The sequence below is a fragment of the Saccostrea echinata genome, unplaced genomic scaffold, assembly GCF_033153115.1.
Source record: "Saccostrea echinata isolate AGI-Se365-2 ecotype Australia unplaced genomic scaffold, CSIRO_AGI_Sech_v1 ptg000029l, whole genome shotgun sequence".
In the NCBI taxonomy this organism is placed as follows: domain Eukaryota; kingdom Metazoa; phylum Mollusca; class Bivalvia; order Ostreida; family Ostreidae; genus Saccostrea; species Saccostrea echinata.
Window position 1 is genome coordinate 2,632,501 of NW_026889778.1, and position 132,505 is coordinate 2,765,005.

Below are 132,505 nucleotides of genomic sequence, written 5' to 3' on the forward strand. Positions count from 1 at the left end.
TTATTGTATTTCTTAAGTTGTTGATTGAGTTTGATCATGAAACACCTACCATTAGTGAATACTGAGCTTTTTTAGCATTTTTCAGCATTTAAAATGTATTCCAAATGTAGCCATAGTTACCTGTTTCTTAGAGATATATTCTATACAGTTTCTTTATAGCATAAGTGGCAACAAGGTGTCATGTTTTAGTGAAAATGGTTTATTTATATTTCCTAGTTTTAATTAAGGCTCAATAAAGACTTAAAGTAGCTGAAAATCTCAATTTTTCAAACTTGTCCGGCTGTATCCATGGCAACCAAGACACAAAGCAACCAAATTTTATTTGAAATATGTTTTTGTTGTCAAGTACAAATAATGGGCAAAGTTTCATCCAAATCGGTGACTATGCATGACAAGTTTAAGTGGTTACAGAGAATGGCTAAAATTAGTGTACCTCATACCGGAATTATTTTTAAAGATTTATTACAAATTATTTAAAATGATTCTTTGAAATCAAATCTCATCTAAGATAAGTGTGAAAATTTAAATGTTAGGTAATTGTACTCTCAAGAGGATTAAAAGTGCATTTAAATAGATACAAAGAGTTTGTTGTTGTTTTTTTTTCCATTCATTACCATTCAGCTTCCTCACTACTCTATTACCCTTACCTAGCCACTACTCAACTCTGCTGCAGCAAACGCGGACTTCTCAGATAGACTGACTGAATCGGCCAACACCCACTATATATATAGCATTGGACTAGTCTATTTCATTGTAGGGGAGACAGGTTATTCGATGTCAAAAACCTTAACTACCCTATTAACAATGATTGGTACAACACTGATTCATAATATCACCCACACCTTTAGTCATACAATTCAAGGGTATTAAATATTTATGTAGTTTTGCTTCTTTAAATGAACAAAATATCTTTCTGAATGTCAAAATGATTTTTTACAGCAATTTCTTCTTCTCAATCTTCTTGATTCGTTTTCCCTCTTCGACCCATTTGGTTATAATTTTCAAGCTTTCCGTGAAATACACTGGATCAGTCTGACACTCTTTGTGTACACATGATTGTTTCTCAGGTGCTGGATTAAAAGGTCTGGGATCTATCACGGTGGCAACCCTAGCTGGAGTAAAAACTGGTAAAGGTCGAGTGGGTTTCCGATAGAGTCTACCTTCTCTCTTTGATTCATCACTACACGGAAGTTCCTTCCCACTTTTCTCTTTGTTGACTTCATCCTAACTCTCACTTATATCCTGCGGAAACACCGCTCGAAGATCTCCAGGATCCTGTGTGACCAACGATTAGTATCTGAGACACAACTTTCACTGGGGCCTTCCTTTTGAACTACTAAATCTACCTCAACGCCAGTTTCTTCACCAATGTCATGTTGTCTCTTGAGATGCCTTCTCAAATTTTTGGAGGTGGTGGAATTGAAATCACAAAAATTACAGAACAACAGTTCCATGCTGCATTCACCAATGTGCTTTGACAATTCTTCATTTTTCATGAAACAGTAAGGACAGAATGGGCACTTCCTGCCCTTTTTGACAGTTATCTTTGTCTTTGGTATTGTAATCTATGAAAGACAAAATATAAACAAAACGTTACAGTGTAAACTATCTGTTTAAAATATCAAAACTCGACACTAACTATACATATTTCTAACACATTATTTAATATCTGACACAGTCTGACATCCATTTTGGTGGACGTCTTTTCCTTCTTGTGGGATCTGGCGACCACATATCATTTTGATCGTCTGACTCTATCTTGTTCCTGACCAAGTATCCTCCACCTGATCACTCTTATCCCCTAAGTGATCTTTTTCATCAGAGACTTTATCCTCATCTTCTAGACGTCGCTGATCACCTAATTCATCAACTTCACTAGAACTTGATTCTCCCCTCAGTAACTGGGGATGCCTTATTCTGATCCTATCTACGGGGACAACTTGCTCTCTACCTTTTGGCCCACATTTAAGCTTGTAGGTCAGATCAGAGCATTTGCCTAAGATTGTATAAGGACCATGCTAATATGAGGTCAATTTTGCCGACCTACCTATTTTGCGAACCGGAAAGTACACAAGAACCCTGTCACCAGGGACAATCTTTTCATAGCTAAGCTTCCGGACATGTCTATTGTCGGCACATAGCTTGCTTACTATTTTCCTGTACTATCCTGTAAGCTTCTTCTAAGCGTTCCTTTAATTCCCAAACCCACTGGTTTCTAGGAGTATCTTTTACCTCTCCTGGCAATTCGTACATGAGATCTAGGGGTGTAGATGTCTCTCTACCTAACATTAAAAAGTTGGGTGTATAGCCTGTGGTCTCGTGAACTGCAGAACGATAGGCCTGCATAACATATGGGAGAGAGCCATCCCAGTTAGTCTGGTGTTCGTTCACGTACGCACTAATCATGGTTGCAAGGGTTTTATTAAACCGTTCAACTATTCCATCACTTTGTGGGTGATAGGGGGTTATTCTTGTCTTTTCAATATGAAGAAAGGCACAGAGCTCTTGAAACAGAAGACATTCTTATTGCCTTCCCTGGTCCGAATGAAGTATTCTAGGCACTCCAAATTTTGCGAAGACTTCCTCCACCAATATCCGAGCAACCGTTTATGCTTCCATGTTGGGTATGGCATAGCTCTCGGTCCACTTGGTGAAAAGTCAGCAACTGCCATTATATACCGGTTACTTCTCTCCGTCTTTTGCAATTCTCCTAGAATATCGGTAGCCACTCTCTCCATGGGGACTCCAGATTCTTCTACCTTCATAGGAGCTTTCTTCGTGACATTCAGACTTTTTCTCTTTGAACATTTCTCACATCCCGCAACGTATGGCCTTACATCCTTCCTGCAACCAGGCCAATAGTACTTACTTCGCACTCTTTCCAGTGTCTTCCTGTGACCTAGATGTCCAACCCCTTTGAAATCTTGGCAGAAATAGAGTACCTTCCGCCTCTCGCTCCATGATATTATAGCTTGAAAGATAGGGCTTCCCTTTTCAGTAATCCACTTTCTGCACAGTAACCCATCTTTTACAAGTAACAAGTCCCATTTTCCCACAATATCTCGAAAAAGAAAAACTTTTTTCTGCTAGTTCTTCGGATTTTGGTTTTGTTCCACATTTTAACCATTTGACAATAAATGCAACATCTGCATCATTTCATTGAATACTTTTAAGAGACGAATCATTTGGCAATTGAGCATCATCCTCATTGTTCTTAATTATGTTTAGAGACCTTGACTCCTCTTCTTTGTCCCAAGCAGCAACGAAACCACATTGTTTGCAAGGTATTCTACTACGGAGGTCAGCATTTTGATGTTGCGCTTTTGGGCGGTGTTCAATCAAACATATCATATGTACTCAATACTTCTAGCTATCTTGCTAGTTAGCCCTCTGGGTTCTTGAATCTCAATAACCATTTTAGCAAACTATGGTCCGTTCTAATACGAACTTTTCGTCCCTGAAGGAAATGTCTGAAAACTTAAACAAGATGAACAACTGCAAGTAGCTCCTTCCTAGTGACGCAATAGCTTCTTTCACTCTTGGACAAGGTATGACTGCTATAGGCAATAACTTTCTTATGACCCTCTTGTTCCTGAGAAAGTATAGCCCAATAGCATCTCTGCTAGCATCCGTGTTCAGTATAAACTCTTTAGTGAAGTCGGGGTGTCCTAATACTGGGGTAGTTAAAAGCTTTTGTTTCAACAAATCAAAAGCAATCTGGCAATCATCATTCCAGACAAATGGTCTCCTTTTTTCAGTTAACTTATGTAGACACTTGGCAATCTTTTCAAAGTCCTTTATAAACTTCCAATAGTACCCACACAGTCCAAGGAAAGACCTAACCTCAGTTGCACTTGTTGGTAATGGCCAGTTTTTCACACTTTCTATCTTTTCAGGATCTGTCATTATTCTTTCTTCAAAAATTATGTGGCCCAAGATTTTTACAGATCTCTGGAACAAATGACATTTCTTGGCCTTCATCGCAACCCAGCTGATTGAAGTCTGTCAAACACTCGCTTAAAATTAGCCATCATTTCACCGAATGATTTACCCATAATGATTATATCAACCAGGTAAATCAGGCAAACCTCCCATTGAAATCCTGCTAATACCATTTCCATCAATCTTTCGAACGTGGCTGGTGCACAACAAAATCCGACAGGCATCACTCGGAACCAAAAACAAACCCCTACGTGTGGCGAAAGTCGTTTTATGTATGTCCTTGGGATCAAGTTCCACCTGCCAATACCCGGAAAACATATCTAAAGTAGAGAACCAGCTGTATCCAGACAATTGTTCTAAGGATTCATCAATCCTGGGCAAAGGATAGGCGTCCTTAACTGTGCAAGCATTAAGATGCCTGTAATCTACACAAGATCGGTATGAATTATCCTTCTTTTTCACCAGTACAATCGGGGATGCCCAGGGACTTGTCGATGGTTCTATAATATTGCAGTCTAGCATCTAATCAATATTTCTTTCAATTTCTTTTGCCAAGTGTGCAGGAGAACGGCGAACAGGTTGTTTTATAGGTCTCGCATCTCTAGAGTCAATCTTGTGTTTGACTATATTGGTTTTTCCAAGATCATTATTACTCTTGGCACACAATGATTTGTACCTCCAAAGAAACTTTTTTACTTCCTTAGCTTGTTTCTTTGTTAGATGCATCACCGAGTCATTATGCAAGTTTTCTATGTCAGGCCGCTTTGCTGGTTCACTGGCATAATTTGAGGTAACTTGTTCCGTTTCCTAAAATTGCCCAATCTCTGTGTTCTTGTACTCCACTTTTGGTTCAGACTCCACGTTCAAAAATCTCACTGGCAAAATATTATTTTTCATTGGTTGAACACAAGTTCTAGCAATCAATGGCCTATTAGTATCTTCTTTCTCTTTAGGTTCTACAATACCCTGTGTTTGTTGTTGCTCCTCGTCAAGAGTAAAGTTTTTCCTGGTATAATAAGTTCACTCGGTGGTATGGTGACCGTTACTTCTGCTACAACTCTAAAGCATCCAAATTTACCCTCATAAATCATAGGAATACTTTCGTCCTCAATTAACAAAACGTCGTTTTGCATCTATGATCATATCAAAACGTCTGATCATGTCTAATCCGAGAATACCCTCTACCTAAAGATTAGCTACCAAAGCTAATGTCTTTATGGGATGTCTTCCAATTGCCATCTCAGTACTGACTTTACCTTCCAACTTTAATTTATCACCATCTGCAGTGTAAAATTTCAGTCAAGGTTCTTGGATTTCAAATGCCCGATGGTCTTTTACTTTGTCCAATAAAGTTAATGACAGCATCGTAACCGTAGCCCCTCTACTAACATTTTCACCCTAACACTATTTATCAATACATAAAGGAACATTCCAGCCTCGTTTGAGCAAGAGCCAAGCTTGCCAGTTTACTGTCCATTTGAACCCTTATCACTATATTTCCTTCCGGTATCGCATCTCCCTGAAGTCTTTTTGCTACCAAAAGTGTCTCTCTGTTTTTCTCTGGACAATTTCGATTGTAATGTCCCTTTTTATGACAACCATAACATTTTATCATATTCATACTTTTCCTGGATAGAGATGACTCTTTGTAAGACTTTTTGTCCAACTGGCCTCTGCCTTGTCTAATCACATTAATTTCCTTGTTTATGGCTGCCATATGGGTACATACCTCTAATTATTTTTAGAATCGGTAGGAGAAGAAAGTAGTGCAGAAAAAATTACAAGTTCCTTAATTTGTAGACCTGAATAAAAAAAACTGTGATAAGGTATTAAATTGAGCCTCATACTTGTTGATAAGGAGTATGTTCCCTTGCAAAAAAGCTTGTCAGATGTAATTTATCAAGAAGATCAGCAGAATTATTTTATGTATTATAACACCAGTTAGAAGTCTTGAAATCCCCTACTTTCACTTTCATTTTCAGAGGTTAACGCAGACAGACGCATTTTGCCGGAAAACGAATCTGACATGCCACCTCGAGATTTTAACCAAGGAAAGACAACTTGATGTGCTTTGATTTGAGGGGTCACTCAATGCTGAACGAAAATTAGGGACATTGCTATGTGAAGAAACGTTAACATTGCCGCCTATGGGAAAACAATTAGTGGGCTGTACCCAATATGAGGAGCCTATTGGTAAGAGAAAATTCTCATAGATCATTACTTTGTTTTGAACTCGTTGTTTATTATCATTTCCAATTGTTTAAATTTATGAAAGAAGCAAATTTGAATTTGTTTATACGTATTTTGAGACAAATCGATTTGTTAATACCCCCCCCCCCCCCCCAGGGACAGACAGCTTATGCTCATATCTCCCATTGTGTACAGATGTAGCATGTAAATCAAATGTATCGATTTTTATACAATTTATTAATTCAGAGCCAGTAATAGATATTTAGAAAAGGAACAATTATTTTAGAAGTACATCCACCACTATTGTTTATTTTCAATACACAAAATTTCACAAATGAGGTCGGAATCGGTACTGTAAATTCCTTATTTTACGCGAGTACTTTATATCGCGAAGTGGCCCAAGGGCATCAAACCGCGAGAACAATAATTCGCGAATGGGTGATTTATCTAGAGATTTTAATCAGTGAAGTTCAAGGTCAAAGTGAAAGTAGAATGGCAGTAAGTTATCAAAACTGCTTAGTGCTACCTAGTGCAGAGTCTTGCAGTATGTAGGTGATATGCATTTGTCATTTTATGAAAGAGGTAAAGAAAAAAAGGTTTCCATGCCTTATCACAATATTTGTAAATGAAAACTTTTATTGTCATGGAATAGAATTACATGTCAGCGAGGACATACATGTGCATTCTTTCAAAGAAGTCGGTCAGGCTACAGTTGTGTAGAAGGTAAGCAGTGTGTGCGTGAACATGCACACTAACATTTTTTTTATTTTATTAACTGCATTACATGTATTTGTCTAATGTATAATTATTGTCAGTAAACATGCTTTTTACCTGTATTATTAATTTACATGTAATTTAACAATGCTGAGACTAATAAGTGCAAATTCATAATTTTCAATTGATATCAAATTATGGGCATAAAAGGATTATGGTAGGATTTGTTTGTTTGATGTCTGTCTGTGAATGTTTTAGGTGCTTTATGATGCTGATTTATTATTGCACCATTTTTAAAATTGATTTTTTTTAGGATCATGGTGATACAGGACAACATGGAGGTTCATGCAGATGTGTTTAAAACTATCAGTCAGTAAAAACAAACTCATTTGAACACATCTTGACTCTTCACATGTAAAATGATGGCAGTACTTTTAATATGTAAGTTGAATTTTCTAAAGCTTCTTTGTGTGTGTATGTGTGTGTCTAGGGGGGGGGGGGGTAAAAGCTTAGAAAATGTAGATTTTAAATATTTGAGCTATAAAAGTGACCATCAAACTAATCTGTACATGTATGCTATATATTTTACAGCTAATGTATTTTAAAAAGAATTTCAAAACAATTACATTCATAGTGTTGTGTATGATAAAATATTAAGATTAACAAATTTAAGAGTTGAAATTCCTTTAATATTTATCAGTCAGAATGAGCGACTTGTAAGGAAATTCAAAATTTTCAAAGTTCTCTTTCATTTTCCTACAAATTACAAAATGGTTACCATGGAAACAAAACATTTTCTGTAGACTATTTATTTGATCTGCTCATGCAAGTGTTTTTATCATTTTATAGTTGTAATGAATATTTTAGTTTTAATTTCATGTTTAATTAAAAGTACGGGAAAAGTAACACTACATGTGTAATAAGCAATCCATTATTATGATGTCATTATGACATCATAGATGAGTGAACTTGCACTGGCGTAAAAATTGCTTTGAAACAGATGAATGTATACAAGAATATAAAGGCTTATAACTTTTTTATTGCTACACCAATTTTCCTGAATGATACATCAATGGACAGGAAATAATCAGTACTTTCTATTTTTACCACTTTCGGGGTATTTGTAAACTTAATTTTTTTGTTAATCATGGAGAAACAATGAATTCAAGGGTGAGGGATGATAAAATTTTGTGCAAAAATGCATTGATTTTTTTAAATAAGAGAAATTGACCCATATGAGTTCTTGATTATGATTTTGCTTGATGTATTTAAAGTTTTGAAAGAGAATAAAAGTGGTATAAGTTTATTAACAAGCTAACCGATGACTTAAAATTTGGGTGCAGTTGTGGCTAGATGGAAGCATTTTAAAAGAATTTTGCATACAGAACTGTGCATGGTGTAAAATCTTTATTAATGATTGAATTTTCCTGAAATTTGGCATAATGTCACTACATAGTCTGTAGTATGACTTAGGATGTAAAATGTTGTGAAATCCAGAAAATACTTTTTCATATTGGGTACATACCTCTAATTATTTTTAGAATCGGTAGGAGAAGAAAGTAGTGCAGAAAAAATTACAAGTTCCTTAATTTGTAGACCTGAATAAAAAAAACTGTGATAAGGTATTAAATTGAGCCTCATACTTGTTGATAAGGAGTATGTTCCCTTGCAAAAAAGCTTGTCAGATGTAATTTATCAAGAAGATAAGCAGAATTATTTTATGTATTATAACACCAGTTAGAAGTCTTGAAATCCCCTACTTTCACTTTCATTTTCAGAGGTTAACGCAGACAGACGCATTTTGCCGGAAAACGAATCTGACATGCCACCTCGAGATTTTAACCAAGGAAAGACAACTTGATATGCTTTGATTTGAGGGGTCACTCAATGCTGAACGAAAATTAGGGACATTGCTATGTGAAGAAACGTTAACATTGCCGCCTATGGGAAAACAATTAGTGGGTTGTACCCATATTCGTTTCCATTGATGATATCCATTTTTTTTATTTTTGAAAGTCCCTTCATTAGTAGTTACCTCTTCCCTCAACTGGTGTTGATAACCTTTGTACCCCTCTTGTCTTCTTCCCTTAGATATGCCTCTAGTTCTACTGCACACTTAATGGCATCATTTAGATCCTTAGGACGCGCCTGCTTAATCCTTATTCGCATGTCCGAGTCAGGGAAGTCATCTAAAAATTGTTCCACGGCCAAGGTTTCCCTTACCCCAGATTGGGCTTTTGGATAGGCCAAATTTGCCAATCTTCTGATAGCCTGTCCTAACTCAGGTATGATCTCTGTTGCTCTTTTACGCCTCTCCCTTAGCTGAACTCTGTATAACTCGGTTTGATTGGGTGGCACAAAGCGTTCTTCAAGGGCCTGTACAAGGTAATGATAATCAGTGTTGTCACCTGGCAAGTTTCCAAGGACTGCTTGAGCCTGACCCCGAAGAGATGCCGCGAGAAATAAGCCCTTCTTCTCTTCTGTCCATTCATTAAGTTTGTAGACTGTGTTAAAATGAGTCTTAAAATCCAACCACGATCCACCGTCATCTGGAAAGTGGTCGGCCAAAGGATTCCTGAGAGTAACCGACGGTGGACCACTGGAAATTCCAGGGTCGTATCTACCACGGGTCTTATATTCTCGAGGCCTTGTCGTTGAGTGTATAACACTCTCATGTTGCCGAATACTTGACTTTAGTTCTCTTATATCTTCCATGAGATCCGTCAGTTCCCGATCTAACTGATCAGTTGACATCATGTGCAAAAAATAGTATTCCTACAATTTTATTATTGTATATTGTACCAAAGATAAATACGCACACAAAATTCCTCACACTGCAAAAATTTCACCGCTGCCACCAAAAATTCTGTAACGTGTGTCCAGCCGAGTGGTCTATATCTTCCTGTGGACACGTACCCGGTTACACCAGGGATTTCTGCAGTGCAAATGATTAACCAATTGTTGTCTACTTGGACACGAACCTAATCAATATATTTACTGTGATCATTCAAACTATTTACTTAATCAATATATATACTATGATTTACACAACTAATCAGAATAAAATCAAGGGACAATTGACACTGGACCACCTGTCCTATTCTTGACCAATGTCCCCGCACAACTGGCCTAACCAAGGGTACTGGTTACTGGCAAGAGGTCTCTAATCAACTGGCGTCTCCATCTCACTTTGACATTAGAGTACAGACTTATCCAGCCTTTATTTCCAAAGCCAAAGCTACGGTGGTCGACCAGTTGACTCAACCCATTAAATAAGGTTTATTCAGTTTTATAGTTACCTTCTACTATATGAATCTGCTTATTCAGCGTCCTCACTACTCTATCACCCTTACCTAGCCACTACTCAACTCTGCTGCAACAAACGCGGACTTTTTAGACATACTGACTGAATTGGCAAACACCCGCTATATATAGCATGGAATAGTCTATTTCATGGTAGGGGGACAGGTTATTCCATGTCAAAAACCCTAACTACTCTATTAACATTGATTGGTACAACCCTGATTCATCACACATGTAATGCAATTTTTTGGCATAACACATTACTACCATTACTTTGAGTTCAAGTAATGCATTGCAATGCATTACCATTACAATTTGCATTACCCCAAGCCTGTCTCCAGAACTGATTTTTTTTTTTCTTGCATTCGAGCTCTATATGCAAGGCTATGTGTATGCTTGCTAAACTGATTCGAAAGCAATTATATTTATTTCAATATCTAAGAACACATTTCATCTAGATTTTAATATCAAACTATTTTTACCCAGATTAAAATTCTGTAAACACAATTAAATACAAGAGTAAAACAATATAATAACATTTTTTTTGAATGTTAATATTTTATATTAGTCATATTGACATTTCTACTTATTTATCATAGATGTTGTGTTCCTTGACACATCACTTCCGTCTGTAATACAGACGTCTTCCATTACCATACGCGGTTTTGAGAATATTTACTTAATCTCCTGTGGAACATCAGACCGACTCTGGGTGAGTGACGGATCTAAATATCTTCTACAGTTGGATTCCAGTGGAAAGGTTCTAGGAGGTCTTGATGCATTCAGTGAATTTCACACTATCACAGATAATGGTGAGCTATTGTTTACAGACAATAAGGATGTTAAAAAATTAGAGTCAAACGGAATCATCACCACAATATTCTCAACAGACTGGATGATACGGTGTATCCACTCCTCCCGCTTAAACGGCAACATACTTGTGGGATTTTCTTTTATTGGATTTACCGGTAAAGTGACTAGGTACGACAGAACGGGAGAGAAGATCCTTGATATTGTGACGGACATCCAAGGAGTGAAGCTGTATAAATGCACACGCTACATCACGGAGAACAAGAACGGGGACATCTGGACATCTGATACAGATAGAGTGGTGGTGGTAGATAAATCAGGAAAACATCGGTTTAACTACAGAGGTCAACAATCTCGTGTCTTTGAACCCGGTGGTATCTGTACTGATATACTAGGACACGTACTGGTGTGTGATGATTCACTCATCAATCCCGGTGTTCATCTCCTGGATCAGGACGGTTGGTTCCTATCTATGCTGCTGACAAGACAACATAATGTACATAGTCCCGAAACTGTGTGCGTAGACGAGAAGCACAACCTCTATTTGGGACAGAATGGCAGTAACGTAATTAGAGTGTACAAATATCTTCAGGTCTCTGAAAAATAGAAAATTCTGAATGTTATAAATAATGTATCCAAAAATAATAATATAAGGTGTATATAATGTTTGGTTCTTTAAAAGTACGAAATGATCTTATCTAATTTGCTGCTTGAACATATCGGTATATATTGTGTTAATGATGTTTAATTATTCATAGATACTAAAGGAACTTGTGTAACTTGTTGCATGAATGTGAAAATACGAAAAATCACTTTTAGAAATATTATCTTTGTTTGTATTACTCATTTGTGTTATATCGTACCTAAGTTTTAAGTATGGGAATAAAAGAATATATTCTAATAAACATCGAGAAAATTCACTGTATATGGAAATTTGTACAATTGGAATAAATAGATGTTTAACATGTTTAATATGATATAGATTTAAGTGCATGTTCACTTTACTGCTTTTAAAAACTCAAACAAAATTTAATAAGGAGAGGCGGACTGGAAATGTGGATAGGCTTGGGGATCCTTTTCTTTTCAAGTAAATTAACAGAGAAGGTTTAGTGTTGAATTTAGTATTATTACGAGAAAAAAAACGTAGAAAAATGATAAGTAACAAATAAATTGATATTAATCAACTTAATCATGTAGAGAAAAAAAGAAACAAGTTAGGCCGGCCAATGATTAACCACTTCTGTGCCACAGGGCCGATTTTGGGCCGATCACACTGTTGCATAGAGTGCCACGGGGCCGATTTTGGGCCGATTTTATTGAAATAAATTGTGACTATGTATTTCTTTTACTTCTATTCACCGTAAATAATTATTGAACTTTTGCATCTTTTCATTGCATAACATTAAAGTTTTTTTGGCTTACTTGTAGAATATCATGAACATTTCAGGCAAATATATGGATAAACAAAGTGAATTTCATACCAGCGTTGACGCCATGAATTTTTCAAATAAATGAGTTGTTACTTATAATACCGGTATTATTACTATTGAATATGCTCAATGAACACGATTGCATTTCAAAAGTATATTTTCATACTATTATAAATTCAGTATATTGAGGAACTACTCGTCCATTTAGCAGCAACGGTTAGAATCAACGTCATTTTACGTAAATAACGTCATAATAACAAGTACGTGTAAGCCAAACCTTGAGAAAACGTTCCGAGTTTATAGATTACCAGTAATTCCAGGCATTTAGATTGAATGACTGATTGTTTAATTCCGTGATTTAATATTGTCAAGTTTATTTATTTTATTTTGTTGCGTATGAAGACATTGCACATGTCATATTTTCTAAAGAACAAATTAAAATTTATTTCCTGTTTCGTTTTGTTTCCTGTGTTTGATGTATTTTTCGTAGGGATGTCAAAATATTTATTTTCCTTAGTCGATTATTCGATTGCATTATTCGAACGATAGTCGAATATTCGGAACATTTTCTGAAAAAAAAAAATATTTTCAAACTTCACTGCTACATGACGTATTTATAACTCAAAAACCCTTTTACTTAAATATATTTAAAAAGTACCATCAAAAGTATCATCATGATTATATGAAATAAATTTAGAAACCTAATTCTCCAAAATGTATGATTTCAGCAGAAATCAGTAATCGGTCTGTACAGTCATGCAGTCAGTTTTTATTTTAGTTAGCATTAAAAAATTGACAGCCGATATTTTTTAAAGCTTATTTTGAAATAAATGAGGGGGGGGGGGGGGGGAGGGGGGTTAACCTCACACTTTTTACACGTCAGGTGCCTATGAAATTGTTAAACAGTTAGATACTGCTTATTCAATTATTCATTGCTCTGGTTATCAAAATGTCCTTAAACAGTTTAAAATGTAAGCGAATTGTTTTAATAATAATTGTAATAACTATCGAAGTGTCAAAACATGTCACAGCTATGGTTTCTTCCTAGCATTTGAGCAATCTTAAGATAACAAAAGATAATTGGTACATGGTATACGTCCATTTAATATTCTTACAAACAAAGCCCAGTTTATTAGTAATTTATTACAAAAACAACACAGGCCGTTACTGGCAAATACTTCTCGCATTAGTGAAGCACTTATAAGTACATAACAGTATTTCTATACGTACAGGGAAAATCAACTGTTTTTTTGTTTAGAAAAATTATCTTATCGCCTGTCTCTGAGGAAAGACATTTTCTCAGTTTTGTGATGAGAATTCCATCTTGTTATTACTCATTTATTGCATTTATTGCTAGCGCTCGAGCAACTACGTTAGTCTATATTTCTGAAATACGCATGCTCGACTTCACGGGCATTCTGGGAAAACTACTGTAGATAGACTGTACGATAACAATTAGATCATAGTTTTTATTTCAATGTGCAAAATGCTCTTAATCCTGTAAATTATGTAACAGAAGATTTTTTGCCAGATTCGGAAGCTAAATAATTTATTATAATTGATTCACGTTTTTTCTTCATCTTTTTAGCTTATTTGATATAGTGTAGATTGTTAATTGTTCAAATCATGCCCCTAGCAGAAAAAGTGTGACCACAAATAGGAATATAAGTTTTAAAGTGTGAAAAATATTCTAAAAGCGGCGAAACTCTTGATTTTACTTCCCTTCATGAAGAGTGTTGTAATAATTACTCCCTGACTTGTTAAAAGATAGAGAGAGTACAGTAAATAAACCATGATGACAAAGACTTAAAGTTCCCCCAAATATATGTTGTTGAAATCCATTTTTACAATGTTTTCAATCTCACTGTTGCTAGGCTATGACGTCTCAACCACTCATTACTATGACGTCACCTCCTCTGAAACTGTGTTACTGAAGGACAGAGGAAAAGAATGATGAAAGACAATGTAATGAACAGAAAAGTGAATATTTTGTAGTCGAATTTGAAATTTATTTATCTCTTTTGATATTTTCGCACTCGTAAATATATCAAAATATTCTGTCCCACTCTTAAAATACATGTAAATTCCATATTCAGCTACAAAACATTGAATACCCTCTATATATTTTTTAGTTTAATTTCAAAACTATTGTCTCTATGTTCATTTAAAATGTATGACTTGAGTACTTCTTCAGTAACCGATACAGAATTTCGCCTCTGCTTTCAATTTCTACTGTTCAAATAATTCGTATACTTGGACGTTTTGTGATAGAATTTTTGTAGTTTCAGGTGGCTCATTTCAAAATTTTATTATGATATTTTTCATGATTTATTTTTACATGGATATAATATATAAAATTTCATATTAATCCTGACTGTTATGAATAAATTGTAATGAAATATTTATTTGATAAAAAAAAAAGTAGCAGATACAAAATTCTTGCCATCAATGTCAAAAATCATAGTTATAAATAACAATAAACAAGACAAAACAAATAACTTACTGTATAATGAACAGAGAGTCAACTTTTAGGATGCATTAAATGTATATTATAAATAGCATATGTATAATGACTGTAATATGCCTATATTGTACTATTTTGTTTTCTCATATTAAAGTTTGCATTTAAATGTTGGCATAATAAAACAACAAACTCAGAAGCTTTATTTGACATAATCAAAGTAAACAGGTCCACATTGTTAAGCAGTATTAAATTAGGAAAAGTTTTAAAGATGATATTTTAAAACTCTCCTCTAGAATCATTATAAAGCTTCTCGTTAATATCAATTATTATTCGGTTTGGAATGCTGTCCTTAAAGTCTGGAGCAACTTGTCAGCAAATTGACACTATGTCCCAGTTTATCAAATTTGTAATTTGGAGTTTTATTTGGTTACTCATATGTAAGATAAAAATAAAATATGCATTAATTTCAAGATGGGTAAAAGTGATTCCATTCTGCTAAAGTGACAGCAGCTAGCAAGGAGTGGGCACCTTGTTATACTAGATTTGAGTACGGAATGTTCCGTGTACCTGATCAATACACAGGGCTCATTGCGGGTGTGATCTGTCGATAGGGGATGGTTACTCCTCCTGGGTACCTTAACCCACTGCTGGATTTTCCAGGGGTCCGTAATTTTATGCCTTGTTCACAGTTTTGTACTGTTTTTAGGGTTTTTTTTTAGATAGAACACTGTTCGTTATCTTCACCTTTTTCGGTTATTTATAAATTCGATGAATAAGGTTACAGTCTATACAATATTTAGGGTTACAGTCTATACAATAGTTATGCAACTACTTAGCTTTAGGATATGTTTGAAAGCCACTTTAAAGTGAGGATCAGCAAATTTCTATGCATTTCCTATCTGAAATGCTTCAACGCAAAAAGTTCCAAGGAAAACGCCTTTCTAAGCATCTGACTTTCTTTCTTTCTCTTTGTTTTTAAACGTTGTTACGTTACATTTTTTTTTATAAATGAAATATGGAGATAAAGACAAGTATTTAAGCACCAAAGTCCATTGAAACAAAACAAGTCGGGATCAGAACAAACACGGACCTCTAAAAAATAACTTAGGTGGGATTAAGTGCCATGGAGAAGTAGGCATCTCCTGACCACCGGTCACACCCGGCATGTGCTCATTGTCATGATCGGAAAAAATCCGTAGATAATTCAATGTGTAAATAATAGCCTAACAATAGGTATAAAAAACGTCAGTCAACATTCGACTTAATGATAGATTGTATTTGCTACCAAGGTCATTGTATCGACCATAGAATAGGTTATCCTTAAGGGCTTTTTAGGTCACCTGAGTAAACTCAGGTGACCTTTTGCTTTCTGTTTTCGTCCGTCGTCGTGTCCATCGTTTGTCGTGTGTTAACATTGAAACATTTTCATCTTCTTCTAGGAAACCACTGATTCAATTTCAACAGATTTTAGCATGTAGCATTTATGGGTAAAGGGGGAGTAAAATTGTGAATCTTTATGGCTCCTGTCCCCTGGGGCCCGAGGAATAGGGATAAAACCATCAAAATAAATGCAGTTTTTACAAATCTTTTTCTTTACTTCTGGCATCAAGCAGCCAAGCTGTTGGCATTACTATAATCAGCATTGAGACCTCTACCAAAATTGTGAAATTCATGGCCTAGGTTTAGGGGTTTTGGTGCTAGGGCAAGGCTCCGTTGAATATATGCAAAAATATATTATTTCTTTTAAAAAAATCTTCTCCTTTGCTCCTGGATATTAAGTCAATGAATTTTTCACATAGTTATGATGAGCAAGGATGCTTCTTACAAATTCTTACAAATTGTGAATTTTATGACCCCTGGGTCAGGGGTTCTGGTCTTAAGGTGGGGCTCTAAAAATAATAAAAGTGCATTAATTATTTGAAAATCTTCTCCTCTGTTCCTAGGTATTAAGCAGATAAACTACGCACATAACTATGATAGGGAAGATTGTCTTTTCCAAAATGAATGAATTTTATGGCCCCTTGGTCATTGGTTCTGGTGTCAGAGGGGGGCTCTAATGATTATATAGTGAAAATGCATGAATTCCTTGATTATCTTCTCCTGCTCCTGGATATGAAACAAATGTACTTTTTGCATATCTATGATGAGAAAAGGTTCGTCTTCCAAAATTGTAAATTTCATTGCCCCTGGATAAGGGGTTCTGGTGTTAGGGTGGGGCTATATTGACTATATAGTGAAAATGCATGAATTCTTTGAAATTCTTCTACTCTGTTCCTGGGTATTATGCTGATGATCTATGTACATAGTTATGATGAGCAAGGTTCCATCTTCCAGAATTGTGAATTTCAAGGTTACTTGTCAGGGGTACCTGGAGGGGAGGGGCTCTAGTGATTATATACTGAAAATAAATGAATGCTTGGTATTAATCAAAAGCTATTTGCCTTTTCTAAAATTGTGAATTTTTGTGCCCCAGGGTAAGGTGTTCCTGTGGGGTGGGACACTATTTTTTATTGATTATTCCTGATTAGATAAAATGCATTTTTCTTTGTTCCGCTACTCTGCCTCTGGGTATTAAGTAATCCAACTAAGCATGCTAAGTGTATAGTTATAATGAGCAATGGCGCCTCTTTCAAAAATTGTAAATTTCATGGCCTGTGGGTTAAAACACGAACAAAATTCGATTGTTGGAAACTTGTTCCATGATACTCAGGTGACCTATTAGGCCCGTGGGCCTCTTGTTCTAGTAAAATATCCAGATATTAAACAGATGTGTCATACTCTGTGGTATCTTTTTTTTTTCAAGTTCACTGAGATAGAACGATTCGACTTATGAAAGGAAGTAACTATTGTTAACTGATAATACGTCGTCGATATATCTAAATGTCGAGTTGAAGGCCACAGCAAGTGTCTTCTTTTTTTCATGTATAACTACAAACATTGATGAGATATTCAGCAATGAATAAATCTGCAATATGTCCACTAATGAAAAGTTAGTTTTTGAATAAATTCTGCTATATATGAATTCAAAAATAGGTCTAGTAATAACGGAGCTCAATTGGTACCCAAGGAAATTCTTACAGATTGTTGGGAGACCTGATCTCCAAAAACTACATTGATATTGTCAATCAGGAAGGCATTTTTTTTATCAACTTCAGAGTACTGTAGAATCAGAATGTTTTAAACAATATAATTTTGCAAATGACCAATGACAAGGTAAGTAAATTTAAGAGTTCCATTTTTATTTAAAAAGCAGCTGTCTATGAAGCCAAAAAGCCTGCACTTTAATTTATCGTGGGAATGGTTGTAGAAAATGTTGATGTTATTGATTTTGGTACAATTTTGTGATTTCAAATTTTCTAAATGTTCGTTAGTGTTTTTAAGAATCCACATCTGATTAATACCACCTCTCGAATATATTGTTGTACAGTACTCCTGAAGTTTCCCTTCACTGCTGTACATATTTTAGTGAGAAGTAAAGAAAGAAGTTTGATGAAACATTTACTGGAAGCCACTTTGTATCTTTGTAAGGATTTTTATGAAGTTTAGGTATGCAATATAGGTATGGTAGTTCAAATTCATTTTGATTGTTGGGAATATTCAAAATATTTAAAACTGACACATGATTTTGAAGAATTTCCTATATCGGCGATGTTTTATAGATTAACAATATTCATTTTCATTCGTAGTTGATTTGATACGGCCTACTAACACCACAGCATGTTCTCGTGCAAACAATTTCTAAAACGAGGCAAGATGTTGGTAAGTAAGTTGACGAGACAAGGTATGTAAGACATCAGAGGTGGGGTCAGGTGCCATGGAGGAGTGAGCATCCCCTGCCGACCGCTCACACCCGCCGTGTGCTCCTTGTCACGATTGGGAAATAACGGGAAAAATCCGTCGACAATTCAGTGTGTAAATAATGGCCTAAACAATTTACATGAAAAACATTAGTCAGCATTCGACAGATTCTATTTGCCGAAAAGGTCACTGTATCGACCAAAGAACTTGCAAAATGCTGACTTTAAACAAGACTATTGATATCCTTGTTTTATCAACTTGTTTATCAACAGCTTGCTCGATTTAGAAACTGTTTACACGTAGAGCATCGAACCAACTAGAAGACACAAACCCAAGGCGCAGGCGACAAGGGAGCACCGCTACATAAATAAGAGAAGTTGAAGATAGAAAAAGTTGAATCTATGTAAGAGTTTATTGTCCTCATGATCAGATATTTCCGTTTGCCCCGTCGTGGCAGGGGGCACACGGAGGTTGTGAGCAGATGACGGGGGATGCTTATTCCACCATGCCACCTGATGCCTCCTCTGATGTTTTTAGTGGTCCGTGTTTGCCCTGCTCCCGATTTGCATTTTTTTAATAGACTTTCAATGGACTTTTGATTACTGTTTGTTATCTGATATTTCATTCCAGACTATGCAAAGGCACAGGACATCTGATGTTTCTCCTCCACAGCAGTTACAATTTTTGTAAGGAAAAAAGGTTGGTGCTTGGTAGAACATTTGCTGGACCCGACATTGTAAGGCTTTTTGTAAAGTTTAGGAATCCAATGTAGGTAAGATAGATCAAACCCCACTTTGGTAAAAATATGTGATCACTTTATTATAAATTACAATGAAGAGTGATGAATATTCTCAAATATGTGCACTTGGATAAGTTGCACTTTCGTGAAATATTCGTGAAATATTACAGCTTTTCAGTCACTTTCAGGTACAGTAAGATACGATGAGTCGGTTTAGTAGAAAGAAATCTATACGTAAAATAACATTGTCTAATACAAACTTGGTACCCACGACATGAGATAGCCAGTACACATTATGACGTCATATTATGACGTCATTGTTCTTTACTACACAAGATTATAATGGACATCAACAAAATGCTTCGGCGTAAGGGCATGCTGTATTTTATTTAACGGAAATAAGTTTTATCTAGAAGCAAAATATTCCAAAGATTGTCGGTATTTCTGCACAAATATCAACAGCTCATTTGTATCTATACTTATAGATTAATATTTTTTTGCAAATAAACTCCGAAACGGGTGCACCACAGTTCTTAATTACTCCTCTAACAATATACTGTATATAAGATGATGTCCGTAAACTATATTTAGATTTCACTCCCATAGTAAGTATCGTACATTAAATTAAAAGTCTACTTTCATTTTCTGTAAAACAGCCATGAAATAGGAAAAAACGTGAGTACGGTGGTGTTTCCGGTTGGCGGATCTAAGTTACTAGCAATTTTTAATGAAACTGACAACAAGCATTTATTTCATAAAACGTCATCACTGAATCATTCAATCAAAACTTGAATTAAATGATATAAAAGAAATATGTTGTGATAACCGATTAAAAAGGGAAATGTGCTAATTATTTTCGTCATTCACCGATCTTAATATTGACGGAAGCTTCTAGACCATCATATAGCATCGAGCCCGATGTTAAAAAGAAAAAAACGAGGCGATTACAGCTGTATGAACATAAAAAAAGCTTTTGTTTGAATGATCATTGAAATAATGGTAAATCATTGATAACACTATAAGTTGTGAATATACTGTATTTATCTATCGGAAGACTATTACATATATGTGGAAGGTTTTCCTAATAAATTTATCGGTAACATCGTGGCAAGGAACCCGAAGTACAATTTGTACTTCGTAATAAACTTGCTTACATAAAAAGAGAAAATTGATAAATAAAATATTGTTCAAATACAATTCAATCTATAAAATGTTGTGCTTTAATCAATACATTTCAGGGTTTTTTTTCTGAATACAGTTTTTTGTATCAAATACTCGGCCTATTCATAGAGCGTTAAAAGCTTCTTTTTTTTTTTACAGTCTCAGGTACTTGGGTTATTGATATGTAAAAAAGTAAAGTACATTTTTTACATATTAATAAGGTACATACATATTTATAAACCAACACCCAAGTACCTATAAATTTTAACCCCCCCCCCCCAATCAATTTAACAGTTAAAATGTGCATATTTGCTTATTTCGCTGCTTTTATCCTCGACGAAAATGAAATAAGAGTACAATATCCATAACATAGTATTACATGTTTCAAAATAAACGTCAATTAATGAAATCTTTATTTTTCAAGCTTTTACAAAAAAAGGGGGTGGGGTGGAGACGTACATCTACTTCATGCAGGATTTTGAACAAAGTATTTCTTCCTGCTATAAGCCTGTAGGCTGTCAATAGAAACTACAATATATTTTCTGTCGGTAGTGGTATAAATTCAATTCCCCGCGCTTGCGAGGGATTTCATCTAGTAATTTCCATTTGTAAAGTTTTAAGTTGAATCAGGGTAAAATGTACAGTCCGGTATAAGTTTCTTCATATTCCGATCAAATGAGAAAATGCCTAGGATTTGTGCAGCAGTTTTATTAATCCTCAGAATATTATTCTTATCATTATACAATTTTTATGTTAAATTAAATTGGGTAATCCCTTGCGCCGAAGTCGTTTTGTTGATGTGTTTTAATACCTCCTGTAGGTAAGAACAATGACGTCATAATATGACGTCATAATGTGCACTGGCTATAACATACGATGGATACTAAGTATGCATAAGAAAATAATTTAATTTTGTTTGTATTCTAGCTTCTGATTGGTTAATATCCAAAAAGGAACACAAATTATTTCTGTATAACCTGGTTTGGTATGGGGACACCCCCCCCCCCCCCGACAACCAGCTGAATCGTCTGTATCCATGCAATCCTCTCATTTCCAGTCCTCGGGATTCATGGAAAATTCCAGATTTAATGAATGTACCTTTAACTTCAAACAGTAACTTGGATCTTACCACATGTAAACAAAACAACATGGCTCCTAGGACTATGTATCAGTTTTTACCTCCCCTCGCTTTCCATCACTTCCGTTACTAGGGTTGTATTATTGAGCGGCAAATTTGAACTAATAAAAAGCAACGAAATATTACACCCACAGTTGTTTAATGATTTTAGAATTAAATTATAAGGAATGACTCTTATTCTTGGCCAAATTATTCGAGTATAACCTGGTTTGGGTCAGTTTACGCTGTTTTATAATCCGCTTCGCGGATTATAAAGCGTAAACTGACCCAAACCAGGTTATACTCGAATAATTTGGCCAAGAATAAGAGTCATTCCTAAAATAAATCAAAACTTTCTCTGAAAAATAAATATACCTCTCATACATTTTTATTAGCTCATTAGCATAGAAACGCCTATACCTAGCCTAAATTCACATGCGATTAATAAGACATTGTCGATATATAAAATTGTTATATCTTCAAACATTGTTTCCTAAATGAATCTATGCTAAAAAAAACCCAAACATTTCCAATTTATTCTACGGAGAGGTCCAAAGAAGAAAAATAAATCGATGATATACCGCAGAGCGAATATTGGACCTGTGGATGAGATATTATACCGTTAACTTCACACCATGGGTGGAATCAGCTATATCTTGTTTGCATCCGCTGGTGTTCGACAGTCACGGAATTGACCGATTTTAAACCGCTGGTGTTCGACATTCACGGAATTGACCGACTTTAATCCGCTGGTGTTCGACAGTCACGGAATTGACCGATTTTAAACGCTGGTGTTCGACAGTCACGGAATTGACCGACTTTAATCCGCTGGTGTTCGAAAGTCACGGAATTGACCGACTTTAAACCGCAGGGCGGCAAAACGAAGTCCTCATGAAAGCCAGCATAATATATGTCACAAAAAAGAGAGAAAAGGTATAACAAACATTTATTGACTGTTCTCTCGGGCAAAATGCGTTTTGCCAACCCCTAACGGCCTCAAGCAAATAGTTTGGTTCTTGGGTCCGACAAAACGCATGCTGTCCTCTAACCCAGTTAATAATTGTATAATGTTTAATTGAAGCCCAAAGCAGTGAGTTCTTTTCCTGTAAAAGTCTTCAACAATGAAATATCCATTGATCTGAATGTGATTATTATCATTTCTATTTTTCTTGGAATGAAATATGAAGATAACGAATAGTAATAAAGCTAAAAGGTCCGTTGAAACAATACAAATTGGGAGCAGAGCAAACGCGGACCTCTAAAAACATCAGAGGTGGGATCAAGTGTGTAGATATTTGATATCGCTATCAATGATGTACAGTATTCTTTACAATATAATCAAGTAAACAGCCACAGTTATTAGTTTTCATGCAATTAAAGGAGAGTGATAGCAGTAAAATGGCTATGTTGATTTTGTCCTCCTTATTAACATATACTCAAGGAAATACCTCTATAAAATTGTCTTAACTCAAATTATTAATAAAGAATCTTTGAACAGTGTTAATTACAGTACCAGATTATATTTCACAAACTTTCTATAATTAGGTTAATATAAAGGTATATCTTAATATCTTTTCACTTTATTTTTAAATATTTACATTTGCAAATGTTTTCTCTCATATAACACTATTAAAAGCAACGCGTATCTATATCCGTATAAACACGGGTTCCTCGCGTCATAAACGTTCGTAATTTGTCAGTGACGTCATAAATGGTCGACGTGCAAACAATGGATCAAACACGTGTCGTTGAATTTGAAAAATAAAACATTTCACGCAATAAAGACTATAGTCAGGAAAATATAAAATATGAATAAGTCATAAATGTAAATATAAGTAATAATGTATCATTTTTAAACATCTATCAGGATATATAAATACGGGTTGGGCTTTATGGAATTTGATCTCGTGACCAACCCGTATTTATATCCCGATAGATGTTTAAAAATGATGCATTATTTCTTAAATAAATAACACTGCATTTGATGGTGATAACAACTTATTTTAGAAATAAATCACATATTCGGATTTCTTAAAAATAAATCGCAAAGGTATCGATGTTTGTCACATATCATAATCGTTTTCCCATTTTATTAATCTGAAAAAACAGTTGTACTTAGGGGCTAAAATGACTATATCTAGGATCTATTTTTCTTAAATTGCTAAAACATCAAAGTATTCAGTTACTTTAATATAAATCATATAAGGTACCAATTTTGATACACAAGATGCGCATTTCGACAAATAAAGTCTCTTCAGTGATGCTCAAGCCGAAGTGTTGGAAATCCAAAATATTTAAATAAAAAGACTTGAAGAGCTGAAAAAAGGTGATAGAGACTGGAGCCAAATATGTCGAAGGATCAGAGCTATGACTTTAACTTGGCTTTAACCTAAATGATAAAAACCAACACACTTTTCTACAGAATGACTGCATCCGTTGTTCTTGAATATTGGAAAAGAAACAAAAATACGTACATACCAGCAATTTATTTTTTTAAAAAAAAACATTAAAGATACTTTCCTATAAAAATATTTCATCAGATGAAATATCACAGCATTTTATGAGCAGAAATCATCAGAAATGTGTTTTCTTAAACTTCATAAGTTTTCGTCTCTAATTTGTTTTTTATCATAGTAAATTTAAGTTTCATACATCCTTAATTTTAAATGGATATATATTCACCCTTTCACACATTATAGATTTCAAATCAATTTCACACATATTACCAACAAATGGTGCTATATATAGAGGTAAATGCATTTTAAGGTGTACAACAAATGATAAAAAACAAGCATTTCACAAAAATAATAACAAATAAAATCTATAACAAGCAACAATTCAATGAAAATACTTCTAAAATTCATATAAATAATATAAAAATGCAGTATATGAAATTTAAACATATGACATGATTAAAAAATGTGCAATTTATAATTATATCACAGTTTTTAATATTAAAATTTTAAAAAAAATGTTTTTTTTAAACGTGACAATTTTTTTAAAACATCACATGTAACATGGTTTGTACAAGCTTATTTGTTTAATAATGTGTCTGCATCGATTGAAAAATCTTCATCATTCTATACTTCATATAGGATCAAAGCTTCAGCGGAAAGGATTTCAAACTAATATTTACCTTGATTTTTTCCAAACACTTTAAATCATAATTTAACATTGAAATAAAGATTTTCACACCTAGCTGCTTTAAAAAGGGCAACAAAAAGGTATCTATGACAACAGTAAACGTTCCTTCCTATTTCTTCCTCTCCTATTGTATTAGTATTAAATACAGTGAATTGTTATTGTCAAAATAATGTTAGACTAATTAATGCAGTGTACAATTAAATAGGGGTAGAATGTAATAAGCAGATCAAAGAAATAAAGTGTGAAGTCAGTGTGCAAGGTGTCGTACCGGCGACTGTTCCCGTTTTAATGGAAAATATTTCACTTTGTTATAAAATTATTTTCTAAAACCTTCCTAAAGTCTGCAATGCATTATGTCAACAGTGTGTAATCCATTATCTGTTTGTGACTCCATGTGACGTAATAGACAGTGGATTGTGAACTTGTGACGTGTCAATAAACACAGCAGTCGACGCGTTCACGAGCGGTAACTCGTGACACTGTATGGAGCGCCGCCCTATGTACCGCCGCACGAGCCTCGGCAGCGGATTGGTAGCAGACGAACTTACTGGCGTCACTGGCCGCTTTATTCCACCATCTGTATAACGCAGAAGCATCTTCTCAGCTCTAAGCGTAGTCTGCATGCCACTAAGATTGCTAGCAGAGTTCAGACTTCCAGACGACCTAAGCGAACAGGCGGAAGCGCTGGGAGGGCGGGGTGAGTAGCTGCTCTTTGGTCTGGTGGGGAAACCCCGCGCCGCGCGGTAGGATTCGCTACTGGTATATCCTGGAGGAATAACAAGGCTATCAAGTTTACATTTGCATTGCGGATTGCTGTTATCAAGGTGTAAATTCATTCCATTGCCACACTCGACACAGGTACGCCCCCAAGCACCATCGATTAGCGGACTCAAACCTGTTAAAATATTAGAACACACCAAAGTCAAAAAAAGGTTAGTGAAACGGTAAAACACGACACTTATATGCTTATGTATCTGTAAGCATTTCAACATTTACATGAACCAGGAATATCACTGTCAAATTTATAGATCCGTAAAAATTGTGATGAACCATTACAACATTTTATATTGTTATGTTCAGTAATAATTAATATGACGTTAAATATCACAGTGATTTTAGATCTTTTCGTTATATAAGGATGAACAGCTTTGTACACATAAGCATCGTAGGTCGTATAAAAAGCATCAGTTTTTTTTTTAATTAGTTCCATTAGTGATTTTAGGTATTCAATAAAAACAAAATCAAATTAATCATCAAAATATCGTTAATCAAGTAACTGCATTTTTTTTTTAATTTCAGACATTGTTAAATAAGAGAATAATAGCTTTTTTAATACTGTAATAAAAATATCATCCAATAGTGTTTATATAAGGCAGTTTTCTGTCAGTTTTCATATTAAATGATATACATTTCATTGAAATGACTGTATTCAAATATTAAATTACCGTTGAATAAGATTATTCCAATAGTAAATGATATACATTTCATTGAAATGATTATATTGAAATATTAAATTACTGTTGCATAAGTTATTTTTGCATTAAGAAACATGAATACCAGGGACCTGTATACACAAGTATATATGTCCCTGGAAGTACAAATAATATCAGTAGAAAACAAGCTAGTTACGTACGTATTGAAGCTGATTAAGTTGGCAAAGACACAACATTGTAAACATATGCAAAATAAATATAACCCATGCAGTTTTATATTCTTTTTCAAACTTTTATATAAAGAAAGATTATTACCAAATAAGGAAGAGGATTTTAAGAAGAGCAAGAGATGCATGCATGCACAGGAAGAGGAAGTTGACAACAAGCAAGTAGAGGGCGCTCCAAATAAGTAGAGGGCGCTAAAGCGGCAGAGAGCGCTCCAAAATGTAGAGAGCTTTCATATATATATTTTGGGGTCGCTTAATTTGAAAGAATATATCAATAAAACAGAACTAAGTCCTTTCATTTAATTATAACTTTATAAAATTAAACTGATTTATACATACATGTATATATATTTTGGTTATGCTTTCTTTGTTAGACATAGTTTTAAACTTGAAATTAGAGATAATAAGCCGTCATTCTTGAGGGGTAGGGATACGTAATGTAATGCTAAGGTATAAACACGAGTGAAAGCAAAAAAGAGCCAAAAAAAAAAAAATGATCTAAGTAACGAAAAAAAGGTGCCAGATAAATGTAGTTAACTTTTAAAATTTACAAAACCTCAACCAACATAATTAAATAAAGTGCACAACCATGGCACATGATACACTCGTCAAACATTGGTCAGTCATCAGATTAAACAGATGAGAGTTGCATGTGTTGGAGTCTCACAATAAAAGTATTATATTATACAATAAGTTAATATTGAAAATAAAGACTAGCCAACAAGAACTATTTACATTTGACAGCTGCTATTCATTTCAACAAAGGGACCAGATTCTTCTGTGCAATTCCCGAGAGATAAAGATAACACCTGTATGGTCACTGATGCTCTAACAGGGATGATTTAGACAGTCTTCTTACACTAAACTCATTAATTAATCTCTAAATTAAAAGATGAAATTTGTCTCTAATATAAAGTCATGAAACTAAATATTTATTTTCTTGAATTAACGTTTCGTCATAAGGTTACTGCAATACTCTTACATCGCTAGGGATTGTGTAACTTTAGAAACATTTTTTTTTAATTAAAAGACACAGTAACCTTTTTGTAGAGTGCGACACACCCTCGTCCTAAGATGCATTATCTGACCAAGTTTTATGATTCCTAGACTTACAATATATCATCTTAAATATAGGTCACAGCGACCTACTTTTAGTTTGCGACAAACCTTCTAGGCTTCTATGAAAGTTGTATCAGCTGATATAGTTTGATTATTCTAGGCCTCATAGTCTTAAGTTATGAACCAGACATGAAAACGCTATGAGATAGAGACGGGTGGACATGAATGCCATACCATAATTTTTCCTGTCTTAAGAAGGACGTATATGAAAAATAAATAATCTTAAACAACAAATAGAACAATCTTGATTTGTAACAGTTAATAAAAAAACAAATTCAAATAAATTCTAGATGAAGATGCCAAAAACTTTTGTTCCGCATGAAACATATTGCTGAAAATGAACTACGCAGTGTTAGTAACATAAAAGATAGGAATGCAATACACAACAAATAAAGGTGAACATGTAAAAAAAATAAATATGACACCATCACCAAGTGAGACTATAAAGCAAAAGGCGATAAAATACCGTGAACGGGTGAAAGAAAAATAAGCCCCTAGTCTAATCCCTGAATTTGGTTTATGACGTTAACCTTAATGACAGGAAGCTTTTGAATCATGACATATGGTGAAGCTTTAGTCATGTTCAGTTTGACGGGGTTCCTAGCATACTGTGGGAGGGAAAAAAGACGTCGGCTTGTGATGGTCTGATGTGGCGGGCTCCCCAAACCGTTCATGGTCTTTCTACGTCTTCGTTTGCCTTCAAAAAGATTTATTTTTTCATTATCAAACTGAACCTAGCTGTAATATTAGTGATGTGTACTTTGAATTTTTCTTGTTGTGTGTCTCATTATTTAGAACTTTTATGATAGATTTTCTCATTGAAAAAATAATATTGGCGTATGTATATGTGTAATCACAATGGTAAAGTCATCAAATGCCACGCATGTCATGGGGTCAAGGTTCAGAGGTGAAAGTGCATTAGTCTTTAAAATGATGATGTACGGCAATGTCCCATGCAGCACACGTGGTCTGATGTGTAATGGCACTAAAAACTCTCCTTCTATCAACAGGCAAGCAATTTTCTGTTCATTCTTATTCATTTTTTTTTTTAAAAAAATACATTTAAAATAAACTACTCAAAATCGAATCAAATCTGAATTGAAATCAAGTTAAATGTACACATATAATTTGTGCCATATAAAGAAACTTCATATTGCAGTAAATATGTAAATAATGATAATAATTATAATAATTTTTTTTTAAAAATCTTAATTTGTTCTATTGATGATAGGATGTGTTAGTACATGTACTATGTCACATTTAGACAACTTTTATTAACATAGTTAATCTTTTGCTTTCTATTTAATTAGTATCTAGTTGCAAAATAATGTGAATTGCATGGGACGATGATATCATGCATATTAATGAGAAGAAAATTGAAGAATTAATGACAGTCTAGCACACTTGAAAGACAAGACAGTATCACGTGACTTTTCCCTGCAAGTCGACCAAACGCCATGTGTAACGCCGTGAAGTAAAACACTCAACGGACCAGGAACTTTCAGCCAGTGCATGCATGCAAAACTTGTCCTCCTTCTTCAAACTTAACTCGAGAGGAAGACATACAGTCATTAAAAATGTCATAAATGTTAGCACTAACTTTAATTTATAAAGATTTAGTAATATTAGTATCGTTTTTAAAATTTATAAGTATTAATTGTATAAATCGTTTTTTATTTTTTTTTTCTGAACTTTTTCTTGATATGTTTTCTTCTAGCTTATTCCTAGCCTATTTAAATCCGTCCTAGCAGGCTGACAAACCATGCAGAGTTATCTGTTACCATTAGATATAAGATACTGGCGTGATAGCAGGACGGAAGCTTTCTTCATTTTCTCTATTAATACTGAAATACTTTAGTTTTGGTGCCTGGTTCTGCAGTCCCTTAAAGCTCACATTTATGCTAGCATAGGGGACCCGGGGGAACTTAATCATAACTTCGGGTCGTTTACAATAATCCTTTTGTTTTCGGATCTGATGCCCCAATGGCCTATGGACATGGGTTCGCTTTTTTGAAGTGCGGGGAGGCTTTTTAACAGGGAGAGCTGCCAGGTTGTATAGGCTCTGCACATCCCCATTACCTTTGGTTATAGCACCGGCCAATGATATTGAAGGAGGAGCCGGGTTTGCTGGCTTGATGGTCTGAAGGTCAGTCGACTCTACGTTATTGACAGCTAACGTTGGACGATCGAGTTTGTCAATGTTGGGAATCGTGTAGTTGTTAGAGACAGATGAACTGGAGACCATCTTTTTACCAGCCCATGCACTGCAGCTAGAGATGGGCAAAGAACCTGACTTCTCAGCCTTTGGGAAAGCCAGAGGTTGGGACATGGAGACCTGACTACTGTTGTCCTTTTCTTTGCTCTCCTTGCTATTTTCCTTCGTCTCCTTGCTGTTCTCCTTTGTCTCCTTGCTGCTTCTGCCGCTGGATTCTGAGTAACAACTAGAGTGACTAGAGGACGGTGTGACTTGGTTTTGATCATTTTGTGATTTGTGATGACTAGTCCTTTTTTGTGTGTTATATTTGTGCGGATGATCCTGACTTTCGCCTGGCGCGGACTTACCCTTCGCTGGAGCACTATTGGATGCATTTGTATTCTTGTGACTTGCATCAAAATTTTCGCTTTGAGGTCTCTTGGTTGTTGGTGGTGCTGGCTTGAAGCTTAGTTCTTTGCTCTCTGTACTAAATGCAGGAGGTTTCCGTGGAGAAAAGTAGGCATCATTATCCAGGCTTTTTCGTACATTGTTAAAGCCAAATGGTTTTCTCACTGTTTGTCCCTCAACACAGAGGTTGGTGCCTATGTAAGGGGGAACAGTCACCAAAGGCTGTTTGAATGCTAGCTCAAATCTCCCTATATCACAATTTCGGTCGTATCGCCTATCCACCACAACTGAAACAAATACCACCTCATCATCATTTTTTCATTAACAACATTTTGTGCAAAGGAAAATAACTGAATACTGGTACTGTAATAAGCAGTATCCAAGTTGAAACTTTCTACATATGAAGAAGCTCATTATACACACCTGTCTTTTAACTTAAGACATGATATTAATAACAAAGGGGCTTTTTTGTTTTTCACTATGAGAGGACATCATTATAACTATAAGAAACTGAATAGAAAGTGGACAAGTAATCACCTTTGATGGAATCCTCTAACACATTAGTACACTAAATGATAAATGGACAGGTACTCACCTTTGGTGGAATCCTCTAATACAGTAGTACACTAATGACAAGTAGACAGGTACTCACCTTTGATGAATCCTTTGAACCATTAGTACACTAACTGATAAGTGGACTGGTACTTACCTTTTACAGAATCCTCTACACATTAGTAACTAGATAATAAGTGGACAGGAACTCACCTTTGATGGAATTCTTTAACACATTAGTACACTAAATAATAAGTGGACAGGTACTCACCATTCATGGAATCCTCTAACACATTAGTCCACTAAATAGTAAGTGGGTAGATGCTCACCTTTGATGGAATCCTCTAACACATTAGTACACGAAATAATAAGTGGACAAGTACTCACCTTTGATGGAATCCTCTAACACATTAGTACACGAAATAATAAGTGGACAAGTACTCACCTTTGATGGAATCCTCTAACACATTAGTACACGAAATAATAAGTGGACAAGTACTCACCTTTGATGGAATCCTCTAACACATTAGTACACGAAATAATAAGTGGACAAGTACTCACCTTTGATGGAATCCTCTAACACATTAGTACACGAAATAATAAGTGGACAAGTACTCACCTTTGATGGAATCCTCTAACACATTAGTACACGAAATAATAAGTGGACAAGTACTCACCTTTGATGGAATCCTCTAACACATTAGTACACATACGCCGAGTTATCTCAGTACTACTCTCCATACTAGGGCTGGAGTTGATTTCTATCAACCAGGGACGGTAGTCCTCAGTCAACATGAAATCAGCACCATATAATTCAAACGACGACTGTTAAAGAAAGATAAGGCCAATCAATTTCGTTCAGAAGAAAGATAACTCCAATTCATTGTCTGACAGACAGAAACATCTTTACATATTGGAGTCAGGTAAAAAAACGATTCTTAAGAATTCAATAGATTCCCTAAATTGCTACTTATTTGTTAGAACAGTTATTGACAAGCACATAACTAAATTCTTTTTATGATTTCACTTCACATTATAATGAATTAATTGTTATTTCTATACACACAGTGATTTTTTTTCTGTTTTATTATTCAATTCTTTGTGCACACTCTTCGTAAAAAATTAAAAGCATTGATATCGACCTAAGTGCAATTCTACAAATGTGATATCTTTGACAGCTGATGAAAGTTGTAATAATAAGATATTACGTGTTCACCATCAGCAGCATACAATATCTCAATTCAATAAATAATAACTAATCTGCAAGAAAAAGTCCTTTTTAACCTAAAAATAATCACATTACAAAAAGAATAAAAGAAACTAGAAATACGTCCATAGGACATGTATGGCCTGCCTAAGGGAACGTTTGTATTTAAAATATGAAAAGAAAATGTACCTTTTTCATTGGTCTGAGCTTATATTAAAAGGCTAGGAAAGAAGGGACCTTGTATGAAGTTTGACTGAAACATCTTGAAAAGTGAGGTAAGGTTCGAAATTATGGTTCGACTGAATTGCTGTTACCAATTCCCACCAAATAAAGTTTAATGAAAATATCTTTAACAGATTCTTTAAACTGAACTAAAGGAAAAGTGGTTGTGTGACGGATGAACAGAAAGAGGGACCGAAGAATGGAGGGATGGAAGAATAGAAGGACGGAAAGACGGAAAACAGGCATGAGTAACGAGTAACACTGTATGCCCTGGTCATATTCATGGCATAAAAAAAGTAAAGTCCTCATTTCTGGATGGACAGCACTAAGAATATATAGAACAGAATCTAGGAAGGTGAAGTTTGAAAAGCCAGGTTTCTTAAATAAATGTCCTTATACGTGCTGTGACAACTCACCTTAAATGTGGAGGGCTAAAACATAGAATAGGTGCTACATAATAGGTGTCAATCCTATGTATCTAAATTTTGTGTTCATCGAATTATTTAGCAGTAAATTATCATCATGTCATCTCGAAACAACCAATTTGATTTTCAACTCGTAGACAAAAATAATTTATTTAAAAAAAATCAATGCAATATGCAGGCTCTTAAAGATATATTTTAACTTTAAATCTCAGATTTTCCAGCAAATGGCACAGGATTGACATACAAACTGCAGAGAATGTCAACAACCACTCAGAGTGTTTGAAAAAACGTGTCACACTAAGGCATCTTAACATATTGAATGTGATCTTAAATTCCATCAGGTGTTAATACAAAGATGAATATCCTAACGAATATGAGGAATGGTTGCCAAAATGTTTAGATATTAGTATACAATTATTACTGGATCAAGAAAGAGGAATGCACTGTTGAGATGAACTTCAATAACTAAAGCCCTTTTTTTCACATTATCAAGTATGGAAGCATAATTCAAACATGTTGAATCTGTGGGGCTGGTGCAAGCCATATTTTTGCAATTCTACACCGGACAAACACCTGTTATTTTATTGAATGGTGAAATATGGAAAATTATTTATTCAGACTGAAATTTCACTGAGCTTTAAAAATATATATACTTTATATTGAATAAACATAGTATAAATACTCTATATAAAACCACATAGTCACTACTGTTATCAAAGTTCAAATTTTTAATGGTCAAAAAGACACCGGATAAAATGAATCTTATATTTTGAACACAAACAAAATTATAATTTATACCCAAACAGTGCCCTGCCCCGTGTTAATTCCATCAAAATTCCATAAAAAAGGTAAGTTAAAAAGTTGGCCACTTCACTATTTAAATATTCCAGTTAGGTGAGAACTTTATTCTTACATGAAAATTAATAAGGGTATTACCTTTCTGTATTCAATGACATCTTGTGTAGACAATAAGGCACAAATTATGGCTTTTTTCATGCCAGGGTAGATCAAGTCTTCCCACATATTACCATGACCCTGGCCTCTGAAAAGTAGTAAGCAAAGATAAAATATTACCTCCTTATAAATAGGTATTTGCATACTATAAAAAAAACCCAAGTTTTACTGTTCTAGCAATTTTCTAATTTGTTCGTTTCTTTTTCTATCTCCTTAGCTTTTTTAGTATTGGTCCAGGTCTATCTTATTTAATTAAATGAAAACAAGAGTAATTATATTTCTCTACAATCCCCAATGATTCCTGTCATGTATAAATAATTTAACGTCTTACTTGATGTAGTCTTGAAACTGCTCATGAGTCCACATGTTTTGTGTGGGCAGTAGTGGATGTCTGGGACCGTTTTTATAATATTTTTGGATGGCATTGTTGGACAGATGAATGGACTCATCAAAATCATCGAGAGTGTACTCTTGTGAACAGAACCTGAGGTAGCTGTCCTGGTAGAACCAGATGGTTAGAGGGTTCCAGTCCGTGACAAGGAACCACTGACGAATGTCAAACTTACAGTTGTATATCAAAAGTGGTCGCTCTGAAAACACAATAATTAATGTGATAATAACTGTATATCTGTTGAGCTGCACGTTTAAATTTTTTGTAGACCAGTTAAATTTTTTTAGCAATACACTAAAATAAACTTTTAAGATTTTTTTATTCACTAAACTTCCATTGCACATTTTTAAACTAAATTTACAATGCATGATTGCAATTCACTTTTAATTTTTATTTTTAAAATATATAACGCAGCATTCCTACACATCCTTACTTACCCATATATTTTTGCACAACATATTTGTTGTCTTTGCGTACCACTTGACTACTGACTAATTTCAACATGTCCTCCAGTTTATCATAACACACAATTCCTAGAGCAAAGGAAAATCAGATGTAAATAACCAAAATTATGGGATCAATTCACTACCAATATAAATATTATTATAAAGACCGCTGTTCAGAGATGCCAGCATACAGCAACATTGAAACTGATCTTAAATTAACAATTGCAACAACTTGGAGAGGGTGATCCTCTGCTCAACGAAAATGGAGATAAAAATAAAACTAACAAATTTAACATAATACAGAAAAATTTCATATAAACAAGAGGTCTGAATGCCACAACGTAGTAGTGTTGGCTTTGCTGTTATTTGGAAATTTGTTTAAAAAGATTTTTTACCAATTTATTACCATGAAGAAATTTTGACCCCATGTGGCCTCTTTCTAGCCATGAGAGGTCATGTTTTAACCAAACTTGAATCCATATAAAATGGGATTCTTATTTATAACTGTGAATGTTCGCAATAAAATTACAGAATTTAAAATCAAGTCACATATATATCTTCAACCAAGAATTCAAATCCCCATAAACGATATGAATATTTTTTCCTCAAACAACGCAAATTTGACCCCACAAAGGTGTTTTAGAGTATCAGACCGAGTATAATTAATGTGCCCTTTGCGTTCTGGAGATTTTAAATTTTTTTCTCTAACGCAAATATTGTAAATATGATCCAAGATTTCATCCCTTGCTGTTCTTGTGGAGATTTTTAAAGATCTTTATATATATATATATATATATTCCCAAGTAAAACTTTTCTCCCACACAGTAGCACAGTAGTCTGAGCTATGGACAATGTCATTTGAATTTTCAGTATTTGAAAAAGATTTTGCTAAGTTTCTTCTTGTTCTTTGGAAGATTTTAAATGATAATTGATCCTATTTAATTTATTGCCTTCTCTTGATTATCTCTTCTTGGATTTGGCATGGTCTTCAAATGGATGAATTTGAATTTCCTTTATCCAATTGATACATTGTGTCAATTTGACTGAAATTAGCCCACTGGTTTTGAAGGAGAAGGAATTAAAAATGAGAAAAGTTTACAACAAAGTTATTTACAACAACGATAGACAATAGACACTGAATGAACTTTGATCAGAAAAAAGATCAGGAGTGTCTTAGACTGAGTAAGTTAAAGAATAGAAATTTATCAAAGTAATCCCTATTATCTGAGGGTCAGTCCTACATGTATGTCATTGAGTTACCTCTTCCTCTGGATTTGGCTCCTGGTTTAACGATCCAGATATTCTTATGTCCATCCATTTCAAACTGAGGCATATTGAGTTTTAGATTGTATAAAAGCCTATCTACTTCTGCTAACATACTACCAGACACATTGGCTATAACACCACCATCACTGTAGAGATACATATACAAAAATTAGTACTGCTCACTCTCAAATAAATAAATTATTTTATATCATAGAGAAATAAACTGATATGTTTTAGTGGAAAAAGATAATTCAAACATTAATTAATATTAAACACTTTAAATATTGTGGCAGGGAGCACAGAAAACTGTCATATTTAAACCGAAAATGATCATGATAGACAACTGGATTCATTATTTGGGAAGCAAAGTTAAGAATAAAGAACTCACTTTACAAGCTGATAATACCACTTCAGAGTTTCATCCCACTGTTGTTGTGTTAATTCATGGGGCTGGAAAAACAAAGTAGTCAGGTTAAGGATTATATGTAACTCCTCTATAAAAGTTAATTTTTTGAAAATCTATCAACATGAGCTTCAACGACATATAGCAAATTATTTTATGATTTGGAAGAATAGAAGTACAGCTGGACGATCAATTTTGACCCAGAATTCGAAGGGCATAACTGAAATAATCACTTTATATAATATATATATTTAAAAATTTAGAATCTGCTCAATATTTTCAAATTGAAAAATAAGAATGATACAGCCTCAAATATTCCCTTCTTTAGAACATAACAGGGGCAGAAAGTATTCTACAATACTCCAGATAAACTTTGATATTTTTCTAACTCTCTGATAGTGTTTATTAAAAATATATGATAAATACAAGTATGTGGAAACTTAAAAATAAAATTGTTGAGAAATTTTGAAAATTCATTCATACTCAAAATGTAAATGGAATTGGAAGCTTACATCATTTAAAACATCTATATCATCATGACTTCGCTCCTCTATAAATTTATCACATTGCTTCATTGCTCTCTCTAGACACGTTATTGGGACCACCACCTTCTTTTTCTTCTTCCCTCCCTTCTGTTTTACAGAACGACTTGTTACTGTAACAAAAAATGATCATTACTTAACAGATTAGAATACGAAAAGACGCAAAACTAATTTATTTTGAAAAATGACTTGATTTTCCATTTTATACATGTAACATTATATATATCTTCTGATTACAATACCTGGTGTTTTAGCACTCTCCACAGGTCTGATAATTATATATATCTTCTGATTATACCTGGTGTTTTAGCACTCTCCACGGGTCTGATAATTATATATATCTTCTGATTACAATACCTGGTGTTTTAGAACTCTCCACGGGTCTGATAATTATATATATCTTCTGATTACAATACCTGGTGTTTTAGCACTCTCCACGGGTCTGATAATTATATATATCTTCTGATTACAATACCTGGTGTTTTAGCACTCTCCACGGGTCTGATAATTTCAGGTGTCTTCTCTTTAGGTTTATTTCCCTTGTTTTCAGCTTCCAATGTTTTCTGTTCTAACATTTCTAATCGTTCTTTAGCGTGAGCACAAACATTTCCAGATGATACACCTGGTTTAGACCGAGTACACTCGGGGTTAGTACAAACAAACTCCTCTTCCTTTTTATCAGAATTTGAGTCATTTTTCTCACTATTGTCTCCGTTTTTATCCGTTTTCTCGGATCCGGTATCTTTTTTCTCCTCTCCGTTATCTTTATTTTCCTCTTCCTCAGGAATAATTTCATCTTTATATTGACTAGATATTATCTTTAGGATATTTACACACATAGTAAGCCTGTAATCATCTGGAATAAAGGAACAAGTTTTACAAATTTTGTTTACTGCAGCATTGAATAATTATTGTCCAGTAAGAAAAATTCTGTACAGCTTTCTGCAATTAACTATTACATTTTAGGAAAGTATACATCTCAGCTGAATCCAGAAATACTGCCCAAGTATGAAAGTAAATACATATTTCTCACACACACGTCTGATTTTGACATGAAAGATTCCATGTATATCATTATGTCCTGATCTCTAATTGTAAAAAACCTTAGAATTTACTCATATTTTAATTAGATTATCAAATAATATTTAATCTTATAGGTATGATTAAGAGATTTACCAATGAAGGAATTCTTCTCCTCCTCATGACTAAGGCGATAACATCGTGGATAGAAGGTGTCTGGGTCTGAATTATCAAACCAAGGAACATTCCTCATGTTGATACATAATCCAACCTACAAAATTTACTGAATAATCAAACCAAGGGACATTTCTCATGTTGATACATAATCCAACCTATAAAATAAAACCAAGGGACATTCCTCATGTTGATACACAATCCAACCTACAAAATCACACCAATGAACATTCCTCATGCTGATGCATAATCTAACCTACAATATCAAACCAAGGGACATATCTCATGTCGTTACACAATCCAACTTACAATATCAAACCAAGGGACATTTCTGATGTTGATATATAATCTAACCTACAAAATCAAACCAAGGTAGATTCCTCATGTTGATACATAATCCAACCTAAAAAATTTACTGAATTATCAAAACAAGGAACATTCCTCATGTTGATACATAACCTAACCTACAAAATCACACCAATGAACATTCTTCATGTTGATACATAATCCAACCTACAATATCAAACCAAGGAACATTCCTCATGTTGATACATAATCCAACCTTAAAAAGGTCCACTTTTTTTCAAAAAAATAAATTTCAGTTTATTTTTTCAAATCTAGTTTTGAATTCAACATAAATATGTTAACTTTTGTTATTTATATTTCAAAAGTTAATATGAGATGAATTCACACCGTAGCTGATACATACTTGGATGTACCCTCAGATCCGTTAACATTAGGCTTATGGGAAAATATAAGAGGGTGGCATTAATAAATCGATGTTTAGAATATGAAGTACATGAGGGACATTCACCTAAATTTGTTCAGTAATTAGATATACTCTGCACACTAATTTCTTGAAATATGATGAGTGTCGCCTGTGCACTTCATATCCAAAAATTAAAAATTGCATAAAATTTGCATATCTAAAATTAGAAGCTCCTGGTTTCTTGATCTGACTCTGTGTTAAAATACTAAACCAAAAGTAGCACATTATTTTTTATTCAAAGAATATTCTCGATTATTTTAACAGTAGAAAACATTATCGTATCTTTTTTTTCATTTCGATACTTTTTTTTGTCGCCGACGTATAACGTTAATGTCACATTTTTAGCTCACCTCCTCGAAGTTGGGGGAGCTTTTGTAATACCGTCTGCACCGGTGTTCCAGGTAAAAGTTTTAGAAGCAGATTTTTTTAAAGTATATCTATGCTCTATATTAATCAGAGTCACCTGATCTAGCGTGTTTCCTTGTCACCACTCACCAGTCGGGTTTCTGATGCTGGATTTTTAGTCAAAGAATGTCCAGGTAAATGTTTTAAAAGCAGGTTTAAGTTTTTGGAGCAGTGCAGCTGTAAGAACTTGTTGACCAGACTTGCTTCATGATGCATCTACGGATGCACACTACTAGATTGCTCCAGATGCTGGATATGACCTACATTTCCTTAATGAGTGAGCAGGTTAAAGATTTTGAAGCGGGTCTAATTTTTATGTAACTATAAGCCCTATCATGACCATACTTGCACTGAAGATGCATCTAGAATTGCACACTACCAGACATGGTTCAGATGCTGAATCTTTCTTACATTTTCCGACTAACTGAACAAAAAATAAGTTTTAGAGCAAGTCCATTCCTTAAGGTTATTTATCATGCATTTTTACAAGAAAGTAAAAAATATAAATATTTTTGACTTTCTTGTATAGAAATTCAATATGCCAGAGAAGCGCCCATATATTTTCGTGTGGTTGACATAGGGAACGTGGGTTGTTTTAAGTCTGGATGTCTAGCGCATATGTCTGCCTGATTAATGATTAAACACATATCTTTGGCGTTTACACATGTATTTCGAATTGAGCGCTGGTCTAGCAAATCATATATAATGAATTCTAAAACGCTCTAAATGAGAAGTGACAAGAGTTTGGTGAAGCAACTTAAGTATCTATGGAGAGTTGGGAAGCGAGAGGAAATTATAGTCCTGGCTGGGATTCTCTCTGTTATGCTGAAAACATAATGCAGATCTATGTGAGCAAATACTTTTAAGTTCCATAATGAAAAGGAAACACTTTTTTCCTTCATTTTGGCTATTCACATATTACGTATCAGGATAAAATATTTTTGACTGTAATTAATATTATTCATATTATCAAATACATTGAAATATACTGAAGCCGGTAGGTGCTACGTAAAAAAAAAAATATTATATGGCGGCCGCCAGATAAGTTTCTGGTCGCCGCCAGTTATTTATGTGGTGGCCGCAGGAACACTATTTGGCAGCCGCCAGAAATATTTTTCTAGCGGCCGTTGAATAATAATGTGACGGCCGCCAGATAAAATATTTTTCATACCTTGCACCTACAATGTACTGGCTTACGTAGCATTAGGATGCTTTTAAATAAACTTTTTATTAATATGTATGTATATTATTTTTTAATCTTTTTATTTTAAAGCATTTTATTCAATTTCAATTTTATGATATTAAGGTATATTTTTATAAAACATGTAGTTGTATAACCTCATTGATGAAAATGTATTGCATATACCTGTATAACGTTTTTTTACGTTTACTATCTCATGTCTACATATCTTTTCATTTGCATTTTTCGTATGGGAAAATGTTAAATATTGATTATAAAGTATATGTATAAACTGTCAATTTATTATGATGTTAAAACTTTCGAAATATGTTTACGTTTTATAAGTTCAATTCATCCTCTTTTAAAGAAAAGTAACATTTAACACACCAGAAAAATATTGCACCTTTAAAAAACATTCGCATAAGATAAATACCATTTTCCGTAAAAAAAAATTGTTGAAATTGGTTAACTTATGTCTTTATTCATATTTATCCTATTCCATTTACGATTCTGACGGTTAAAAAAATCCACTTTCCCCCTATAAAAATGTCTACTCCAAAAATATACGAAAGGAGGTATACTGGAATTTTCAATTCACGTGACCGGAAAATGCGTAACATAAATTATTTTCATATTTTTAGGAAGATTAGGAGTTTTTCTACAAAATATCAAAATTTCATAAAATTTCGTGAGGGGCGGAAAACCAGTTTTACCGAAACCCCCTTTATTGAATCATCAAACTAAGGAAAATTTCTCATGTTGATACACAATCCAACCTAAAAAATTAACTGAATTATCAAACCAAGGTACACTTCCCATGCTGATACGCAATCCAACCTACAAAATCAAACCAAGGGACATTGCTCATGTTGAAACATAATCCAACCTACAAAATTTAACACTGCTTTAATATTTACAAGCTTATACCACAGATTGCTATAGACAAGTTCATCACGCTTTTACAAGATCAAGATGCCATTGTGACATTGCAGAAAACAGTTGTGATATGAGATACTAGAAAACAGTAACGAGGTGAGATTTAATTAAGAACAGCTATGATAAGACATTTTAGTAAAAAGTTAGAAGATTAATCGAACCCTTTTAATATGACATTCTACAAAACAACTATGATATAAGATTGCAGAATTGTAGATTGTAATTATGATATGAAACTGTAAAAATACAGTTATGATAGTATAATTATGTATAAAACAGCTTTGATATGAAATTATAGAAAACATTTATAGGATAAGATTATAGAAAACAGTTCTGAAATGGCATTCTATTAAACAGCTATGATATGAGATTGCAGATAACAGTTATGATATGAATTTGTAGAAAACAGCCATAATATGAGGTAGAAGAAATTAGTTATAATTTGATTTTGCATATAACAGTTCTTACCTTTGTTGTAAAGGAGCCTGCCTTCACATAGTGGTTCACCATCTGGTCCTTGGTTAGAAACCTGTAGTCTACAATATCTCTCTTCAACACCCAGATAAATGTGGGGTTGACATTCCTCACAATCCGAGACTGAAAAAAAGACACGCAGATTTCTAGTCAAACACCTTCAAAGCATGGCAGTTCTTCTAATCCACTATATAATATATAGGATGTATACATACCATTATTCCATATATCCCATCCTCTTCTTCCCATGGTGGTATCTTAGGTTGATCATCTGTAAGGAGAAGGGTTAAAATTCACAAATGTTCTATGGCAAAAAAAAAATTAACAATCAAGTAATTCCCTTCTATCAGCAGCATTATCATGAAATGTGAAGATTATGAGAAATCAAAGTAATAGATTTCTATCACTGCTACCATTAACATCATCCTAACAATTAAAGTAACAACTTACCAATAACAACTTCATTATCATAACATTTGAGTAACAACTTACTATCGCTATCACCATCATCATCATCGTCATCATCATCATCATCGTCGTCATCATCGTCGTCATCATCGCTATCATCAGCTGTTTTACGACGCTTCCTTGGTGTTTTCTTTGGAGGAGTAGACATTTTGTAGAATTTCTCAACCCAGCCTCTTTTGCGAAGACTTTGTCTGATGGCATTGTATCCTCCTTGGATAGTGAACACTTTCCGGTTCTGTTAAATAAGATTTTAAACAGCCAAATAAGTCAATTATTCATCAGTAGAAAAATACATTATTGGTAAGTATCATTGCCTTCATCATAAAAATCTATGTGTTGCAGATTACCTACAGATATCTTTTTATTTAATTTTGAGAATAAAGTTTTCTTCTTTCACAGTCAAATATTTCTTTGAAAAATGGATAATCCAAGCTATATTTCTCCATAAAAATGAGATTGTTAAAGAATGTTTCATTCAATACCCATATCAAATTAATCTTTAACTATAGAGTTTTTATCACAATATCAAACCAAACAAGTCTAAATGTTATACAATGTTTTAGAAATTTTTTTACTCAGAAAAAATATCACTATTTTAAGCAGGAAAGTTAGATAAAATGAACTTTCTATACAATGTTTCATACAGTGCAAAATTTGAGTTTCAATGTGTTATAAAAGAAGCACAAAAACTCAAATTTAAAGTCAATTATCGAAAAATAAATGAAATCTGAAAATATTAACGATCATTGCAGTTTTTCTTAAAATTTTCGAATGACCTTTTACATCAGACTTGCGATAGTGACTTCAGATTTCAAACTTCCTAGCTTCATATTAAATGATTATAATCGACAAAATTACCGCCAGTATCATTTTCACTTGTAACAAGATTTGAAAACTTTGCTTTATTTTCATTCATATTCAATTTTTTAGGAATACAAAATGTACTGAGATAATTGCTAGGGAAGACAAATAGGCTACAAAATGAGTTCATGGAAAGTACTTAAGATTTGTGGTATGAGATTCTTCAGTTAAAACCTCACGCAAAAACTTCATATATTTTGTGAAAAAAGGCTACAGAATTTGCTGCCTTATAACAAGATTTTTTATATCCTTAGGTGGAGCATTGTGTGCAGTCTTTAATGGCATTCATAAAAATCCCCTTATAACTTTGATTTCCTTAATTATAAGCAGGTTCTTCATGACCGAGTTTTACTGTATTGGATTGAGAAGTAAATATTTTTACTTGTCGATCACATTTGCAGAAGGCAACTTTAATTTTCTTTTGTATGCTTTTCAGAGATTTTTTGAAATACTACGATTTTTGATGACATCAACATGGATTTTAGACCCAAAATGAAATTGTAAATCATTTATATTCAGATATTTCTTTTCAATTTAACCTTTTGAATGAATCAATTCTTAAATATTTGATAACTAAAACACATCTGAAAGTCTGCTTCCATGAATGCTTTATTATCAGATTAAAAGATAAATCCAATATCCCGGCTAGAAATCATTTCCCTGTCAGAGATACCGATACAATATATCAATTTTTGCATCAATTATTCAAGATAGACTATTGCAATGAATCAGCCACCTTGATTCTTTATGACAGCATTTTATCAACAACAAAAAGCCTGCTTGGTCCGTGTTTCATACAGCCATGTCTCCTAGTCAATAGCTATCAATTGATTCTATTGCTATTTATAAGTTGTTGTTACTTGTAATCATAATCTCTCTATAACACTGGCGGACACCCTGCCTACCTTTATGGCCTTTTCTGCCTGCTCTTTTGCTGCCTTCAGACGATCTGTGCTTGAATTAATGTTGGTCAGTTTCCGGGAGATTTTGGGTCGTCCCAGGGAGGGCATGGTCTTACTGCGAGACAAGGACTCTGACACTTCGCCATCCAAATCTATTTATCCCCAAAAATTCATAGTTAGATAAGTGACACCTTGAACCAAATTCTAATTTATATTGATTTCTTGTTCCATAAATATTAAAAGTAAGAGAATCTGGAGATTTACAACTGTCAAGTTATAAATGATATTGGACAACGGGTTTTCAAAGCATGCACTTAGTAAATGTGTAAAGAACATCAATAAAGTTAACTGAACGATAACAAATTAATATGATTGTCTTGAAAGGTGAATATTAAGGCCATCAAGAGGTTTTTCCATCCTGTTTAATTACGTTACTATTCCAGACCTTCTGTGAATATTTGAAAGGTATATCTTAACTTGTACTAGGTAATCTAAGAACTATTACATATTAGATTAAATGTAATTTTACCATCTACATAAACTTCAAATTAAATTTTTATTAGTATGGTTTATGCTTAATAAACCTGTTATTGTTTTTCTTGTAGACAACTGTTATATGTATAATGCAAGGTCACCATTCCGAATTAAAGCAAAATGAACTGATTAAACAATATAATTCCAGTGTTATTTGCCAATGTTTTTACCCTTGTACCTTTGAAACAAGATTGTAAGTTGTTATATAAGAAACGTGTTGGTCAATTCAACATCACAGGTTGATGAAATAATAGTTCAATTAGGTAAAATGAAATGTTAAAAGGAGAATAATTTTTCCTTATAAATGCATACTTGTCACTGTACAAATAATTACACAATTACACACAGTTTCATAGTTCTGTGTCTGTAAATGCAAACACTTTAAAAGACGATGTCTTCCTTTTATATGAGCAATATGACTTCTTTTCTATAAAAGAATGTTTTCCGTATCTTTTTAATCAAGTAAAATTGTGTTGCAATCAAAGAGATTGCTTTTTTCAGCCTAAATTATTTTACTATTATTAAATGTTTTCCTACATAGTTAAAATTGCAAGATATATAAAAGCATATATATATATATATATATATATATATATATATATATATATATATATATATATATATATATATATATATATCAAAATATTTTATTTTAAAATTTCATTTAAATTTACACTTGCTGAGATTTTCAACAAAGCTTAGTTAACACTTTTGAAACATATTATTTGCTTTTAAAACATATTATTTACTTAGACTTTAGTTAACACTGAAGTTTCCATCTGTGGTATATGCCTTTCAAATATGTTTGAACTTTTTTAACATGTTAAGTATGTACATGGATATGTATGTTTAGCATAATTATAATGCAATTCTACCCATGGCATTATTACAATACAGTATGAACCACCATATAATTGGTTTTTAATTTTGTTTTGTGACAAATATGACAGTTATTTTGGGAAATTAAAACACAGGTTAGGGTTCTTCCAAGCTTTACCTCCCTGGCTGTTTGACGGGGATTCAGAAATATCGGGGGTCCCAGTACTGGTGCCCCCTTCTTCTGGAACTTAAACATAAAACAAAATCATCAACCCACAGCAACCTCATGCATAAATCAAAATTAAAAGAAATTATGGTTAAAATTACAAATTTAAGGAAAAAATTCTCATTTTTGGAGAATAAAACATAAATTGTATCTATATTGATGATTATATATAAATGATTTTTTGTAAAGATAAAAGTCATTATCTGAAATGGTTTTATAATTTGTTCTTCCGCAATTAAAAATTGAGATTATAAATCTAATTACAAGATTTCCACTGTAATAAACCTTTCAATATATGGATACCAGAACTGTTCTGACTATGTTTGAGATGAATTTTGAGGTCAGGTAATGTATACTCTTTCAGTTGTTACATGAAATTAGTAAGACATTTTGAAATGATTCTTCTAAACCTAATTACAATAACGAAAGATAATTGACAAAGAGCTAGCTACTCTAAAGATCATGCTTGTTATATGAGTTTCTTCCATTTCTCAATTAATCTTGTAGGAAAATTAATTAAAACAAAATGTTTTCAGTTAAATGTTCTGAGAAGAAATTGTCCCATATACATTTGATATTTAAGATAAACACTTATTATAAGTTATTATTTATTATACTCAAATTTGTATGTCACATGAAAAGAAATATATCTTCAAAATCTAGAGACAGACATTTTTTCTTCACAAACCACAAGCATTTACAATTTAGAGCAAACTTAAATTTCCATGCAGTTAATTTTGAATGTTCACTTAGCACATTACATATGTAGTTTACATAATATATTCAGATGCATGCACACATTTACAAAGACTGCAAATAAAACTGAAAATAAATTTTTGAAAACAAATACAGCCATTTAAAAAGTCGATATCAACATTGCCATGCATAAATATTCCAAGCTGTTTGACTTCTATTAGTATACAACAGATATTTAAATACCCCTTCGTCTTGGAATATCTTTATTATCTGTAATAATATTTATTATCTGTGTATTGTTTGGTAGATAGACAGATAAAAAGAATTGTCAACACCCCCTTTGTAAATAAAACAAATTAAATGCCTCCAACAATACAGATATCCTGAACAAATTGATAAGAAGTTAAAATGCTTAGGTTTTTAGTTATGTTGTTGACATTGTTATGCAACAGTTCTTTTACAAAGTGGGTCATGTAAAAGACCCTAATATTTTGCAGTATTGTAATATTAGTCAATCTTTTTCGAAGAAATAAGGTTTAACAGAGGTGTAAAGAAAATAAGTAGGGGGTCCTTCTTCAAATATAAAGTCTAAAGTAGAAGCATTTAGAATTCCTCCTCAAATAGAATTATTAACAACTCATACTTAAAAATAAAGTCAAACAAAAGTTTCTGGATTTTTATAAAAAATTGTTCGAAAAGTGAAAAAGCCGCTTAGTGAACAGTATACCTAAATCTTCTTAGAAAAAATCCAACCAAAACAAGGTTGAATCAGATTTTTTAAAAATGTGATATTTTTGCACAAAAATTAACATTAAAAAATAATTACAAGAAAAGACTCCACAAAACTGTCTCTTACATTTAATTGCATAGACATTTTTTGCAATAATTGTTTTTTATATTAAAATGATACCACATATAGTGATTTTCCATGAAATTGTTTTATTTTATTATCAAACAAACAAAGGTTGAGTATTTCATCTCAGGCTCAAATTTTGACTAAAATTACTAAATGCAAGTGCTTTTTTTTTTTTTTTTTTAGAAATCAGACATGTTATTTAAAGAAATTGGAGAAAGTCAGAACAAGAGGTCAGAATTAAGAAATATTCCTGTCTTGGATGTATATCTTTACTTTTTACCATTGTTTACTAATAGCATTCCAAGTTTCTAATTTTGAATGTATAATTTATAAATCGTTTTTATTTGTTTACTTTTTATAAAAACAAAGATATTTATTATAATAATTCCACCTTTATTCTTGGTTAAACAGCAAACATTTTTTGTCCATTTATTATTTAATTTATTATCCCAAATAAAAGACCAAATAATAATATTTAATAAATATTAACTGATTAAATTTCTTCTTAAATTAAAAAGTAATGTCGTCAATTTTTTTTTAATTAAAATGTATTACACTTAGTTAAATAAAAGAAAAAAAGAGCCAAAAGTTTCATCAAATAAATATATACACTTTTCAGAGAATAAAAGCTAATTTTACATGTTGTATCCTTTTTATAAAATTTGTTGTTTTACAAGTTGCATATAAGAATGTCACTTTCACAATTTCAGATCTAGATACACTGGGACTTTTAAAACTGATAATGTTTCCCATTGTCAAATCGGGTTAAGAATTAAATATCCTAGCTAGCTTTAACAATGACTCTGAACATCACAAAGAGATACAGTCTGAGACATTAATCCACACATGGCACACATCTTGTAGTTAGGTAGTATGTCAGAACCTTGAATTTAAGTTGTTCATTACACTCTCAGAAACAGAACTCAAGCTTCAGACACAATACTTGTATGTAAGGTATTAAAGCACTACTGTGTAATAGGTGTAGTATAAGGACCTGACTGAATAAAGGCTATATTATTAGGACTATGTTGCATCTTACAGAGATCTTCCAGTTAATCATACCAAATTTGACTACAGGACTTAATAATGGTGGCATTTTTTTTTTTATACTTTTTTCGAGAACAAATTTCAAAACACTTCTCAAGTTAAAAAACCATATTAGCATCCATGGCTGACTATACCTGAGGGGCTCCTAACACAGAAACTGAATAAATATGTACCCAAAAAGGTCTCAGTACCATTTCACTAATACTGTGGATTGTAATGTGCTTATACTTGTATCATAGCAAACTCTAAAAATGTGACATAAAATTGCATATTTAACATTAGAGCAAGTGTTAGCATAGAAAAAGTCAGATCCATAAATTTCACTGAATATGATCAATTTGTCATAGTGCATGTAGTGTTTTATTTTTTTAAATCAAGTGTTTTAGGCGTACATTATTTTACTTTTTGACAACAAATTCAAACCCCTAGGCCCAAACAATTGATCAAAATGTTGTAACAGTCAGTGGTTACTGAATCTCCACAAGGGGAGGGGGACTAAATACCTACCCTCAAGCTCCGAGATGACCTTCCCTTTGTGCTGATTACTGCCCAGTCTGGTTTTGTGACGTTTTAGCACCATGTCGTTGTTACTCTGAGCGTAGGGTCCTAAAAACAATTACACTGCAGATTAAGCATCTACTGTTGATGTCTTTTTTTTTCTTTTACCTGAACTTTAATGATTAAATTCTAAAATAATGCTATGACTGTTAAAATAATCAAAACACAGCATTTTATGTGTGTTGGCTCATATATAGAACACATTTTGACTAATTATTACCATTTATTATATCTGCTTATTTACTTATTAAGGTTCTAGTGGAAGTGATCTGTGTCATTAAGTCAGAAATCAATGCAGTTTCTTTACAAGTCATCTACATACATCAATTAGATTTTCTATGCATGCTGTGTCACTTCCATGGTATCCTTCACACAAACATAAGCACGTTCAATAAATTCATAAAAATTTAAAATGTTCTTTAGAAAACATCCATAATCTTTATATCCAATCTGGTTCACTCCTAAATCTACCATTGCATCAAAAAATCACTTTCTCAATTCAAATAAATATTAAACTACTAGACACCTGCAGTCTATCATGTTTGTATGATCCAAATATATCCAGGTATGGGGGGAAAATAAGGCTTAAATTTTCCAAAACTGACCAACATTTGATAAGGTGTGCAGGTTATACCTTTATTTGTGGAGTTGTTTTTCAGACGCCTTGTCAAAACCATATAAACATCGCTCGTAGGCATGGGTCGATATGGAACAGTAAACATTTTCTTAAATTATTTCTCTTTAATCAATAATAACCATCCAAGAGATTTAAACCCCACTTTCAAAAGGTAATGAGCATACTTTTCATAGATATATGAAAAGAAAAGATTGCACGGAACACATTCAATCTTCTGTATTTAGTACCAGGATAGGGATTGTTGACTTATCATTGGGATTATAAGAAAAAATCATTATAAAATGCAAATCACAGAAGTACGTCAGTCTATTTAAATGTCTTTTAGGAAGTTTTCCTTTTGCAGACAAAAACAGCTTGTTTCCTTGCACATTGTATATTGTTCATTACACTCAATGAAAGTGACAAATAAATAATGCTTCCAGTCTGCTTTTTAAGTCTTCCTTGGAAACAAACACATCAAATCCAATCACACAAAAAATATCTGCAGCTCAATTGAATACATCCATTATCCTTTTACAGTTTGTATTATTTGTAATTACAGAATAAAAATCCAATGTAGGGACTTAGCCAAAATACTATATATTCCAATGTAAAATTATAGAGAGAAAGCCTGGAACATAAAATATATCACATAACACAGAACCTTGCCACTGAATGAAAAGATAGCATTAATAATGAATCAATACTCCTCACAGATCAGGTAACCAGGGTACCCAAGCACCAGTAGAAGATGTGTATGGGATCTTAATTACTGGTTCACCTTCAATGCACCAATGGGAAATCAGTCCTAGTTATTACCAGTAATAAAGGTTATACACAGTGTAAGAATTAGATATATAAAACAACAAATAACTTAGCCTGGATACCTGGATCAAGGAATCTGGAATCTGCCTGGATTAAGGGTCTGGAGCTTAGATATTGGAACCAAGGTACCGGGGACAGGTAAGGAGCTAAGGAGACTAGAGCCTCAGACATTTGAAAAGAGTTATTATAAATCTGGATCCTGTATTCCTGGTCACCTGAGTTACCTTGAGCCTGAATACCAGAGCTGAGTTACCTTAAACCTTGATACCTTAACTGAAGTTCCTTGAGCCTGAATACCAGAGCTGAGTTACCTTAAACCTTGATACCTTAACTGAAGTTCCTTGAGCCTGAATACCAGAGCTGAGTTACCTTAAACCTTGATACCTTAACTGAAGTTCCTTGAGCCTGAATACCAGAGCTGAGTTACTTTAAACCTTGATACCTTAACTGAAGTTCCTTGAGCCTGAATACCAGAGCAGAGTTACCTTTAACTTTGATACCTGGGTCCAGGTACCTGGAGACTAAATATGCAAACTGAGGTGTCCCAGGTCTAAATACTGAAACTAAAATCATTGTAAAAAAGAATTATAGGCAAGATGTTTGATCTTAAGTCTTTGGATCACAGACACCTGATGTATCACTGAGTTCACCTGAATAAATAAGCTGAGACACCTTGACTGAGTTCACCAGAATAAATAAGCTGAGACACTTTGACTGAGGTATATCCTGAATATCAAGCAATTTCTCCAATTTCTTTTTTAGAAACAAATATGATTTATAAATTAAGTAGAAGTGAATTCAATAGAAAAAATATATCCTTTAAATATGATAAACACTTAGAGAATGGATTTATTACAAAAGGTTTTTTTTTCTGACCACCATCTCTTTCCAAAAAATTGAACTCTTAAATTTGAGATACATAGGAACTAGAACATTAAAGTCACTTTGAAATAATTGTATCCACTGTAATGTTTTAATTGACGTGAACTGCAATTTAAATCCCAGTTATGAGCATTGAGATATTTTTTTGAATGGCTAATTCTGTAGTGAACAAGGGATCATTGTTGACTGTAGTCCAGGCCTCGGTCTCTTACAGTCACCACTTCTAATGTGTTAAAGTTTCCGATACTTCACAATCCAAGGTTAGTTAATACCATAATCTGAGGAATTAAAGATATTTATTTGACGTAGTAAATTACTTATAAACCTGCACTTGCAACCTTGCCATTTCTACTCCAACTTGTATATGACCTGAAATCTGAGTTAATTTCCCTTATGATGCTTAGCTGTTTAGAGCTAAAGATTGAATTTTATTGCTTAATATAGATATTAATACAGATTTGATGTTATTTTCTAAATTTTGGTATATAATTACATGTTGTTAGAGCATTTCAGTCCAATATATTATAAAATATTATATATATATTATAAAAACGTGTTTATTAGAAACTTGTTTTAACTGAAAATTATTAAAATTACAACTTTCAGGATGTGTTTGATTGACACGTTCATTGCACTTTCAGGAAATAAAATCTTTTTCTTAATATTTAGTAAAAGTGGAAAATTTATTGTGTATTAATGAAAAATATTTAAACTGTAATCCAAAAAATTCAGAGTAGAAATGTGAGAAAGCAAAACTAACTCACCAGTATTGTCAGTCCGTGCTCAGTGATGTGAGCAAAGTAAACAAATTGAACACAACTGGTGAAACATAAACATTAACAATAACAGAGCTCGAGCCTGTGTTTTCAAACACAGAAGTTTGACGTAATGTTATGAAGAATATTGTGGTCATTGAATTTTAAGAATCAAGTTCAATTCATTAAACTGAAGTTATTTTTTTTTAATAAAAATGGAATTTTACAATTGTAAACAAACATGCAATGCAACTGTGTCCAGATCCCTTTAAGACTTCCTTATTTTAACAAATACAGTTGCCTTGTTCAAAATAGAACCCTCAACTTACAGCAAGAATTTACATTAAAATTTAATATAACTTCAAAGATGTGATGAACTTCAATATTCTATTTCATCATTAAGGTAGTTTATTCCTAAGGTTCTGAAAAATCAGCATTAATTAGATCTAATTAAAAATGCTCACAAAATTCACTAAGTAGCATACCCATGTTATTGCTTTAAAGTTCATTATTATATGTAGTTAATCGCATTTGCACTGTGGGGAAAACTTTCAAATCTCACATATATTTTCAGGAACCGTGGATGAAAGCACAAATAATGCATTTTCTAATTAAAAATTGATCAACCTAACAAGTATATTTTAGGATTAAAAAAATAAAGGTATCCATGCAAGCATTCAGAAAAAAATGCACACTCTAAGCAGCTCTTCATACTTGTGCTCTGGTATTAACATGATTAAGTTCTTCTAGTAATTTCATTTGTTACGTAACACACAGTAAAAAGCATGTGATATTGCAAGATTATCACAGATCACTTCCAATTTCATTTCATGCTAATAGATATTGGTATAAATTTTTTGTACTTTAATGGGATGCAATTATGTCTACTTTTTATAAGACCGTCTCTAAGACATCAAAGAACCTTGAATCATTTTAAGATGCATAAAATGAAAATTATTGCATGAAAAAATTCCAATTCCAAGCTTCAATTTTCGGACTTATTTAATTAAAATAAATAATAATTTTAAGAGTTATTACTCCTTGCTGGGGAGCAGACATCCTTATAAAATATGAATACTGCAAAATATTAGATCCATGATTTAAACATGTAAAGACAGATTAATTTGTGAAATGAAGTCTATCAGTAGCAGCTGATACCAGTCATCTGAACTTTTTTTTTTAAATTTAATACTTTTTAAATACAGAATACAGCTAATTCCCTCACCATCCAGGATTCTCTGTAGACTAGGGGACACGTTCTTGCTGCGGTTTACATCCTTTCCATCACTGCTCTCCTGATCGCCATCTTGTCCTTGACTTTTGACCCCATCTGATGGCTCCTCTGTAGAGTTATTATTGAGATCCCCCTCTTCAACTCCCTTTTCAAAAAATGGTTGAAAAAGTAAGATTTCTGAATTTCAATTGTCTATGCAAAATGAATTAATATCAATGATTATTTTGTATACATATACATAGGGTCAGTATCATGGGTGTAAGGAAGATTGGGAAACAGAGTTCAGTAAGAAGCATGCATGATAACATGCAAAAACATGCATTGACAAGCTTCCTGAAAGAAATGTAAACATATACAGTAAAACTCGAACACAGATATAGTGAATTTATAGATATAGCGAACTTTTTTTGCAATCCCCTGCAAAATTCTCAACAATTCCTAGTAAAATTTTTCTGATATAATGAACTCGGATGCAGCAACATATTTGTGGTTATAGTGAACCAACTTTGTGTCCTCTAGAAGTTAAAAATAATGAAATTTACATCTTTTATCATGAATTTTCAAAAATATTGAACTGACATTAATTTTGTAAGTATTTTTATTTGAAACTCAATTCATCCTTGAATCCCAAAGGTAAATGTTGTATTTTATACAACTTCCCTGTCCCTATAACTGAGTTTTACTGTAGATTTAAAAGAAACCCTGGCTCATTCATCAGAAAAAATTAATATATTAATTTTTGCGACAATGAAATTGATGAAATAATTGCATTTTCCTTTTTTAAAGATGTACCAATAGCCTTATTACTGCAGTGGTGTGTGAAAAAAAAATTAAATAAAATTGAGTAACGCACTTTATTAATTTTTAAGTTTAAAATTAGATGAGAAATGTGATATCAGCTGATGATCAGCTGACTTTGGTTGTACTGTAGATCATTTACCTCTTTTATTTTCTTGTATTTTCTGAGTTTACTGACAGGAGAAAGTCGACCATTATAAGTGGAGAAGTGGATCGATGCTTGTTCAATCTGTAATGTACAGCACCACAGATAACAGCTAACTAATATATAACAACATGTTAAGTAAGTGGAGAAGTGGATAAAGTTCACTGTAATGTATAGCACCACAGATAACAGCTAATATATGACAGCTAATATATAACAACATGTTAAGTAAGTGGAAAAGTGGATAAAGGTTTGTTCACTGTAATGTACAGCACCACAGATAACAGCTAATATATAACAGCTAACTAATACATGTATATAACCATGATAACTACGTGTTAAGTAAGTGGAGAATTTGAAGTGGATTGAGGCTCAATATGTATATTTCTATACTAGATACTTTGAAGCTATTACATGTTAGAGAAAGAAAAAGGTGTTCTATTACTATATACACATGCACCTTATCATGCACCTAATTTTGATTAATAAATTTTAATTTGATTAATTGCTTAATTATTGAAAACTTAAAGAAAAAAAAAAGAAATGTGCATTTATATTTTCTTTCTGTCATCTTGACACTGTCAATCACACAGAAGTATTAAAGCATTTCTGTATATGGTAGATATAGAATTGCCCCTCCTCCGAACATACAGACTATAAATAAGATATCTCAAACTCTATGGGACCAAGCTTAAACTTTGAGATATAAGCTAAAGGATTTGAAATAATGAGGGTAAATAACATTAAAAAAATTCAACATGTTGCTAGCTCAGGTATTTGAGATGCTAATTAAAACCAATTAAATATGTTACATAAAAGAAGCTATATAGGCTAGATGGTAGAACTTAAATCTTATAGTTATACAGACACACTGGGTAGAAACATCAGAAATTGTGTGAGGCAAATCTAATGGTTACATTGAAACCAAAAAATATACACAAGCTAGCAACTTTCATTTAAATTGTACGGACATCACAAATATATATATAAACAAATTCAAAACCTGGCTATATAGCAGAGTTCTGGCAAAGTTCTGCAATTTATCACTGGTAACAAATACATGTATGACCAGGGACTCATATACTAACGGGATAGGCAACTCTCGCGATATCTCATAATTTGCGGGATTTCGTAAGTCAATTTTAATTAAATATATCTCTTTTGCTATCAAATATTTCAGAATAAAACCTTAATTTATTTGTCAAAAAATCATTGAAGATTTGTTGTTAGCACTATTTTAAATCCTTATCTAATAGAAGTAATTACGTTTATCATGTTTATTTCAAAATCAGTACATGTCCCTGATCGGCCTTATTTCCGAGAATTCGCAGATTTTGGTGGTTGTTTACTTAATATTTAAATTATTTTATAATGTGTGCTTTAAAATATTAAAAATCCATTCCTATACACAAAAGGAACAGATTACATTAATCAGAAAACAAGCTTTTTACTGGGAATAAACGTAGTTTGAAAAACTTGCAATGTTGTTTGTGATGTTTTGGGTATTTAAATAAACATGGTGCTGAAGGAGTTGCCTATCCCGTTAGTATACAGGTCCCTGGTATGACTGACACAGATGCAAGAGTTTCATTAAATTTTACATTTTAAAAACAACCCCCCCCCACCCACCCACCTCCAATAACAAAGGGATGTATGTAATGTCCTTACAAGAAAACTGTTATACAACTGTCTGTTAACGCGATGTAATTCCAGATTCCTCTGACTTTATCCACCTATATTCTGACATATCACAATACAAAACTAGTGGTTAGACTAAGAGGAATCTCGGCACGGATTTATAGTAAACATAAACTAAACATGCAGATATCAGTCACTCAAAGTATAATCCATAACTATTTATCGACAATTTTTCGTATTGCATGTATTGCATATAAAATACTGTTTAATGGTCAAAACTGTAGAAACACTTACATTCCTCTTTTGGCGATCTAAATGCTGCTGCTGTCTTGCCATAAAATCTGTTCCAAGATTTTGAACAATTTTTTGGCTTGCAGTACTGACTTTAGGACGGAAAGTAAATATATTATCATCTAAATACACATCCGATTTCGCAGTCATTTTTCCTGTTCGTAGGTTGTAAATAGATGGTTTGTTTACGTTTTTCTCTGTTGGTTTTGGAGACAAACAACTTTCACTTGACGTGTCGTGATCGTTTGAATCCTCCTCTTTCTCTCCAAAAATTGCACTTTTATCTAAATTTGTTGGAATAGGCGCTAAAGGTTCAAGAGTTCTGCATTTTATGTCTCGCATAAAATGAGGAACATTTGAATCTAAAGTTTTCAAACGACGATTTGCAATTTTTCTACTTGTTTCACTGATCTTTGGAATAAATGCATAGCTCCTACTGGCATCTTCTTTTAGTTTCATCCTTTATCATGTCTGGTTGATTTTGTCAGCCATGTTTGTGATAGTTGCATCAAAAAAAAAGATTACCTCCTCCACTACATAGTGTTGGCGTACACCGTAACTATGGAGCCGCCATTTTCTTCCCCCAAATGACAGTCTCGAAACAAATGGACAATTGATCTTTCGTCTATATATTTTTTTTAATTACTTAGTTCTTCTAATCAGTATTTTCAGTTAAAATTTATGCTTAATGATTATAGAATATAATTATATTTAAATGACAATATATCCTCGAGGAACCTATTTCGGTTAAATCAAAGTACTGATAGTACTGCTATCTAAGGACGTGTCGCCCCCATGAAGACTTGCGCTGAGCCCAAAAGAGCTTTTGCGCTTAGATGTTTCGCGCCGCATATAATCTAACAGAATATTATCTATAAATTTAAAGATATTGCTATGTATTTACACAATGATATGTTGACGGTGCGACCGTTAGGGCGAACGCAGATCTTATACATCGTCTCTTCAAACCGCGCGTGACATTTGGTAGTCTTGACTCTGACGTCACATGACGTCGTACGTAAGTTGCATTACCAAATCGAAGTCTGAACAGTGCTAGTTTTAATGAAGAATGTTTAATCTACTGTTTTTTTCTGCAATATCCATAAAATCACTGTGATATGGAATTCCATATACGACAGCCAACTGCTTACTGCCAACTGCTCACTGCGTACGGCCAACTGCTCACTGCTTACTGCCAACTGCCACTGCTCATAGGTGATATTGCCTGTTTTGTTATCTTTTATATCTTTAATACGCATGCTTAATTGAATAAACCCTATGATAGATTACAATAATAACAGAAATTGGCGGATTCAGGAATTTTTAAACAGTGCAGGCAAGGAAGGAATAAATAGGAGGAAAGAGTATTCCCTCTTAAATACATACAATACATCTAATTCCCACATTTCCTTGCAGGCAAATAATTCAATGGATTTTTTGACCGGGGGAATATGAAAGGCTTATATACGTCAGAAAAAAATGGGGGGGGGGGGGGCGGGGGGCAAACTTTTAGTAGGATCTTGGGTTACATTTGTTGGTATATGCATTTATATCAGAAGTACTAATAAAAAATCATTAAGGCCTTTTACTCTATGTAAAAACAGTTGATCTCAGACAAGGAAAAGCAATTTCATTGCTGGGGGGGGGGGGGGGGCAACCCAACATAATTCCCTTGACAAGGAATAAAAAATCACAGGTATATGTATAGTATATGTTGGAAATTTAGTGCCCCACCACCACCACCACCACGAATGTTTGTACAGATCTAACATTAGCCATTACAACAATTTACATAAGACACATATAAAAATTCCCACACATATGTACTTTTCCTAGGGTAAAAAGAAACACCGAAAGATATCACTAGATATTTTACACTAGGCAAAAGTTATGTTATAACTTTTAGTAATATTTCTAGTATAAATATATAATACCAACAAATGTTACTCAAGACCCTTCTAGAAGATTGTTCTTTGTCGTATGTGACCCTCCCCCCCCCCCTTTTCCCCCGTCAAAAAAACTACCAAATTATTTGTCTGCAACGAAATCCAGAAATTAAATGTTTTGTTTTTAAGAGGAAATGCTCCTTCTTCCGATTTACTCCTTCCTGGCCTTTAAAGTTTAAAAATTCCTTAATCCGCCAAATTTTGTTATTATTGTAAGAATTACGCACGCTTACTCTCGATTCCCGCCTACGTTTTCCATCCATTTAGTTCAACATAAATGGCAATTTGAACATTAAAACTTGTTTGAATGCAAAGAAGAGTTCATTAGTATTAAGTACTTATTTTAGAAAACAGTGATAAAAAGTTAATTGCTTTTATTTACAACTTCTTTTTCATAAGGGGGTAGAAATTTTTTGTCAATTGAAATCAGGCTGAAAACATCACCAGATTTTTAAATACTCATGAAAATGGATAAATGACTCTTAAATTTCACCGTATGTTTAACTTATGTAAAATTCAACATATGAGATTGATAAAGTGATAAAGACAAAACATTTGGAATGAATAAAAACTGGAAAAAAGGATTTGTTGTTTCGCGAGGGAAGACGTTTTAAAAATACATTTCCATTTTCCGCTAATTTCTGTAGTGAAAATTGTTCTCAAATTAAAGACTTATATCTCTTTGTTTTCCCAATTATGTTATGTTTTACATTCGCAAATCGTGGGGAGGGGGGGGGGGAGGGGGGTCCGGACCCCCCCTCGGAATTTGTAGAGTTATTTAATGTATATATATACTTTACCAACTAAAAGTGACCTTGGACCCCCCTCCCCCTAGAAAACGCGGATCCGTGTTTAGTTGGTATGAAAAGTCATAGATATGAAGATATGAAGCATAAGAAGTCAACCCCCCCCCCCCTCCCCCGAAATAGGTTTTTCACGTTCAGGAAAGGAGTTTTTTTTTTTTTTTTTTTGTTTTGTTTTGTCTTCTTGTCAATAAATTTCTGGGTTGGATTTTTTTTTACTGGGGTGGACCCCTCCTGGAAAAAATTCCTGGATCCGCGCCTGGTTTTATGAAAATTCACATAAATATCAATATAAATATGAAAAATTTATTCAAATATGTGTGGCAGTTGGCAGTAAGCAGCTAGCAGTTGGCAGTAAGCAGTAAGCAGTGAGCAGTTGGCAGTAAGCAGTTGGCTGTCGTATATGGAATTCCATACTGTGATTTTTTTTTTTTTTTTTTTTTTTTTTTTTAATTTATTTATTTATTTTTTTTATTTATTTATTTATTTTTTGTTGAACTTTTGTTGCTACCGCTAGAAAGAAGTTTGCGGCGAGATGCAATTCGCAAAGCGCTATGGGACCACAAAAAAAATTCGTTTGGATCAATGTGCAAAGTCCGAATTTTCTTTTCGCCCAGGCGTTGCTTTAAGAGCTTGCTATAAAGTTCATATTGACTTTACCTAAAAAAAAAAAAATAAAGCACTGATCACAATGCCCCGTAAGAAAAATTATGGAGAAGGTTAAAGTTTCTCAAATGCAAACCAAACTCCGGGGTCAAGGTCAAGAAAATAAAAAAATATTTATACTTAAAGAAAAGACTTTTCTCACGAAATAGTCCTGTAAAACACAGCACCAACCGTTCAAAAGTTATGGCCAGGGCCATCTTTAAAAAATAGTTTGTTTGCCCTCTCCCGACCGACTGGCTAAAAATGACAGAACTCAAAACTTTTTTGTACATTCCAACACACGATATTGGTTTTCTTTTTATTCCCGAATTTTCTCATCCTGTCAACATACTAGTATATATTGATATGTTCTGGAAAAAAAAGATTTTCCCACCTACCTACCGATCCAATTCTTTTACCCTGAGTTGGGAGAGGGCAAACAAACATTATTTTAAAGATTGGCACAATGTTAAAGTTTTTTAAAAGTGGGTCAAACTTCAAGGTCAAAATCAAAGTTTCAAAATTAATGTCACACAGGTTTGTAAACAATAAACTTTTATTTTTATGCCCCCGTAGACGAAGATTCGGAGGTATATTATTTTTGCCTTGTGCGTTTCTTCGTCTGTCTAGCTGTCTGTCTGTCTTTCTAGCTGTTTGTCTGTTTGTCCACAAAAACTTAACCTTGCCCTTAAATTTAGATTGGTTGGAGGTATATGGCTTTCATATTTCACCTGTGCAATCCTTGTGACAAGTCATTTTTGGGTACAACATATTTTACCTCTTGACTTGACCTTGGAGTTTGACCCAATTTTGCAAAAAAAAAAAATGCCAAACTTTAACCTTGGACATAACTTTTGAACAGTTGGTGCTAGGGCTTTCACACTTTACCTGTGTATTCATTGTGACAAGGCTTTTCCTTGGTTAATTTTTTTTTTAAATTTTAACCTTAGCCTTAGAGTTTGACCCACTTAAAAAAAATAATAACCGAAGCTATAGCTCTTGAACATTTTGAACTGTCACATCTGTTTCATATTTGGATGTTTTGATGACTATGGACGACAAAGGCTAACTACTAGTATATCAACTAAATTATATGACCAAGGAGATTACTACAGCTTTTCCATCGTCAACATCCCTTATTTATTTAGTAATATTCCGCTATCACCTGCATATGGTGACTTGTTTCACACCTATTTTTATACCTTTTTAAAAAATTAACTTAATTGACTATACCGAATGTTCCATCTACTCGATAAATGCATGGGGCTTGCGGCGGGTTTGACTGGTCAATGGGGTATGCTTACTCCTCCGAGGCACCCGATCCCATCTCTGGACTTTCCAGGGGTCAGTGTTTATGCCCTGTTCACAGATTTGTATTGTTTGATTTTTTTATGAGATCGATCACTGTTTGCTATCGTCACCCTTTTTCATTGGACACACTTGTATTGCTGGTTTGTTTAAAACTTGTAATTTCACTATTTATTTGACAAATAACTTCATTTTAATGAATTGAACTTATATACGAAAATGCAACGACATTTTTTATAACTGAACAACAAGCACCCATGTTTGTTATTATGGGCTTACTCTCTGTAAGTGTTTAGGTTATCATTTTATCGGATGTGTTTGATTTGATTACTCTGCATACTTTATTTAACACGAAAAATCTAAACTGCATGGTGTGTTGGTTTTGGTGTTCGACTTTTCTAGATCTGAATTCTTGATAACTTTTATAAATTACAGATCTTCCAATTTTTCTTTAACAAATGAGAAAGTACAGGAATGTATCTCAATGAATAAATGAAATATGGAGATAAGGAACAGTATTCAAGCTCAAAAGTCCATTTAAACAATACAAATCAAGAGCAGAGAAAACACAGACCTCTAAAACAATAAAACATCAGAGGTGGGATCAGATAATGTGAAGGATTAAGCATCCCCTGCCGACCGCTCACACCAGCCGTGCACCCCCCCCCCCCATGATCGGGAAATAACGAAAGAAATCGGTAGACGATTCAGTGTGTAAACAATGACATAACAATTAGAATGAAAAACGTCAGTCAGCATTTGACTTAATGATAGATTGTATTTGCTGACAAGATCATTGTATCAACCATGCATAGAACTTGCGAAATGATGACCTTAAAGGAGAATGTTGATATTTCATCAACTTGTTTGTGAATAACTTACCTCGTTTTAGGAATTGTTCGAACATAGAGCATGCTCTTGCGTATCGAATCAATTGAGAGGTATAAACGCCATATGCAGTTGATAAGTATATATTGCTACTTAAGTATAAGGGACACATCACCCAATAGTTATTCCAATAAATCTTTTATTTATGTTTTCTTTTTATATAAATATATTATTTAGATTAAATAAATATCTAAACAGGATTTTATAAAATATCGGTCTGAAACGCTTCTGCAACATATTAGTTAGGAAATGCTGTCGAATTTTTTTGAAGGATATAAACTTCAAATCTGTGCCTATGCCGTTTGATTTAGACTGACAATAATATCTCTCTTGCATCTCTAGCCCATCATTGACTTCAGCGATTAATAATGCAAAATACCAGTTTTCTGAAGGTTAGAGAGTCGTAGTGTACAAAATGCTTGTATAAGAATGAAATACGTGTATTTATTCTTAGAAAAGCCAGAAATACAATGTCATGGAATCCATCTTCAAGGATACGCACCTGTTATGTCATTACCAAGATAAAGATTGTATTACATTGGTCATACAACAACTCTATAAACTTCGCAGCTATGTTAAGGCTACCCGAAGCATTAATATATCATTACATTTTCAGTTCGGTTGTGACTTCAATATGCAGAGTATGGTCAGAAACACAGACAATATGCATAAAGGGATCTTTCAACTACACAACAACACAACTGTTGCTATATCACATGACCCCACTAATCACGTGACTGTCCATTGTAACTTTTTCAAGTGTTGCATGTAAATTGCCTCGGCGCAAGTTTTATCTACATTTTGATACATAGATACATAGATAAATTTATTATATCCTATTGTATAACAAATGTGCTTGGGAGGGGCCATACCATTATTAGTCAATAGTGTACGAAATATTTCATGAGAACTTCAATTTACCCATACATTTGAGGGTATATCCAATCTTCATCGTAATTTATATCAAAGCGAACCGATTACACTTCCATCCCAAGAATCATTTAGAGAACATTCTCCTCTTATGAATTTTCACAAAATATTAAAAGTTAATCCTTATATTTATTACTTTCGCCAGCCTGTTATTTACACACGCATAAATTCTATCTCTTCCGTAATCACAGTCCGGTAAACGGTCCGGTTAAAGGGAATATTGACGACTAACCTCGCTCATCTCAAAAATCTTAACAGAATTTAATTCTAATGAATCAATTTCGACTTCTTTATCAAATTTTTCCCGAACTTTTTGTAGACCTCTGACTTTTCCCTTAATTTTATAACACTCGGAACTCGAGAGTTCCACGCTAGGTGTCGTTTTTGCATCACTTCCGTAATATCTACTTTGACATTTCCAAATCTTGTAGCATTTTTCACGTTTGACGCTGAATACTCGGATTATTATAGAATGCCTGGGCAATTAAATAGCACGATTAAAGACAAACATATCTACCGAAACAAGATATCATGACACATTTTGGTGACATGTATTAGGTAAATGATATTTCGGGCCTGATATCCAAGAGGGGTCCAGTGTAAACAAATGGAAGTGACTTACCTTCTCTATTTTATAATACCGCGGGTATGATTTTTTAGTAAAACGTTAATTCTGCGTTATTTTTGGATTTTTCTTATGTAATACATTGTAAATGTGTACTAGAAGAATAATTTATGAAAAAAATACAAAAAAATATTTTTTGACCCGTGGGGTATATTCGGGGGGTGGGGGGTGGGGGGGGGTGGGGGGGGGGGGTCCTGTCTACAAGTACCTGTGGTACATTCAGCCATTTTGAATTTCAGCAACGTTGTTGTGATGTATTCCTACGCAACGTCTTTGATGCTTAAATTAAATATTTAAAGTGAAAGAAAGTTTCATTTTATTATTTTTAAATCATAATTAAATGATAAGAAATGAATGTAGTATTTTTTCTTTGTGTCTTGCTACGCGCATTGATTACGTTTTCCGTCCAAATTTTTGTTTTATATTTCAATGTAAAAAAAAAACAACATAACATTCATTTCTTAAAAACTTTATGACACGTCATGACAGCTCAAGTTAGCAGTGAAATGACGTCATATTCAATTATGACGTCATATCTTGAAAGTTCAAAGAAGTGACGGCACATAATATACTGTGATATTTTTTTCGGAAAGCCTTAACCTACCTGCGTTCTTTATTCATGTGCTTTGTTATTAAACATTTATTTCTCTTCAGCTAGTTGCCTATCAGTCAATAAATATTTAGATTTGAAGCCATTCGCATTGTTGAATATGCTGTTTTCTCTCTTTGCTTCTTTTTTCAGATAGTCAATGTTCTTTTCTTACATATCTTTTTGTTAGATATTTCAATTCCTCCGTTCTGTTTTTCAGTTGTATCCCATCCTTTAAAGAAAAAAGTCAGCACATTATTCAGGAATTGTATGTGAATGTATCCTTTATTTAATTACAAAGACATAACTGTATGTATGTATTGAGGTGTACATGTACCTAATAATTAAATACAATTACCCTGTGTCTCTATATGTTTGTAAATGTGACTAACTAACAAGTGTATTTACAATCCCCTTTCAGAATGTCCCGTGTCTCAATACATGTAACTAATCAATTAATTATAATGGCCTCTCAGATAATCTTTTGTTGCATAATTATAAGTGTACAAAAATTCTATAAACTCATTTCAATGTCCTGTCAGATAATCATCTGTGTTTGTATTTGTTTTTGATTAAATAATTACAATGAGCTGACCTTTCTAATGCGTGTGTAATTACCTGTCAGATAGCCCTGTTTGTTTAGGTACCTGTACACACACACTCTGTTGATGTAAAAGGATCCAACCCAAAGAAAGTGAGACTTGTTATCATAACTCAGACCACGTGGTTCGTATATCCCTTGCTCTTGTTTCAGTATCATTGATAGGAACTGACCGTCCTTGTTAAGCATCTGCACAGTGTCTGTTTTAAAATCACACACCAGGATGTGTGACAGCACATCTGTACAAATTCCACCTGGTGATAGTCCTGATCCTGATGTAGGTCCAGTATAGGTGAAACGGTGTCTTCCTTCATGTTCGGTCACCACTACAGCACCACGGTTAGAGTCAGAAACAACTACATCACCATTACGATTCTCTGTGATGTAGCTAGGAAAACTGTACAATATCTGGCCTGTGTTGTTTCGTTGTATTGTCTGTATGTGTTGTCCTGTATCGGTATACCGTATTACCTTGCCTCTCCTTGTAGCAGTATTATACACCCCAACCAGTAAATTTCCATTTGACGGGGAACAAAAAATACTGCATGGTGACATTGATTCTGTTTTCTTTATCAGTGAAGACTTTGTTCTGTTATCTTTAGATAGTTTGTTAATATTATCATCTTTGTCTATATATAAAAGATCACAGATACTGTTCACTGTGTGTACTCCCCAACCAGTACATACATCTGTTAGATGATGTAGAATGTCACCATCTGTGTTTGTTAAGATGAGATTCTTATATAGCCACTTATCCATACCCGGTCTGATTTCACATAGGAAATGTGATATACACTGATGACACCTGCCAGTGTGATAGACCTGTGTAACACAGGTGTGGGCATCAATTTCAAAAGACATTTATTGCCCAAGTGCCTTTTACGTGTCTCTATGATTTGAATTTCACCCAGTAGCTGAATTACATCTTTCATGTTGATTTCCCCAGTCAGGGATAGCAGGGCACGATGTGTAAGATTAGAGATTTTGGGTAAACGGGTTTTCTTTAAGAATATAAGAAATTTTACTGCACTGTTTGCTGAGTGTTCAAATCTGCGTTCATAGTTCTCTATGCTTGCAAGGCATTTGTTCATATTTTTCCTGTGTTGTTGAAAACTATGAATGAAATTTTTGTGTATGATTTTAACATCAAATATCACAGTGTCAATGAGGTATTTCATTTTTTGGGCTTTTGTTGATATCGCTGATTGACGGCGAGATATTTCTGTGTGACAAGTTTTTATATCCCTTTTAATTTCCGATAGAAAAGAAGAAATGTTAAAGAGCTTTCTGCTTCTGATGTTGTGAATGATTTCTCTGTGTTGCTGACGGTTTGTTTTATATAATGTTCTAATATCCTGTATTTGGTGTTTTCTATGTTCTTTACATTTTACACAGACAGGGAGTTTACATGAGTGACAGTATTTATTATAGATTTCGCTTGGATGTCTCACACATGTTTCTTTTTTTGAATGGTATCCATATCTCTCACGATAAATTACAACGTAATGGTGTTCGGTATGTAAATCAATTACGTGTCTCTCTTTACACTGTAGACACAGATCGTGTTTACATGTATAACAGAAAAATTCTGTGTCCCCTGAGCATTGGGAACACTGCCGTACTTTACACTGCAGACGCAGGTCATGTTTATACGTTTTGCAGTAGAATTCTGTGTCCCCTTGACATTGATAACATTGGATGCTAAATCCTGAGACCATCATTTGTAGGTTGCTGAAACTTAGTAAACTTCATACATGAAACTTTAATGTGAGATTTTTTCGAATAAAATTTGTTAGGGAAATCATTTAACTTCATTTAGAATTTGATATTGATTTTTTGAAATATAATCTACATCATAACTATTTCACATTTTGACAATTAATCTTTCTTAGTTTAGTTTTATAACTTATTTACAATAGAGTATTCTGATAGCATACTACTGAGTACTCTAAGAACATGTTTTTTTCTGCTTGGACGCAGGTGGAGGTTAGAGGTATGAGTTTGATGATTTCGAATGCTATAAATTTGTTTATAGAACATTAATTATTATAAACATCAAATGGAGATATAATAAAAGTTCATATTTGGCACAAACGGAAATTACCTTGAACACAGATCTATGGATAAGGCCATTATGCAGTTTGTCCCCTTTGCAGTTTGATGAAGGCTAGGTTATTTCAGTAAAAGATATTCTTTTCAAAGCTCTTGTGTAATTGATAGAAAGCAGCATGGGGATAGGATAGAGACACGCAGAAATTCCTTGTCGACCAGAAAGAGACCCTTTTTCCCTTCTCCAATCTGTGATCCTAGTCTTTTTCAAAAGAACACACTGGAAAACCTGTCAAAATTAAATTACAACAAAAGTTTACGCATCTTGTAATTCAGGGGTGAAGATAACGTTAAATAGATTCAAACGTTGTGTATATTACTTTGTGACATTTTTCAGAGTGGTACAAAACAATTTGTATGATATCTTAGTCATGTACATACATTCAATAAACTATCATAATTAAAACCCCTAGAATTTTAAAACACTGAAACTTCGCCACATATGACTGTATACGCCAGTGCATGATGGGAAGCGTTATGGTATGGCGATCACATTACTAAGCCAGACAAACTAAGACAATTATTGACATTGTTTCTTTACTGCAAAACTTAGACAATGACTATCTTTTTACTGCCGATGCTGAAAAACTTTGTCGGTGCTAGTAAACTAGGGTAGTTATTGATCCCTTTAACTGTTTAAGCTGTGAAGATAATTCTCTATTATTATCTTTTCTTGACTTAATATGAAAAAAAATTGTGTCTGAAGTGAGTGCTACATAGTGTGTCATTGAGGTCCTTCACTCTCTGGTGTTTTGTTGATGCTTTTGATTGACATTAAATCTTTGTTAAAAGCTTTGATATCAGTTTTGATTCCTATCCTGAGAAAACAGCTGTTATAGAGAGTATCACTCTTGATGTTTTGAATGGTTTCTCTCTGTTATTGTCTGTTTGATTTATATGCTGTTTCTATGTCCAGTATTTTGTGCTATCTCTGTTATTTTACATTGATGACAAAGAGGAAGCTTACATGAGGGACAATACTTTTTCAAAGATTTTATCTTGATGCATCTGGGTGTCTCACACAAGTCTCTTGTTTTTGGGATATTTTCATATATTTTACGGTTAATCACAACATGATGGATTAAGGTATATGAATCAATAACATGTCTTTCTTTACACTGTATAGACCCAGGTCATGTTTACACGAGTAACATTAAAATTTTGTGTCCTCCTGACATTGAGAACACTGTCAAACTTTATTCTTAGTGCTGAGTCGTAGTGTACCCATGATGTATAGATTTTTAGTCGTTAGGAATATAATCTGCTGAAAATTTAAAATGTTTATTTGTAAGACTCATTATTATACCTGTATTATTAAGAACTTGGTTTTTAATTCTACATCTGGAAATCTTATTTATACTCACAATTCATTTTCTAAGGATTAAGTGCTCTAAAATCACATTTCAGTTCTTAATTCATTTAAATATTCCAGTCAACCAAGCTGAATTCGATCTATCCAACGTATATTGGATTCTTAAACTTCATAAAAATCCTTACAAACAAAGATACATTGCTGCATGGGTCCAGCAAATGCTTAACCACTTAGCCCCTTTCTTTACTCCTTACAAAATATTGACTGCTGTAAAGTGGAAACTTCTGGCGTACTCTGATATTGCGTAATATAGAAGTGGTCCAATTAGATGTGAACTCTCAAAAAACTTTTAGAAAACTTAAAATTACCAAAATTTTTCGAACGTCAGTTACATAAAATCGCATGACTTTTCTAGATTTTAAACAACCATTCCTCACGATAAATTATAGCTAGGTTTTTTTTTATATCATAGACAATTACTTCTTCACTAAAAATGAAACTAGGAAATCATCATATATTGTGATCGATCATAAACAAAATAACTTTGTTTAAAATCACGCAGGTACGTTAAGGCTTCCCATAGAATATCGCAGTGCACTCTGTGTCTTTACTTCTCTGAACTCCCAAGATATGATGTCATAATGAAAGATGACATCAAGTCACTGCAAACTTGAGCTGTTATGACGGGGAGAGTGTCATAAACTTTACACCTTTTTTCAAATCGCATTTAAAATATTAGAACAGAACACGCTTGCAAATTTCACATGTCTTAATAGTATTTTTATATCTTATATGTCTGAATATTTTCAAATACTTTGTTTAATTACCCTTGATCGACATTGTGTGTGTTCAAAATGCCTACGAGAATTTTATGCTTTTGAAATGAACTCTGTTTTATACCCATGATTAGAGGTAATAAAAGAGTCTGGCGCAGGTGATTAATGAGGATTAATTTGAATTGACATCTTTTCTGCAAATCTGTAAGAGGAGTTTGTTATCTAACTGAATCTTGCTTGGGAAAAATGTGTGATGGCTTTGTTTTAATAATAGACCTGAAGCAAAGGGATCGCCGACTTATGACGTCATGGTAGCTATCTCCTTGCGATTGCAGCGCGCCCACCGGGATGTACAGAAACCGATTTCCTGTAATGAATTGTTGCATTCTTTTAGGGGAAAACAAAAACTTAGAGAAGTCAATCACTTCTCTAAGCTTCCTTCTACTAAATGATCTCGGTTTACTACTTTAGGGGTTACGCCGTGGAGTCGATGGAACGTTTTAAATACAGATATCTGCTGACCTCTCATGAAAGCTGTCTGCTATATTTTATTGTAGTACTCGATTATTTTATTATTTATTTTACAAAATTATGACACAATTTATTATCTACCATATTTAGAGAACGATCAATTTCAGATCTATGCTGAATTGAAAATTTACATAAATAAATGCATCGCAAACTGCCGTTTAGATCAGCTAGCCTATTTAAAACAACTTGAGATGTCCCATTGTCGATATATTTAAAGAACAATTATAACTCTCAATAGATTGATTTAATTTAAGAATACGGAATACTCAGTAATCACTAGAATTTATGGGAGCTTTTTCTTTTTTTCACAGATTTTGTAGAATGGGTCTACCTTGAACGAGTTAACTCATGACTGGATTTCATTGCAATAATCTATAATATATGTTTGGAACTCCAATCTTTTCAATTATATCGAGATGATTAATAACTTTTGTATATCATAACTCATAGACAAACTGCATCAATTATATATAAATGTTAGATGATTTAAATATGACTCAGTGCAATGAAACATTATTCAAATCATGGTTATATATTAAAGACTAAATAGTCACTTTTACACTTTTTATTGATTCAAAGAGTAAAGTCATTCAGCTTTAAGCACTGCTAATTGACATTATAATTATGCATGGTTTCAGTATTATTGTAGAAACTTGTGAATGAGAAATACTTCATTTTACAGTTAAACAAGTCAACTTTTTCTAGTGAACATCTATTTGGCAAGCACTGCTCTAGATTTATGGATGACATATTGTCTTTTTTAAATAAATTATTTAAAATGCAATAAATCACAACTGCAAAGTACAAAATAATGATTTTTTTTGTGACGTCACAATCAACTCAAACAACGTTGTTAACATTGGTTGCAACGGCCAGAGCCAGCAGTGTATCTGAACAGGAAAAACATTAGCCAAGCCTATCGAAGGGTTATTTTCTAAACATTACGATGTCTTACAAACAGCAAACGGAGGTTATAACGTAATCTGGACATTTTTTTTTATTTTTCTACGACAGAAGTTCGTAAATGAAAGTGGTATCATTATGCAGCCTTCAATGTCTTATTTATTCAAATCCGGACTATATAATAAAACAATTATGGACTCGGTGGTGAATATTGTTTGTTATTCACCAGAAAAATACCAATATTGATCGAGTCCATAATTGTATAATATACAAGTTTAACTCCCATTATAATTATACTGTTTGATCTTTAACTGACTGCCTAAATAGAATGAATTAATAGTTTTAATTGCTATATGGTACCACTTTTTTTTTCCTTTTAATGAAAACTATACCCCTATGCCTAGTTATTTAGGTAGGGGAAATATTTTTTTTTTATTAAAAGCATCATGCTCAAATGGGATATGAGTTTTCTGTTTCTTTTTTTTTTTTTTTTTTTTTTTTTTTTTTTTTTTTTTTTTTTTTTTTGAATGATGCATATAAAACTTGTGTGCATGAATATAATTATATCGAGCTAACTTTTGGTAAGCAATTTTCTCTTAGGTATAGGTTTTGAGATGAATTGTAAAAAAGTTTTTCAACCTTCTAAGGATCAATGTCATCAACACTAAACAGTATGGATACAAAAATGGGGGAGGGGGTGTTATTCCCTTATTTTTTCAAACACAATCATTTTCTGTAAATTTAGCATTTAAAGCATTGAGTTGTTGATAATGTTTATTCAATGGCAGGTTGACCTCCCATCCCATTTTTCCTGCAGCATGATATAGTAAAATTTTCCAATGTTGAAGTATTTTTGATTAAGAAAACTGTAACACCCTCCTACTCTTAAAATAGATCATTTTTCGTATTTAGTCAGTCAATTCTCATCATATTTTTTATTTAATTTTTTTTTTTTTTGCTTGTCAACGAATATTCTTGTTCGTAATCAATTTTGCCCCTCCTTATTCGTGTTACTGTACCATGATAGAATGCCATGTGGTGATGTGCAGAGCCTTCATGCTGCCGAAATTGAATAAGGATCATCGGCTTTCTCTAATCACTGCTATAAATCATAAGATCTTTGTGAAAGTTACACGCAATAAATATTTGTCTCTGAAATGTGAACGCCTTTTTCCAACGAGCTTCACTTGAGCAACCTAGCTGACAGAACTGTTCTGTGATCATGTTATAAATTACTGACGAGTTTATTATTTTACACATTACGAAACAACAAATACCTCAACAGCTGCTCAAGGAACTCTTTAATGTATTAGTAAAATCTTTGGGTAAATAATTTAATTCATTCAAGGCTATAACATTTCGACAATGTAGATGTAAACAAAGTCATTTTTATGATGTTGGTAGTTAGTCTATACATCCCGGTGAGGGTGCTGCAATCACAAGGAGAAAGAAATAAAGAAATTATAATTGTGACATCATAAGTCGGCGATCCCTTTGCTTTAGGTCTATGTTTTTATACAGATAACGATTTTTAGTAGAAAATACCCTCAAATTTGACGGTAAGTTGAACTTCTCGTGAAATATTTTGTACCCAAGTAATACTCTGACTTTTCCCAAGCACATGTCGGGTACACAAGAATACGATGAATTGATTTATATAACAAAATGTTTACAAGAATTGTATTAAAAGGCTGTGTCGAGGCGATTTATGTGCAACACTTCAAAAATTTATAAATGACCGTCACGTGATCTACGGAGTCATGTGATTTCATAACAAATATGTTAATATTCAGCCGAGAGAACACTCTTTATAAATTGGCTGTACTCAAGTACATAGCTTACAAATTAAAATCAAAACCACTATCGCAATGTGATATTATGTTTTAAACGCATTCTAAAGCTTCGGGAAGCCTTAACATAGCTGCGCAGTCTGATTCTACACATACTCTGAAGTAACATTAAAAGGATGCTGGAGTTTCTCAATGACAGTATGACAATAATTATGTAATCTTTGGAGACTAGGTCTTCCATCAAACTGCTTGAATTCTGTGGACACTAACTATGCACCTTTATTTGCAGATCTTTTTTATTTATTTTTTTATTAAAAACTTCTACATAAGAAGAAGAAAAACTTGCAGTGGTATTCAAATCGACATTCAGATAGATCGAAAACGTGTTATTAATTAACAGTAGTTACTTCCATTCCTATGGATCTCGGACCTCTCCTTCATAATCGGGAGGCCCGCTCCGCGTCAAACCTAAGACGTAAACATATTAGGTATTGACTGTTCCTTCGTAAAGCGCGCGGCACTAGGAGTGAAAGTCACAGGTCTATCCGATGAGAATTTAAAAACCGAGGTCCTGTGTCACGGTAGGCGTTGGCACGATAAAGAACCCTAACTGCTTAATGGCCTTGAGTGCCATGTAAAGGTCTTAATTTGAAGCCCTTCACCGGTATATTTGACGTCATCTCTAAACGAGTGAAAAATTCTGGAATGGAAAGTTAAACAACATACAATCAATCAATCAAAACGAATCTTTACAATATCGGCTAGTTATCTAAGCTATGTATATAAATACAGAAAATTTGCACAATGGGATCTCTCATCTTCATACTAACGCATTTAGTGCGATATCATATGACTTGGTTGATCACTTGATGGTCAATTACTTTTTTAAGTGTTCCACATAAATCGCTTCGGGGCAAGTGCTTAATACAATTATAATTTACATTTTGTTACATGCATAAACTTATAGTACTCTATATGGAGCAATCCAAAGTATCATTAATGTACAAAATGCTGTATATTTTATGAGAATTTCAACTTGCTAACATTTGAGGGTATATTCCACTTTTCATCGTAATTTATATCAAAGCTAAGGGATTGCACTTCCATCCCAAGCTAGTGTCATTTAGAGAACACACTCCACCAATGAATTTTTTCGCAAAACTTCTAAAGCCAATCCTTATTTTAATCATTTGCTTAAATTTCATATACACACAAAATAAATTCTACCTCGAACCATTCGTGTAAACTGGAGCATTTTAAAGATTTTAAATGGCATGGAATATGCTTACTTTCAATTCAGAGAAAATAAACAAGCTTGACAATTTAATATTCAACAATATAACGACACCCTTTAGCTTAATACAATGGTCATGACATTTGTTAAAATAACACTCTAATACTTTATATGTAGTTATAAAATAAAACGTAAATTTTATGACTCTCTCTCCGTCATTACAGCTGAAGTTTGCAGCGACTTGACGTCATATCCCATTATATTCATATTAATTTTGCCAATGTGTTTTCTTACATGACAATACTATCGAAATTAACATTCAGTATTTTTATGACATGAAGTTGGACATGTGATCAGACTTCTTGCATATGAAAAGTAAACCGCACGAGATATTTGGAGGGTCTAGATTTTGACGTCATAACGGAGTCTAAAAAGTGTAACTTATTCTTTGTGACACAAATCAAAATAGAAATATTAAAATGAGAAATAAAGTAAATTTTCAATGGGATATGACCTGAAGTTGGTGCGTAATCAAATCTACTATACAGAATTGATTACGTTACCAACTTCAGGTCACATCCCAAAGAAACTCTTAAAATGATATCTTATTTCTTTAACCACTTCAACAAATTTACAATTCAAAGTTATACTTTGTTTACTTTGTGTACAGTCATTTTAATTTTTTACTTCCTTCTGCTGTAAATAATATACATAGTAAATGAATTGATAAATAAATTATGAGTCCAATATAACAATTTCTAAAAAGATGTAAATGAGGAAAGAAAAAAATCTGTAAAATTATCCCCTCCTCTCTCTCTCTCTCTCTCTCTCTCTCTCTCTCTCTCTGAACTAGATAAGAAAGAATTTCTATTAATTCTCAAGATTTCATTGCTTTTAAGAATATGTATTTTTACTTACGTTTCCATTCGACATCCACTCATTACAATTTCCTATTGCTGGGTTTATGACCAAAAAAAAAAAAAAAAAGAAAACAAGGAAGGAAAATACAGGGAAGGGATTTAGTTTTAATCATTGTCCGATGACCGGATGAACTGTCATTAGAGAAATATTAAAACCTGCACACATTACAACCTAAGAGGTTTAGGCTATGAACATTTAAGGGCTCTCAGTCATTCTCAGTGAACTAGATTTTAGGTAGACGAGGAAATATCATACATTCTGGCCGTGAATTACGACGATTTAAACATGTCAGTATCACACAAAATCAATCTACGACGCAGTAACGCAATCATAATGATTGGTAGATAGTTTTTATTCTTCCTTTTGTAGCAGTTTGTATTTTATTGAATTGTTTTGTATGAGTGATTGATGGTGGGATTATAGAGCAGCCTGGAGGTTCCCTGTCACCTGTTGGCAGACACCCAAAATCGTGCCAGGATATGTCTCTGACATGTTTAGGAACGAACACCCCTTGATCATACTAGCAACTTGAGATTTTCGAGAGTTGCTTTTGCTTTCGTGGGTTCCACATGCCTGTAACATAAAACTTCCAGCATATGTAACAGTACAACAGGGCGGAATGTGCAATATAAACTTTCTGTTTCTTGAACAAGACTGTTGTTCTGGTGTTAACTCATCTCTAACAAACGTCATTTTCAATTTGGATTACTCCATCTACTGTCTGTGTCATCTTTGTAGAATACGACTTTTCCCCAGCAGCCGGAGCATTTTTCTCTCTATCTGGGTATTTTCTAGACTTTGTCATTTCCATCGCAAGTATAGCTTTCTTGTATCTAAATGTCTTGTAATAATACATAACAAGGTGCAGCATGTCAGACACAAACCCAAACTTGGCTGCTAATTTTAGCATGTGACAAAATTTCTGTCAGCAACATACATTTGTTTTCATGCATGTTAGTTTGCAGATTGTGTAATATAAAAGCCATGCTCTGAAGGATTGTCGCCGTGATTTTTTGCAACATGACAACTTGATACTGTGTCAGACATGAACCTATTAGCTGTTCTACTGTTGTATGCAGGGAAATTTTCGCCCCCGTTTTATTTTTGCCCCTTTCGGCTGGCGAATTTAAAACGGGGCAAATCAAAGAACACAGTTTAATTTCTTAAACAGAATTGTGACTGGGCGAATTTAAAAAGGGGCAAAATTGTTTGCAAGTTTGAAAGGGCGAAAATAAAAGGGAGCGAAAATAACCCTGTATAAAATATATGCAAGTCCTTTACACAGAGGCGGAGATCAGATGAGGATTGTGCATAATTATCACAAATTATTTCAAGAAAAAGTTCTAAATCAAATCAGCCTTCGAGATTACAGTCTGTTCATCTGTACAAATGGTCAGTCTGGGATTACGCTGGACATTTCTAACATAGGGGCTGATGGAGGAACTGTGAAGCAAGCATTCTACCAAACCCTTCTCATACAATCCATACAGTCTACTGAATAAATTCTGTTGTGCTTCTTCATAGATTTTAGAAAGAAATATATTGTTTTCTGGAATGTAAAAGTTAGGACAGACCCCTTCATACACCCATTTAAAGATAACTTTAAAACTGATTCAGAAACACTGCAGGAAATTTTGTGGGCCCCAGTCTTTTGTGTTTTGTTGAACAACCTAGAAAACTGTTGTCTTCATGTGATAGGAACACAGTGATTTATCATCTTCTCTTATCTTATTGTTAAGTACTTCTTTTAAAAACAATACAAGTAGACCTTAGAGCAGGAACTGGTAGTGATTCATTGAGCGCACAAGAATTTGCTCTGCCAGAGAAAAGGATATCCTACACTCAATGTCTTTATGATTTTCTAGTTTGGGCCCCATCGCTACAACGTGACATCCCTTTCTGATAATTGTTTTAACAACATAAGGCTGAGGCCATACGCGTACCTGTTAATCCATGATGAGGCAGATGGAGGCCAAAAGTGACTGACAAAGCAGTGGGCATGGTCATATTCCATAATATCACCCAACATACCACTAACACATGATCCATGTGGTTTAGAATTGGGATATACTGATGGACACATGAATTTTCTATATTTAGAACTAGATACAATTAATCTGTCATTTTCTCTCAGAGTGGCTGCCATAACTTTATCACGAGCGCTTTCCATTGGTAACCAAGGGAAAGTGTATCCTGGCGGACTTTCAGAATTGTCACAAAGAATCATTGTATGTCTGTTTCGGTTGTAAAACAGTGTCTGATATATGTTCCAGATCACTCGGTTCTCAGGCAACCAAAACATGGTGTCAATGTCGGATCCTTTAAGTCTAAATCCTTCTTTGTAACTTCCATTTTTCATCTGACAACCAACGATTGTCCCTCCTTTCTGTATTTCTATTGTACCACTGATGTCAGTAACATCCCTTCTAATGACCACCTGTTGTGAAGTTCCCACTATACAAATAACATGCAAACAGATTCGGAAATAAGCTGTAAGTCATTCATACTGTACGCAGCTATGTTAAGACTTCCCGAAGCTTTAAAATGCGCTCAAAACATATTTATGCCATTGCGAGTTCGGTTTTGGTTTTAATTTATAAGCATTGAACTTTAGAACTTCCAATTTATATAGAGGGTTTCCTCGGCTATATATTAACATATTTGTTATGATATCACATGACTCTGTTGATCACGTGACGGTCATTTATATTTTTTTGAAGTGTTTCATATAAATCGCTTCGGTGCAGCTGATTAACACAATAATTATTAACTTTTTGTTATATAAATAAACTCATCGCATCCTTGTGTATCCGAAATGTGCTTGGGAAAAGTCATAGTATTACTTAGATACAAAATATTTCCTGAGAAATTTAACTTACCTACAAATTTGAGGGTATTTTCCACACAATATCGTAATCTGTATTAAAACAAAGCCATTACACATTTTTCCCAAGCAAGATTCTGTTAGAGAACAACCTCTTCTTACAGATTTCAACAAAAATTCTCAGATTAATCCTCATTAATCACCTGCGCCATACCCTTTTATACACACAAAATGAATTTTACCTCCAGCCACGGGTATAAAGCAAAGTACATTTCAAAAGTATATTTTTCATTAACATTTTGAACATGCTAAATTTTCAATCAAGGTTAGGTAAGCAGTATATTTTTAAAATATTCGGACATATAAGACTGAAAAAACCTTTAACGACCCGTGATTTTTGCAATAGCTAACTAGCATTTTACATGCGGTTTGAAATAAAGTGTAAAGTTCATGACACTCTCCCCGTTATGACACCTCAAGTTTGCAGTGACTTGACATCATTTTCCATTATGACGTCATATTTTGGTAGTTCAGAGATGTGAAGGCACAGAGTGCACTGTGATATTCTACGGGAAGCCTTAACCTACCTGCGTAATATCAAGAACATTTTGATATGATATTTAAATACATGTATTCACTTTAAATAATGTATATAAGCTGTTTCATAAGTACTTCTCACATGGTATGTTAATAGAAGTTATCAATGTAAACTGGAAAACCAAAGATTCTACTTTAGGTTTGAAAAACGGACAGCTTCTCTGTTATTATATTTGAAAATAATGAGGACATCAGTAGTTACTGATTAGCTCATACAATTTATTTCCGATTTCATGTTATTCAATTAACTTATTATTGATCGATGGTTATTGCATGGTTATTGTTATGCCTGCAACTTCTGAAGAAAGTTTGGGTACTTTGTTGTCATCCTAGTCCATCCGTCTGTCACACTATATTCTTTCTCAAACTCCTCTTACATTTAAATCAGTAGCCCAGTCATCTTTTGGAAGATTGGTGGGGTGTCCTCTACATGTGCTATAAAGTTTGCTTCAAAAACCTAATCTCCAAAAGCCTTTTACTTGCACTTTTCAAAGTAGCACATTGATGTTTTGAAATGTGATTGTTAGTTTGCTTTAGATGTGCATTAACGTTTCAGAATTTTGATTTTCATCCTTGGAGTCAATTGCGGGTCGAAAAAATATGTTATTCAATAAATTTTAATTCTATTTTTTTATATAGATGAAAATGTAAAGATAACGAACAGTTATCGATCTAAAAAAAATCTACAAACAATACAAATCTGTAAACAGTGCATACAACACGACCTGCGGAAATTCCAGAGGTGAGATCAGGTGCCCAGAGGTGAGATCAGGTGCCTAGGAGGAGAAAGTATTTGCTGTTGACATGTCACACCCGCCGCGAGCCCTATATTTTCATCAGGTAGACGTAACGTCAAATTCAATATAAAACAAAGACCTTACATTTTGTAAGAAACATGTCAGCCAAAATACGACTTAATGATAGGTTATATTTGCTAACATAGTTATTATAACGACCATAGAATTTAAGAAATGCTGAATTTGAATAAAGTTGTTGCAATCACTGTAACATCAACTTATCTGTCAGTAACCTGATTCAGTTTAAAAATTAATCGTACTCAGAAAATGTTCTTGAGTATCGAATAAGTTGGGATAATTAATCACCATATGCAGGTGAAAGCTTAATGCTATTACATAAACAAGGACAGAGAAGAACTTGATTGATCATTTGCTTTTGCAAGACCCATGCAGCAGTGTAAAATAATTTATCTTTATGAGTCCTACTGCTTACGTTTACATCTTAAGCCTTTTGTTAATTATAAGGTCTAGTATCGATTTGTTGCATAAATTCTGTACTGTTTTTCAAATAGTACTTTATAAATTTCTTTTTTTCTTTAACGATATTACTAGGAGACTACATAAACGGATGTACAGAGGAATGGGTCAGAAACGATTTTTATATTACATACAAACATATATTTTATAAACTTTATCATGTTAATATACTAGTTTCAATGTAAATACTACCTTGACTTCTAAAATGTTTGTTTAACCAAGAAAATTTGAACACCTTTTCAATGAATAGAAATAAAGTTAAAGTGCTGATAACGGATGGTCTGATATCAGTAAAATAAACAAGAACAAGGTAGTAAAGAAATAAAGATAACAACAAAGATGGCCGTCCTGTTTATCAACACTCAACTTCTCTTCGGGATCCTTCTCTCATGTAAGTAGTACATCTCAAGGTACTAGCAATCGCTGTTTTAAATAATCAAAATCGAGTAATTAAGGATACACCAAAGGCTTTTTTTCAAGATTTTCAACAATTTTTAGATTTTTGGCTAAGAAAAAGAAGTTAATCACTGCTTTATAATGTATGTAAAATTCTTGGTAATTATGAAATGGTTTTCTAATTATTTAACAATAATGAAACATAAACACTACCACATGTGAATGTTCCGTTATTGAAGCTTCTGATTTGATCTCTGACTGCCTGCTCATGAAGGACGCAATAAATCACTGTGACCACTTGGGGAATTCTTCACTAGCCACACAGAGATTATCAGTAATTAAACTACAGGGACTCTAGATTAAGAGAAGGAGATCTAACAGATCACTGATGACCATAACATAGGAGGTGGAGCTTAGCTCTTGCCATTTTGCCGGGAAATCTTTCTAATTCAGAATTGAACCTATTTTACTTAATTAAAAGCATCTAAATACAGAAAAGAACCTCCCATTCTTGTGAATATGCATAGGAAATACGGCTAAGTGACAGGTATCCAAAGCTGAATCTCCAAGGTGTCATATATTCCTAGCTTTGGCAGATTTTGTTGTGTAATGGGTTTTTGCCCTCTACTGTAAAGTAAGATCAGACAGTTTGTGGTATTATTTCAAAGGATTCAGCTCCCTCATTTATTGACCAATTTCTCTGAAAATTGGATGGGCTGCTTCTCAAATGTGTGTTCACAAAACCGTATCTCAGATTTTTGATATCTAGCTTAGTTTTGGAATTATTGAGGGAAATGTTAAATTAGGCTAACAAATTGGTAATATTGAAGAGCAAATGGCTATAACTTTTGAATTAGAAGATTTATCAAAAATCTGAGATACAGTTTTTAAGTTCAATCTTTAATCTACCTTGAGGCAAAATGACCACTTTGAGGGGTTAAATACAAAAAAGTTGATTTGTAAAATATTTATGCACTAAAATTTACATTAATATTTAAATAATTTTTAAATAAGTTATTAATTAAAGTTTAAATTAGGATAATTAAATAGTAAATTTAACAAGCTTTCAAATGATATATACTTTTATTATGTTATCTTTGATAATGAAAGAATTACCTGCCACTTAAATTCTAGCATTTGGAAACCTTTGTTGTATCCTTAAGCAAAGGTATAAAATATCTATTCATTTTTCATCATTATATAAGAATATTGTGATAAAAAAGTCGATATTTTGATTCTTGTGTTCTAGATAAACAATACAAAATAATCAGTAAGATAAACCAAATTTACAATTCAAAATAAAAAGGAAAGGACCTTTTTCGGATATTAGGCTTACATAAATGATCCTTGTTTCTTGCATTTCAAACTAGGGGGGGGGGGGGGTATTTTATTGGATAGATGTTAAAATTAAAGCTCAAACATTAGCTCTTCAGCACAAGGACTAAGACTTAACATCCTTTTCTAAAAATCCTGAGGTTCCACCGAGATTATTAATATTATTTTTTTCAGTGGCGTTGAACTGCATTTACATTTTGTTAGAGTTAAGGTAATTTTAGTGATAAAATTTACAGCTTTATAATGTTAATTTGTTTGTTAACGGGGGTAGGTTTTTAAATAGAAATGTAACTTTGTTGAAAGTGCTTGTTTGCCTTAATATCGCTTACTTAATACATCTGTATTTATTTAAGAAATAAACAACGTTATTCAGTGAACATGGCGTTATGAATAGCAGAGCTACTGCTATTCATAATACCATGTTCACTGAATAATCATTGTTTATTTCAATATTTGCATTCTGTGATGTTGTCAAGAATATTGGAGGGAATCCTGGATTACATAAGGGCACGGCTGCTTGCAATTGTCTCCATTAAAAAAAATATGACAATAAAATCAGTATACCTGATTTATCAACCTTTTCTCCAATAAATCACAAATAATATATTGGATATTTACATCTCAATCACAGTTATATTGACATAAACCGCGTCGTCTTTAAATTCTCATATTTTTTTGTTTTGATGCAGTTTTGTTGTGACGTCATCGTTCAAACCCTCTAAGAAAAATTAATAATTTAACAGTGTGATGAACATAGCGTGTTTTTATATTAATTTAATTTAAGAATGTTTTTCTATGTTTTTAAGTTCTTAAAATTCATTTTTAAGGGTTGAAATCGTTTTTAAAACAGATAAACTATTACAGAAATTTCGTTTCCTCTGAATATAAAACACCCTAGCGTGAAAAGTTATCGTTCTTTGCAAAAATATGCGTAAATATGAACAGAAAAATTAAAGATATAGCAATTCTTTTCAATATGTTTCAAGTTTGATTATACAATTAAATACATTGACCAAAATTTATTTCTTAAGGATATAATTCAGCAATTCTAATCATTTTGAATTTCTTTTTTTTTTCGAAGGTTATTATTAAAAACTAAGATTTATTCCATTTGCATAACATTTCATGTAGATGCTTGTAGTGTGCGAGTGTGAAAAACCAATTGCACTCATAGCAGAAGAAGTTGCGTCTATAGTCCAATGAACGCAATTGCTTAGTGCAGGATCATAGTGGGAGGAAACAGAGAATATGCAAATACATGTATACATAAATGTACAAGACTTCTATAGATACATATTAAAGGTGTGTGTAAAACCGTCCTATTTGTAACTAAGTTTATTTATCAGTAAAGTTAAAAAGTTGCAAGAGCTTATTATAATAAAACTTTTGGAAATGTTTTAATGATTGTAAATCATTGAATCTCACTCTGTTTGTAGGCGTGTGTTGTGAAGATTTTGGCTGCAAGTTAACACCATTTCGGAACGACATGACACAAAATGGGTTGCTTTGGAATTGCAGCCATCAGAACTTGGATTATATCCCTGCAATTCCAACTTCTAGAAATGTCACAGCAGTGGATATATCATATAATAATCTGAGACGGATACGGAAGGAAACATTTACAAACCTGACTTCTGACGTAGAAATTTTACGGATGAATAATAATAGAATAAGAACAATTGAGGCAAATGCTTTCGTGGGATTTGAGCTCAAAGAACTTGACATTTCGAGCTGCGAGCTTGACCATGCATCGGTATCCAGTGGTGCTTTCAATAACCTTACTCATCTCAGTGTATTGCATATCAACAATAATTCCTTTAAATCCTACCCAGGCGATGAAATCTCAAAACTGAGATCGCTAGTTAATCTGACAATTGATATATTTCCAGGATTCATATTTGGAGAAAAGTTTCTTTCGCTAAAACAACTGGGTTATATAAAATTTGTACCACAAGGATTAATCACCCTAACGAATTCCTCGTTTCAAGGTCTACGTAATTCGCCCATATTCTACTTGGATTTAGATTTGTTTAACCATGTAGCTGATTTCTGTGAGGATCTTAGTGAGGAGCTGTTTTGCTCGTTCCCTTACCTGAAAGGATTGTCAGTTTCATTCGGTATGAGCTGCAACATAAAAAGAATTTTACGTACTTTGAAATGTCTTCAAGGTAAAGACTTGGAGTATTTTCATTCTTCAGATAATCATGATGTGTACATTGAGAAGGCTGTCATTATTAATGATTCTGATGTTGAATACCTCAGAAATATATGTATAAAGGAACTTATTTTGCGAAATAATGACATAGAAGGGATAAATTTTAAGCTTCCGCTTGGAAAGTTTCAAAGTTGTCTCCAAGTCCTTGACTTGTCATCCAACAATATACAGTTTTCCTTAAATTACAGATTGTGGGGGACACTAATACTCTTTACGCCGAACATAAAAGTGATCAAGATTTGTTGTCAAAATGCAGATGTTTCAAAGTCTAGAAATTGGGGTTATTCGACGTACAATGATCGAGTTTATAAACGTCGTGTAATGCGGAACAGAAGACGGGATCCTTATCATATTCTTCTTCCTCAGACACTAGAATACTTAGATATTTCAAATGCAGCTGATATCCGAACACAGGAAACAAATATAGTTGTTCGTGCAATAAATTTAAAGTTTCTGAACATTTCTTGGACAGAATTTGATATTCGGTATAGAACCCGCTGGACATCTGTCAGTCTGGATTTCCCCTCCCTAATTGAGATGGATGTGTCTTATTGCACGTTAAATGCAAAGTTCCTCTCCTTACAGAAATTAACATCTCTGAAAGTTTTAATAGCTAGGAAAAGTGATTTCATTGCTGTCTCTAGTTCGGGATATTCCCATTCTTTAAGAGAAAATATCTTACATTTTCTTAAAAATTTAAACCAAATTGATATTTCAGACAATGATATATCACATCTTCCTCGGAACTATTTTGTTTTCCAGAGAAATTTATCCATCACAATTTTAATGGATAAAAATTACATCAAATCCGAAGTTTTAGCGGCACTTCAAGTTCTGACTAATATAAACAGGCTATATATGCGCCATTTTACCAACGAATGGGAAATATATTATTTTAATTTCGAGCCTCTCCTTTCCCTTCATGTCTCTCAAATATACCTTGAATCGGATGAATACGGGTGTGACTGCTATGAAAAGGACTCGCTAAATACCTTATGGAGAATGAGGGACACGATTGCAGATCTGAATAAAATGACTTGCAGATTCGCGTTTTCTGGAAAACCAAAAACCCTTCAAGAGCTATTTAGAGATGAATCGTGGAGAAGATTCCGCCTAAATTGCATTGTTAACGATTTTTTACTAGGATTTTCTATCATATTATTGTCGACAACTGTCATTCTACTGATACCAGCTATGATTATTTTCAGATGTAACATCATTTCACGTTGTAAAGCTATCAATTTTAGGGATAAATTAAGAAAAATACGTTTTAGATTTCAGGTGCTATGGGATGAAAGAATGAGACGGAGGGGATATCGTTATTATCCCGTACATACAGGGGAAACCCCAGGAACAGTAAGCACGGACAATGAACTTAGCTCAAATACAATTTCTCAGGAATCAGTAGGGTTGGAAAATAAGGAAAGCGAATAACAGAATGCTGAAGAATACAAAGGAACCTGTAGGAGATCAAAGGATACAGAATATAACAGCAATGATATGCAAAGCAAAGAAAAATTGATACTGACTCCAAATTTTGTTTTAATTGTTATTGAACTACTGAACTACTGCAGTGTGTAAGGTTCGACTTTTGAAGATTGTGCATGGTGTACCTTGAGTGTTAGACGTGTCCAGATTCTGGTAACCAACTTTTATCCTCGAAGAAGATATATCACGTTTCGTCATTTTGTAATCATTGTGCGATTTACTTATTTTTTTCGCCAAAGAAGTAGCCCTAATATACATTACGAAATTCAATGTATCTATGAAATAAATGGTTGGGGAGGGAAAATATTCACAAGAAATATATCTAGCACGCGAATAAAAGCTGGTTAGAAGTAACTGGCAATTTATGTAGAACAATTCCAAGAAGAAAAACCGTTCACGGTAGCTCAGTCGGTAGAGCGCTCGCTCCGTGATCGGGAGGTCGTGAGTTCGAATCTCGGCCGCGACTGACCTAAGTCGATAAAGAATGGGTAGCAACTGTTCCTTCGCCATGCGCTCGGCACTTTGAAGTGAAAGTTGCGGGTCCTTCGGATGAGACCTTAAAAACCGATGCCCCGTATCACGGCAGGCGTTGACACGATAAAGATCCCTCACTGCTCAATGGCCCTGAGTGCCGAGTAAAGGTCAAAATTTGAAGCCCTTCACCAATATATGGTGACGTCTCTATATGAGTGAAAAATTCTCGAATGGGACGTAAAACAACATACAATCAATCAATGAATTCAAGAAGAAAACCATAAGCATCCCTAACATTGTGATCCATACAAATATCCATCCTTCCAACCGTACATACAATTCTGTTATCTGTTACCAATGATGGCTAGAGAGCTTCCGATTGTTGAGATGTGAAGTTTTAGCGTATATACTGTATATTGTTGAGATGTGAAGTCTTAGCGTATATACTGTATATTGTTGAGATGTGAAGTACTAGCGTATATACTGTATATTGTTACTATATATTGACAATGTTTCACATCTTTCTTCCTGAAACATTAATAATACAAAAGAAAAAGATGTTCGCTTCAACCGAACAATAATGAGGTACTATTGATGTGAAATTCTAGCATACAAACAAACGAGTTTATTTACTTATAGAGTATGTTCACTGGATAAAACTTAGGGAACTATTATCAATGTTTCAAGTTTGTATGTGTTTTAACTGTATATAAAATTATATGTATTTGTGAATGGCGAATACACAGCTAGGTGAGCATGCGGCATAATATAACTACATATCTGCGTCCTCTTCTAACTTTGTGAATCTCTCTCTCTTTCTCAATGTCAAAAAAGTTACTAGTATTTTATAGTTCACAATACTAATTTAAACGAGTCTTTTTAGTTATTACGTAGTATATGCAACACAGGACAATAAAATACTTCATATATTTTCCTCTTTAAAGATGGGGCTCTTATTAATAAAGATGCAGTCACACGATACGATTTCCTCTTTAAAGATGGGGCTCTTATTAATAAAGATGCAGTCACACGATACGATTTTCCATTTGATTTTCCATCCGATTTTTCCAAATGATTTGCTTTTGATTAAAATCGTACCGTGTGACCACCTTTACATTTGCAACTTTGATCCGGGATCCGACTCTTTAAACTTCAAACTGCACCAGACACAGCCTAAACTGTGACGTCACCTGACGCCGTATGTAAGTTGCATGTCTGTGACGAAGTCTAAATAGACCAAGTGCAATATTTTAACGAAAGGCATTATAGAGTAAATGCAACTGATTTTTCTTTTAAGCTCCCTGCATAAATTAAATCTTTAAGAAAATAAGGGACTGTTATATTCGCTATTAGGCCTGCCGCATGGAATCCTGGTAGCGAAGAAATTCTGGAAGGGTGCACAGGAAAATTTGCCTGACAAATATACAAATTTCATTCCGAATTTCCTCTGTTCTTACACGTTAGTCTACTGAGCTAGCTTCGAGAGCGGCGCCTCGCTGCGCTTAATGTAAAAATAAGTGATAAGAACAAATATCTTGTTATATTTTTACAATCAAAAGGCAATTAAAAAACATGCTTTTGAGATCTTGCTGCCAGAGCCCGAAAAACTTATTTTGCCTTAAAGCATAAACTACCCTTTGGCTCAGGTCTCTTTCCAAACTTGTGGTTAAAACTATATGAATCAATTATTGTCCCAATATTTACATACTCCTCAGAAATTTGGATCTCTGATTTTAATGCAAATCAGAATAATTTGGATAAAACTCCTTTTAGATATATGATATAGCATCTAACTTGGCAACAAAAATTGAATTAGGTGTTTTCCCTATACATGCCAAAATCTATCAGCTTGCTTTTAAATACTATTCCAGATTGGAAGAATTAACAAAATCAGATGATAATTACAATGTTTTACTAAGGAATGCTTACTTGGAAGATACACAGTTGGCTAGTGAAAATTAAAAAAAATGGCTAAGTTGTATAAAATCAATACAGAAGATGTTAAATTTTAACTTTGACACAGAATTTAAAATGATTGGTCCTAAACTTAAAAAAATTCTTTGGCTAATGAAAATTAAAAAAAAATGGTTAAGTTGTATAAAATCAATACAGAAGATGTTAAATTTTAACTTTGACACAGAATTAAAATGTTTGGTCCTAAACTTAAAAAATTCTTTGAAAATAAATTCTTTTCTGAACTTTAACGTATTAACAACACTCGATGCGGTAAGCTCTCATTTTAAAGTACATCATTCAACCATGGTGTAAAGAAACTAGAAGTCCAACGATATTTATGTCTTCCACTTCATAAGAATTTATTTTCTTATCTTACCAAATGAAGAATAAGTGCACATCAGTTGTATGTAGAAACACGTAGATATTGTAATCCTGTCATTGATATAATACTTTAATACTCACTTTAAATAACGAAATATATATCAGCTGTTTCATACATACTTCTCACAAGGTATGTTAGAATTCATTTTTACTCTTGGTCATAAATAATAGCAGTTATCAGCATAAACTGGAAAATCAATGATTCTACTTTCGGTTTGTAAAACGGACAGTTCCTCTGTTATAAATTTTGAAAATAATCAATAGTTACTGATTGGTTCATACAATTTTATTACCCATTTCCTGTTATTAAACTTCAGCTAACTTAAAATTGGTCGATGGTTATTGCATGGTTATCTTTATGTCTGCACTCTCTAAAAAGTTTAGAAAAATTGTTGTCATCCCAGTCCGTCCGACGGTCACATTTTTTTTCTTTCTCAAACTCCTCTTACACTTAAACCAGTAATCCATTCTTTTTCTGGAATATATTGCTTGTGTCCTGTACATGTGCAATATAGTTTTGCTATAAAATCCTGGTTCTCCGGACTCTTCTTACATACATTTTTCGCAGTAGCCCGTTGACGTTTTGATATATGATTGATGGTGTGCTTTAGATGTGGAATAAGGTTTTGGATCTTTGATTGTCATCCTTGGAGCCAATTGGGGGTCGAAAAAGACTTTATTCAACAAAAACATGGTTCCTAGAACTTTGCATACATTTCATATAGTAGCTCATTCATCTTTTAGAATATATGACTGGTGGAGTCTTGAAAATGTATAATAAGCTTTCATAATTTTGATCTTTAACCTTGTGATCGATTAGGGTCGTACTGCGATGTTTTTCAACACAAACGTGGTTCCCTGAACTCCTACATTTCATTCAGTAGCCCGTTTATCTTTCAAAACATAATTGATGATGTACTAAAGATTTACAATAAGATTTCAGAATTTTCCCAGGGGTCTCGATAGGAGGTCGAAATGCAACATTTTTCTACAAATTTATTGCATCTTGACATAAACACCACGAATATATTATATGTGGTTTAAGGATCAAAATCTCAACTGCAATTGTTTTAAAGATATTTCAACATTAAACATAATATATGGAAGGATGACCCTCAGCCAATTATCCAAACAAAACACTTATAAATGGTGTTGTGATGGGATCCCAAGAATACTTATAAAACAGGGGTGAGGTAAGACGAGCCCGGGGTATTTGCCCAAAGGAATTGTCAGTGCATCTTGACTTCAGCGGCAGAAAAATATATATGGTTAAGGGGTGGGATCTTAACTGTTTAAGAAGTATTTAAACAATTATAAAATGAGGGGGTAGATACCAGTTCTGTCTATTTGGCCTTTTTTCTTCGCCCGATGTTTCCTCCAAACCTTTAAGGTAAAAATAACAAACAGTAATCGATCTTTAAAAGATTTACAAATAATACAAATCTGTGAATATGGCATAAAGCACGGACCTTCGGAAATTCCAGCAGTGGGATCAGGTGCCTAGGAGGAGTAAGCTTCCACTGTTAACCGGTCGCAACCGCCGTGAGCCCTATGTATTGATCAGATAGACGGAACATTACATACTCAAATTTATTATAAAAACAAAAGCGTAACAATTGTTATGAAATACGACCCAATGATGGGTTATTTTAACAAAGTCATTATATGTCAAGTTAAAGGCCACATCAAGTGTTTTCTTCTAACGTAGAAGTTTTTGAATAAATTCTGCTTCATACGAATATTAAAACAGATGGTTTAATAAATGCCTGTTGGAAGACCTGGTCTCCCGAATCTATATAAATGTTGTCAATGAGGAACTGAAGCATCCTGTTGATAGCAACTTCAAAGTAGTTGTATGTAGAATCAGAGTAATTTTAACAAGGTAATTTTGCTGATGACCAATAATAAGATAGAAGAATTTCTGAGTTCCATTCTTAATGTAGAAGCAGTTGTCTATGATATCTAGAAACCTAGTTTTAAATTTATCGTGAGGAATGATTGAATAAAGTGTGGAAAAGTCGCAGGTTTTGATGTTAATGACTTTAAAAAAAAATTGTTATTTTGAATTTTCTTACAGTTCTTCGAAGTTTTTGAGAATACGCATTTGATTGATATCACTTCTAGAATATACTGTAGCACAGTGCGTCTGAAGTTTCTCCATTATAGCAGCTAATACTTTTAAGGAGTAAAGATAGGATTTGCTGAACCCAGCAATGTATAATTATCTTTTGTGAGTTTTACTGTTTACGCTTTAGTCTTAAACCCTTTGATAGTTATAAAGTCCGGTGTCCATTTCTGCATAATTTATTGTAATGTTCTATAAATAGTACTGTACAATAATTATTGACTTTTTTTCTCAGAGAAATCACTAGAACTCGGACTCAGACAAATGAGTCAGAAGCGATTTCTATAACTCATCAAAAATTCTGAAAAACTTGACTATATACTAGTATTAATGTAAATATTACCTTGAATTCTAAAAAGTTTCTTTAACCAGGAAAATATTGAACACTTTTTTCAATATATAGAAATAAAGCTAACACGTTGATAACGGGTAATCTGATATCAGTAAAATAAATAAGAACAAATTTGGCTTTCTAGAACGTCTGAAATGTCATCTGAAATGTCATCTCTTTGGCTTCATTAATGTCACAGAATAAAGAGTGGAATGCAACATTTTTTCTCACCTTTTACAGGCAGCAGAATCGTTGGTGGGGGAGTCAGAAAAAAAAAACATTTCAACTTATCTAAACAATCTTTAGCTAGGAAAAAAGGGGGTGTCCAAACACGAATATCATATTTCGTGGATGGGAAGGGAAGATTTAAACTTTTTGAGTTTTTCCGAAAAAAAAACAACAATTTTTTGGGGGGAGGATGTGATTATATATACCTCCCAATATGTTTAAACATAATCTTTTACTATTTCAAATGTTCACTGTGAAAGGCTGCTTGCCCCCCCCCCTCCCATATTGGGTAAAATCTTAGCATTTCTTTGGACTTTACTTCACAGCAGCTTACTCTCACAGCAGCCAAGAAGTTTTAAAGCGCTAACTTAAATTAGTCCGACTCGAAATTGATTTCCGGTGATTTTCCTTTATCTTATTCTCCTAAGTGACTTGGCCATCGAGTTACTGGGGATATAAAGGGGGAAATGAGTTACTGTTACATCAAAACCTTCTACTGTCTAGATTCAACTTTTAACTCTTTATATGATATAAGTACATGTACACGCTACTGAGAAAAATATAGCTTAGAAGAGTGAAAAAATTCCATCAACGTAACTTTTCTAGCAAAACACGTAAAGCCTACTTTAAATATATGGCTTATCGAAAGAAATAACGGTTATATGCATTTATATAGAGGTAAGTTATAAAATTTAAAGCGTTTACATATTATCTGAAAAAGAGTTCCAATTTACCAACCCTGATTTTTATGCCGTTTTAGTTTGTTTGTGTGTTTGTTGTTGTTGTTCAACGTCCCTCTCGAGAATTTTTCACGCATATGGAGACGCCACCACCACCACTTGTCGGTGGAGAGTTGCATATTTTAACCTATACTCGGCACTCAGGGCCAATGAGCAGTGAGGGATCTTTTTCATGCCAACACCTACTGCGACACGGGACCTCGGTTTATACAGTCTCATCCGAAGGACCGGTCTCCACGTCCCATGATGGGATTCGATCAACTCCTTACTCCGCGACTCTAGAGCGAACGCTCAAACAACTGCGCCACGCGGGCGATAGGCTGTTTTAGGAAACAATCATTTAATGTAATAATTTATGCTTTATTTTAAGAATAGGAGAAATGATATTTTTGCCATTAACCAACAATGCAATTTAAAATTACAAAAGAAAATGATTGCAGATGCTTTAATTATAAGTCCTTAAAATGCGAGTAAGGTTAAGAAATTTCGTGTTTTATGTAGGGATAACAATATATTGTACTTTTGACATTTATTTTTTAAAGAAAGATTGAATGAATAGTCCTCGAAAAATACGCACAATGATTCTTTAGAATCTTTCTTTCAATGCCTGTAATTTCTTAAATCAAACATTTATGATTCTGCTTTATTTATGCTTTAAATTTCTAATATTTTTTTTTTATCGAAATGCATTCGCTGAATAAGATTTCTTTTATCTTTAATAGGAATGGCAGCAATTTATCGAGTGACTAATGTACACATAAAAGTAAAGTTTTCGTCATCAATTCATATCAGTTGTATTTATGCATTTAATGCAAGTATTTATGTAAAATTTCTTTTTTTCTGTAAAATCCACGCCTTGCATAATCTATTCGATGTCATGTTTAGTGTATTTTGATATACACGCGCTTACCATCATTTACGCAGTAGCCTAGATAACTGCACGTATTTTGAGAAGACCCACCACTACCCAAGCTATCCTGTTAGACTCTTTAGGATTACTATATAGTTTTTCTTTAGGTCTGTTTTGTTTGATAATAAGACAGATCGCTCATTCTCATTCTTTGAGCAGTTTTGTTTACATCTCTATATTTAGAAATTGCGTCATTATCAAATCATCAGCTTATCAATTTAAAATGGGACTTCACCAGCTATTCCAGTTAACGCCATTTTATTTAAAAATAGTAACCAAACGGAAGGCATAAGGCAACCACATTTTCACGTTGTGATAGAAGACGGGTAGCTGAAGGTAGAGATAAGTAAGTTTTAGGCTATAGGTACTATATATGTCTGTGACATGACAATAAAAGCTTATAGATCATTTTGCTTAACATTTGTAATGATAATCTATTCCTTAAATGACGATCATATTGCTTTAATTAAAAAAATAAGCAAGTCAATGCTTTATAAATAGCATGACAGATTTTGTATTTTTGTTCTTTGTCTGTATAAAGTTAACATTAAGTAAGATAAAGTAGTGTAGAATGATTTCTCATTACCTATTCTCTATTATTGATATAATCAAAAATATTTTAGGTCTCACTTTTTGTCACAACTTTTTTAAACTACGACCAACTGTTTTACAACCAAAGGTAATGTAAATAAATTACCTGCCCTTGTTATAGTTTACTTCAGAAAATGAAAGTTTGATTTTGCATACATATTAATGTACATATTCATTATTACAACATCTTAAAGCATTTTTTCCCAATGAAGGCCTGTTGTTTTATATTCTTTTTATTGTTGGTTTTTATTGCGTATTTTGTATAAAAATTATTAATATCATATTTATAGTCTTAAAAGTAATATTTTTTACAGGTCTTGAATTGAAATTAATTAACTGTATACTCGAGAGTGAAATATCAACAGAAAGATTATCCATAATATTAAGGTAAATATACTTTTAACAGAGTTTTTATGTGTGTTTCTGTTTGATTTTGTCTCGTACAAAGTAAACATGGTAATTGTATATGTGTATGTGTCTGTGTAACACATACATACATTTTATTTTATTCTATTTTTTATTTTCATTTCATCTTTAACTTATTTTATTTCATTTTCAATTTCTTATAATTTTGTTTCATTTTTTTTCTGTTTCATTTTATTTTAAGTTATTTTTATTTTATTTTTTCCTTTATTTCATTTTCATCGTCATTTTATTTTACACAGCATATATGGTAATCTCTAACATCTGTTACATCACTATATTTTTATCTGCTAAGTTATGACAATGGATCCTTTATATTTTAGCAATAAAGAAACTGATGACGAGCACAAAAGCAGTGCTGATTACATGCAGAAAGTTTATAAAAATATTTGCACTGCCCTTGGTTTTGTGTGCTCCGAAATAAGCAGATTTTCATTACTTTGGTAAGTGAAAAAAATAGTAAAAGAAATTGAAAGACTCAATAAATATACCAAGAAAGAAAGATACACTGCCTACTGCAGAAAAATTTACTTTTCCTAATTCAAAGAAAGAGATGAAACCAGAAGGAAATGTTGAGAAACCGAAAGAAGGCAATAGTAATACTACAAATTTTCAGGAAAAATTAAATGAACAAGCAATAACGATTCTGCATTTAAGGCGAGAAAACGCACACAATTAAGAGATCGTTTAAGAGGCATAAACATTACCAACATGAATCGAAATTTTAAGAGGGAAAAAAATTAAATGTTACAAAAAGAGATTGAGGTTTTAAAACATAAAAAAAAGTATTTTAAAAAATACAAAAGAAGAAAAAGGTGTTCAATGAAATATTTTTAAAACACACACACACACACACACACACACACACACACACACACACACATATATATATATATATATATATATATATATATATATATATATATATATATATATATATATATATATATATATATATAAAAGAAATGGATGTTTTATTGAAAACAATGTAGATTTTAAGAAAATGTTAAAAGGGAATCCTTTTAATTCTAAATTAAGAAATTTGTACTATATTATTAGAAGCCAAAACATCGGAATTATACATAGTGCACCATTTATTGAAACAGTTTTAAATTTGTTTAATATTAATGTTAAAAATTACCTAACAAAAGTACTGCTGCTGTTTTAACTAGTGAAATGGGTGTTGTTTCTAGAAACCAATTGAATGAAAAACTTTTATCTTGTAAAAATACAAATATGCATAGGGAAGCCACAACAAAAAAGGGAAACATTTTATGGTGTAAAACTTAACACAAGGAAACAGATTTTTACTGCAAGTGTGAGAAAGGTATATAATAGAAAAAGGTTTTAAATGATTTATCCTCCAATGAAAGTGGTGCAACAACTATTTTAAATTCAGTCTCCTGTTTAATGACAGACAGAAGTGCCACAGAGCAGAAAGTTAATGACATTTTAAGCAAGGAAATATACCTCATGATGTAAATTCTTTTAAATATGCTATTCATCCTCTTTTACAGTTTTCTGATGTGTGAATTGAAGAATCTTTTAGTATTGAAAAAGAATTACATGTAAATTTTAACGGTTATTTAAATTCAGTCAAAGAACTTTTAATCTTGTGTCTTTTAAAATCTGTTTCAAAGTTGCTGTTGTTTTTTTTTAACAAAGATGGTGTTGGGGATCTCAATACTTTAGATGTTTTTATGAAAAACCATGCATTTGAAAATATTCCACTTATGAATTTTAGAGGAAAAAGTTTTAATGTTTCATTTCACATGCGGCAGGGATTTTTTTTCTCCACAAACTATTGTTATAATATTTGTTTTCATTGAAAAGTTCATATTCTTTTTTACAGAATTTTATTGTTTTATCCATACAAAGTAAGTATTTTATGTCTTATAAAAGAGCTTAGGAATTCTATACAAATTAATTACTGAACCTTACGTTTTAAAGGCTTTAGAAGCTGGCAATATTTATATATGGGGTCTGTATATGAGAGGCTTTTACTCGTGTTGAATATGTTTTATGATGATCCATCACTGGTTTTAAAACAACACTTGCGATAACTGTACGTGTACATAAATTGGCGTATTCAAATTTTAGCGCAATCACTGGCGATGGAGTTGTTGGCGTAATCATGAATTAGCGCTACACATGTCCGTGCCGTGTATTGTATATATGAATGATTTCTTAGCGGTATTCATGAATTAGCGCATCGCTGTCTGCGCCAAATTAAAGCCGCTAAAATATGAAGCCCGCTTTTTTAAGTACACATGCAGTATTTTATGGGCTACAGTTTTATGACGATGTTTCATATTTTTTATTTGATCGTTGTTTACATAACACCTCACCGTTGTATTTTTTAAAAGACTCTGTAGTGTAGTGCAAAGAAATTTAGTTATTTTTAGGTGGAATAGCTAATTCACATCCGGGTTTCAAACGTAAGAGAGAGATGACAACAAGGTAGTAAAGAAATAAAAATTACAACAAAGATGGCCGCCCTGTTTATCAACACGCAACTTCTAGTCGGTATCCTTTTCTCGTGTAAGTAGTACATCTCAAGGTACTATAGTAATTGCTGTAAATAATCAAATTCTTGTGATTAAGCTATAAGGTATAAAACAGTTACTCATATACTTCATCATTATATACGAATGTTGTGATTAAAAAGACAGATATTTTAATTACTTCTTTTATTAAGGAATGTTTTTAAGTTTTGCTAGCGCTTCATGAAAAATATGCCTACATGCAAGTCAGTGTGATTTACACACCAATAATTCACACTAAACTTAAAACATTCGTTATATTTATATTTTACATGTTTGAAAGCACCAAAAATATACCCAATGATTGAATTATTCGCTGCCCTATATCGTTACATTTTTATGAACGTCTCTGTAGCCTCATTATGACGTCATTTCAGCGCGAGTTTTTCCGTGCATATTTCTACGCGTGAGTATATACGAAAATGGCATTCAAATCAATTTCACTGTTGGCATTCAAATCAATTTCACTGTTGGATTAGTAAAAAAAACAACACAGCAAATGTAAATATTTGTGGTTATACAACACAAAACAATCTGTAGGACAAACTAAATTTACAATTCAAAGTCAAAAGCAAGGGGTCTTTCTCAGACAAGAACATGAGCCTTGTTTCTTGTATTTCAGATTGAACTATTTGGGGTGGAGGTATCTTACTGGCTAGATGTTGAAAATAGAGGTCAAACAAAAACTCTTAAAAATAGTGAGGTTCCACCGAGATTTCTAATGTGAGAAAAACGGGAACAAACCCGACGACACCCCCCCCCCCCCTCCGATATATATCCTTTATTTCTTTTTTCTTTTCTTTTTTTAATTCAGATCAAGTCACCCTTTTAAGTTAGATATTTTTGCTTGTAATGAAAACGAAAAGATGAAACTAAAACATTTCTTAAATGAAGTCAATCACGATTATAAGGCATGATTCCACATCTAATAAAATTAGAATATAATAACTATTAGTATTAAAGAATTACTTACCATGTAGAAATATTTTCTCAAGGTCAATGTCTAATTTAAATTGTATAAGTCTGGAAAACTCAATGACAAAACTATATGTCCATTACCTTCAACAACCAAGCACGTATTGCCCAAAACACAAAGCAAACTCTGTGAGGAAAAACAAAAACCAATCCGAGAGCATAAGACAAATTAAAAAAAAACCGATGAAATTAAAATATATATAATTACCATGGCCAGAATATAATTAGAGCCTTAAGGCTAACTCTGGACTTTTCTTGAAAATATCAATTTAAAAATCAATACACTTAACTACAGGTTAAATGAATAATTATATACTTCAGTTGTAGAAGTGTGCTGCAAATAAAAAAATATATATATAATAAGTTTATGAATAAATGCATAATTATGCAATATACATTCCTATGCACATACAATGTATGCATGATAAATGAAAACATGAGTCTGTCACATTTTCATTAATAAATATAAAAAGTCAAATGAACTTATTACAATAAAACGTTTGGAAATGTTTTAATGATTGTATCGTGTTTAAACTATCAATCTGACTATATGACTCTATGTTTGTAGGTGTGTGGAGTAAAGATATTGGCTGCAAATTAACGCCATTTCGGAACGATGTGATACAAAATGGGTTTCTTTGGAATTGCAGCCATCAGAACTTGGATTATATCCCTGCAATTCCAACTTCCAGAAATATCACAGCAGTGGATATGTCACACAATAATCTGAGACGGATACGGAAGGACACATTTACAAACCTGACTCCTGAAGTAGAAATTTTATGGATGAATAATAATAGAATAAAAACTATTGAGGCAAATGCTTTCGTGGGATTAGAGCTAAAAGAACTTGACATTTCGAGCTGCGAACTTGAACATGCATCAATATCCAGTGGTGCTTTCAATAACCTTACTCATCTCAGAATATTGTATATCAACAATAATTCCTTTAAATCCTACCCGGACGATGAAATCTCCAAACTGGAATCGCTGGGTAATCTGACAATTGATATATTTCCGGGATTTATATTTGGAGAAAAGTTTCTTTCGCTAAAACAACTGGGTCATATAAAATTTGTACCACAAGGATTAATCACCCTAACGAATTCCTCGTTTCAAGGTCTACGTAATTCACCCATATTCTACTTGGATTTAGATTTGTTTAACCATGTAGCTGATTTCTGTGAGGATCTTAGTGAGGAGCTCTTTTGTTCGTTCCCTTACCTGAAAGGATTGTTAGTTTCATTCGGTATGAGCTGCAACATAAAAAGAATTTTACGTACCTTGAAATGTCTTCAGGGTAAAGACTTGGAATATTTTCATTCTTCAAATAATCACGATGTGTACTTTGAGACATCTGTAATTATTACTGATTCTGATGTTGAATACCTCAGAAATATATGTATAAAGGAGCTTATTTTGCGAAATAATGACATAGAAGGGATAAATTTTAAGCTTCCGCTTGGAAAGTTTCAAAGTTGTCTCCAAGTCCTTGACTTGTCATCCAACAATATACAGTTTTCCTCAAATTACAGATTGTGGATGACACTAATACTCTTTACGCCGAACATAAAAGTGATCAAGATTTGTTGTCAAAATGCAGATGTTTCAAATTCTAGAAATCGGGGTTATTCGACGTACAATGATCGAGTTTATAAACGTCGTGTAATGCGGAACAGAAGACGGGATCCTTATCATATTCTTCTTCCTCAGACACTAGAATACTTAGATATTTCAAATGCAGCTGATATCCGAACACAGGAAACAAATATAGTTGTTCGTGCAATAAATTTAAAGTTTCTGAACATTTCTAGGACAGAATTTGATATCCAGTATAGAGCCCGCTCGACATTTGTCAGTCTGGATTTCCCCTCCCTAATTGAGATGGATGCGTCCTATTGCACGTTAAATGCGAATTTTCTGTCTTTACAGAAATTAACATCGCTTAAGACTTTAACAGCTAGGAAAAGTGATGTCATTGTTGTCTCTAGTTCTGTTAGAGAAAATATCTTACATTCTCTTCAAAATTTAAATCAAATTGATATTTCAGACAATTATATATCAAATATTCCACGGAACTGTTTTGTTTTCCAGAGAAATTTATCCATCACAATTTTAATGGATAATAATGACATCAGCTCCGACGTTTTAGCGGCATTTCAAGTTCTGTCTAATATAAGCAGATTATATATGCGTCAATTTAACAACGACTGGGATATTGATGACTTTAATTTGGAGCCCTTTCGTACCCTTCATGTCTCTCAAATGTACCTTGAATCTGATTGGTACAGTTGTTATTGTTATAAAAAGGACTCGCTAACTGCCATATGGAGAATTAAAGACAAGATTGCTGATTTGAATAAAATGTTTTGCAGATTCACGAATTCTGGAGAACAAAAAACCTTCCAGGAGCTATTTAGAGATGAATCGTGGAGAAGATTCCGCCTAAATTGCATTGTTAATGATTTTTTACTTGGATTTTCTATCATATTATTGTCGACAACTGTCATTCTACTGATACCAGCTATGATTATTTTCAGATGTAGCATCATTTCACGTTGTAAAGCTATCAATTTTAGGGAAAAATTAAGAAAAATACGTGCAAGATTTCAGGAGCTATGTGATGAAAGAATGAGACAGAGGGGTTATCGTTATTGTCCCGTACATACAGGAGAAAACCAGGGAACAGTTAGCACAGACAATGAACTTATTCCCCAGGAAACAGTAGGGTTGGAAAACAAGGAAAGCGAATAACAGAATGCTGAAGAATTCAAAGGAATCTATAGGAGATCAAAGGATACTGAATATAACTGATACTGAATATAACAGCAAAGATATGCGAAGCAAAGAAAAATTCATACTGACTCCAGATTTTGTTTTTTAAATGTAATTGAAGTCCTAAACTAATGTAGTGTGTAAGGTTCGACTTTGAAGATTGTACATGGTGTACATGTACCTTAGTTACCTTGAATGTAAGATGTGTCCAGATTTTGGTAACCAACTTTCATCCTCGAAGAAGATGTGTATATCATAATCATTGTACGATTTACTTTTTTTTCGCCAAAGAAGTAGGCCTATTATACACCTATTTATTGGTTATGACAATAGCAAGTATATTTTCCCCCAAAACAGCAACTATTTCCCGAGGCGCAGTCGAGGAAAATAGTTGCTGTCGAGGTGGAAAATAAACTTGCTTTTGTCCGAATAGTCAGTAAATAGGTGTTTTATTTTACCGAAAAAGACTTTACTTGCCTCACATTAATTACGATCTGGATAAAACCAGAAGAGTTCCGAGATGAAATGCGAGGGAAATGGAATGTTGTGGGTGAATAGTTCGATGACTATTTCACCATGGGCAAATAGCACAAAAACTATTCCACGCTTCGGGCTGTTTAAAAAAAATAGCACCTTTATTCATCATATTTTTATAAAGAAAAAACTTACAGAGGCATAATAAACGGGTCTGTGTATTGTTTAGACTTACGGTATATATATATATATATAGTGTATATAATTATTGAGATGCGAAGTCTTACTTACCGGTATATAATATACTGTATATTGTTTTAATTATTGACGGTGCTTCACATTTTTCATCCTGACACAATAATACAAAAGAGAAAGATGTTCGCTTCAACAGAACAATAATAAGGTACTATTGATGTGAAATTCTAGCATACAAACAAGTGACTTATAGCGTAGCTTATCAGGATAAAATTACAAAATCATTATCAATGTTTGTATGTGTGTTTAATTGTACATTGTAACTGTAAATGTCGAGAACACAGGAGAGTTACATTTTACATGTTTTAATTGCATAGATCTGCGTCTCTCTCTCTCTCTCTCTCGTAAAATAATTACTCACAATAGTTCACAATACTTAAATAAATTTAATGAGTGTGATGTGATTTGCGTTCTTTTTAATTTTTACATCAAATATTCAGAAGTATTTTCCTCTTTAAAGGTGGGACTCATTTAGACAATTAAGTTCTAATCTATTTACCCATCATTCCTTATCTCTGGTAAATTGGTTTAATTTAAATATTTTAATATTTATTGAAATATTTCCAAGTATAGAGTTTGGAATCCCCCTCCACCCGGTACCGACATACTAAGGCTCTTAAAATTTAACAATTAATATTCATGCGTCAATTTCACATGTGCTTGAGGACATGACCCCCACCCCCTTCGATATAGATCACCGGACATTTTCGATTTCTTTTCTCTGAAATTATCTTTCAATGACACATTTGTGATATAATTTATATCAACAATTCGAAAAATTACCTAAAACAAACATATTATGAAATCTACCCCACTCTCTCCATATAAATCAATTTATATATTATAGAGTGTGGTAGTAATTTTTATAAAATGTTTGTTTAAGCACAAATTTGTCATCCATAGATGATTTATGAGAAAAAAAATTAGAAAAGGCCCGGGGGTCTATATTGGAAGGGATCCCCTGTCCTCAAGAATCTGTGGTCAGTTCCGTGTTTGATGTCAACTATTTCTCATAAATGACTTCACCTCCAAGATGATGTAGGATTTTCTTACTTCATATCTAATAAAGCCTGCTTTCTGTGGATTCTGATCCGTATATTACAACAATGATTAAAAGTATTAAGCCAGAATCGAGAAACCCGAGAGATTCCGAAGATGAACGAGCTCCGATTACGGACTTTACTGCAAGATCGCTATAATACGGAATTCTTTTCCTTAGTTCACAAGATAAGTCGTCCATTTACTGGTAAGTTTCACTTAATTATTTTATACTAAGTGATAAGTAGTTTTCATAATTAAGCTGGCATTTCTAGTTCCCCATAGGATAGCTAACCTACAATATCAAGAATTGGCTGTGAATGACATGTTCTCTTTGAAAATGGTTATACCGCCCATGCTTACTAGGCACATGGTTACATTTTCCCAATTATCATTTTCAATTTATTGACCAATCTTGTTTGTTAAATGCTATTTTGTTGATCTGCAATATAACTACCCTCATTTAACATTATTATGTTATATACATATTTATGGTTATTCTTGTTTGCAAAATTTAAAAAAAAAAAAGATTTTAATTTTTAATCGTTTTATTTCTACTTCAAATTCAAATGAACCGATTGAGTTTCTGTTGCCGTATGACTAATACTAAGACTTGTGCTGCACTTTCTGATTTTTTTTTTTTTCATGGAATGAACTTAGTAATACATTTTGGCAACATGTGCGAACCACGCCGCATTCCAAGCCTGTGAATCTATTTAGCGTATGCATAAGACAATACACACGAACTGCACGTGCGCTATGAGGATAATAAGCAATTTACACGTGGCTTGTTGAATAAATTTAGTGTGTTTTGTGTTTTCCTCTTAATTTATTATGATTCTTGGGTTTAACCGGGGTATTTTCTTCATTACACTTTATATGGTTTAGCAAAGAAAAAAGTGCATTGAATTTGGAGGTAATAAACCCAAGTTCATACAGTGTCAATACTACAGATCTCGACGAAGAAAAAAAAAACCATCATCATTTTAGCTCAGTCATGTCCTTGGAATCAGAACAACGGATTTAGAATTTTTGATGGAAGTTACATAATTTTGGGCGTGTAGAAAATTCATTCAAAAGTAAGAATATCATGAAAAGTACCTCATATATAAATAACAATACCTCAATACCTCTGAACTTAAAAGGACGAATCTGCCCCTAAAACTATTGTACACTGGGAAAATCCCCCCCCCCCCCCGTTTTATTTTCGCCCCTTTCGCCCTACTCACTGGTAAGCGAATTTAAAAAACACAGTATAACTTCTAAAACAGAATTGTGACTGGGCGAATTTAAAACAGGGCAAAATTATTAGCAAGTATGTTAGCGCGAAAACAACACGGGGCGAAAATAACCCTGTATAAGTAGTTCATATGGACACAGTCTTAAAAAAGAATAGAATTAATTGTCTTGTAGTAAGCACTTTTTGGAAATCGAAGAAATAAAAGCCAACATTACCTCGTTGCTTTGTCAGGAACACACGCTAGTCCTTACAAGCGGAGAAAAGGTCTTTAAAACTCTTGATTTTATACTGCGGCTATTTTCAGTTGTACCATAGATATGTTAAAAGTGTGGGTTATCTGTACATAACCAACAGTATTATATGGAATAACTACTACGAACTCCAAGCTATCCTAGCATCCAATCATTATTCTACGGCTATTTTCAGGGACACCATGCTATTCTAACATCCAATCATTATTCTGCGGCTATTTTCAGGGACATCATGCTATTCTAAAATCCAATCATTATTCTACGGCTATTTTCAGGAACACCATGCTATTCTAACATCCAATCATTATTCTGCGGCTATTTTCAGGGACACCATGCTATTCTAACAACCTCGCCTGCCATCCTACTGTTGGAGATATGCGAAGTGCCCTGAAAGTGAAAATACAAAATGCCATTAATTCAGCAGTTCTTGTTGAATCTGAGGATCGTGGGATATTTGTAGGGGGTCGGAGGAGAAACAGGAAAAAGAAACGAACCAAACATGGTAAACACAAACAAACAAACAAAATAACCAATAATGGTTCATGGTTACAAAGGAATAATAGTCATTTCGGGCTTTGAACTTGAGCTCATAAAGAAAATTTTCCTCAGTGAGAGTTATCTCTCTTATCAGACGAAGAATGACCCTTAACTATAAGATATACTAGTAGTTCGCTTTATCTATTGTTATTCTGTGTTACGTGTATCTAGCTGAAAGTTTAATATTTGAAAATACTTGTATATTGTTGTTTTTTCTTCATTTGTTAATTCTCTCTCTCTCTCTCTCTCTCTCTCTCTCTCTCTCTCTCTCTCTCTCTCTCTCTGGATTCATTTAAATATGTACCAATTGATAATCTACTTTTCGTACATTCTTTTCAATGTTTAAATGTACCTGTATTTGTGCCTTGATCTATATGGAGAGAACGATCATAGGCATTTATGCCTGCTGTTCAATCCATTTCATTGATATGAATAAAATATGTTTTAAACTAATTTAATGGTTTTAATACATGTTGATATAATTTTTATCACTTATTTTGCAAATTTAATGATATTAGATACATGTATGACATTAATATTATATTATTTTGATTTTTTAATTAGTTAAAACAGAAAAGAAGAAAACAAAGAGGTCAGAGGTCGGAAAGGGATCCCCCAACCTGACGGATAAGAACAACAGAGGTAACGTCATCGTCATTAGGAAATAATGAGAACGGCCCTAGGGCCGATTATAAGTCGATCTTAATTGTACATTCATTATTATTTCATATTTAAAATAAGAGATACAAAATAAAAAGTAAGCAAATGAAGTCAAGCATACCTGGCAGAATTTAATAGAAAACATTGTTGATGATGATCTTTTTTTCATAATGAGGCTCCTTCAATGAAAAACAATAACAAATGAGATGTGAGATACCAAATGAGATGTGAGATGACAAATGAGATGTGAGATGACAAAAGAGATGTGAGATAACAAATGAAATGAGAGATAACGAATGAGATGTGAGATGACAAATGAGATGTGAGATGACAAATGAGATGTGAGGTGACAAATGAGACGGGAGTTGACAATAAGATGTGATGTATAATTCATTAGAGGTGTCCCGGTTTTCTCTGCCCTTTTTTGTCCAAAATTGCATTTAGAAACGGATGTTGATATCGATTATAGATACAGAATTTACAAGTATTTTACAAAAGAGTGCAAGGTATCAAGGATGGTGTTCATATAATTTAATATGAATAGATTCAACAATTCATTATTGTGTGTTCATACATAATGCTTACATACTGAAAATAAATATCATTTTTTCGTTCAGAAATCAACTTTTAAATTTGAATTATATTTCACATGATAACACCTAGCCCTGGGTCATTTGATCAGATATAAATGTTATGTAGATACATACATCTAAAACACTGGACCTGGTAATTTGATAATTCGTCAATAAAATATGTGTAAAAACCGGCGGCCTGGCAACATCTGTATCCGTGTAATGTTTGTGAATTGTACAGGTAATACTGAACAGTCCATGTTGTTATTCATTTGTTACTGTACAAGGTAAATACTTATACATTCCCTCTGTATGCGAGGTGTCTTACCTGTACGGGCGGACAAACAACTCAACAATCTCCAATATACACGTAAGTATCTAAAAAACACCTTAACAATCTCCAAAATACACGTAAGTATCTAAAAAAAAATTACGAATTTGAATTTGTTGCTCATTATTTATCATTTTTACATCGCTTTTACCTTTAGGCCATACCAAGTTTTTTTTCTATGTTTAACGTTCGAGTGCGCTTAATTTGGTTTTTTGACACCCCATGTCATAAAAAACAAACAAAATCAGAAGTCATGAAATTGATTATTCAGGTCGAAATCTTTTAATTCTGTTAATTTCTCTAAATATTTGTCTACAATATGTCATATTAGGTATATTGTAAGCATTTTAATACCTTGATTTTGCTAAAGAATAGATCTTTCTATGAGAAAAATAGATTAATGAAATCAAATCCTTTGAATGACGCCATTTTTATGATTATAAAGTCTGTGTTATAATTTTTTGGCTTGTGTGTTTTTTGCGAATAAGTAGGTAGGTTTTTGAAGACGACAAACATCTTTTTCGCGATTAATGGTAGAAGTACATTATAACGTAATAATTCGCCTTGGAATAAAGTGTCTGTCTTACATACAAGAATTGTCTGTTTTCTGTTGTTAGTTGTCCAACAGAAGTCAGTGGAAGAAGACACCAAACCTCTGATCGAGTCAGGATTCTGTGACAGTATTATCTCCCTTGAAGACGTGCTTGGCCTTGACCTTGAGGAAGAAGAAGAGGAGGGGATCCCGCCTCTTGTGGAGAGTGGAATCAACTTTGGTCCCCTTGTGCAGTATACATATGCAGTTCCAAACATCACAGATTACATAGAACAGATAGAATCTAACGATGTAAGTGTCTAGTAACACATCAATTAATAACCAAATTTTTTTTCTTGGAAAGAAAGGAAAAACACACTTCTCCTAAAAATCATTGTATTCTAATATTCCCGAGTATATCCATTTGTTTTGATATTTTTTATATCAATTATACACTCAAAACTTTAATGCACAACGTTAAGCTCGGCAAAGATTCAGCTCAACTGGAAAATTGGACTGATGCCTTCATAAGGCATAAATCCAAATATCCAGACTACATTAACATTAGCGTTACAATAAGTTAATATATACTCTACACACACAGATGCCGTTCTTTAAAAAGAAACAATCACAGGAAGATGTTGGACAGCTGCAAGAAAAATCAAAAGAACAAGTCAACACTAAGGAAGAATCCGAAGAACAAATTGTGGAAATCAGAGAAAACAAAGTAGAGCAAATCAAGGAACCGGAAACGGAAGATGTAAACCAAAGCGAGGCTAAAGAGAAACATGACTCATCCCCGCAGGATGGGACGGATGGTGGCACTAGTTTTTCAACAGAGGATGGCAAGGCGACGCCAGCGAATGGCGAAGTTAAAAATCCTGAAACAACTCTAGACAAGACAGAAACAGAAGAAAAACAGACACTGGTCGAGGATGGCATCACCACAAAATACGAAACCGAGGTTGATGGCGTCGTCATCGAAACAGAGCAAGTAAGTTTATCTATTTCCGAACTAAACTTATCCCGTAGATCAATACTGATCGTTAGTTAACTTTTGGACACCCTTTTTACGACCAAAATTGTTATAACACTTTTTTCATGGTAGGGTTGATTCTGGATGGAAAAAGTCAAAATAAATATTCTTCATTCACTTAATATGTATCTGATTCTGTCTGCTTTTGTGTTTATTTTTTGTTAACTCTCTTGATAGAAAACCGTTGCTGCTGTAACAGAACAGCCGAACGGAAAGCAGGTCTCTAAAGAGTCGTCTCCCCTGATTACTAAAGAGGACGATGGGACGTGTCTGTGCTGTACAATCCTTTAAGTAGAAAACAAAAGACTCAGCCGATTTTGTTTCGTCGGAACTTAAACTTTCGATAGTCAGCGTGACTGTACAAGACTAAGAACTTGCATGTTTATTGTGATTTTTTTTAACCGCTTTCAATTGATAGCGTTTTTGGAATGTTTTTCAACGTGGCGAATTCATTTAGGTGTCTTATCCATTGTTTCAATCAATCTAACTGAACATTGATATACTGAAATGAATATAATTTTTCACAGGGGACAGAAGTTTATTCAGGTTTTAGAAGAAAAACAACGTTTCAATTTAAAAAAATGAAGAAAAAAAAATGTTTAGAAACCACAGAGCATAGACCACGTGATGAACTTGGTCACGTGACGGACTGGGTACACTATTTGTTTTTAAGAAGGAATATGCATTTTCATTATACCGTTTACATTTGTACCATTTTTTGTGCTTAAATGCAGTCAGACCTTTAATAGAATGTCGACAGATTTAGCTTACTTATCATTCGATGATGATTGCGATGTTTTTCCAACTCAGTATATGTTTATTGTGTGGCTTGAATAAAAAGTAATCGGTTTATAGTACACAGCAATCTTAACACTCCTTTGTTTTTATTTATTTCATTTATTTAATTATTAATTTATCTAATTTTTTTTTTTTTGGTCACCTGATTTTTGAGTATATAGTGTCAATTTGAAGTATTTTATTTTCGTAATGAAAAGCTGTATCATGACCTTTCAGTATCCTTTCTAAGCCCCATTCTTAACTCCTTACAAAAATATGGACTGCTGTAAAGGAGAAACTTCAGACGTACTGTGCTACAGCATATTCTGGAAGTGGTGTAAATCAGATATGGATTCTCAAAAACTCAAAAGAACTTTTAGAAAATTTATTTAAACGTACGATTTTTCTACAATTTATACAACCATTTCTCACGATTTATGAATTAAAAAACAAATAAAAAGCTGTCAATATGACAGCAAACGGGATTTCTTTGTGTGAACAGAACTGGTATTTTTCGAAGAAAATTATAAAACTGTTATGAATTTTACACTTTTTACCAATGACCTTAAACTTGCTGGAATGACCTGGTCAAGGTTATGACACACCCTCAGGTCATAAACAAATACATGTATGAGCTTTCAATGATTCTCCATTACAAAGTTACAGCCAGAAAAAGAACTTTATACTTTTTCTGCTAGTTACCTTGAACTTGTCGGAATGACTTTAATTCAAGGTCAAGACACATGGATCATAACAATCATTGTACTCAGTGTGAGCTTCCAGTGATTTTCAATTCAATATTTTAGCATGGAGAAGAATTTTATACTTTTTCATCTAGTGACCTTGAACTTGCTGGAATGACCTTGGGTCAAGGTCTTGAACACATTTTCGGGTCATCAGCAATCTCTGTACTAAGTATGAGCTTAATTTCAATGTTTCTCATTTACAAAGGCATAGTCCGGAGAAGTTTGCAGGGACAGACGGAGAGACAGGTGGACGGACAGGCGGACAAGGTGATTTCTATATACCCCCCCCCCCCCTAAATTTCGTTTGCAGGGGGTATAAAAAGTTCTTGAAAACGGATATATCCAGACAAATGGAGTACCCTACATGCAATATTTTGAAAAAAATGACGAAGCTCGAAAGCTGGTATTTTTCTCTTTTGAAATTGATCTGCAAAACAAAAAAGTCCCTCAGTAGCTTGAAAACTGTAAGAGGAGTAACCCGGACAAAAGGAGTACCCTATGCGCAATATTTAAAAAAAAAAAAAAAAAAAAAAAAAAGACTAAGTTCAAAAGCTGGTATTTTTCTCAAAAATTAAAATCCAAGCAGTATTTTTTTCAACTGATCTGCAAAACAAAAAAGTTCCTAACTTGAAAACTGTAGGAGGAGTTATCGGAACAAACAGGATACACTTTTGGCAGGCGCCCGCCCACCATTTTCAGGCGCGTAGCTGCCGATACGCAAATACGCAAGTGCGTACACATCATTTTCAGAAAAAAAAAAGAAAAGAAAAAAGAGAGAATTATTCGGAGAAAAAAATCTCAGTACCATCCAACAAATAATTGTGTTTCAAATTATTCTGTGTCATACTGTGTCGATTTAAATTTTAAATTATCATGGTTGTATGATAAAATTTGAAATCTTTTATTAAATAACCGCCAAAACCATATAAATCATTCATTATTTTGTCATTGTTTTATCATACATTGATATTGTTTAAAAGATCTTTGAAAAATTAAATTTCAGCCACATCGTTGAATGCTATCATCTACTGACTAGTATGATTTACAATACGATATTTTTTGTTCATAATTGAAATTTTGTATACGTGTTTTTAAACGTTAGGAATGATTATATGATACCAATTAATATATCGGTTAAATTTTTAGCCTCAGTTATATGTAGAATTAGTTTCCATGGAATATTAATTTTCGTTAAAACAAAAAATATTACTATGTCTTTAATTCCTAAACAAAAGCTAATTGGCGTAATTTTTATATTTCACGAAAATGAATGAAATATTTGGTAAAATTCCGGAGCTTCTGGGCCCTCACCAGCAGGCACCTAGTATCAGGGGAGCCTCCCCCTTCTTTTTCCCAAAACCTAACCTTTTACTATTGAAAATGTACATTGAAAGGGTGGACCCCCACTGTTTGTTGCACCATTGTTAAATCATGGTAATTTGGTAATGTATTAATAAAAATTAGGTTTGGACACCCCCTTCCCCCTCAACAAACACATGCACACAAGAAATAGGACTTCGAATTTTGACAATCTTCCTTTTTCCTCCTTCCTAGTCAAAATTTTTAAAGTTGTGATTTTTTCCTGGCTGGCAAAAACTGTATTACGTGCCTGACCAGCTAGAGCCCTTAAACACTGGAGGGGGGGGGGCTCAAGACCCCCCCCCCCCCAACCCCCTGCCGTTCTCTGCGTACACATCATTTCTATTCTGGCTACGCGCCTGATTTTCACCATTTCAATAACCGGATTTTTCCTTCGAAAAACCCGGTTAACTTGGCTTTCTTAAGCATATATATACAACTGTTTCTTCAATAAAAGTGGAAGTCGACTTCACAAGAAACGATTGGTCATTAACAAAATTACTTCGTTAAAAGTCACTCTGATTCTACACATAAATTAAAAACTAGATTTTTTGATATCATAGACAACTGCATCTTTAATTAAAATGGAACTCGGAAGTTTTCGTATCTTGTCATTGCTCATCAAAACAACTATTTTGTTTAAAATCATTCTGATTCTAAACAGAAGGCTCTGAGGTTGATATTAAAAGGATGCTAGAGTTCCTCATTGACAACATTTAACTAGTCTTCAGAGACCAGCTCTTCCAACAAACTGTTGGAATTCGTTTGGCACTAATTGTGCTCCTCTATTAGCCGACCTGTTTTTATATAGCTATGAAATAGAATTTATTCAGAAACTTACATGTGAGAAGAAACCTTCGGTACGTTAATTTCTGTTCTAGATTTTATATTCTGTCAAGTCTCTTAGGTAGTCCTCTTATGAACTGCATTTAGCTCCCTGTGATGCGAAGTACAAAATATGGACAGATAGGCTATACCAGAGAGCTACATGTCCATCCAAATTCGATTTATAGCGATATGCCCCCCCCCCTTTCTCCCCACCCACGTTTCGGTAATATTTTTTGCATTATGCTATACGCAATACCTGCCAGTAGTTCAGTTCTCTGGTATGGTTGTCCATATTTTCTGTCCAAGAGAGACAGTTCTGCAGCTAGTTGACAGTATTTTCTGACGTTTGACTTTGCGCATTAATTGATGATTTCTCCTACAAAACTATTTCATCTTTTTCTGTAACATTAAACATCAGACACATAGTACAATATCATTTAACTGAAAATTAAATGTACTACAAAAATTTAAAAAAAAAAAAAAAAGAGCGGAGGGCTCGTCCGGGATTTGAACCCGGGACCTCTCGCACCCAAAGCGAGAATCATACCCCTAGACCAACGAGCCGCCATATTAAAAACGGAACAAAAGAAGATTACGAAAATCGCTTCAATGCGCTCGGCTATTATGATGTGTTTACTTCCTGTTCAACGATGTTCTGATAAAATTCGAAAACTGAGATGGATTTGAACAACTGATGCAAGTAACTACAATCATTGCGAGTAAGAAATGAGTTACATACAAACCAGTTTGTCTATTATAACTGGATGTTATGCTTAGGGTGAAAAAAAAAACCCATACATTTTTCCTCATGTGATATGCTTACTAGACCTATACATATGTACATGTACATATACATGATATACATATATATATATGTATTAAATTATCCGTTTTTTCCTAAAGTAGTTCTGTACCCCTTACGTATTATAGTTGCATTTTAAGTAAACACACCAAGTTTTGATAACGGTAATCTGATGTGGCTTATTTCTTTGTAAAGATTAATATATATATATATATATATATATATATATATATATATATATATATATATATATATATATATATATATATATATATATATTCGCTATTTTGCTATCTTTTGCAAAGAGGAATAACTCCGAAAATATTTAGGTGGTGTAACCTTGGACCTAGTGACTAAAAAAATCTTAGAAGGGGATGTTGGGGGTTACACCATCCAGGTGCCTTTTCCTAACATACCTGTACATCACTATATGATCTTTTCAGTTTGAGATTTTTTTTGGGGGGGGAGGGGCATATTTTGTTGTTTTTTTTCTCTAATCAGCAAGCATTGGTGAGAAAAGCATTTTAGTCTGGTATTAGAGAATTACTATTTATTTATTTTAGATTGTGAATAATATTTAAGGAACCATATTTAATAAAACAAAGAATAGAGATCTACCTGGAATACCTGCATGAAGAAGACAAGTTGGTGAATTGACTCTCGAAGATACATGCATATGTCCATGGTGTTGTCACGTACTGGTTGTGCTTGATCGCCTTTTTTCCCCGTATTGACCACCTATAACCCTCAACCACAATGGAACACAGACACAAGGAAGCCATAAGGAAAAACTGGACATTCCTCCTAGAAAACATTATTGTAGACGAGCTAATGGACTTTCTTATTTCTCATTCAATCTTGACAGAAAATATGAAGGAGGAGGTTGAAATCCAAAGGACTAGGAGAGAGAAGGCGACCCAGCTTCTATTTATAGTACAGAAGAGGGGGCCCCAAGCCTTCCAGACATTTGTTGATGGACTTAAAGAGTGTCAGATGGGGTTCATAGCAGAAAGATTGGAACAATCTGTTTGATATTGCGAGGCTCAAAGAATTTCAACATGATCTTGTTTTTTTAGTTCAAGACATTATGTATAATGCTAAAGGGGAATGATTTTGATGTGTGCTAGTTTTTTTCAGATATGTCTTATTCCACTGTCACAGTAGATTTGGATTTGTTTACTAAATACTAAGTCACAGTTTAGTGATCAGAATTGAATAAAATATTTTTTTTAATGTTAAATATGTAAGCAGTTCCAGAACTTTTGTGTCGTTGGCATATTGCATTCAAAACGTAATTTATCTATTATCATTATATGTTTGTAAGCTTGGGTTCAGAATGCATTCAATTAAAGCTATATATGGCATGTCTGAGCTAAAATAAAAATACGAGATTGAGTGTAGTTGAACATGATATTTGTTATTTACGTTCAAATTAAAATTTTCACCAATTTTGAACTTGAATAACCCCACGTTTCTATAGTTAAATTGACTTTACACTGTGTCTGATATTTAAATGCGGAGTCGGTAAATAAACGGTTATTCAATATTGTTTTAAATTTTTAATATCTATGAAACGCGATTGATTTAAATTGTGTAATTTACAGAAAAGTCCTATCTTTATATTTATAAAGTAATAAAACAAATAGAAAGATCTTTTTAATTTTAGTTAGTCTGAACTTATCAAAAATACACCATATATGACTTTAACTCTTTGTTGATACATGTCATATATTACATATTTTTCAATTTTCATTAAGAAAAAATATTGCAGGAATGCAAGCCAGCAGATATCTTTTCATTTCAAACCCACCCTCTTGAACCTAATTAAAATAAATTCCTTTAGGATTGTTTGTTAAATACTCAGCTTATTCTTGTTTAAATACAATAAATTATTAAACAAAATAAATCCATGTACTTGTTTCATTATTTATTCTAAAATAAAATATTGAAAATGAAAGTGGAAGCACTTACAATGTGATGAACATGAAGCACTTGATATTAAATGTAGATATTACACACCAGCAAGTGTACAGTCAGTCATCAACACTCAATTGTATTTATACAGCACAGTAATTACTGTAGAATATTAGATTTCTGTGACATATTTACATGTATATGCCAGAGATCAAAGTGTTAAATGGAGAAATGATAGTATAGATGGGAAATAATGATTATTTATAAAGAACACATTCTGTCAACACAGTTTGATTCTACAGCCTTGGAGTAGAGCGTATATAAGGCCAAGATAAGTAAATAGTGAGTTTCCTATTCCAACCTGAGAAAAAATAGGGTAGGTAGGTAGGGAAAACATTTTATTTTATTTTAATATTTTATTGGCAAGCATGCTACCATTTCTCCCATGGGAAATCGCTGTCAAAACATTTCTGATAAATGTGTATAGAATCAGGGACCTATATACTAACGGGATAGGCAACTCTCGCAAGTCTCCCGATATCTCGTAAGTTGCGGGATTTCGTAAGTCAATTTTAATAAAATATATCTCTTTTGCTATCAAGTATTTCAGAATAAAATCTTAATTTATCTATCAAAAAATTATTCAAGATTTGTTATTAGCACTGTTTTCACTCCTTACCTTAGAAGTAATTACATTGTACGTTTATTTAAAAATCAGTGTGGGCCCCTGATCGGCCGTATTTCCGAGAAAACGCCAATTTTGGTGGTTGTTTACTTAATATCTAAATTGTTTTAAAATATGTGCTTTAAAATTCATTAAATATCCATTCCAATACACAAAAAGAATAAATTACATTAATCAGAAAACAAGCTTTTTACTGGAAAAAACGTATTTTGAAAAACTTGCAGTGTTGTGTGTGCCGTTTTGGGTAAATAAACATGGCGCTGAAGGAGTTGCCTATCCCGTTAGTATATAGATCCCTGATAGAATATGCATTTTCTGAAACATAGAAGTGATCGAGATTAGGATTTCTAATAGTGAAAACTGGAATAGTTTACTCCTGGAAAGATATCTGCGGATAATTTTTTAGGGTCGGCTCATATATTTTAGGGTCAGTCGGGGAACCGGAAACAAACTATTTATTTATCTAGGCCTAATCATGATAAATCAATCAAATTGAGAAGGAGTATTCAAGGTATTACAGAAACACTGACCACTTCAATTTTCCACAGTTATGGTCCTTAATTCAACTAAAAATTTGTTTGTTTTTTGTCTACACACTGTTTCTGTTATCTCAGATCCATTCTTTTTCAGTCTGATTAAAATCGGATCCCTCGATCCACTCCCATAACGGATCAAAGGATCTGATTTTAATCAGATTGCTTCTTTTTCACTAAATCATACAATGAAAAATCACAAGTTGAAAATCCTCTCTATCTCCTCCACGTTAATGTTCCCTGGGCTGTTTTTTACGGCCTCCAGGAGTTTTTTCACTGTTGCTTGACGTCCCTCCTTCTGTTTCCAAGTGACAAGCATTTTAAAAATTTGCGTCTCTGCACTGAAGCCATTGTTCATAATGATATGTTGCATCTTTATGCTGTCGATGCCTAGGTATGCTCCCACTAGCTCGAAACCAGCCCCAATATGTTTGCTGACTTCCACAAGTTCTCTCTCTGTTGGAGGCCTGTCTTGAATATTAGCTGTAACATTAGAAAGCAAGAAGGATTTAGGTTAAGATTAGACCTGTAATATACTATTCTCAAGAAAGCCTTTTGTCACCCAGAAAATTTGTTCATGGATACTTGTTACTAGATTTCATCTTTGTGTATGCTAATAAATGCTGTGTTTAATTTATTTTATAAAAAATATACTTGTACAATTTATAAATTTTTCTCTGTTTTCTTTATTCTATCATCATACATGTATATCTATGATAATCATGTGAAAATAACTTGTTTTCTGACTATATCCAATGCAAACATTTCTCTTTTACCAGACTGAAAATTCAGTATTTATGTTTGAAAATTCCAAATAAAAGCTCACCACCTGCCATCAGTTTTGCCTTATAAGTTCTTCATCATCTGGAATCTGGTAAAATCTGAAATGAAATCCATGAAGAAAATTGATGAACGTAATCCAACATAACTCTAAGGCTATCATATATCTTATATTTCAATGGTCTGACAAATTTTGGATAGAAGGCCAGTCCCCAATATCTGTAAAAGTATCTGTTGTATGTTAACTTTCTTTTATACCATGTACCCCTTTATCCCATGGATATCACTCAATGGATATTTTTTTAATGTAACAGAGACATTTATGTGCCTCTGCTGGGGATTGAACCTGGGGCCTCTGGCTTGCCAGTCCAGTGCTGTACCGATTGAGCTAAAGGGTTATCCACTAGCTAGCCCAAGCTAGTAGGATGCCATGTATCTAACACTACCACATAGTCCCCCTCAAGAGAATGAGATGTCCTCATCTCTTTTGGAGTGCTGACACCTGTGGGGCGAAGTTCTAGGGGCAATCACTCTCACCTGCCAGAGAACACCCGGTCCCAAAGTGGGCATTAAATGTAACAGAGACATTTATGTGCCTTTGCAGGGATTGAACCCTGGGCCTCTGGCTTGCCAGTCCAGTGCTCTACCGAATGAGCTAAAGTGTTAATCCACTAGCTAGCCCAAGCTAGTAGGATGCCAAGTATCTATCACTACCACACTGATATCCTACAGTTGTGACGTCACGATGGGTTTTGCGTGAGAGTGCTGAAGTAAAATAAAGTGGAGTCCTATGTGAAAACAGTGTAAAACTTTGATAGTGATGTATACATGGGAAAAAAAGTATCTCCCATATGATTTGAGGATGGATATGATTTTTATCCAACTCGATTTGTGTTTTTTTCTCCTCGCCAAAGCTTGGGGATAAAAAACACACAACTCGTTGGATAAAATCATATCCAATCACAGATCATGGGAGATCAAATATTAATCTAATTAAAATTAAATACTAATGTTACATCATGTACATACAGTGAATATGTGAGCGAATTTAACATCTAATTTTAATTACATTGATGTTCCTAAATAATGTACATCTTAAAAGTATACGATATATAACTCTGAATTTTTTAGACGTGCAATGTAGGACCATACACTTTGCACAGTATATTAAAATTCTTATTTTTGCCTAATATATTAAAGAACAAAGTACGGTTTCAATACAAATTTTGCCCTGTGTTTTTCTTAAAAATGAAAGTAATGTAAAAAATTAAAACTCATGATTTCTGAATCATTGAAATTACATGCAGAAAGATCATACAAATCATTTTTCTCACATGACCTTCTAAATGCTAATTGTGACGTCATAAACTTGTGCATTTTCCCATATTTTCTTGAAAAGTTGCAGAAGACACCAATTTTCAATGGAATTTTCTCTCAGATGATATTGTCCACAGGCATCGCCCACAAAGATTTTGAGATATGTGATTTTTCAAAGAATTTTACACAACATATCCGAAAATAAACGTGGGCGACGGCTGTGGACACTATTTTCTTAAGGAAAATAACCCTTGAAATGGGTCATTTTGAGGCTTTTTCTGTTTAAAATAGAGAAATGCATTAAATTAATGATGTCATATTTCCAGAATGGTACTCTTTCATGCTATATTTTTTCCTGATTTATCACTGTCATATACTCAACAAATGTTTAAGCCAGTTTCAGAAAGTATTAAATTTTTAGGGCACAATAAAGCTAAAACCGTACCTTCCTCTTAATCAAAAGATATTAATTCTTGAATATGAAAAAAAATCCTGGAAATTCTAGCTTAGTGTGTGCATTGTTTTTTGATTAAAAAAAAAACATCTTTGCTTGCCAAGGGTTTCCGATCCAAAGTTGTAGATTTCAGATCGGAAACCCTTGGATAGCAAAGATGATATTATGATAAAAAACGTGATTTCCTCAAATTTACCAGATAACCCTCATATAACAGTATTATATCAAGCAGATACCCTGGTATATTAACCTCTCAGTCCCTTTAACTATTCAATCCTACCTGGGATTATTACTGACAGAAAATTGACAACATGGTTCAAAGTAGTTCCATTTTAGTGATTAATTTTATTTTTAATCCTTAGCTTCCATCTCTTTTCTAAAATTTTAAACCTATAAATTTCAGCTTTTTTTAATCCTTGTATCCATTTCTTACAGTGTCTCAAGCGTACCATGTGTAACCAACGTAACGTGTTCTGCTGTTCATCAGCACTTATTTTACCACCACTATTTTTGCAAATTTTAAAAAGATTTCACGAAAACTTACAATGGACTGATGAAGAATGGTCCTCAATACCTTTTTTCTTGCTTAGAGTAAAAATTCTTCCTGTAAAGACATGCAAACCCAACGTTGACAAAAATCTAATCTACAGATTCAACTTTCGTTTTCGATAGTGGCTCTTCCTTTTTGAAGGTAGATAAGGTCTTCGTAAGCCTGTCGTCAGCAAAGCCGTAAACGGTAAAGATAGTGTGACTGGACGACAGGCTTGAAGCAACATTCTCCATATAGGAATCAAAGGGGGAAAAAAACTCTTCAACCGTGAAAACTCTTCAGCTAAAAAAAAGTGTTGATATTCAGAACTTGAATATCTCCTGATTACACATGCCACTTTAGTTGAACTTCGAGCCCGATGTTTTAACAATGCGTTTACTTTTAAGAAATATTTTTATTTTCTCGGTTCTGATAGTTATTTCAGCAAACGACGTGTGTGATAAGGAAGATAAAGAGTGTAGAGAGAAGACAAGTGAAAAATCAAAATATTCTAAAGGTACTGTTGTTTTAATTTTAAGGTTGCAATCGCATATGCCTGCTGTACCCCTTGTTAGCACTGTGCCCCTTAGAGGCAGCTCTGTTCCTGAAATTTTATCCTAGAAAAATTGGGCCTCTAAATCCTTGTATCCATTTCTTATGAGGTCATGTGGCACAGGGATCATCATGATTATATCATAATCATATATAAAAATTAATATCTGTGATACCTTTGTAACAGGAGAGTGCATTAGTGTCTTTGGGGGAGAAAACCTTTAAGGAGGGAGGAATGTGGTGAGCAGAGGGGTTTAATCAATATATATACACTCAGTTGGTAGAACATCTTACTGAAGATTCAGGGTGCATGGGGTAAAATCCTATTCTGGTCAGTTGCATTTTTCTTCACTCCTTACACCTTACATGCATATAAATAAACATGATCAGAAGACTGACAGTAACAGCATAAGTCTGCTCAACTGGTTAATGTTTACAGTGCATGTTGTATGAAAAAGATACACCTACCTCATTCAGCAAACAAAGGGTTTTAATCATGATTGATTCCCAGAGTATCAGAAACTACTCACACAGTAACTTGCAAATAATCCTGTATATATATTTCCATTTCTATTTGTTTTCTCTGTGATAACTCTTTGAAAGTTAGTTTAGTTGATTTCTTGATCATTCTATCGGAATGTAAATTTCGCCAAGCAATAGGCCAGGAGCTAAGGAAGCCTAATATGCATGTACCTGGTAAATCTTGTGCGTCTGTCTTAGCGTCTGACGCTAAGGAGCCCCAATATGCTTGTAAATCTCATGCGGCTGTCTTTGTGTTTGACGTCAGTGGGCGTGGACTATTGAAATTGACATGGGAGGCTTCGTGTAATTTAAATTGATTAGTAATATTTTTAAAAGCTAATTTAAAATTTTATTTCACAATGGAATGAAAATATAAGGAACCACTGTCTAGTTAGTAGGGTATGCCAGCGACATCAACAATAGTTGGAAACGTGGGATAATTTACGCATAATCCCACGTTTCCAACTATCATTGATGCTCTGGCATACTCTACTAACTACACAGTGATTCCTTAATAAATATATTATGATTTTTATGCAATTTTTCAAATTTTGCTTTGAATCAATGTGCCTGAAAAAAATATTAAATTGTAAACATGAACCAAAAATAATATACACTGTCATTCATTCAGGTAGTCCTAAATTGTAGATGTATCCTGAGAAACATACCTAATAATTATTATTATTAATTTCTGATAGGTATTTATTAATTATCAATTTCTCAAAATGCATCTATAGAACTTAGGACACCCTAAGTAACCATCTGCTTTGTTTCATTGGTCATGATAGGAAATGTTTCCTTAAAGTTTTATTATTTATAAATAACAGATGCAAAGAGTAATAAATGGAAGAAATACCTGAAGAAGATAGAAAAAGCTGTAATGGATTATACGGATTGTTCACAAGAGGACTGCAGCTGTTATAGAAGGTGTGTGCAATGTGAGAGATTCAAAAATTATTCATTAATATGTCTGATGGTGAAATTGTTAGGGCAAATACAGTCAATTAGACTTTTTTCCTGTTTCTTTTTTGACAAGTGTTATTGAAGAAGATTTAACTCCCTGGAAGAGTGGTATTACAGAAGAAGTCTTCAAACAGGCCAGAAGTCAAAAATATGGCTCCCATTATCAAATTATAAATCATAAACTTTACAGAGAGGATGACTGTATGTTCCCAGCAAGGTATCGGTTTATTTTTTAGAGCTTTTTATTATGCTGACATATTGTGGAATCATCATTATTCACGTCGGACCAATGTCCATGAATTCCATGGGTCACCCTTACCCAAGAATGAACATCTCCACAGACCATAACAGTTACTGTATCTACCTGTTCAGTATTTCCGAAATAGTCAATGTACTGAACAGGTAGATACAGTAACTGTTATGGTTTTGTATACATGTATACGAATTACCCACAAAATGACATCCCCACTAACAAGTAAAACTTTGGTTATCCATGAAGATTGACACCCCCCCCCCCCAAATTAAAATGATTCCACAGTATACATGTGTAGTCTAAATATTATACCTATAATTAGCAGATGTATAATTCCTTTCTTTATTTATTCAATTGATGGAAAACTACACAGAGTGCATTATTGCTATTATTTTTTCTTCCACATCATCTGCATGTTAATTGAAAATATTTAGCAAGAGAGCATTTAAAACAAGAATCAATGAATGACCTCCCTTATCACAGGTGTAGCGGGAATGAACACTTTATTCTGGAGGTAATAAAGAAGTTACCTGACATGGAGCTTGTCATTAACACTCGAGACTGGCCACAGATTTCATCTTATCAACAACCCATTCCTGTCTTCTCCTTCAGTAAAGTGGTAACATTCTGTCAATACATGTACATAAAGTTCAAACTACATTTTATGATCATGAAACATGAAATTAAGAACAAAATAGGGTTTAGTTATTTGAGCACTCCTTATTGACTCAGCTCTATTGATTTCTGAATGGTTTGTTTTTGTTCTGAATAAAATTGATTAAAGGAATATAGAACTTCATGTGATTGTGAAAATGGACAGAACAATCATTGTGATAAAAGAGGGATGACACTTAAATTAATATGATAAATCGCTGTGATGAAGGGGAGTAACTCTGATGTGAAAACAGGTTGAAAAGTCAGAGTAGTAAAGGGGGATAACTCTGATATGACAACAGAGTAAAGAATCATGATAAAGGGGGATAGCACTGATGTGATGTTAGATTGAAAAATCACTGTGATTGAGGGGTATAACTCTGATGTGAAGTAGATTGAAGAATCACTTTGATAAAGGGGAATAAATCAGATATGATTCACTGTGGTAAAGGGGGATGACTCTGATGTGATGATTGATTGAAGATTCACTGTGATAAGGGGGATGATAACTCTGATTGCTGTTTATGTTCACATTGCTCTTTCACAGAGGGGGGAGAGTCATGACATCATGTACCCCGCTTGGACGTTTTGGGAGGGAGGACCAGCGGTCTGGCCAATCTATCCCACAGGACTGGGGCGCTGGGACCAACAAAGGGAGATAATTTCAAGGTACAAGTAAAAGGAGGTAAAACTTACTCATCTTCATGCATGTGTTGTATTTTTTGCTCTTTTGAAATTGCATTAATGCCTCTTGGGGAAAAAAAATTAGATATTTAATCATAGAGGTTCAACACAGACCAAAATTGTTGATAAAAATTTCCTAATGAGAAAATATGTATACAAAGTTTAAAGAATTACTTTAAAGATATGAATTATTTGTATGTTTCAAGGTTTTTTTTTATATCAGAGCTGCCAAGAGCTGGCCTTGGGAGAAGAAGAAAAATAAGGGATTCTTCCGTGGATCTCGAACCAGTTCAGAGAGAGACCCCCTGATTCTACTGTCTAGGTCTAACCCAGAACTGGTGGATGCTGAGTACACTAAAAACCAGGCCTGGAGGTCTGAGGCAGTGAGTATTGGGGGGGGGGGGAGGGGAAGGGGGGTGTTACACTAAAAACCAGGCCTGGAGGTCTGTTTCAGTGAGTATTGGGGGAGGAGTACACTAAAAACTAGGCCTGGAGATCTGAGGCAATGGGTACTAGGGGAAAGAGTACACTAAAAAGCAGGCCTGAGGCATAGAGGTTTGATGCAGTGAGTGCTGGGGGAAGGAGAGTTATAATAGGAATATAAAAAAAAGCATATATATATATATATATATATATATATATATATATTATATATATATATATATATATATATATATATATATATATATATATATATATATATATATATATATATATATACATTGTACACATTGTACATGTATATATGTTCTGTCAGATGCAAGGTTCAGATGCTGTATCAGACATTTTATATTTTATGTTTGGATGACTTTGGTAAAGGACAGTATCACAAGTGCTGTACGAACCTCACCTGCACACCCAGTCATTCTTTGATATTTGCATTGGATGCTTCATCTGACCTAAAGTTCAATTCAGTGACCTTGAAGAAGATGGGATTGACCTTATTTCCAGCTTTTAACAAGAGAAATACTTAATGATTGGTTGCAGTTATGGATGCTTTTTTCTGTGCAGTATTTAAATGAACTATAAAGTTTAACTTAACTTGCTAGGTTATCAGCTCAATTTGAACTCCTCTAGTTAATACTATTTATAAAAGTACAAGTGTACACATAATGTAACCTTGCCATAATTCTGATTCATTTTCTTTTCATGCAAGTAAAAAAAAAAAAATTGAACCATTTTTCTCTGGAAGGCAACTATGATATTTACTCATCAACTATCAATATGGTAAAACGAGTTTGTCTTTATGACAGGACACATTACACAGACCCCCAGCAAAGGATATCAAGTTAGAAGACCACTGTGATTACAAGTAAATCAGCAAATTTAATTAATAATTTTAACATGTGACAAAGAAGAAGTGTAAACAGCAATTACAGCTAAGAATGTTTTTTAGCTCACCTGGGTTAAAGGATCAGAAGTGGGTTTTTCTGATCCAAGCGTGTCTGGCATTCCTCTGTCTGTTGTGTGTTATGTATCCTCTGTAAAACTTTCACATTTTCAACATCCTTTTCAGTCTAACTTGAGTAGTTTCAACCAAACTTGACACAAAGCATTTTTGGTTAAAGGAGAGTTCAGTAATATGCAAAAGAATGGCCTCACCCTTTTTAAAGGGGAAATAATAATGAGAATAAGTCATTTAAGAATCCTCTTCTCAAGACCCACAGGGCCAGGGAGGCAGAGTTAGAGGTAAGATTTGTTATTGAGTATAAATACAGTGGCGCCTTGTTAATCCGGATGCCTCCGTCCCCAACGTAATCGTCCGGATAAATGAATCGTCCGGATAAGTGAATCATCTCTTAAAAGACCCTTTATAATTAACGCCAGTTACATATTTCTTTTCTAAAGTTATGTTCATTAATAGACTGTAATGCAATAAATAGAAAGATATTTTCTTGAATTATATATCCTTATAAATTGTCTTATGAAAAGAAAAAAAGCATTTCAAATATATGTACGTTTAGAGAAATGGAAAATCGCATTTTGTTAAACTTATACGCAGCTCAAGACCGCAACAAAATCTATTGATTTATTTTTTAATTATTTTATTTACAACTCTCCGAAATTCTCATAAATTGTTATACCGTTAGCAATTATATTCTGAAAGTATTTGTATTTACAATATAAGCTAAATTCTTTGAGCTCCATAATATAATAGTCGCCCGCGTGGCGCAGTGGTTAGAGCGTCTGCTCTAGAGTCGCGAAGTAAGGAGTTGATCCTTACGTCGCGGGTTCAAATCCCACTGTGGGACGTGGAGACCGGTCCTTCGGATGAGACCGTATAAACCGAGGTCCCGTGTCGCAGTAGGTGCTGGCACGAAAAAGATCCCTCACTGCTCAATGGCCGTAAGTGCCGAGTATAGGACAAAATTTGCAGCTCTCCACCGGCAAATGGTGGCGTCTCCATATGAGTGAAAAATTCTCGAGAGGGACGTTAAACAACATACAATCAATCAATCCATAATATAATAGACGCATGTTTTATTTGGGGTAAACACACACTAATTATAGACGCTATTGTTTGGAGGTCACAGGTAACCATCTTCAAACTTACTTCACGGACAATGTTTTTACAACAATTATCACTACTGCAAGATAGGTGTGAAAAAGTCGTTCCTTGAAAAAGTATCATCCGGATAAACGAGTCATTTTTCAATGAAATATTACGTTTTGTAGTAGAAATTGACCGTCCGAATCCGGAACGCAAATTTCCGGATTAATGAGACAAAATAATGAGGAAAAAATCGGTTCCCAAAAAATATTGTCCGGAAGGTGAAGCGTCCGGGTTATTGGCGTCCGGATTACCGCGGCGCCACTGTATTATGTTTGTTCAAATTATGACCCCAAGGCTTCTTGTCAATTATAGGACAAAGATTTAAATAGAAACATCAGAAAAAAATCTTTTAAAATCTTTCTTGAGAACAGCAGAACCACCGATAGTAAAGAAAATATGCAAACAAGTACATGTAGGTTGTAGTAATATTTTCTCAGGTGAGCAATGTGGTCCATGGGCTTAGGTTAACTCTTGATCAGGAAGTAACCTGTACCATTCTATATAATACATTAATGTTATTTAATATTTAACTTTCAGGACATTTCTTTCATTATCTATTTAACTTTTTGGACATTTCTTACAGGTACTTATTTAACTTTCGGGGGGTCGCTGCCAGCTTCCGTTTTAAGCATCTGTTTCTCTGTGATTCTGTAGTCTTCCATGTAGGGAGTGCCTGGTTAGAATTCTTTTATCCTGCCATGAAACCCTGGGTCCATTATATTCCAGTCAAAGAGGACCTCTCAGATGTTGTGTGAGTATTATAAAACTGTTCCCTCAACAAATGTACACTTTGTTAAACTACCTCAACAAATGTACACTTTGTTTAACTAGAGTGGACAATTGTTAGCGTAGTTAATTAATTAATTACTATATAGCTAGTTAATTAGTAAGTCATTCTGAGGCTGCTGTATATACTGTTTACTTTAAATAGAGTTTTGATCTCCGCACTAGAGTTTCCTGCACACCAAAAAGCTGTGGTAGTCTATGATAGTTGTATATACTGTTTACTTTAAATAGAGTTTTGATCTCTGCACTAGAGTTTCCTGCACACCAAAAAGCTGTGGTAGTCTATGATAGTTTGTTATGGAACTCCATACAGTGTATATATTTCTTGGATTTAAAAATTTAAATTTTGCTATGAAATAATTTGCAAAAATAGGAAGTGTACAATAACATGCCTATACTGTAACTGGCGCTCTGAATGTGACCAGGTGTAAGTGTTAGAAGCAGCTCAGATTTAGATACAGAATGTGATTGTCTGGAGAAGTAGTCTGCTTAGATATATCGTATAAAATTGATATATTGTAGATATTTTTACTTACATTACTGGGTATTTTACAGGGAACTTTTGGAGTTTGCAAAAGAGAATGATGATGTTGTCCATGAAATAGCCAAAAGGTAAGAAGAAATGTACAAGGCATCTAAATATATAACATTCACTTAATTTTGAAATTCTAGAATATTTTTATTGAAAAATGACCACTTTAACTCTTTACATACACTTAATGTTCACGTCACAGAAATGTGAAGTTACCTTTTCCCCGTAAGCACTTTATAGCGAGGCACAAGTTTCTCTAAAGTTTAGCGTAAATAATTATTTTGTAATATTTTAATAAGATTATAACTTTTCTTATTTTATGAGATTTTAGCAAGTATAAATTAGAAGGGAATTGGCATTAAATTGAAGATTAAATTTACTTTTGAAAGTGCGTGAAAAATGCGTGATTGCGGGGAAACGGTATATGCGTGATTTTGCGTTAGAAATAGGAAATGGTTTATGCGTTAAAATGCGTGACTGCGGGGAATATTATTGAATGGCAAGCAAATGATTTCATTTCACTGTACTGTGAATCTGTGGTGGAAGTATTGGCCTTTTATCTTACATGTATGTTTACAGTTTGTCCCAAGAGTTTTCATAATTTGTTTTAAACATTTATTGTCGTTACATTATCTCTGCTTGTTTTTCATTTATTTTAATTTATTGGAAAAAGTGAAAAATAAAAGGAAAACATTTACAGGAAACTTTTGTCTGTTCCTGATTATATTCGTCACTTTATTGAGTTCTGTTATTCTATAATAAAATTCATTTAGACGTAAAGCTGCATGCCCTCTATTTTATTTCTTTACAGAGGTCGACAGTTTATTTGGGATCATCTCAGAATGGAAGACATCTCCTCTTACTGGGAAACTCTACTTAAAAAATATGCCAAACTGTTAAAATTTAAACCTAAACGAAACAAGAGTTACTCACAAATTAAATAATTTATGAACATTACTACTAAAGAAATACACCAAACTTTTAAGATTTAAACCAAAATGAAACAAGAGTTTCAAGCAAATCAAATAATTTATGATCATTTCTCTTTTGATAGTTTTTTTTAAATAGTCTTTTATAATTATTTTTTTTTATACACAATGGTTAGTGGATTTATGTTGTAGTAAATTTTATCTCTGCCATGTACATGTATGTTATATCCTTTTGACCTAGGGGCATTTTTAGAGGTGCGTGGCCATAACAAAATAAAATGGATGTAAAATTCTAGGTTTATATTGCCATGAGTGATTTTGTGGAGGACCACCATAACATTATAAAACAGATATTGAAAAAAAAAACTTTTTTATAGTCGCATTGTACAGTACATGTACATGTAAAAACGAGTAATATTTTTTCATTTCCCTATATATTCCGTATAAACTTTTCATACTTTTATGAATTATCTTGGCACAATTGTTCCAGAGTTGATGTAATTTTTCTGAATGATTGCGTTTCAGTACACTATACACCTGCTAGAATAAAATTATTTGAAGTCATGAAAACGTTTCTTACATAAAATATTCAAATGTCACGATACCATGTCAACTTTTGTTGAGAGTATATTTCAGTATGTTAATAACAAGTTGTAAAAACAGCTGTAATGTATTTTAAATATGCAATATTATGTTTGATGTATTTAAATGGTACAGTTTTCTTCTGTAATTTTTTCTCTCTATATTTTGTTATATAATACATATATGTAATATAGTGTTGAATCGATTGAATTTGTTAGCTTAGTGTGTTAAAAAAAGATCCAGATTTGAAAAAAAGATAAATATATCCTCTTTAATTATTATGCTTAGGCTGTCCTCCAGGAAATCACCCTAGGCTGTTTGAACTCGGTTTTTATATCCTGTTTATTATGTTACTGCCACCAAAGGATAATTTAGATTTACATGCCATATACATGTATCAGTCTATCTATCTTCATATGTATTTTATATAGCTAAATTTCATTCTGGTGGAATATTTATGCCCCCCTTTGAAGAAGGAAGGGTATATTGCTTTGCTGCTGTCTATCAGTCGGTCGGTCTTTCTGTCAGTCCACCAACAGTTTCCATTCATTTTCTTTGCAGAGGTTACACATACTGATTGAAATGAAATTTGGTATACAGATTTATCATAAGAATATCTAGGTCAACTTCTCTTTTGGGTACGATCAAGCAATTTTTGACAGAGTTATGCCCCTTGGACTTAGAAAAATTCCAATTATTGGGGGGGGGGGGGGGGATAAGTGTTTCACAAACATTTCTTGTTTACTTTCAAACATGCAATTGCAATTATCATAAATTACAAAAATGATAATCAGCTAATTTAATGATGTTAGAATGTTGTCGGTAGGAAATGTGTGATTGTGAAATCCAGAGTTTAAGGTCAAACGATACGTTCCTCAAATATCTGTTTTGCAAGTCTTCGTAATGTATGAAAAATATTCAAAATTTTAACTACCTTCTGATTTCTTAGCAGGTTTCTTACTATCTTAAAATAATCGAAACACTAAAAATGTGATATTGACATATAAAGATTTTCCCAAAAGGATAAAATAGGAAACATCATCCTCTGGTATCTTGCACAAATGCCTGGTAAGGTACCTCAATTTTTTGTGAGTAAACATGTTAAAGTAGCAATACTTCAATGACAAAATATTAGAAAAAATTATATATTATTGAGGAACGTATCGTCTGTCCTTAATGCAAAATCCATTTACATCAGTTCCTTCTTTAGATTAAACTGACAGTTGCATGTACACTATTTCTTTTCATGTACATTTAAAGTACAGATAAGCATATAGATTTGACTTATTCGTACCTAGATTTTCAAAAAATTATGATGGGCTTCCAATTTATACAGCAATTTTATTGTTCAGATAACAAGATTTTGTTTTCAATAAATAATACAGTTAAGAGTTTTCCAGTTTGTGTTATATGTAGCTGTACTGGATGAGAGAAAGAGGTTGCGTACGTAATGATAAGGTGTCCATTGTTTGTCCACCCATATCAGTGTCAGTCCATTTGTAAACAATTTTAGAAAATACTAAGAAACAGTTTAGGTCTGATTTCAAAAGAAATTGGTTCACAAGTGGACTAAATATATTGCTGCGTTTACTAAAAATAAAAAGATCTTAAATTCTCTGCAAATTTCTCTGATTTAAAGCTGAACAAGAATCATTAAAGGTAGAGATCTATGTTTATCTGCCATATTTTTCTCTATTTTCTTTTAGCTGACTACTGCCCCTATATAAGCTGTTCACTTAGTTTCGGTATAGTGTAATCAGTTTTCACCTGTGTGGATGGACATATTCTACATAGCTATTGTAAAGCTCTAGGTAGCAACAAAAGTAAAGGTGAGCTTCTTCCACAGCAGAATAGAAAGTTACTAAAGAAACTAACATCAGTTGCACAGGTCAGTGCAGTACAAACAAACGCAAATACATGTAAACTACAATAAAATGTAAACAATGGTATTGTAATGTAAGAAAGTCAACGCAAACGTGTCCATTCCATGCAGGTATCCATGACAAGAAAGCTGTCACGTGTAACAAATGCGTAGGTAATAGCCCAGTTCTGATATCAGAGATAGGAAAACTTATATGGCGTGTGCCTATTTACGAGTTGTGTTCAGCTTTAAATGTTAAAATTATATAAATTCAAAATCAAGTTTAACATTCCTCCTAGGTCATTCACAGTACTGACAGTTAAGGTGCCCTATGGAAATATTGGCCTTTTTTTTAATAAAAAAGTATTCTTAATCAGGGTGGCGATTCTTTTTAGTACTTATCTAATATTGGACAAATGTTATTTAGGTTTTTAACTATATTTTACATATTGAGGATGATTAGATTTTTTATCTAGACTTGTAACGTGATGTGGCAGTCATATGTGATTTTGGCACATATACCAGTTTACTTGCATTATTGAGGATACTGATAAATTTCAGTAGTGCAAGGACATAACCAAGATAAAATTGAAAATTTAGTTTATATTTTCAACACCCATATAGTTTGTGAAAAGTGCTGCGATCCAATACAGATTATCCTATTTCATTGTTAAAATTATAGTTGTACGACTGCATGCTGAATTTTTTGCTGGTCAACTGCATTAAATATAGAAATAATTCATTTTCAGGATCTCGCCAGGATCGCAGCACTTTTCAAGTAGCTTAATACTTCTAGAGTCTAATGTGTAAAATGCTTACTATGATCCTTTGAGTGTATGCCCTTGCCCTAGAACAATTTATTAAGACCCTGTGAACCATACTTGATTCATCAGTCTAGAGATTGAAACCTAATCATGACAAGAAATTTTGCAAGTGAAAGAAGGTTGTGAAACTTTCGGATATATCTCGCACGTGAAAGAAAATGTTGGTTTACATCATTTTTTCAAACTTTATATAGTGACAGGTGAAAGACCTGCCAGGGAAGAGTCTGGGTTGGTGTCTTCAGGGGGCCGAAGACCTTTAAGGAGGGAGGAATGTAGTGGTCAGATGGGTTCGATCACTGGTACCAGACAACTCAGTTGGAAGAGTTCAGTTCAGGGGGCCTGGTTTTGAATCCCAGGTTGGTCTGTCTCTACTCCCCTCCCCCCCCCCCCCTTTCACAAATAGAAATTCTTGATCTTGTTTACAAAACCTCACATACCCACCCTCAGGGTAAAAATTAAAGATATCACTGTACATGTCCTTTCACTGAACATGTTTTGTTGCTAAATGATCAACTGCTGGAAGTACAGATACATGTATTGTTAAAAATAAGTTAATTGAACTGACATAAAAATAACAGAAAATTTTGATGAAGTGTTTATTGCTGTCAATATAAACTTGTGGATGTATATTTCAATATACATAAACATATATATACATGTTTATGTAGACATTTCAACAAATGTGATAAAAATTTTCTAGTGCAGCTAATGACCTTGAATTGTTGATGCATGCACACAACCTTGAAAACATCTGGCACACTCAGATAAATTCAACCCATAATGAATTGATTCTAAAAGTGGATCATGTTTACAATGTTTGCTTAGAAACACAAGAATCTAGATATTGGAGAATCAATACATACACACAGCTGAAAGAAAATCCCAGAAAATTAATGAAAGCTGTAGAACTCGGTACAATGCAGATAAGATCTTAAGTGTTTTTTTACAATGAGTCATTTTTTCATCATGATTGTCTTTCAATGTGCATTATCTTTCAGAATTACCTTATTAAATACCAGATGTCCACCCCTCTCTGTTATTTTTTAATCTGAAAATGAATAGGCACTTATATTTTGACTTGTAAGAAGCATGTTTATAGATAATCTTAAATCTGATTTATGCAAATCATCCCTTTCAGATTCTACATTCAAAGAAACATATTTATGTTGCATCCCCTTTCTCCATAGATGCATACATGTATCTAAATGAATACTGTATAAAACCTGGGTCTTGCATTGATTCCCATGATTATGGTTGTTTTGTTTGTTATTGTCAATGACAGAAGAAATACGCATGAAAAAAATCATGCATGTAATAAATATTGTTAATATACTGTATTCTAAATGTAATGAAATTGAGCTCAAAAATAGATCATGAATGATTATGACATGAAAACAAAATTATAACTGAGTATAACAACAAACAACAACTTTTATTCCCAATCATCTTCATCATCATCCCCACCCCCAGACTTAGGAGGTGGGGGTATCATTGATGAAATTTTGTCCATGGCTCCACCTCCCCCTGTTGGTGGTGGGGGTGGGGCATCTGAACTGTCAGTCGCTCCTTTTCCCCCTCCCCCGCCCCCAGAAATCCCCTTTCTTCTCATGGTCAGTCTGCTGAAGAGGTCACTCATCAGGTCCCCACCTCCCCCACCACTGGGGGCGGCCGCTGCCTTCTCCTCCTTCTTTTTCTTCTTCTCCAGTTTTCTATCTTTGGCACTCTTTAACTTTGCTCCACTGACCCCACCCGTCTTACGTATGGCATCAAGTAAACTGGACCTAGAGTCACTTGGAGCGGTCACTTCTGCAGGGGCTGATTCTGGCACACCACTTGGTGGTGGCGGTGGTGGGGGTGGGGCATCTGGAGCAGGGGGTGGTGGTGGGGGTGGAGGTGCACCTGGGGGTGGGGGAGCTGGTGCAGATGGGGGAGGGGGAGGTGGGGGAGCTGCACTGGGAGGAGGGGGTGGTGCTGCACTGGGTGGGGCTTGGGATATTTCTGGAACAGAGGGAAGTGTTTCTTCAGGTACTACAGAGGGTAGGTCTGGAATGATACTGCCCAGGACTGAGGGAGCTATGGATTTTTCCTGGTCAACCGCAAAGGAAAGATCATCAGCAACACCTACAAAATAAACGTAAGAAACATGAAGTCTGACAGTTCTCCAGTATACACATGTAGATCAAACACTTTTTACATATTCTTTTTCCCATGACCATATATCTATTCTGAACCAGCTCTTCAACAATTACACAATCTCTAGTTGTTAAAGGTTTTCCATACAATATCCACTCTTGGTTTTGTACAATATTCAGAAATGGCATGAAGGTATTACAATGTGTTAGGCCTTTCAAAAATGTTGGGATTTTTCACTGGTATAATGCCCTTTATATAGAACAGCGTTTCTAAGTTCTGGATTATTCCTAACTTTACATACATGTATGTCATTATAAATTGCTTCCAGAGAAAGAAAGAACAATGTTCTATAATTACAAGGGTATTTCTATTTCATCATAAGTTGATACCTGGTAGATTGGGTAGGAATTCTGGGACTGCTATCTCCGGGAAGTCCACGATCACTGGCTTGAAGGAGATGTCGTCCACTCTCTGTCCCTGCAGTCCCTCGTTTGTGGTGATGGTGGTCGGCGCGGCGTCTATTTCACTCTCCTCCTCAATCGCAGTGCGAGTCTTCTTAACCACGCCCAAGGGATCAAGCATTGTGTACTGTTTATATCTGTAATAAACAGAAGAAATAGTATTGGTACTTGGGGTAAAATACCTTGAGGTATCACAGACCAATGTGTTGAGGAATGAAAATCACTGCTGCAAGTGTCATTTCATTATAAGCACGTTCGCTATAAGTGTGTTTAACTGTAAAGTGTGCCACAACTGTTTTTTTTTTTCCTTGCATAAAATGAGTTTCACTATAGGCCTATCGTATCAAGATTGTATGTTTAATTCAAAATCTGTTCATTTACATATCCTTATTATCCTTTTGCCCATACTTTTTACTGTACGTGGTATATTTCTAATGAGAATGTCATTGAAATAAATTAATTTGAAGAGTGGGTGGGTAAGAAGAGGGCACACTTAAAAATCCTGTACTTTTTTTTTAAAGGAGGGAGATTAAAAATCAGTAAATAATCCAAAGAAGTAACAAGTAAGTTGCATTCTTAATCAAATTTTACACACGAGCTTAAGATCCTGTTAACGCAGACATTGTATCCCTGTATTGTAGGGGTTGTGAAACTATTTTGGACTTCCCCCACAATAGGAAATTCTTAATTTGTCCCTGTCTTAAACATGTTAAATAAAGAGAATAATGCATATATACTAAAATCCATATCATATCAGCCCAAGTGCTATGATATATGATATGAATTTGAGTCGATGTGGTATTCTATTTATCATATATTTAAAATATGTATGTAATACGCCAATCCAATTTAAGTCCTTTCTTTAAGAAAGTTTCATGTCTTTTGACCCTTTTCTTCAAAATCTAATAGTCTTAAAGCCAATTTTAGCATATTTAGGTCATTTTAAAACTAATCAAGTCAACAAATTTTAGTTTATGAATTGTATTACATATACATTATATATAATTCAATGAAATTGAGGTAATTAACTTTTAAACATTATTAAAACATTATTTCCAGTTTGATATGGATTTTTGCATGCCAGCATCTGATATGTGATATGGGTTTTTGGACCGGTCGTTGATATGAGGCATTGTGATGTCACTCAATCTGACGCACAGTGTGGAATCGGTATATTTACTACTAAGTACATGATAATTATACCAGACATAATGTATACTTACAGGTTTTCTGACGTATTAAACAACAACAGAGAGCTGATGGAGGGTACAGATTTGGGTAATCCCCCGAGCCCATCTCTCAAATTAGCGTCCTCTTTACGCTTTAACTTCAAATGAACATTGTAGAATTGTAATTTCTCCCTCAATGATTTATCATCAAGTCCTTTGTGTTTAGATGTCACTTTGTAATGAGGTCTTTTAATCTCTCGCAGCCCATTGGTGCTCTCTAAGGGAAACATTATTTGATATTCCTCTAAATTCTCAGCAGCTGGGTATTTTGCTGAAGCGAATACTTTCGTAGCTTTATTACTTCCCTTGATTTTGTCTACTTTTGCCTGAGCTAAACTTATTCTATCATTGACCCTTTGAAGTTTTGTTCGATTTTCACTGATCTTGGTGCCGATTCTTTTAAATACTTCATTTGCCACTTGATCTAAATAGTTAAGGGAATCCGCAATCTGATGGACTGTCTCTTCTCGACGCAAGTCCGGAGGGACATTTGGAATATTGAAGCTTTGGCAAGACATCTCCGGCATTTAGGTATGAAGTAGAAATCTGGAAAAAATCTTCAACATAAGTTACATATTTCTAAACCAGTGGGTTTTTTTTCATATAAATTAATTAATATTCATCTCCCTTCAAATTAGGCATGGTTAATGCCTGAACCACTGCCCAGGCTTGACCTTTTATTTAATATAAAAATTACAAATTACATGGTTGTTAGTAAGTAAATATAGACTAATAACCTAGGAAAGGTCTTTAGTCAATTGTAGGTACTGATCCATTGTGCCTTTTTTAAGTTTAAAAAGCATATATTTAGTGTGTTGTTCTTAAATAATTTGAATCATATTAAAACCTGTCCCTAAACTTCAGAGACAAGTTTTAATATGATTCATTTAATAGAATAATTAAAATAATAAAACAACACACTAAATATATGCTTTTAATTAAAACTTTTTAAAAATCACAATAGATCAGTACCTACAATAGTCGAATTCTTAGAAAAAGACCTAACGACAACTGACACGAGTTCAATGACAGAAAAAAAGTGGGCGTCATCACATGACTGACAAAACTTTATCAATAATGAACAATGACAATTGAATGAAGTTTTGAAGAAGTATTATTTTTAAATAACAGTAA

At 33.5% G+C, this 132,505-nt stretch overlaps 8 protein-coding genes, 2 long non-coding RNA genes, 1 other non-coding gene and 1 pseudogene across 23 annotated transcripts in view; 7 read left to right on the forward strand and 5 right to left on the reverse strand.

Annotated features, from left to right (window-relative positions):
- The window catches only part of LOC133194332 (uncharacterized), an 8,186-nt gene extending 7,033 nt beyond the window's left edge, over positions 1–1,153 (forward strand). Inside the window, exon 4 of the mRNA XM_061330310.1 lies at positions 1,068–1,153. Coding sequence (XP_061186294.1) covers positions 1,068–1,153 — 86 coding nt within the window. The remainder of the gene's footprint in view (positions 1–1,067) is intronic.
- An 8,803-nt stretch (positions 1,154–9,956) lies between these two features.
- LOC133194333 (uncharacterized) lies at positions 9,957–11,566 on the forward strand. The gene is made up of 2 exons (XM_061330311.1): positions 9,957–10,005; positions 10,749–11,566. Exons 1-2 carry the CDS (start codon positions 9,957–9,959, stop codon positions 11,564–11,566), a joined length of 867 nt encoding a protein of 288 aa, XP_061186295.1.
- A 12,573-nt stretch (positions 11,567–24,139) lies between these two features.
- LOC133195464 (tubulin monoglycylase TTLL3-like) lies at positions 24,140–56,324 on the reverse strand. 12 transcript variants are annotated; one of them, XM_061331315.1, is made up of 23 exons: positions 55,714–56,324; positions 53,779–53,865; positions 52,830–52,983; positions 48,476–48,574; positions 46,309–46,335; positions 45,322–45,390; positions 43,794–43,942; positions 42,052–42,262; positions 41,775–41,830; positions 41,554–41,682; positions 37,778–37,892; positions 37,077–37,457; positions 36,572–36,714; positions 36,045–36,106; positions 35,651–35,802; positions 34,382–34,477; positions 33,885–34,143; positions 33,536–33,641; positions 32,591–32,605; positions 31,423–31,570; positions 30,154–30,480; positions 28,058–28,288; positions 25,580–25,707 (listed from the first exon to the last, which is right to left on the reverse strand). In XM_061331315.1, the coding sequence occupies exons 1-22, from the start codon at positions 56,167–56,169 to the stop codon at positions 28,086–28,088; spliced, it is 3,444 nt and encodes a 1,147-aa protein (XP_061187299.1). In that variant the 5' UTR covers positions 56,170–56,324; the 3' UTR covers positions 25,580–25,707; positions 28,058–28,085. The 12 variants fall into 12 exon arrangements, with proteins under 12 accessions (XP_061187296.1, XP_061187288.1, XP_061187292.1 ...); XM_061331310.1 differs by having other exon boundaries at positions 29,671–30,480; XM_061331311.1 differs by having other exon boundaries at positions 25,614–25,707; positions 28,122–28,288; positions 29,671–30,480.
- A 7,014-nt stretch (positions 56,325–63,338) lies between these two features.
- LOC133194348 (uncharacterized) lies at positions 63,339–65,367 on the reverse strand (annotated as a pseudogene).
- Positions 65,368–78,621: 13,254 nt separating this feature from the next.
- Positions 78,622–84,044, forward strand: LOC133195466 (uncharacterized). Its single transcript, XM_061331316.1, has 2 exons — positions 78,622–78,707; positions 81,484–84,044. The coding sequence occupies exons 1-2, from the start codon at positions 78,656–78,658 to the stop codon at positions 83,694–83,696; spliced, it is 2,265 nt and encodes a 754-aa protein (XP_061187300.1). The 5' UTR covers positions 78,622–78,655; the 3' UTR covers positions 83,697–84,044.
- A 7,471-nt stretch (positions 84,045–91,515) lies between these two features.
- Positions 91,516–92,346, forward strand: LOC133194349 (uncharacterized). The gene is made up of 3 exons (XR_009722057.1): positions 91,516–91,574; positions 91,801–91,873; positions 92,233–92,346. It is a non-coding gene; the product is annotated as an uncharacterized LOC133194349 (long non-coding RNA).
- Positions 92,347–94,303: 1,957 nt separating this feature from the next.
- On the forward strand, positions 94,304–97,876 carry LOC133195988 (uncharacterized). The gene is made up of 3 exons (XM_061331976.1): positions 94,304–94,450; positions 95,996–97,672; positions 97,803–97,876. The coding sequence occupies exons 1-3, from the start codon at positions 94,399–94,401 to the stop codon at positions 97,874–97,876; spliced, it is 1,803 nt and encodes a 600-aa protein (XP_061187960.1). The 5' UTR covers positions 94,304–94,398.
- A 2,186-nt stretch (positions 97,877–100,062) lies between these two features.
- Positions 100,063–105,999, forward strand: LOC133195468 (uncharacterized). Its single transcript, XM_061331319.1, has 6 exons — positions 100,063–100,177; positions 101,786–101,962; positions 102,562–102,639; positions 104,178–104,404; positions 104,697–105,086; positions 105,306–105,999. The coding sequence occupies exons 1-6, from the start codon at positions 100,087–100,089 to the stop codon at positions 105,417–105,419; spliced, it is 1,077 nt and encodes a 358-aa protein (XP_061187303.1). The 5' UTR covers positions 100,063–100,086; the 3' UTR covers positions 105,420–105,999.
- Positions 106,000–109,330: 3,331 nt separating this feature from the next.
- Positions 109,331–109,402, reverse strand: Trnap-ugg (transfer RNA proline (anticodon UGG)). Its single transcript has one exon. It is a non-coding gene; the product is annotated as a tRNA-Pro (tRNA).
- Positions 109,403–111,552: 2,150 nt separating this feature from the next.
- Positions 111,553–116,166, reverse strand: LOC133195469 (uncharacterized). The gene is made up of 3 exons (XR_009722210.1): positions 115,868–116,166; positions 113,599–113,653; positions 111,553–113,255 (listed from the first exon to the last, which is right to left on the reverse strand). It is a non-coding gene; the product is annotated as an uncharacterized LOC133195469 (long non-coding RNA).
- LOC133195467 (protein O-glucosyltransferase 1-like) lies at positions 116,044–126,254 on the forward strand. The gene is made up of 10 exons (XM_061331318.1): positions 116,044–116,369; positions 117,754–117,853; positions 117,963–118,106; positions 118,626–118,761; positions 119,344–119,465; positions 119,704–119,863; positions 120,734–120,792; positions 122,618–122,785; positions 123,376–123,432; positions 124,164–126,254. The coding sequence occupies exons 1-10, from the start codon at positions 116,243–116,245 to the stop codon at positions 124,294–124,296; spliced, it is 1,206 nt and encodes a 401-aa protein (XP_061187302.1). The 5' UTR covers positions 116,044–116,242; the 3' UTR covers positions 124,297–126,254.
- A 1,894-nt stretch (positions 126,255–128,148) lies between these two features.
- Positions 128,149–131,911, reverse strand: LOC133195470 (WASH complex subunit 1-like). 2 transcript variants are annotated; one of them, XR_009722211.1, is made up of 4 exons: positions 131,366–131,911; positions 130,071–130,279; positions 128,627–129,669; positions 128,149–128,456 (listed from the first exon to the last, which is right to left on the reverse strand). XR_009722211.1 is itself a non-coding variant. In XM_061331320.1 (3 exons), the coding sequence occupies exons 1-3, from the start codon at positions 131,896–131,898 to the stop codon at positions 128,981–128,983; spliced, it is 1,431 nt and encodes a 476-aa protein (XP_061187304.1). In that variant the 5' UTR covers positions 131,899–131,911; the 3' UTR covers positions 128,149–128,980. The 2 variants fall into 2 exon arrangements, 1 of the variants encoding a protein (XP_061187304.1); XM_061331320.1 differs by having other exon boundaries at positions 128,149–129,669.
- Between the last annotated feature and the right edge of the window lie 594 nt (positions 131,912–132,505).

Excerpts from the sequence above, each read along its gene's own strand:
- LOC133195467 (XM_061331318.1), top strand. The coding sequence starts at position 116,243 with ATGCGTTTACTTTTAAGAAATATTTTTATTTTCTCGGTTCTGATAGTT. Across the intron at positions 116,370-117,753 it reads AAAATCAAAATATTCTAAAG|ATGCAAAGAGTAATAAATGG; the intron begins GTACTGTTGTTT and ends TATAAATAACAG. Across the intron at positions 123,433-124,163 it reads GTCCATGAAATAGCCAAAAG|AGGTCGACAGTTTATTTGGG; the intron begins GTAAGAAGAAAT and ends ATTTCTTTACAG.
- LOC133195464 (XM_061331304.1), bottom strand. The coding sequence starts at position 56,169 with ATGAAACTAAAAGAAGATGCCAGTAGGAGCTATGCATTTATTCCAAAG. Across the intron at positions 41,831-42,051 it reads TGATGATGGTGATAGCGATA|ATGATCAACCTAAGATACCA; the intron begins GTAAGTTGTTAC and ends TTCTCCTTACAG. Across the intron at positions 25,708-29,670 it reads GGCCGGTGCTATAACCAAAG|GTTTGAGTCCGCTAATCGAT; the intron begins GTAATGGGGATG and ends ATATTTTAACAG.
- LOC133195470 (XM_061331320.1), bottom strand. The coding sequence starts at position 131,898 with ATGCCGGAGATGTCTTGCCAAAGCTTCAATATTCCAAATGTCCCTCCG. Across the intron at positions 130,280-131,365 it reads TTTAATACGTCAGAAAACCT|ATATAAACAGTACACAATGC; the intron begins GTAAGTATACAT and ends TGTTTATTACAG. Across the intron at positions 129,670-130,070 it reads ATTCCTACCCAATCTACCAG|GTGTTGCTGATGATCTTTCC; the intron begins GTATCAACTTAT and ends TTTATTTTGTAG.
- LOC133195466 (XM_061331316.1), top strand. The coding sequence starts at position 78,656 with ATGGCCGTCCTGTTTATCAACACTCAACTTCTCTTCGGGATCCTTCTC. Across the intron at positions 78,708-81,483 it reads CTTCGGGATCCTTCTCTCAT|GCGTGTGTTGTGAAGATTTT; the intron begins GTAAGTAGTACA and ends CTCTGTTTGTAG.
- LOC133194333 (XM_061330311.1), top strand. The coding sequence starts at position 9,957 with ATGTCCCCGCACAACTGGCCTAACCAAGGGTACTGGTTACTGGCAAGA. Across the intron at positions 10,006-10,748 it reads GTACTGGTTACTGGCAAGAG|ATGTTGTGTTCCTTGACACA; the intron begins GTCTCTAATCAA and ends TATTTATCATAG.
- LOC133195988 (XM_061331976.1), top strand. The coding sequence starts at position 94,399 with ATGGCCGCCCTGTTTATCAACACGCAACTTCTAGTCGGTATCCTTTTC. Across the intron at positions 94,451-95,995 it reads AGTCGGTATCCTTTTCTCGT|GTGTGTGGAGTAAAGATATT; the intron begins GTAAGTAGTACA and ends CTATGTTTGTAG. Across the intron at positions 97,673-97,802 it reads CTTTAATTTGGAGCCCTTTC|ATTCACGAATTCTGGAGAAC; the intron begins GTACCCTTCATG and ends AATGTTTTGCAG.
- LOC133195468 (XM_061331319.1), top strand. The coding sequence starts at position 100,087 with ATGAACGAGCTCCGATTACGGACTTTACTGCAAGATCGCTATAATACG. Across the intron at positions 102,640-104,177 it reads GACGGATAAGAACAACAGAG|TTGTCCAACAGAAGTCAGTG; the intron begins GTAACGTCATCG and ends TTCTGTTGTTAG. Across the intron at positions 104,405-104,696 it reads AACAGATAGAATCTAACGAT|ATGCCGTTCTTTAAAAAGAA; the intron begins GTAAGTGTCTAG and ends CTACACACACAG.